Here is a 144,179-nt window from a genome sequence, read left to right on the forward strand (position 1 = left end):
CATACACCAGACTGATGGCAGAGCATGCCCTGTAAAACCGTTCTGCAGCTCGCTATGGTTGTAAATATTTTGTCAGATTTCTTCATGAAATATTGAAGAACTTGTGTTCTGTAGTTTTGTTTCTGCCTGATTCGCAGAAATGCAGCTGGCATCTCACAGTTCTGCTGCGGTACATCAAGGACAAGTCGTTCTACTTTAGGTGTGTTAGCAAAACAAACTGGGGCAATTTGTATGTAGGAGGGAAGTAGAATGAAATGCTTTGCTCTGTGCAGCAAGACTTTGACTTTCAAAGAGCTCAGACTAGTTTTTCATAGTCCTTTATGCTGTCTATTCTACCACATCAATTAGCTCACTCCCACAACTTCCAAGGTAGATGCAAAGCTTTGCATGGTCTGTGGTCTTCGTCTTCCTGGGACCTGTTCCAGCTCAGCTCTTTAGGTGGGGAGGCTGTATGGCTCTATGATACCAAGGCCTCTCAGCTTGTAGTGTGGGCTTCAGTCTGCCCTCTCAGGAGGTGTACTACAGCCACAATTCCTTTCTATTATGTGACTTGAAGAAAAATTATTTTTCAATTTTTCTAAGACTCCACAGACATTTCATCACACTTCACTCTTTATTGGTATTGCCCTTCATTTTTTCTTTATGACATCTTGAACCACTTTTTGCAGTTTTTGTCCCACAGCCCTGCCAGGATGCCATGAGCTCCCTGCTGGTTCTCTGGCTGTTTTGGCTGTTGTTCCTCTTGTGCTTGTGGTGACGGCACTGCTCACGTCGCTGCTCATACCACGTGGCTGCTGGGGCTGTCAGCACTGCCAGCACACTGTTGCTTCACAGGGGAAGTTCTCTGTCAGGCCAGCATAATGACTTAGAAGCTACAGCTCTTGCTAAGATACTGATGCATTTCTGTTTCTCAAGGATATTCATGGATCTGTAGGAAAATCCGTGTTAGACCCTGAACATGTCAGCCCAGATGCTTTTCCCTCTTGGTGTACTCGTTATTAGGCTGGATATTGGCAGGAATCCCTGATTTTTTTTTTTCTGTCTAAAAGTTTCTAGCAAAACTTTTGGTATAAAATGCTAGTAAAAATATGTCATCAAAGAACTGTTCCTTTTACCCACTCAATCCTTTTATTTACTTGGGTCGTAAACCCAGTTTTGGGCTCTTTCTCTTCCTGTTTCAGGGCACATCTCGTTTCTCTCCATCGTTAAAAGCAGGTTGTTTTTTTTTGGTGGCAGTTAGGTTTCAGTGGTGCATACATGGAGGATTGTGTAGGAGGCAGACATGAACACTGACAGACTGTTTGGCATGGACAGATGAATAAAAAAGAGTAGTAAAAATAAGAAATGCCATGGGATTTTCACTCTCGCTTGGGAAGTTGTATCCAGTGGTCAGAAGGCTCTGTCCATCTGATGTGCAAAAAGTACATCTGTGTCTCACTCTGTGAGGACTCCAGTCTTGTGTCAGGACTGGCATTTGAGCTCCAGTGATGGTGTAGGATGTGTGATGTGCCTTTGGGCTAGGAATCTGGGAGATGACACTCTGAGAATTTCAAACGACGTTTTCCAGGGGAAGAAGTGTTGCTGCCACTACCAGTCAGCAGTTCTGGTCCTATTACTGCTCCAGCAGGCAGTGAGGGCTTGTTTGCTGTGAAGGTTTTGGTGGCTGTCAGAATGCACAATGTCCTGGCGGCTGACTGATGGCACTGCCCAGTTGCTGACTGTGATGGATGTGGTTCTCGCTGCGATTGGGTGATATTTGATCTAGCAGTGAGTGAGCCAAAATGCCACAGGTGATGCTCTGAACAGACATCCAAAATAGATCAACTTGCAGCTTGCATCAAAACATGTTGCAAATATGCTCGCAGGGAAGCTGGCATTACTGTCCTGGGCAAGTCAGTCATTTTACAGTTAGAAGGAAGCTTGTGAAGTGCCATTGCAAATGTGCCACAGAGCATCTTGACCTTTTGGCTTAATCTGATCAGCATCCTGTGCTTTGGTGATAGGCTGCTGTTGGCAGCTGTGCCATGAAAGCCCTCTGCTGATTTTTGGAATGCTATATATTTTATTTTATTTTATTTTATTTTATTTTATTTTATTTTATTTTATTTTATTTTATTTTATTTTATTTTATTTTATTTTTTGTGCTCGCAACATAAACGGATATAGTTTTAATTGGTAAGTTTTAACACAAATGGTGAAGTGGTTAGCATTTAGGATACCTGAGATGAATTGAGGTCCCAGCTCATTTGAATTCAGGTGCTCACTGCTGGGGTAATTCACTGTACTGGTTTCACAGTTAATGGCCAGTTCTTCTGGGAGAGTCTTTTCCATATCCAAAATAGTACCTGGAAACCATCTGGAGGCTCTTGGTTCTATTTTGTAAGTGTGCTTAGATAAGCTGATGGTTATTAAGTCGTTTTTATCTTACTGTTTACATTCCAGTAATGCAAGTGTTATTCTCCCAGATAATCATGAAATAGGAGGAGTGTGGTGATAGGCGTTATGCAGATAAGAACACACAAATACGGCACTTGGCTGGAAGATCTGGCACACTAATTGTAAGATGGAAAAAAACATAGATCTTGACAGATGGAATGGAACATTGGTATGGGAGCCGGCAGTGTGTCAGGCTACTGCTGATTTGCTGGTGTGCTTCAGGTTTCTTACAAATGCTGTAGCGAAGGTACAGCATGAGAAAACATACTGCCAGTGCAGTGAGTTGTCGGAGTTGTGGGAGGAGGTACTCAACTGCTGAGTACAGTGTGCAAGATAAAATGCAAGTAAGTTTTGAGGAATATCAGCAACGAAGTTTGTATCTCCACCTCCCCTATGTAAAGATCTTGTGGAGAGGAGTGACTTGTTTGTTTATTTTTCCCCGAAAGAGAAGTGAAACACTAACCTGATACCTTCTATTGGTCCTAGCTCTACTCAGTTTCAGTAAAACATAACATTTAAAAAATAATATTTATTTTAGGAATTACATTTGACTCTTTGAAGTTTCTAAATACATACTTCATTGAAAGGGCTATGTTAAATATAGGCTATTTCAGGCATACCTTACATTAAAAATAATCTAGGTGTACCTGAGTTTAAGTCAACAAATTTAGCACTGTTACCTTCTGTTGCTTGTTGGCACTTTATCAAATCTGAAGCTTTTAAAATTAGGCAGGCAGATTGTTCTGCTGCTTTTGAAGTGTTTTGATCTTTCTAGAAAGGTGGAAATTAGCAGTTAGAGATGCTTTTGATCTTCATCAGCTTTTTGTAGGCAGACTGCCATTACGAGTCATTTTAAAAGTAAAAAGTAAACCAAGAATAGCAAGCAATGATGGTTACACTTCAAACTCTTGTATGCTGAGCTCAAAGCGTCTGAACAAGTTGGGCAAGAACTAGTTCTTAGATTTGTATGGAAGGATTATTTAAATGGATGAGATTTGGCTCTTTCTGCATTTATTTTTTATTTTTCCACAAAACTGAATTATTTTTATTTAAAGAGGCTGGGTTGGAAAGAGGCAAATTGTGTGGATATTGCCAACATTTTAATCCTCAGTGTATCTAGTTCATTTTGTCTTTACTTCTCCTCTGCCTGCTTGTCTTGAATGGATTGTGCCTATGATCAAAAGAAATGTACAGAGTTTCTTTCTTGCTTTCTTCTTAGCTGTATTTTATGTTTTTTTTTGAGGGGATCTATTTTTGTTCAGGGTTTTCACTCCTATTAATTTTCAATCTTTTGTTTCACATACACGGAATCATTTCTGAGGAATAACTTCTGAAGCACCTTACAACCCTTCTATCTCTCAGCTAAATGCAATAATCAAATTCCTTGCATAATCACTTTGATCCTACATTGTTGGTTGTGATTTAAATTGTTATATTCAATTTTTTTCTTGTAATGTTTTTAGACCCTAAATGTGTAGAAGGAGGTTGGGCAGTGCTGTGTATGTACTGTGCTACTTGCATCTCAGACACTTGCTGAATGGCTCCCTTTTCTTAGCCCTTCATCCCACTTCTGTGGGATGATTCAGAAATCAGATACAAGCCTTGTGTGGTCAAGTCCTGATATTCAGTGGCTTTTCCAAGAACTCTAGAGTCAGTAAACATTGCCTGATGGATGCCTCTCTGTTTGTGTTTGTGGAAACTGACTCATCTGCTCGTCCTTGCTACCTTTTGTTCAGCCTGCTCTTACTTAATGAAGGCAGAAGTGTCTCCAGATTGGTTGGTGGATTGCCAAAATGTGCATTGTCCGTGCTTGGATTTTATGTCAGCATTCATTCTGATACTATGTTGATTATATTTTGTCAGAAGGGCCTCCTTTCCAATTATTACAGGTTTGATGCTCTTCCTTCCCCACATGTCCCAAAGGCATGCTGAGAGTGGGTTCCAGCAGCGAGCTGCTCCTGTCTGTTCCATGTGGTGTGCTCTGGCCTGTTGGCCACAGGGGTTCAGAGGTGGAAGAGATGTGCTTGCATTTCAGCTGGTGAGGTGCATAACTGTTCTTTCATGAAGATATAAGGGGACTTGAAACGGACCAGTGTGAGCATTACCATCGGATGGGTGAAATCTGTGGTTTGGGCAGTCTTAGACAATCTGTCCAAACAGTTAAAAGAAATTCTCATGTTGAAACAAAGCAGTAGATAATTACATCAATGTTGAATAACCTAAGCACAGTTGTGTTCCTTGAGGGTGGACATCTTGTTGTCTTCATTATTGGCTCTTCACATAATGTAGTGTAAAATCATCAGTTTTCTGACAGCAGCTGTATCAGCCTTACTGTCTGATGAACATCATGATGAACCTTGTGCTTGGTTAAGCCATGCTGCAACAAGTGATGGTGGGCAGTTTCACGTGAAGCTTGTTTGGGTATTAGACGATGACAAGGTAGAAACACACACTTGAAGTTGCTTGGCTTGAAAGCACCTTTCTCTGTTCTGTGATACATGTGTTGATGTACATCAGGGATTTTAGATTTACTCAATTATAAGTAGTCAAGAGCTGGTATAGTCAGATCTTTCTTACTGTGTGAGCACAAACTGCAAATCCGCCAAGTCAGCAACCTGAATGTAGTAATGCTGCTTACTCGAATGTCTAAGCATTTGAAGCTTTATGTTGTTAGCTACAGAAAATTTAAAGATCTACAATTTAAGGTCTTGATGGCATAAATTAATTGCCGTTATATATTATGGCCAATTACAAAAAAAAAAAAAGAAAGAAAAGAAAAAAAGTGTGTTTTAACAGGCTGAAGATATGTGAAGTTACCTGTGCAAGGAAGCAGAGAACAGAGGTTATTCTTACTCTACAGAATCCCAATTCTTCCAAAATACTTCTGTGATTGGTAGTGAGGTGTTTCTGCAGGAACCTAGCAGTAGTGTTACAAGCAGAAGTGTCTGTCCAGGTTTGTAGGAAGCCTGAAGCAGTAGCTCTAAGGCATTCCTTGCTTACTTCACCCCAGTGAGGGCTGCTCGCGTGCTAACAGTGGTGAGTCCCAGTGGCTTTCAGTGTTGCAGAAGTACATTGAAGATTTAAAAACTTGATTAGACAACGGCAAACATATCTACTAGATCTATAATGAGAATGCATCTTTTGCTGTTCCTAAATGTGAAGTGTTGCAGAGGTTTATTACATGTCAGTGTGGTAGCACAGCTAAAAAATGTTTGGTGTTGGTGGATCAAATGACTTCATTAACCTGTATGTGGTACTACAACAAGATGTCATTGCTCTTCCAAGCAGAATGCCTCACAGATTTGCTGTGCTTGAGTATTTGACTGTCTCATGTTGATATGCTTTTGTATCTCAAAACATAAGTTTATTTGTTTTTATGAAGCACGTCATAAAAGACATCCCGCAAATGAAACCACAGAAGCTGTGTGATGCACTGCAGTGCTGATTCAGTGAATTAAGATTTGGATTTTGATTAAGTAGCTAGTGCACTGAAATCTCCGATCAATTTATTAGTTTTTAAAGCTTAGTGTAAAATATTTGTCATTCAGTTCTTTGTCTCTTAGGACTCTCTTAATAATTTCTGTGAGTGTTCATTTGTGTGGATTCTCTGATGTTTAACAAGGGGGTCAGCTCACATTGTAGTTGGTCCACACTGATGACAGTTTTGTAAGAATTGGAAGACATTTGTCTTTTATTAAACCATCTGAAATTGTTCAAAATGTTTTCAGGAACATGTACAGGTAAATGATGACAGAAGCCTTTCTTACAGGAGATATGTTATGGAAGAGATGTGTTAAGGAAGGGAGCTTTCCTGGTAAGATGTGGCTGGGACTCTGTAGTAGTTTAAAATGGTAAAAATAAATAAATCTCACTATCTCAGGTATTTAACATTGCTGCCTGGAAGCGCATGTCCCCTGTAGCTACAGATACAATTTATAACATCGTGTAATATAACTGATCTTACAGCATTCTTTAGAGTTCATTCCTGACATATTCATATTTTTTTATCACAAAGTAGGTGACATTAGTCAAAGTCTAAACCTGTGTTCCTGAGGCTTGAATACATGACGTGCTCACATGCTAATAGAGTTTAAACTTAACGGTATATTTAGGCAATAAGTAATTCCTTCTTATCCTTCCTAGTAAGTAACAGATGCGGGTGAAAGATCCATCAAGAGCTAACCCTGAGAAAACAAAGAGAAGCAAAAGGCCTAACAGGCCACAGGATGAAGACTCTTCAGATGATATTGCAGGTAAATACATTAAATGATGTTTTGCTCTAAGGTTGAGGGCTAATAATTTCCATGTTGATTGATGAAAACCACAACTCACTGGTACCAGGAAGTACTTTTATTGCTTGAATTCATGACAGGGCATCTTCAGTCAAGTCTTTACTTTGTGGTTGTTACACTGCATGACTGTCCTGAAGGGTTGGTCTTCCATGACAACCATTTCGGAACACAGTAGCAGTCTTTTCTCATGCACAGAAGATCAGATGCACGGCAGGGGGATGTGTGGCTGAGCAGAGAGCTTCTGACTGAGCTGGGGGGCAAAGATGAAGCATAGAGTAGAAGCAGGTTGAATTGCAATCTGAGGGGCTTTGATTATGTAGGGATGAGATTGGATAAGCTTCATTGATTAGAGTTGAATCTGATACAGCAAGCGATGGTTGAGAGGGGCTTCTTTTGGTATTGTGACATCAAAATGAAGGCTAAGATGAGTGTGAATGTGCAACTTGAGGGTGCAGGGCACCTAGGGACAGGGGACATGGGAAAAAGCTGAGGAACTCAATCTTTTCTTTGCCTGTCTTCACATGTAACAGTGTCTGCACTCAGTCTCCTCTGGTCCTTGAGCCTAGTGGCAGACTCTAGGTTGAAGTATTATCTGGAAAGAAGACAATTGAGAGCTGTTATGCAAATTGGCATACGTGAGTCCATGGGATCAGGTGGAATGCATATGAAGCTGCTGAGAGCTGTGTGATGTTCTTGTGAGGCTGCACTCATCTTCATAAATATCTTGATAGCAAACTGGGAGAGGAGTTGATATAATGGAGGGTAGGTTGTCTATTGAGATTGGCTTAGGCAGCTGGAGAATTGAGCTGACAGAAACTTCATGGACTTCAGCAAAAGCAAGTGGAGAGTCCTGAGCCAAAATAATTGCATGCAATTACAGTGTGGGAACCTTCACTGTTGCTGAAGTTAAAGATTGTGCTCCTTTTATGTACATATGCTCTCCTTCCTAACTGTTATTTTCAATTGCTCAAAGTGTCATTTTCTTTAGGCTTAACCTGCCAGCACGTGAGCCAAGCAGTGGATGTACATCATGTGAAGAGAGCGGTAGCTCAGAGCATTTGGTCAATATGTTCAGAGTGTCTGAAGGAGAGGCGGATGAGTGATGGTGAGCCTGTGGCACCTTCAGACATATGGCTGTGTCTCAAGTGTGGCTCTCAGGTAAGCACCTGCTCTGAACTCAGGGATGGATAAGCCCTGATTTTCTAAAGGACATTACAGATATAGATCCTGTTGGCATGGCATCTCATTACTTTCGGTGAAACAGTGTTACTTAAGTGCTTAGTTGTGAGAATCCATGCTTCAGCTTTTTAAATAGACTGGGATGTGGCCTTGTGTTCTTTGCTGTTTTTGTCAGTATTTTGGGGTAGCTTTATTTATGTGCAGCTCTGCACCTACAGGTGGTAGTTCCCCTCTTCTCTGTACTTCATCTGCGTGCTTTTGCCACATACGGAAAATTAGCTCCAGGAACTGTACAATTGCAAAATACATCAGTTGAGCTGGCTTATGTGACAGAAGATACTGCAAATACGAATGAACAAATAAGTGAATTTGCAAATTGCTGAATCAGTTTATACTGCAGACACTCAATTGCTAGATGTGGTTGAACCCAAGAAGAAGGAATGGGTGGAAGTGCGAATGCTGCTTTCTGTTAATTTTCTATTAAGGCTAATAGTATGGATCAGTTACAATGTCACGTTGTGGCCTCAGAGTTTAAAAGTGAAGGTCCTGGCCCCAAGAGTTTGTGTAGATTTCTGGCCTGTGACTGAAGTAAAGGCTGATTCTGAAGCATGGAGTTTACAAGCAGCGTCATGCTTATTTCAGCTGATAGTTGCCTAGAAAGAACATTTTACAATTTTGTTAAACAATCTACTTACAGATCTTTCTCTACAATAAAGACAAATGCCAGCTTCTACCAGGATTATCTGAATATATTTAATTTTGAAAAGAAGCATGCTATTACTAGGCTTTGGAAGGCAGTTAACTAGATCTGAGGAGGACTCATAGATTAACTCTGAAAAATTGTAGCTAAGGAGGTCTTTTAAAGGAGTTAAATCAATGTGCTTTTTCATGTTTATGCAGTCAATGGCTTCTAAAATTCACGTCTTATTCAGAAACCAGTATTCCTCCTTAGTCTTCTAAGTTCCACTCTGTAGATACTTGAAAAACTGTACATTTTCTCTTGGATTTGCTGTACATAAGTGTTTTATTCTGAGTAGCTTTTTAGTGGGGGAAAAAAAAAAAATGAACACCACCACAGCAATTTATATGCCTTTTGTATTTGCTGTTTGGAATGCATGAGCAATCTTGAGCAGTGAAGGTTACCTTGATATTCCATGGACCAAATGAGCTACACAATTATTCACTTTTTTTTGTAAACCTTTGTAAGTAGCATAATTGGCTTTATATTGACAATACTCATTCAGAAGATAGCAGTTATTTCTCTTAATTCAAAACAAGTTTAATAATTTTCCTAAGTAGAAAATATGAGATACTATTTTTGTGTTGTAATGAGTTTTCTTGTATTAGAAAAAAATAAAGTATGCTTTTTTTTATTTTTTTTTTATTTTTTTTCAAAAACGTGAATTGATGTCTTTATCATACTGGATTATTTTGAATGTGAAACCCTTTTAGTTGATGAGAATGAATATTTTTATGCATTATAGCTTTCTGCTTGATTTTGAAAAGTAAAGTTTTTATAGCTTATTTAACTAATATACTCTTTTCCCACTTCCCTTTTGTTCTCACTATATTAATGTGTCCATTTTTAGGGATGTAGTAAGAACTCAGAAGGACAGCATTCTCTAAAACACTTCCAAACAGCACGCACAGAACCTCATTGCATTGTTATCAGTCTCAGTACATGGATCATATGGTAAGAATAAGTAGGAAGGTGTTCATTTATGCTTGTATATAAGGTTACTCCTAACTAAGAGCACTGTCTTTTTATTATAAAGAGTACTTCTGGAAGATAAAATAAGCTGTTTACGTAGATCTCTGAAGAGCAAAGAGGCAGGTTTTCTGTACAGAAAATTAGTTTGTGCTTAGGTATGTAGAGAGATCACAAATCCAGTAAAATAGAAAGCAGTTTTGGTAAGCTTCCTGCCTGCCTGTCCCATGAGAGCTGCTTTTTCTTTTTATCTTCTTCTTAGTCCAAGCACGGGTTTGTTCCTGTCAAATGATATTCATCACATCACCCACCTTTTTCTTGTATGCCAGTTGTTTTTAAGTAGGCAAAATGTACACTGAGTTGTGGGCTGAGATGTGATTTTTGCAGTGAGCAGTGTGCTTTATTGCCAGTGAAGAAGATTAGAGCATACTAGCATAGTAGTTTGAGAGTCTGTTGTGTTGTGTAGAGAGTTGATCGATTTTAGGAGTTTGCTTTTCCTGCTTGTTTCTATCTGGCTACTTGCAGGGCTTTTAACTGACATTAATTAAATCTGTTAATTTTGAAGTGAATTAAGGCTGATCTTTAGATCAGAATGTGTATGGGATGAGGGGATATAATTTTACTCCTCTTTTTTGTGCAAAGATTTGAGACCTAGAGCTTAAGTAATTTGTGTAAGATGTTTTTAAAGGTCAGTTAAAACTTGGAAGTGAATACAGATATCCTGAATTCCAGTGCATTTCCTCTTTTGTTTAGGTGTTATGAATGTGATGAAGAGCTGTCAACACATTGCAACAAAAAGGCTTTGGCTCAGATAGTTGACTTTCTTCAGAAACATGGTTCCAGAGCTGAACCAAGTAAGTATACACAAATAACTGTATCTGGAACATCTGTAATGTACTGTCTCTAAAAATGAGTATTTCAAATTTTGAGTCATATTAAACATTTAATTCAAAAAGTATATATGAGTATGGGAGTATAATGCAATTTTTAATTGCATGACTATCTGGGCAAGTTATGCTTATCATAGTCGTTTTTATAAACAATTGAATTTCTTTTATTCAGCACAATTAATTCTTTCAAGTATTTTGGGCACTATAGGATGGTTTTCCCAAGCTTTATCTTTAATGAAGAAGTACCAGTTTGTTCTAGAGAAAATATTATACCTTAAGTAAAATGCCATATGAATTAATGCACAAAAGCTATCTGGAGGAATTAATGAATTGAATTTTAAAAGAGTGGATGTGTAACATCTCAAATTTTTTCTGATTCTGATTTGTTTTCTGTAGTTAATTAAATTTTTGTAAGGGGATCTTATAGTACTCTGAGTGGAACGCTTTCTATTCTTTGATGTAATTGGATTGTGATGTAATGCTTTTTTCTTTTCTGCTTTTCTGTTAATAGAAAATTATGTTAAATTATTTTCTTACTTTTAGGAGCTAGGCAGGGGGGTTGGAACTACATGATCCTTGAGGTCCCTTCCAACCCGGGTGATTCTGTGATTCTGTGATTCTGTGATTCCTATATTTATCAGTATATGTGATTGTAGATAGAACGTTTTATGTGTGGCCCTCAACTGTCTGCTCTTGAGAATCCTTATTATTCATCCCTACTGTAACACACTGGAGCATTTCTGGCTTTTGATTTATGAGAGACATCAGATTCCAGGTTACACACACACACACCACAACACATCACATCACACCACATCACCCTCCCGGTCTGGTTGGAAGTAAGATTGGAACAGAGTGCCTTACTGGATTGAAGTACATTCTTCTAGCTGCATGTGCACAAATCCTGCTAGTTCTAATAGGTAATTCTTGAGGGGAAAAAAGTCTAGATGTCACTCAGAAATTCATATTTTGTATTTTATCTGGTCACAAGTTCTACACTGAGTAATTTATTTGTAATAAATTTATGAATTGCTCCTTTTTGCATCATTTTGCCTGATGAAATGAATGATGAAAATGCTGTGTGTGATTTCACTTTTATTCATAGCTACAGTTTCAAGCTTTCATGTAGACATAAATTGCTGTTGCAGCTCTCTTGCAGATAAAAATGGAATGTTTGTTTCAGTTAATTTAATGGAAACAATTTCATTCTAGCTTAGAACTTCTGGGTAAGACATTCAGAAGTGATAGGATTCTTTGTGCTTCATGTTTTGGAATATTAATTTGTGAAATTTGAAGACATCTAAAGCTTTCAGAGTTGAGGGCTTAGAAAATTACTTTTCTGTGAAATGTCTTAAATTAAGCAAGCACAATTCCAAACTAGTTCAGAAGAAGTAGGGTTGTCTTAACAATCAGGGGATAGTATTAGAGCAGGGCAGAATGAATTTTCTCTATATATGGTCAGGGTTTCTTTTGGGTTTGTTCTGGCCTGGGTCAGTTCCCCGGTGTACCCCACTGCATGCTCATTTCTGCAGCAAAAGGCTGCTCCATGTGTGGGGATGGCTGCTGCTGGAGGGCAGTCGCGTTGCCTGTGCTGTTCCAGACAGGCTGAGGCTCACCTGCAGAAGTAGGAAAATATGTGCTCTGAGCTGGGACATTTGCAGCCTTCAGTCAGGAAGCGGCTGTGCCAAGCTGTTCAGTTTGAGCTCTGGCAGTATTGGCCCAAAGGTACTTTGTTGGGCTTCTTCAGGTGGCGATTAAAAGAGGAAGAAGCTGTTTGACTCACATAGTTGGTTGTTTTGGTCCCAGCTACCCCTGGAAGGTGCTAGGAAACACTGATGCATGGATGAATAAGTAATAGGTGTGTAAGCAGGAATTTCCTCACCGATCTGATGTTCTATTTTTACTTCCATAAATTCAACAGCATTCTTTTACGTCACAGTTACTTTGAAGCACTAGGTGCTTGCACTAGAGAAATGTAGCTTAAGAGTTATTTTTTTTAAAAGCTAGAATACCTTCTCAGAATCATAGAGTCATGAATATGTATTTTAGTAGAATCAGAGATCAAAGCATGATTTGTGCTGTTCAGAAAACAAAGGACACAGCAGACAGCAATGAATTTAACTACCACTCATGACTTACCTTTTATTTTGTTTTATGTTTAGCATTTCATTTCATGTTACAGTGATATTTTCAGTGTAAGTTGTCCTTTAAATTCTTCTTGGTTTGTTAAAAAAAAAAACAAAAAAAAACCATATATATATTTTGTATATTAGTCGATACTAAACTACTGATTTTAAACCTGGAAATACAAACCATTGTCAGTTTTACAGTGCTTGTTTCTCACAACTTTTTTTTTCATTTCTTTAAAATTAATCATATGCTTTTTCCCATTGCTTTTCTGTTTCTGCCTTCAATTAAAAAAGGCCTAATTGAACATATTTACTTGCTTTTCATACCCCAGTGTTGCACTGTAATAAAAATGCATCTTATATCTGGATTTCTTTATATTCTAATGACTGGTTGGCAGGGTGCTTCATTACAATTCAAGTAGCATTGTGTAGAAAATTCTACAGAAATGCAGTATGAGCACAGATATAAGTAACAGATGAGGGCTGGGGTTTTTTCTTTTTTTTTTTTTTTAAATTCTTGAGAGCACCGGAGTCATTTAAAGATAAAATAAACAGCTTCAGTGTGTAAGGGAGAGTTATATAGATTTCTTAATTAATGCAGCCTGGAAAATAAACAAAAGCAAAACGCTTGTCATTTGGTACTAATGTGGTGGAATAGTGTGGCAGCAGGATCCCTGCTTTTCACTCAGCCTCTCATAAAGATTCGACTTCACTTCAGCTGTAAAAATGTGCAAATTACATTACTACTACATGACTGACTTTTGTAATTACATTAAGCGATTGAGATAAATCCCAGTGCTGGGTTCCCAAAAGAATGCTTGCAGCTGTGTGATTTTCGCATCTGATCCTATGGTTTGTTGTACCCAGCCATGCCTGCTATTTTTTTTTTTATTCCCTTTTTTCTTTTATTTTTCTCCCCCTCTCTGTAGAGGAGTTTGTTTGGTTAAGAGGTCATGTTGGGCACAAGATGGAAGAATAAAGCAAGATTGCTTTCTAGGGTGTACCACCCAGAAATTTGTTTTGTGGAAAAGGTTAGCAGGCCGTGATGATTTTCACAGAAAGGCAGGTGCAGTATTGTCAGTGTGGCACACTTGTGAGCTTCACATGGACATAATGCACATGTAGTACACAGAAACCATGCTGAGACGTTGCTAGCTGGGTGCCTGCTCATTTGCTGGAGAAAATAAATTGTTATGAGCTTTTAAAAATGCATATTTTCCTTTATAAAAGCCAAGCTGGACATTGGTGAAGACATAGGATTGCATACTGAATTTCTTTATAAAGCAGTTACTTAAATTTGTTTGTGTGGCAATAGAATGAGAAGAAAGAATATCTGTTCTCAAATTCTGTAGTTAATTTTGTTATTTGGAAGGTAAAGCGGAGGAGTAAGATTTTGGTAGTAAGTTCAGCTGCCCAGCTTTTGCCAACAGATGAAAGCTGAAAACTTGATATTTGCCTTAGTTGATGGAAAAATTAAAAATACATAACTTTACAGTATGAATACTGGGTGTTAACATGCCTGGAAAAACAAATGGTATGAAAAATCTAAATGTAACTAGCAAAATAATGCAGAATATGTTGACTATCCAAATTTGAAGTATACCTCAGCAAAAAGACATTTCCGTTGTCTGTCCTAAATTTTTCACAATTACTTAACTTGTTATAATAAAAAATTTTTTAGACATTGCCATTTTTAGCCGTAGGTTTTTCCCTTTCCTGTCTGCGTGCATGCTTACTTGTGAGGTGTAGCACCAGCCATCTGAGCATGGAGCGTCAGCACTGATGGCTGAGTAGGTTACTCTTTCACTCTACGTGCATGAGTTTTTTAGTTCATAACAACCTGGCAGAATCATAGAAATAAAGTTCGTAGGACAGAAACCCCACAAGAGGAATCAATCCTTTAGAACATGAATCTAGTGACCATTTATGATTATTACAATGCTGTTTTTCTAAGGGTTGGATTCTCATTGTTGTACGGTGTTGGAAAAAAACCAAAAATTTTAAATGAAAAAGGAGTGCCAGACAATTTGGTAGCATTTTGTAAAACATGCATGAGGAGAACTTGGTAAAAGAAAGGAAATCTATTAACCTTGCTTTTGCTATGAAGACCTTCAACTGAAGTACTGCAGTTCTATTCAGTGAAAAAGGCTTGACCTTGGAATAAAAGTGCATATTCCTGGAACCCTCATTTTTAATTAAAAAAACAACAACAACGCAGCAACAGTTATATTGAAAAGATGAGCAAAAATGCTTACTCCCCCAGCTGAAAGAAAAATTGGATGTCATTTACATTTTTGCTTGCATACCATCTGCACCCCTAGTCACATTTCACTTTCAACAAGAGAGATATAAAAGTCCACATAGGCTGCAAATGTTTGTAGTGCTGGAAAGCAGATATAGGCCCACCGATAAGTTTTCTGAACATTTTTTGCAAGTGATTGTGCCAGCACTATGTTGCTTTTGCACCTGGGTTGGTGACTTGTCATTTATGAGCTGAATTGTTCTCTGCATCAAGTCGGGGCTTGAGCTCTGTCACATACCTGTAAGGCCAGTGCTGTGCAATTGTGATGTTCCCTTCCCTCAGAGCCTACAAGGTGAGATGTAGATGAGCAGAGGGAGCTAGAAAAGCTGAAGAAAACAGGGGCATAATATTAATTGTCTGCTGTGCTGTAGGAGAGAAGCAGCTCCTGATGGCTGCTCAGGTCCAATGCCCACCTTGTCTGAGGAAGGCAAAGAGGCTGAGGGGACCTGTATCGACTCTAAAAGACGTACTAGTGAGTTGCATACAGAAATGAGGTGATTAATTCCATTGCATGTGTACTTTTCATCCACCTTGCTCTTGGTAAGGCTGGCAGGAGTTCCTCTGTAGCAGTTACTGCTGCCCGTGGCTGGGTGGATGGCAGTTCTTCCTTTCACAGAATGCAATTCAGCCAGGAGTTGTAGGTCCTTGTGTACAGCAGTAGTTTTTTTTGATAGAGTCCTTATCTTAAAATTCTTTTATCTATGCTGGCTTAAAAAATCCCTTTTCATATCCTACAGCACTTCTGTGAAAACATTACAGAACTGCAAGATTAGGTCAGGAGGAATCTGAAACAGTTCAGTGCAAATTCACTTTAAAAAATTACGTATTGGTCTTCTGATTAATAACAGGCTTGTAGCCGTGGGTTAATATTGCAGAAGGACCCTCCAGCCCCAAGCTGTGGAAGTACTAGCTATCGCAGGCATCACCAGCATCTTCTATTAAGACTGGCCAACTCATCACATGTCAACTAAACATTCAGCTTTAGGCCTGTCTGTCATCTATCCTCAAATAAGGGACGCTGAACAGAGTTCAATTAAAAACCGCCGTCCTTCCTCTGGCTCTTCTTATGTCCCTAAAAATGTCTGTATGGAGTAAGCTAGATGGCAGATAGTGATTGTAATGGCAAAGCAGTGATTTTTTTCAAAGATACAGAAAGCTAGTGAAATACTGTGTGGAATTAGCTTGTGAAGTGTACTGAAAAATGAAGAGATTATAATTAAAGCCTTCTTAATGAAAGGAGGTACCTAGATTTCTGTAACAACATACAGGCCTCTTCTTAATTTATTGCTCCTTCTCATCCCTGTGCTAATTATCCAGCTTTGTGACATCGTATGGCTGGTTCTCATGCACTGTGCTTTGCAATTGCATTTTCTCTTAGCCCTTATCACAAAACTGGATGCTGTTGCTTTGTTTTTCCCCCTTAAATAATTCATATGTGAGATTCAGCAAATGGAGCCTTGCTACTTGTGTGAAGTTTCCATTTAACCATGAAGTGAAATGCTTTTATCGAGTTTGCCCTGCAGATATGGTCCGCTGTGGCAGTGCTGTCCATATTTGGTGGCTGTGCAAGGAGAGCCAGGTGGTGCTGCAAAGCGTAGCACAGTGAAGCGTGGACAGATCTAGGTTTGACATTTGTCATCCTGTACTGCTAAAGGGAAGAGAAAAATCTGCTTTTCCATATGCTTATGCTTTAATTTTTGCCTGCAGTTTTGTCCAGATGGCCTTGTGAACATTGTTTACTTTAAGATGCTGTCCCAGATGTTTTTGAATGCCGATGGATAAATGCAACAACTGTGGTATACTAATACACAAATTATTTACACAATTTTGGCTTTTTTTTTTTTTTTTCTTTTTAACCATCTCTTCTCCCCAGCATTTCTCTGTGTCCACACTTTTCCAAAAGGAAGAAGTCTCCAATAATATTATCAGATTTCTGAGAGTGAGGAGTGCCTTCAAGCTGCATATACTTGGGGCTCCCTTTCTTCTGCTAAGGTGCTTTTGGAGCTCTTTGTGGATGGAGGAGCATCAGACACTGTAGAATAACCCCCTTGCAATGTAAATTAAAAAATGTTACTGTACATAGCCCGTGAAACAGTGACTGTTTTTGGGTGTGAGCAGCTCTCAAGCCATTTGTTGTTTACTGCATTCAGAAACACGTTGCTTTTCCAAGGACAATTTAGTCTCTTTCTTTGCCCTTCTCTTGTGGAAAGAAGAATATTTTAAACCTGTGTAAGCAGTGTTACTAAGAACATTTAAAAATATCTTTAAACAGCGAAGCACCTCTCGCTGCAGTTTGACAAACTCAGATGCAATTCAGAGAAATAATTATGCCTTGTCGGCGCTGCAGGGTGCAGGCAGACTGCATCAGAGGCTTGTTGCAGATAAAATATTTTAATGACTTGTTTTTTATTTAATTATATTTTTTCATCTTGTAAGCAAGAAACTGTGCAGAACCTACATTAAAGAACCTTTTGGCATGAGCATTTCATTAACGTAAATAGGCTGGTTAGTTATTTCCCAAGAACACTTTAATGAGATTTCAATGTGAAACTCATTAGAACAAATACGTGAATTCATATGTCAAGGCATGGATTGCAGCATCACAGTTCTTGGCATCTATTAAGTCCATAACTCGTTTACATTGACATGCATTGTTAATCAATATTTAAGACGCTGCAGATGTCAGTAATGTTCATATTTAGTCCTGCAACCATGACAATATGAAAGTTGCTAGTAGAATTCCAGGCTAAATATTGTTATCTCAAGTCTTTCCGTTACCTCTAGGCTACAAGTTAATGACTGTCTAACTTTGCTGCCCCAATCTATTTAAATAATAAGAGAAATAGGAAAACGCACGGATGTTATGCTGGTAGCATATTCCATTGCAGTTTTATCAAATTCTTGTGGTTTGAAATTAAAATAACATATCCATTTTGGTTTTACTAGCAACTCCTCAGGCTGTTACAAAGGGAGGTGGGTGGGGGTAGCATTTGAGAAAACTGATAACAACTCAAATGGAACTGCCTTGGCCAAGTTGTACCAGACAATTTAAGGAAAGCATAAAAATTGGTAAAGATGTGCAGTACTCAGGTGTAACTTTTGGTTACCTCTCCATAAAGGCACCAAAAAACAGCCCTTGTGTGTGGTGTTTCCAGTGCATCTAAAGAACATACATTAAACTTCTTGTTGTTGATAGACTAACAGAGCCTATTTTACTTCTTTATTTTTTACATAATGAAGAAGCTAAAGTCTTAGGAGATGTTCTAATTGTTGTGTAAGGCACTTGTTGGATATAGGTAGTTGTGGGAATGTTTTTCCTCAGGTTTTAACTGTTGATGTCTCATGTTTTTTAAAGGCTTTATAAAGTGGCTTAGTGTGCCATTGGGGTGTCTTTCAGCTTATGTCAAAAATAATAAACATAATCCAAAGAAGGACCGAGTTGTTTTAACTATCCAGTAATCAAGTAATGCTAATCTATAGTTTAATTACAGGTTCGTCAAAAATCATACGACTCCGTGATGAAAGCAGTGAAACAAGTGAAATTCTGAGAGGGAAAGGTTCTGGTAATGGTACATCAGTTCCAGTTAAAGGAATAAATAATTTAGGAAATACGTGCTTTTTTAATGCTGTCATGCAGGTAAGATGGAATGCTCACACAGTTTTCTCTTTATAGATTTCAGAAATGTTAATTTTTATAAACCATGGGCTTTGTGAAAGGTTCTGAAGGTTACCACTTTCTGCTTTCAGGAGGCCCTTTTTAAATTCTTTTCACTCCTTTCTATCTAAGCAATATTTCCTTTTATTAAAAAAAAAAAAAAAAAAAAAAAAAAGAGTTCCTGGATCAGTAGCATTTTTCAAAGTATTGAGACAAATGAAAATGTCGTGTGTTATATGCTGCATATGTGTGTGGGTTGTACTCCAGCATATGGTTTTATTTGTAGTCCAGCATCAGGCAGTCATGAGTAATGCACGGTATTTAACGTACTGGTGGGTGTGAAAAGTGGTACTTCATGCATATTTTTATTGATTATAGCTTTTTCTTTCCTGACCAGAATGAACTATCTGAGTAAACTTTTATTGATCTGAATGTATAACAAATCCAACATCCTAAAAATAGCAGCAGCTTTGCTAACTTTTATATTGAAACATCTTAATGCCCGCTGGTTGGACAGAGAGATATATATCTGCAATCAGGACTAAGCAAATGAAATTAAATTGCTTCAAAGGTGTTCTGAACTGGCACACTTCACTTAACATTTATGATTGTGGCTATAAAAAGTGAATTTTTAAGTATATAATTACTGCAAATTGTTCTCTGAGTAGACAAATGGCACTGAGGAAACCTGTCATCTGCAGCAAACATTAAAATAAAGGAAAAAAAATAAAAAAGCTGTGGTGCTATGAGGAAGGATACAAATTTTAACAGAAACAAATGTTTTTTCTTATAAGTGTTCTCACCATCAAAGAAACAAAAGCAAAATAAACAAGCTAACAAAAATGTTGTTTTACAATAACAATGTTATTAGTAGGAAAATACTTGGAAATTGCAGCAACAGAATTAGATACAATTTTAGAAGCAGTCTAAGATTAGTGATAGCTCTGGTAAGGGTGGTATCTGCTTTTTCTACTGATTTAAACCTCAGTTGCACATTATTAGATATGTCTGGTTTTGTCTAACCCTGAATATAGAATTTATAAACAAAGAGAGCTGGATAGTAAAAAAAATGGATGTGTTCTTGGATTTGTTTATTTTTTCTTTCAGAATTTGGCACAGACTCACATACTAAATGAACTGATGTACGAGATGAAGGAGAAAGGAACAAAGTTAAAAATCTGTCATACTTCAGACTCCCAGTTGGTAAGTATGCAGTGAAAAATATGGATTTGGGCAAATGTGGGAAGAAGCTGCTGCAAGGAAATCACATCTCTGTTAAAGATGAGCTCTTACTCTCCTGTTTCTTTTTGTCTTTGAATTGTAGACAAGATTGGGCATTGTCAGGGTGCTATGGCTATCTTTCAGTAGTTCAGCCAGTTTATGATGTCTGTGACAAAACCAATTGTTCTGCCCTGAAAGAAGGAGAACAATCACTTCCTTTCATATTTTCTAACACTGAAGTAGCAAATAATGCTTGACCCTAAGAAAGAGTGGCTTATGTTTGTTTCCCATTTTGTTTCTTCAATATGTGTGTGTAATACAGGATAGAGTATTTCTGGCTCTATAAAGTGTTGATGAAATATTTATTCTGGTCTGCCTCAGCAATACATTGATGGGGCTTGTAAAATGTAATGCATGCTTCCCAGATGGAGTGTTAACAAAATACTAGTGTAGACTAAACGTCTTGTCCTCAGAGGCATATGGGAAAGAAACGATTGTCATTATGATCAACAGTTCCTTGTTGCTTCTTAAAGATGCTCATTTTCATAATATATTGTTGGCAGGTGGAGAAAGGATAATGTTCCTTTCCCTCTGGTAGTTAAAGACAGCACTTTGCAGAGTTTTTGTTTTTGTTTTTTTTTGGTTTTTTTTTCTTTCTTTCTGCTGGTTGCTGGGAGCTTTCTGGTGGTGGTAAGGATTGAGAGGTGGGAATCTTTCAGACACTGCTGAAATTACAAAGATTTCTGTATATTGTTCTCAGTGCTGCTCATAGCTTCTCCAGGCAAGAGCAGTGTGAAATTCATTGCACTGTTACCTTTCTTACTGCTAATGGCAGTTCTGAACAGCAACACGTTTCACCAAGTTATTCCCCAGCCACAACTGAAGTCTGGAGCTTGTTTGTGCCTGGAGGCTTAGAAAAGCAGTGGTATGTTGGCTTATGTGTGACGTGAACCTTACACAGCCATAAGGTTGAAAGATTTATTTTCTCTTTAATGACAGTGCTTACAAAGTAAGTAAGCTCTTTGGAGCACAGAATGTATTTTGTGGTCTGTGTATGTCAGCAGAGGATCAGGGGACTTTAGTAGCCTAACTGATTGTAATGGGGAAACTGCTAGCTTTGTGCTTGGTAAAGGGTATTTCTCAAGTTTTGATAGTGCATGTAATGTGATGCGATTACTTTATGTGTTTGTGCATCCGTAAAGCTTATATTTTGTTCAGTTCTGTTTTTAAAAGAGGCATACTCTCTAGTTGTTTGTCTGGAAATTGTAATCTGTTTTTGTGAGGATCAGGAGACCAGTAGACACTGGGACCATGGATGAACATAGGGGCATGTGAAGGAGTGCCGATGGCCTGCAGCTTTCTGAACGCAAGTAGCCCCAAAGCAACTCAGAAGCATGCTTTGCTTCTGGTCAGTTCCCTGCAGCCCTGGGACCTGCTGGGAGGTGTGAGTCTTAACCTGGAGAAGATGATGCCTTGTCCTGCAGGTTGCCCCAAAAATGGCTGGTCTACATGGGTCTGATGTCAGCCTCTGCTTGTGAACTGCAGCCTGAGCCTTTCTGGGGCTCAGTTCCTGGGGGAGCAGGGTGGGCTTCTCTGGCTGCTGGATGTGTGACAATTTCGGTATGCAACTCTCAGCTCAGTACACATGGGAAGAAGAGTAAAACAGATAAACCAAGGGGTATATAAGGCAAACTGCCACTTGCCATTTATATTTTGAAAAACAGATTGAGTAAATAAGATTTCATTATGTTTGTTACTAATTAGTTTCAGAGAAAAAATGGAAGAACGTCCCCTTATGGATAGCTTTGATGAACCATAGCCTGGCAAAAAGACCTCACTGTTTAAGAACTCATTACTCTTTCTGTAAACACTCCTATATTTCACTTAATTCTGGGAATAATGGACATGCTTGTTTAAAAAAATTACTGGTTAACAGACAGTTTGTTCGCTGAGAATTTCTTGGTATTGTTATTATTACGGTTTAGTTAATAAGTTTGCTCTTTCACTGTCTTTAGGTGACATCAAGCTTTTTTAAAGAGTCAAACTGTCCAAGACTAAAGGTTACTTTGCTCTTTGTGATAAATGTATTAACCTGAAATAAGACTTTTGTGTCACTCATTTTGAAGTTGATGCATATTTTACTTTTATTTTGAAGGATCCTTTGGTGGTAAACCTCTCCAGCCCAGGACCCTTGACTTCAGCGATGTTCTTGTTCCTTCACAGCATGAGAGAGGCTGGAAGAGGTCCTCTTTCTCCCAAAGTACTGTTCAGCCAGCTTTGTCAGAAGTATGTACTGCCAGTATCTTGCCAATAACTGTTTTATTCCCCTAAATTTACTAATTTACTGTGATGTGTTTCTAAGTGTGTACCATGTCTGTTGTGCTTTCTAGTACGCTCTTAGCTTTTTACTGAGTGGTCCAGAGAATATCATCTTTGTGTTTTAAAGTTGCCAGATTCCTTGTTGCACTCCAAGTTGTAATTGCTTTTCATGAAGTGCATGTCAGCCCTTAACTGCTGACAAGCAATGGGCTTTCACTGGTTTAAAGAAGCGGAAGAGGATTTGCTAAAACAAAAACGAATACCATTGTCTTTCAGGTTTAGTTGAAGGCTGTATATTAGATTAAAGTTGTGCTAGTACCGTTCAGATGCTTTGGGGAAAAAAACCCCAACAAACTGACCTTTTAAATAGGAAACCTCTGCTATGATGTCTGTCCTTGGCATCATTTCAAAATCAAAAAGATTCTAACAAGTAAAGATGTAAAGCAGTACTGAAATGGCTTATGACTCCAGATTGCAAAGAGCTTAGAAGCCCTAAAGAAGCCCCTGTTTCTTGGTGTGGAAAATGCTTACAGTGGTGCTTTGTAGTTATCTTCAGTTATGATGCAAAAAGTCTTGCTTTTTAAAACACCTGTGGAGGACCCATTTAAAAGCTTTTGCAGATATTTTAATATTTACAAGCAAAATAAGCTGTAAAAACAGCTTAAACATAGCTGTGCAAATATGGGTTTAAAATATGCGATAAAGAAACATTAGCTTTTAGGCTGGAGTGGAGACCATTTAATTCAGAAACAGAAACCACCTAATACACTTAATTTATCCTCCTTAATATTATACTTTTTTTTTTTTTTGGTTGTACTTGACTTATTTTTGGTTCTTTTGAGTTGTAAAAGGAAGTGTATGTAAAATGTCCTTACAGTGACTTTGAATCGAATAGTAGTGTTCTCTATTTAGCATCATCTGCTTGAAAGAAAAATATAAAAGGAAGTTATGTTCTTTGCTCTCGTGTTTTGAGGATGACTCAAAAAAGTAATTGTAAGTACAAAACTTGGTAAAGAAGTGGAAGGGAAATTGTTAAATAGGAACAGTAGCTTTTTCTCTGTTAATACTAGAGTGGAAGAGAAAAGGACATGTTAAACATGTTTTGAAGCCCAAGTCAGAAGAGTGATTATAAAGTAATAACAATGCACTGCACTTCAGATGACATTGCACTTTTAAAATCACAGCTGTTTGTATTTGCCTTCTGTTTTTATATTTGTGTAGTCATCAGGTGATGAAACATTATTAAATCCTAGAATCTGTTTAGCCTTGCAAAACAGACCTAACTGAAATGAGTCCTTTCCTGACACATGTATCAGTAATGAAGGCCACATCCTGTTGGCACGAAGTTATGTGTACAGGGACTGTAAGTGCCTGCATGGTTAGGATAGAAGGTTTGATCTCGTGATTCTTTTGTTGTTGATGGTGGGCAAGAGAGAAGAAAGGGAGAATTTCAGCAAATTCAGCAATCTGCATTGTTAGTAGCAGAAGAAATGGGAGTCTTTGCACAATGAATACATTTACTGTCTATAACTAAAACAAGATGCATGCAGTGTTCTGTCATGCCATTTTTATGAAATCTTTTTTCATTTTTTAAAGTTTGGCTTTCCACTCCTTAGCAAAGCTGAAGTGAAAGAGATAGGATAGCAAAACTATGGGAGTCCCAGCTAGGAGGAAGTCTGCATTGCTGCAGCATTCTCCTCAAGGTGCTTTCTGAATCCCTCTAAGACATTGCATTAACGAAGCAATTTTAGAGACCTGCATTAGCACAAACTCTTTTTACTTAACAAGCAATTCTGCAAGCAGCAGCGTTGTCCTCCTGTGTGGATTCTCTGCTGTTTGAAAAGGTTCAACTTGCTAAAGGGACACATTATTTATAGTTTCCCTTATATTACTAACTAGACTCTTACTTTCATAAACTTCAAAGAAATATAATTGTCATCAGTTTTGCTTGAATTTGTCTATTAGCCTCAGAAGTTATGAAGATCCGGTGAGGGGAGCATACATGTGCATGTTCTCACATGGATCCCCAGTGATGCATGTTAGAAAACTGTGTGGGTGAATGGATTGTCCTTCACTTCCTGCTCCTGAAGAATCCTTGACAATTCTCATTAGAAATATTACTTCTGTTATTTAAATGTAACCCATTTGTCGTACAAAACTAAGGACTCAGGGAATACAGCCTGGTGTAGTGGTTGGCAGCCCTGCACATAGCAGGATGATCATTGTGGTCCTTTTCAAACCAAGGCCATTCTATGATTCTGGGTTTCCTTTTGGTCTAGAATTTAGGTTGGATTCTGAATTTTATCTCCCCTCTGACCACTTGCAGTTCTTATATGGTGACTACTAGGTGAAATAATTTGAAGACTTTAATAACAAGAGATTTTTACCTCATTTTTACTTTCTCTCTAAAAAACACCATCATTTGTACTTCTGCAGATCTAGATAAAAAGTTTGTGTGTTTCATTTCAACTGAGATTTTTAAAAATTTTGGCTATTGTATTTCCAGCAACTTTCCATTTTTAGTTGGAATGACCTGTATCTGTACATCCTCAAAATAGGAGCAGGGGTTACATTTTGCATCTTAGAGCTAAAAGCTTCCAGGAGGGTAAAAGCTCAAACAACATCTCTGCTAAAGAGACAAGAGGATGAATGTGAAAAGAGAATAACTGCACTTTAAAAATATGTTGATATTTCAGAGAGAGTTGTCAAAGAAAGACACATAGGCTAATGCCAGGGGAAAAGAGCACAAGTGAAGGACATTTAATGCTGTTGTTTTAGTTTTATATATTGCACATGGAAGATTTCTGAGTCCAATTGCAGCTTGATTTCAGTTTTTTGACTTCTTTCCCCATCAAATATCTCACTGTCACAGTTTCACTATGCAGAATATGACCTTTCTTCAGTAAAGAGATTATGAAATACTTTAGAGAGAGTCTAAGATGCACTTGTCTGTGATAGTAGGATTTGGAGTCAGTGACCGAGGAATTGCCTTTCCAGCCCTGTATTTGTCTTTACCATGACATTAGTTTGAGAAGTTGCTTATAGTGTACAAAACAGGGAGACACACTGAGTGATTGTGCAGTTTAGACTGTTGAGTACAACAGTGATTTCCCAATAACATTTTTATCGTGTGTGGCAGGAGATTGGTCCTTCAAAAATGATTGCTTTTCCATAGTAGCACAATTTGGATATTTGTATTTATATATAAATTATATATAAACACACTAATTTATCTAGCTAGCTAGATATCTCAGGTAAAGCACTACTGTGCCTGGAAGCTTGGAGAAGAAAAGTGTATTTCAAGCTTTTTAAAGCACATCTATATTTACACGTATTGAATAAATCTGTTCTGGTGGGTTTGGGATTTCTTTTTTACACTCCTAGCAGAGTAACGACATATTTTCATGTTGGATCAATTGATGAGGGATAGAATCATAGAATCCATGGAGTTGAAAGGGATCTTTGAAGGCCATCTTGTCCAGCTCCCCTGCAATGAACAGGAACACCGCAGCTAGACCAGGTTGCTCAGGGCCTGAGCCCTCACTGGAAGTATCAAGGGGTGAATCATCAACCACATCTCTGGGACCTGTGCCAGTGCCTCACTGCCCTCACTGTAAAATACTTTTTCCTTCTATCTAACCAAAATCTACTCTCTCTAAGCTTGAAAACATTTCCCCTTGTTCTATCACAACTTACTAAATAATTGGTCCCCTTCTGCAGCTCCCTTTTAGATATAGTAGAGAGATAGAAGAGATATAGAAGCTGTATAGTTTAACACATGACACTTGCCTTCATTTGCAATTCAATTCCTGAAGAACTTCTGAATTTGATTTCCAGAGTTGCTTTTTTTATTTTTTTGGGGAGGGGAGCACTTGTCCTTGTAGGATTTCAAGAGTTTGTCTGCTTCAGCTGTTCCAGGATGAGTTTGAATGCTAGCACTTGAGTTAGATATCCTTACTCAAATCATTTGAGATGTGCTCAGTGGGAAAAGAGCAAAGAAGCAGGGAAGGAAGGAAGAACATAAAGGAACAGGTGAAGTCACTTAGAAATGAGGCTAGGTGTGGACAGGGAGCTTGTAAAGAAAGGGAGCAGATGCTGCCTTGTTCACTTGACAGCCCTGTAATGACACTGAGTGGAATCCTAGAGCCCGTAAGTGGGAACACTCTGCAAGTGTACGTGTATTTTCTGCTCAAAAGAAGAGATCTGGGGACATAGTTCTTTCAGCTGCAAGCTGCATCTTTAAGAGTCTAGGGAGATCGCAGAGTGAAGTTCATCATCTTGTGTATGAAAGGGTATTTATGGTGCATTTTTTTTTAAATAACAAAGGGAAAAAATGATACTGAGTGTTAATTTTGTCAAGTGGTGGGGTAGCCAGGTTGAAGAAGAGAGGAAGAAGAAGAGAGATGGATGAGTCTTTCTATAGCAACTGTTTAGCGTCTGGTACTAATTCTTCCACTGTTAATTCTGTTAGTGTTGCAGCTGTCAGATGTTTTGCTAGGACAGATTGCGAACATAGCTACAGGGCCCTTCTGTTTGTTTTCCACTATTCTGAATATTAGGATTGCAGACTTCTGACTTATCTGGAGACTTAGTGACTAATGCAACGTTTATGTATTAAGAGGACATACATTTTATTTCCCTTATTTGTTATCAATAGGTACTTCTGCTGGTGGATGAAAGCGTAGATTTGTGTAGCGAGTAAATCTTGCAGTATATAAATTAATAGTCCAAATAGGAGTTATATAATGTTAGAAAAGCTGCTTCAAATTAAATAGTTATTTATGGTACTATGGTACTATATTGCTGCATTAACACTGGGAAAATATTTTCTTAACAGAGATTTTATTGGTGATGACTAAATCCACGCACGAAGTTTAGTTTTTAGTTACTTGTTTTTCCTGATGAGTATTAATCATTCCTTCTCATGCACAGAAGGTAGAACTCATGGTAGAGGTTTGTATGGAGCTGACAGAGCTGAGATCATAGGCATTCAGGACTGTTGATTAGTTTTGGAGAGAAGGCTAAAAATGTTTGGCGCATTCCACATTTGTCACTTCTGAGCATTTCTGCTCAGAAGAAACAGGTAATTTTGTACCAAACTTAAGAAGTGAAGAAAAGGAGACTTACTAGCTATAAATCTTTTTGATACTTTTCTTTTAATACTGTTGTAGAGAAAAATTTTTCTTAAAAAAAGATGTCCAACTTACTAATTTTGACTATTTGACTTTTGCCCTTTAAAGGCAGTAGCAGCAGAACACCAGGTTTGTGTCTTCTTGACCAGTAGTGAAGAATGACTTCTGGTCCCAGTTTTACCATTGTGTTCCCTGCTGATAGTGCTGCCTCATGTTCTGGGTCTCTCCGACAGAGGACCCTCCCTGGCAGAGGAGTCTGCATCGCCTCCTGCAGCAGAATGTGAGAGATTGCACACTTTCAGTACAGTCTGTTGATTTCCACAATTTCTGAACACAAGAGAACATGGATGAGGTTTATGACTGCAGCATAGACTAATTGCATAAGTAAATCGTGTGCATTGGTAGGATTCATCTGCTTTTGCTCTTCAGTTTCGGGTTTGCTTCTTCCATTCAGGAGGAAGAGCTGTGCAGCGTTTTGGACAGGAGAAGTGTTTGTTTCTTGTGAGGTCTTGATGAGCTAAGTAGGCACTGATTGTAGATACAGTGAAGAGGGAAAAGAATAATTTCCTTAGGTGTATCTGCAGCTGGAACATCCGTGTTAACCAGAACAGAACATTGCAAGATAAAGCCCTTCCAGAGCTCTATGGAGAGGTGACAAAAATAGCAACACTTCAAGTGAAGAGGGACTTAAATATCAGGAGATCAGACAGAAGAGGAAATTTAAAAATGTTACCGCAAGAGAACACAATGGATGATAGAAGATAAATTAGCAATACGTATTTAACTGCCCTCATAAGAGTTCAAGGAGCTGCATGAAAATGGAAGGCAGCAGATTTGGAGCCAGAGGGGGAAAAAAAAAAGTCTGTGGGTTTTTTGTTTGTTTGGTTGGTTGTTTTTTTTAGGTGTTTTTTAAATTATTTTTTGACGTTCTATATAACTAACCTGTACAATTTGCTATCATGGAATGCTATTAAAAATATCAGTAATTAAAGAAAGAAAGAAGAAGGGGATGTTCATATAAAGGGAACTTTTCTGTAAGGTCTTATAACTTTATGCACGGACCTTGTGTACAGAGGCATTTACTTGGCTACCAGCTGGTAGACAAGAAGAAATTTCTGCAGAAAAGGAAAAGAAATTTCCATTACTTAGGAAGAGGAACTGTATTTTCTCTGTGGTGGTTAAGTGGGAAATGGATCTGTTCTGGCATGTCAGCTATTCCCTCCATTCAAAGATAGCTGTAAAAAGGGCTTTTTGCTCATACATTAGAGTTCTTGGTACACTGTAGTAACGGAATGATACCGCATTTCCTTTGAGGGGAATGTAAGGCAGGAAAAGATGAAGCAAGTCATGCAGTACATCAGAATGAGAGCTAAATCATGTCCATGCCATCAAGATGGGACAGGCACATCTCTTGTTTTTTATCTGGGTTACATGTGCCAAGCCTGTGTTTTTTTTCCTGTGCAGCACCTCATGCTGAATGTTTGCAACTCTGTGTTGGATCTGAGATAATAACTTAATTTCCCTTAGCAAATAGAAAATAAGAATTGAAAGTATAAATATTTAGAGGACTTTAGTTTCCTTTAGCTATGTATGTTATGGTGTAGTTTTTGTTACTAAAAATGTTACAGGAAGTTAGATCATCATGAAAAATATTTTGGTAAGTGACAAGCAGTTGTAACTTGTCTCCAGATGAGTAGTGAGAGGATAGCTAAGTAGCATGTATGTGGATGTCACAGTTGTCCTTCAGCACTTATGGCCATTAGCAGGAGTTCAACCTGTTCTGTCATTATACTGCTGACACTGTACAACAGGTTGTATCGCATTGGCACTGGCTTCCATATGTCAGCACATCTGTGAGCGGTCAACTCAACCAACCATCTTAAAGTCCCCCACTTTTGCCAAGGATCTTGCTTGAAGCATATTTTCAAGGAGACAAGAGTGCACATCTTTTAGTTGTCAGATTTCTATGTATCAGCATGGATTAATTCCTTTTTCCTCCCGAATACTAGTTTATAAATGTAGGAGTTTTCCAGTAAATGCATTATGTCATATCAAATCCCCTCCCTTACACTTCTTGTTGTTTTTATTTTGTGGCCTCCTTCTGAAAACAAATTTACTAGCCTGAAATGTTGTTCTATGGAACATCGGATATTTAGAATTATACATGTTATGTAGAATTCAGCAGACACTAATGACCAATTAGCTATATGTCAGTACTAATAATGACATCACTTTTCAGTCAAAATGAAGGACTCTTCAATATTTTATAGAATATATATTCTTATTTTATATATATTTAATATATATTCAATATTTTATAGAATATAATTCTATCTTCATAGCTTCTTCGCAATCACTTTCTCTGACATTTAAAGTGTCACTTACATTCCCATCATCCTGTCCCCATTAAAATCCAAGCATGTAGATTTATGTAAGGCTGGATGAGGATTCAGTACAAGCACAGAGAATGTAAATAATCTTGCCCATTACAGATGCACTGTGTGCTAATAAAATGAAAGATTAACTAGTGCTGCTCCATTGAAAACAGCTGTAGTTGGGTTCATTTTTTTCCTTTCACCTTGCACTAATAAAACTGAATGGAATATACAGATAGACTATTTTGCCTTCAAATATCATTGAGGAAAATACTTTTAATCAGAAGTGAATATTATCTGGTGTTTCTCTGTGGCAGGTTATGCTGTAAACTGTAAACAATAATAAAAGGCATTTGTGTGGCTTTTTTTTTTTTTTTTTTTTTTTTTTACTTTGCATTGTAAGATTAACTTTGTGATGTGTTCCTACAATTAAAAACACCAACAAAAGCTCTTCTGTAGGTGTGATGGAGTTTTTCACTGCTTCTTTATCAAGCAGATATATATCTGTCTCTTCCTTTGCTATGTTTTGTAGCCCCGTGGCTGTGCTTCTGTGACCAAAAAAAAAATCCTATTAGTATAAAGATCTAGTTTGTGTCAGCGCAGTAATTTATTCTGTCACTATATACAGGAGCTATTAATATGGATATGTTGGAGGAGATATGCTGAATATGCCTTTTAATTTTCACTGTGTCAGGAAAAGAAGACATTTCTTATAAATAAAAGAAATAATAACAATGTGTATAACCAGGCTTGTCAGACTTGCACTGATCTCTACAAAAGGGTTTTTAAAAAAAGATTCATTGCTTTCTGGCTATTTAATGAAAGAAGCAATGAGAAAACTGTTGTAGGCAATTGAAAAGTTAAAATGTATGCATGTTCCTCTAAATATGTGTGCAAGTTAATATCTCATTTAATTTTTGTAATGCAAATTGAGTGTTTTCTTGGATTCAATACAAAGGTTTAGTGCTTTTTGGAATGTTTTGCTTTAATAATCAAATTAATTGGAAATAAAACATTTGATGTGAATAGCAGCAAAAGGCTGCATTTTAATAGTGTTAGTCCAAAGTGTTTCACTTCTTAGGAGGAGTACTTCAAGTTTGAATTTAGTGATATTTTTGAAAAATTTGGAATTAAATGTTTAGGTTGACCTGCACATGCAAAAATACATAGCTTTAAAAATATACCTGCTTTGCTGTGTCCAGTTTTTCTGTAAACCTTTTCATAAAGCAGTGTCCTTAAGTCATTTTAATTATGAGTGTTATCAGCCTTCTCTCAAAACGCAGATCATATACAGACGTGCTTTTTGTAAACATGAACATGTTGTTTTGCGTGTGCAAGACCAGATTTATTGCACTTAATTTTAGGCACTGACCTTAGATTCCTAGCCACCTTAGCTCCTTCTCCAGTTACCGTGCTTACATCGCGCTTACAGGGAGCGACTCAGGACTTGGACCCTTCTATCACTGTACTGCATGGAGCCTCAGACTGCTACATCCTAACATGACATCTTGCCTAGATTTAATTTTACTACTGTAGGCACGTTGCAAGTCTGATGCTTTTTCATATGGTAGCCTTTAATTTCTGCTACTCACGAGCACGAATTTTCCAAAGCCAACCTGGGTATCTGTATCGTGTAAGTAGGAAAGAAGCCTCATCTGCAGGAATCCTAGGACAGCTAAAGAGCATGGCTGGGCAAGAAAGATTACTGTGTGTTGAGAAAATGCAGATAGATATTTACAGCTCAGTGCACTCGTTAGTCAGAGCATGCAATCTGGGGCTGAACGTGAAAACTGGCTCGAGATGCATTTCATAAAATTGAATAACCGAGTATGTGGTTGGTTTTTCAGTCCCCTCTGCCAGTTTGTTAAAATTCCTGCTTGAGCTCTGCGCAGCCAGTTGTCTCCTGTGCTAGATTTTGGAAGATTTTTAGCACGTGGCTCAGCCTACACATCTTACTGTGCAGCAAGGGACGCAGCTGCCATTTGGTGGCATTACTGGAAATAAAACAGAGGAAAAAAAACACTTTCAAATCCCATTTTAGATGAATCAATCCAAGACTTTAATTAAAAATCTGAGGAGTAACTAGTTTGGAAAGACAGGCGTGTTTTGGCCAATAAATCATTGTTAATGTAAATAACAGATTATTTATGTGGAATATTTGCGCAGTTTCACGAGGGATTGCAAGAAGCTAGAGATCCAAATTGCTTTGAGAAACTATTGTTGTCTCAGTACAGGTAACATCTGAAGTATCTATTCCCATACTCATAAGTGTGTTGTATAATGTTTATGTAATCAATACCTGCAAATTATGGTACTTACAGTGTATTTAAATACTGTGAGCAGTACACAAGGAATCAGCAGTTTTGAATACTGGTGATGTAGACTACTGAATGCCTGTGTCACAAACAGGCAGAACATCACCCCAGTGCAGTTGACTGGTGTGTTAGTAGAGTTTGAAACAGATGCTTTTTCTCTTTTGCTTTATGAGAGCCATGTGGATGCTGCTGGTGGTCTTTTTTTACTGGAATTGCCTTTGCTGTGTAGTCTTCAGTTTCCATGTGTCCGGCATAGTGAAGTGCAGCAGTAAATAATGGGCAAGTGCCAGTGTTCCTTTTGCGTCCTTGGGCTGACTGGCAAGCTGGCTGGCCTCTCTTGGTGCTGGTGCCAGGCACCATCGAGGAGGACAAACTGCTCCAAGGACAGGGGAGGCTGAGGGAACAAGGGCAGCACCAGATGTATGTTTTCTGGGGCATGTAGATTCTTTCTGTCCAGACTTTTAGTTTCTGGAGATGAAACATACTGAAGTTCATCTTTTTTAAGATGATTTATTTTCTCTGTTTAACCTGAATAGTAAGCTTGTATTATTGTAGAAGGTGGGCTTGTGATCTGGACATTTCAGACACTCAGTATCGTCAATCCAAAAGCTAGTGGTGTTACTATTTATGGAAAAAGCAGTGTCTTCATTGATTGCAGCTCTAATACATTATAGCTAGTGGGGATTTCCAAAACAAAGCGATCTTCATTTTGTCCAGCTACAGTGTGGGAAGGAGGGCTGTAGCACAGTTATACAAAAAGTGCTGTCATGCACCCCACAGACAAGATCGCAGGACAGCTGGAGAGTTGGAGCCCTGCAGCCTTCTGCTGTGAGCCCTGCAAATGCTCGGCCTGAGAGGCTGTTTGCTGCTGTGCTGGGGGGTGGCCACAAGGAGCTGCCCTGCAGGAACCAATTCTGGTGGGCTCAGGGCTAGCACGTGTGCCATCCATGCTTACAGGGGCAGCATGGGAATGGGCTTTAAGGGGTTTTACCAAAGCTTGTGAAGTACTAGAGGAATGTATCTCATTTTCTAAACTTGATTAACGGGAAGATAAACAGCTTTGTATCATGATTTTCATTTTAATGCCAGCTATTCCGATTAATAAAGGAAACTGTGAGTGATAGGAAATACAGCAGTGTTAATAAATGACAGTAATACTTTAGATTCTTCATGATCTTCCATGATTTGTACGTATAACTTCTTTGGTGCACTCAGGAATTGCAAAAGATCTAGAATTTGTGATGCTTTTGTGTTCAGTATGCAGTGGGAGCAAAATTCCTGATACACTTGGATGGATGCTTAGGAAGGTTCCTTTGAATTAGTGTAGAGTGGTGCATTTTGAACCTCTGTCATCTGTTCAGTGTTGTTTTGTTTTTTTTTTCTCTCAAAACTAGTTGGGTATACAATTCTTTAAGCAGCTCTGGGGAAAATTATCAGGTGTGTACACTGGTTTATTGCCTGCTTTAGCAGACCCAATAATTTTTGGTACCTGGACTCAAATGTATTGTGTCAATCAAAAACTTTGAAGAGATTGTCCCGTCAATGTCAGGCTTTTTCCATTTTAGGTCTGAAGCTATGCTTTATTTGCTCCTAGTCATGCTGTACATTTTAATGCAAGCTTCAGATATTAAGTATTGCAGTTTATTAGACTATAGAACAGGAGTTTGAATGTGGCTGTGGTATGATTACCATGGCATGTGGTTCATGATGTTAAAAGGTCCTTGTGAAAACTTATGTGAAGCAAATATAAGAGAAACACTTACCTGATGATATAAGAGCAGCTAACTCTTACGCAGGGAGCGTAAGCTGCAGATTAATAGAGTGGCTGGCTTGGAGCTGATCTGAAGAGATGGCTATAGATACTTTTGTTTAAGAAGTTAAGATTTATTTTTATTTGGATTCTGACCTGTGCATTTTGCTTGTCTGTGTGCAACCTTGTAACTTCTCTTAGATTTCAAGGTAATCTTCCAATTTAGATTATCAGGCTGCTTCTGTTTTGCTGTACACAGACTTCATGCACATCTGCTGTGATGTGAGTTGCATGAGATAGCTGGAGTGTCCCATTAGGTCCAGTACAGATTGCATCCGTTTGTACCTCAGCATCCAACAAGAACCTAGCATAGATATTGTCTCTCAGTGTAACTATAAATTCCTTACTGCTTCTGTTGCAGGGCCCCTCGATTTAAGGGATTCCAGCAGCAGGACAGCCAAGAACTTCTGCACTATTTGCTGGATGCAATGAGGATTGAAGAAACAAAGGTAACACCTTTGTGTGTGTTTTTAAAAAAGTCAAGAAATACTTGCCTGTACTGTAACCTAATTGTTATTCCTCAGTATTCTTTGTGTTTCCATTGTTCTTCATGTTTTAAAGATGTCCTTTATAAAGAAGGTGTGGCTGTTTTTGTTATCTTGAGAAAAATAATGGCTTTTTAGGAAGATGATACAATCGTGTTCATGTTGGTATCTTAAAATTGCTGATTGGGATGGAAGTTTCGCTGAGCAATAGAAAGAGTGTGGCAAGTAGATCATGATGACTTTGGGAGTGTGAATTGTTCTTCATTTATTAAGAAAGAAAAGAACAAAAAAGCCCCTTCTGAGGATTCAGGAAAAACGCCTGTGAGGATAAGCCTTGGGACAGAAATTAGCAGCTCCAAGAAGTGAGTCAGCCCACAATTTTCATAGAGGCCTATTTCACTGAAAAAAGTAGAACAAAAATGAAATCTTGCAGAGTTTCCTTTATCTTAAGAAGGTGTTAAGAACTACTTATTTTATAAATAACATGCTATGTTCTATTAAAATCTACGTCTGAGTATGTTAAGTATATAACTAGTTGTAGTAAATGAAAAATGTTCCCCCTGTATCTTTTTTCATGTTTCTTTCCCTTCATTGTTTCTACCTCCTGCATTGTTGGATACAAGATAGTGGTTTTTTGCTTGCTTGAACTATTTTGATTGTATCTGATTTCATCTGCCTTAGTCTTGGAACCTTCCTTTCAGATGATATTGTGGTAAATAACCTTCTCTGAGTCTAGTCAAAGGAAGGTCCTTAAACATTGTACTGACCAGTGTGCTTCTCTTCCCTCTCATTTCATAACGCAGGGAATGTAACGATCCTAAGTTGAGTTCTTCTGGAAACAAAATATAAAGCTGTAACAGAGCCCAGTTTGTGACACTAGAGTAACACTGAATGAACCCTGACATCAGTGTACTTAATAATAAGCAGAACTGAACTGCAGGGTATAAGACCCGACTGTTGACATTGTCACGGTTACAGGATGGTGTGTCAGTATAGGCACGCTGCAGAAGCAGGTGACTGCTGCTGCTTTTCCTATTCAGTAAGAGCAGTAGCTGTGCTTTTACAGTAGAGGGAAACTCTTGCTGCTGTTTGTTGATTTTCATGTAATAAAAGATGGAAAGTATATTTGCTTCACAGTCATGGATTTGCCAGAAGCAAGACCATTGCAGCCACTAAGCTGCTTCTCTAGTCACCGCTCTTTCCCCTGCCATCAGTCTCTTGGCCCATCAGTGAGTGTGCCATCATTACAATAACGTGTGTTTTCGGTTGTCTATTGAGTCATCTGTTAGAGCTGGACAGCTATTGAAGCTACCATGAAAGGGTAAGGGGACACGCTGCGAATTTAAATGACCTTTTAGGCAGCAGAGCACGTCTGCCACCCTCAGCACTGGGCACATAAGGGCTGGTCCCACCCTTTCTGCAATTACACCCCTGTTTGCCTGCAGTGGTGCGTTACAGCAAACACTGACTCCATCACCTCGGGCTGCTCGCCACGGGTCACGACTAGTGAAAGCTCTGTCTTTTTTTTTTTCATCTTGTATCTGGAGTCTGTAGATTGTGTGACAAACAGAGCGGGTCAGGGCCCGTTCTGCTCTGTGCCAGTAGGGAGCGGCATTGTCAGCCCTGGGAACTCTGCAGCTGCCCGCTGCCCAGCCCCACGCCTCCCAACCCGCTGCTGGGGAAGGCTCCCAGCATGCTGCCTGCCACCAGAGCCAGAAGTGTGTCCAGCAACTGCCTGTTCTCCTGGGCACTGCTTGTAACGCTGTGCTCCAACAGAGGCATGCATAGGTGACAGCCTATGCTCTGTGCTCCACCTGCCAGAGGCCTGGCTGAGTGCTGCAGGCTGGCCGGTGCCCCTGCTGGGAGTCTTGCGTTGACTGCCAGGGCTCTGAGGAGAGATGTGTATAGTACAAAGCATGACATGAGTTACAAGAACTTATATAGCTCCCACAATTCACATTCTACTTTTGCCTTTTATCTGTTTTCCTGTTTCACGAAACAGCCTTCTCAGAGCAGTGTTGAACTTTTTCCTGTCCCCATTAGTGTATGTGTGTACACAAGTGGGTTTTTAAGATAAAAGGCTGTCGATATGACGATAAAAATTACATCCTGACCAGCGTACCCAGCAATGTGGGCTGGAGATTGTTTCACACCAGGGCCCAAAGTAGCTGAACCCTGCTGCTAATTGATTAATGTCTGCTGCCATTGTCGGCAGCACCCTGCCCATTCAAAGACTGTGTTTTTCTTTGACCTAAATAAATGGTTCAACGCACTAATCCCAACAAAAGAGTTGCTTATGGCCCTAGACCCATTTGTGGTGTTCAACTTTGTGAATTATCTATTGATTAGCCCTTTTAGTATATTGTTGGCTTTAAGATGAACAAAGCTGAGCTTGGGGCAGCGGGAGTTAATTCACAAGCCAGGTCACATACTCATAAGGTAGGAGTATGACTTACCCTGATGGGTGCCTGAACTGGAAACCAGACCTCTGAGGCTGCCTGCCATCGTCACGCTGTAATCGATGGCTTGAAAGTGCACTTTGCTGTCTGCAAACACAAGTTATTTGTTAGCTTTTTTCTGCTGGTGCACAGGTTTTGTGTTACTCGTGGAACGGTTGGTACCACCATTTGTTCGTAGAAGGGTGCTTTGCTCTCTAGTTGTGACTTCGATACCATGTTTCATTGTAAATGTCATTTGCGCCCTGACATGGGAAGCTGTTAGTGGAGTTTCTGGATTGGAAAACAAGTATGTTTACCAGGAGAGGAAAACCAGGATTCGGCAAGCTGCAGTGTTCTCTGGTGGTGGAGTCAGCACAGTCCTCGCCTTCCTTCTTCACAGCTCATCACAGGATGGGCAGAAGCACATTTCATATGAGCACGTGCTAGCAGCATACACATCCAAATGACTCATAAAAATACCTCTTTATCCCAGTTACAAATTGAGAAATATAGGGGAAGACTTCCCTATTTCAAGCTGCAACCACTGCTCACAAATAAGGATATATTTCTTTCTGATTCTTGTTTAAAAAGTGTAACTTTCTGGGATCTTTTTTAATAATTAATTTAATTATTTTTAAATTTTAATATTAATTTTTATAATATAAAATATAATATTATAATATATATTATAATAATAAATAAAATTAATAATATTAATTTAAATAATTATTTAATATTAATTTTTAATAGCATTGCTGAATTTTATATGAATTCATAGAAAGTTCTGTGTATGTTTGAAGATTTTCTGACATATCTTTTGAAATGTACAGCGTTAGAAAATAAACAGAAGTAATAAATGGCTGAAGAAAGTCACAGAAGACTGGCATTTGAAAGGCTCTTAGCTGCCCTTAGCTGCCTTTAAGTATTTTGTATCCCAGTCGATGGGTAATAGACCATTTTTCTGGCAGTATGGTGTTGGTTTTTTCCCCCAACTGTGGAAGAAATGAAAAGCATTTTTTCACTGACAATCTTATTGTTTGTTGATAGCCTCTACAGCTGCTCCTTTTTGTGGGGAGGAAATTTTGAAATGGTTACATACTGAAGCTAATAAGCTTGTTTAGCTTTGACAGTGTTAATGAATAACAGTAATAAGTTATGCTTCTTTTAATCATATATTAATTGTGTTTAGAACGTTTACACTGTAAGTACTTGCTCATTTTTTTTTTTAATTCTATTGCTATCTTTTACATTACAGCGTATACAAACTGGTATCTTAAAAGCATTTAATAATCCAACAACTAAGACAGCAGATGAAGAAACTAGAAGAAAAGTCAAAGGTATGAAACACTTTATCGAATCACTTTTAAAATGTAGAAGTTTTAAAATACCGCTTTCTTCAAAGCTAACTATAGCAAACAGCAGTCTGAAAGTACTGTAGTGTTAAAATGTTTTATTATGTGTTATTCTAGTGCCCCCTAGCGCATATCTGAAGTATAGAGAGCATCTTACGTACAGACTATAGCCAGAATAAAAGTTTCCACGGTATTAGTAATGCCTTCTGTAAAGTTGTATAGAATCTAGTTTTGCTTTCTTAAATAGCCTGCTGTTTGTTTGTTACATAGCCACAGTTACTGTATTGCTCAGAGAGGCCACTTAACATAAGCAAAAGTTGTTTCCATCAGGTGGCTGATACTGTGATCGCTTGAAATACGATTACAAAACCAAAGTGGGAAGCTGTTTCAAAAGAATGCTTGTGTTTTTTTTTTAACAAGTTTAAAATCATTTTTCTTTTACGTATATTCAAAAAATGTAATAATTTTTGCTTAATTAAAGTCTAAATAATGATGAAGCTCTTTTGAACGTTGGCCTTCCCAAATCTGCAACAGTTGAGACATAGAACTACGTTCTGTTTTCTTTTTTTGTGTTTTCTATTGGCTTTTTTTTTTTTTTTTTTTAGTTTTATAGTTTTGAAGGCTGTTTAGAAAAATTGACAGCCTGTCTGCTGTTGTAGTGTCTATCAAAGCAATACAATACTGTGTATATACTATATATTAAAACTGAGATTATATTTAAAGGCTTCTTGAGAGATACTGTATGATTATTTTGTTATAGCAGGTGGGGAAAGCGAATATGAAGAGAATTGTATCACTGAATAATAGATGTTTTTAAATACTGAAATACAGTATATGATGGCTTAGTTACTGTGTTGTGTTTAAAAACTTTTGAATATCTTTAATAATTGTGCTTTCAAAATAAATCTTAGAATTTTGTTGTACTTATAGTGTGGCATTGGATCTGTTATTTTTCACATTTAAAAAAAGGCAATGTTTTTTCAGCATATGGAAGAGAGGGTGTGAAGATGAACTTCATAGATAGGATCTTTGTTGGTGAATTGACTAGCACTGTCATGTGTGAGGAATGTGAAAATGTAGGTATTTTGGAATTTGGTTTGATGTGGAATAGATCACATACTGGTTTGATTACGTTGTCTTGAAAGTATAAAATTGTATTGCCAATTTTATACTTGCTTGTTTGTCTGTAAAAGCAAGACTATTGACAGTTTCTCATTTATAATAATAACTTACTTACGCTTCCTTAAAGCATTATCCTCTGCAAACCTAAGAAGAGGGATCATTTGAATTCAAAGTGGTTTCAAATAATGGGCTTCATTTTGCATCTAATTTAAGTCTGGAGGTTCCAAATTCTGTAATTATCTGTGTTATACTACAGTTTTTATTTGATATTCTTAAAATGCTTACCTATCTTAAAATATGAAACCTCCTGCCCAGTCTTCTGGGATATACCTGAAAAATGGGAAGTACTTGCTTTGAATTAGTATGAGTGGGGAAATGCTAAAATTACTTTATTTTCTTTGTGTTTTTTAGAATTAACATAATATCTCTAATGAACAGCATATTCCTTTCATAATTAATATTACTGACATTTCATCATAAATGCTTTCCATTATCCTTATGATTTTCTTAACTTTGGAAAAGAAAAATCTTACTTGCATGACTTTTTAAAACTTAATACTACATTTGTGTTTGGTTTGGTTTAAAGCATTATATTTAATATTATAGAGATTAAGTAAATCAATCAATCTGAATACTTGAGCACAGTTCTGCAGTGCCAGGTAAACTTCCCTGTGTGTGATGTGCAGATTAAACTTCAATGTGCTTCTAGTATCAATGAAGAACTTCAGCTGTGTACCAAATAGGCATCGTCTGTGTTTTGTGCGTACCATTTATTTTTGTTGGGTTCTTATGTTCTGCCTGCACAGGACTCAGGGCTTGGCTAGCGGTAGCTGTATGAGGACAAGCTTAGCAGTCGCTTTCCTTCGCTTGCGTTGGCAAATATCTTTCTGACTAGTGCTTGTTCCTGGAAAGTCAGCCTCTAGAGGAACCCTAGTTTGAATATTGCTCAACAGCCAGCAAGTCAACACAGTTAAGACAGTTCTAACCTCATTTATTGTTTTACTGGAATTTAAACCATGCTGAGTCCCTCGCACAACGGATAAACGTAAGCTTTTTGTTAAGAGGAGCCTCTGGTCCTTGTGTCACAGATGGAAGATAGGGTCATAGACATCAGAGAAGGGCAACGATGGCAGTAACTAGAGGTATAACAGTGTTCAGTAATTACGTACACACTGTGATGTTCTTTTTAAAGGCTTTCTTTTCAGCCTTTTATGAGGTAAGATAAATTAGTTTTGGAAGGAATGTGAGAATGGCAAGGGAGAGAGGTTAAGAAACAGGCTTGGTCTGGATGTTGTAGTCAGAAAGTCATATTTCCAGTTTCAGCTTAGAATTTATGTGGTTTATAGAGCAAAAAATAATAGTGCAGAACAGACAATAAGGCATTTTGCTGAAAATAAAAGCACTGCTTTTTCCCACTAATTGGCTTTATTTTGATAATTCCCAGTGTGTGTTGCAATATGAACATTCTAATAAAACTGTTGGCTGCAATCAATAAGCCTGACATCATCTTCCCTGTGAATGCCAGGTTACAGCTTGCCACTTAACTGCCATTAACCAGTTCTTGCTGCTGAACAACATACAAGATCAGTGCCTGCACAGAAATGTCCAGGTTCAGGAAATGCATAAAAGTTAGTTTTTCTTCCGAATTCTACTGGATTTGCTGTTTCTGCTGTCCATAAAGTTGTGATCCATCTAGGAGACCCACATGAGTTGAAAATCTGTCTGGAGTTCAGAGAATCTGAGCATCACAGTGCTTCTAGGTGTGGCTTGTGCCTAGAGGAATGGCCTTGCCTTTGTGTCTGTGTGTTGGAATTCCATGCTGTGTTAGAAAGAAAATAAGAACTATTTTAAAATTCTAAAAGATAGGAAAAAAGCTTGTGGGAAGTTCTTCATTGTAGTTTGATACAGCTTGTAAGTGATTAGCTTGTTGTGTAGTTTCAGATAATAATTTGGTTTGAAAAAAAAAAAGGTATGTGCTGAACCTGTGCGTAGTTCTTTGCACTCAATGTACCTTTTCTCTTTTTCTTCAAGATTTCAACAGTAAAAGAACCTTTCATTGATCTTTCACTTCCTATAATAGAGGAGAGGGTAAGATACAGAATACATGATAACTGTTGTTTTCACTGGATTGCTTTATGAAGATGTTTCTGTATGCATACGTACAGTTTTGATTTCAAACCTAGAAATGCACGTTTGTCTATAAACGTGTGCACATTGTCTGCTCATTATGTGATTTTTGTATACATATTTATAGAGAAAAAGTCATTTTTTGATTAGGATGAATGACAGTGTTATTTACAGTATATAGATCTGAGATTAGTTTAACAGTACTTTTAGCATATAAATTGATTATAAAATTCTTCAGGAAGGTCCCAAAAGATAGATTCTAGCTTACTGGTTTGCAACTAGGGAGCTGAAGTGCAAGGTTGTGATGCACAGGATGTATGAGTTGGAGTGAAAATGGATAAACTTAGAAAATATTTGTTCTGGTGTTTTGTCATAAGTAGTTTACAGAATATCTTTGTTAGCTGCAGAGGGGCCGTATTCATTTGAGGACATATACTTAGTTTTTGTGTGGGATTTGGAATTTTTATTTGGCAGTAAGATGATGGATTGAGAGTGGGTCTTCCCCATCCCTTCGCATGTTCACATACATTTAAGGAGTATTTCATGTAGTATTTGGTCCTTCATAAAATGTACTTGTTTCCAAACACCAGTTTGGTTCATAGCAACATAGGTTACTGTTTTCTAATGTACAGAAAACAAACCCACCTGCATTAATCACTCCTGTGTCGTAAAGGAATGAAAAATAGGCATATATCCTTTCCTAAATTCCTGTCTAATTTCTTAGGTTGCAAAACCTGTGCCTTTGGGAAGAACAAATAAAAGTAAAAGTGTGCATGAAGCAGATCTCGGACAGTATACCTGTTCTTCCATCAGTACACTGAATAATCAGCCCAAAATTGTCAAGAAACATGCTTCAACAAAAGATAAGGTAAGAACTTAAATACCCTAACTAGCCAGCCATTTTGAGTTTGTTCTGAAGTTTCTAGGGCAACAGGAGATGGAATATTGACACCTGCAATTGTTTGTTTGTTTACCCAGATGTCAACTATTGATGTATGTCAACTACGTGGATTAGTTGAAAAATATTTAGCTAACTATTAGAAATGTGAGAGAGTATAGTCATTGAGAACCATTAGATTTTCAATTACAGGATTGTGTTCGCAAGAAAAAAAAAGATCTGCACTTTAATTTCAGTTGGTGTTGGTTTAGATTTTCTGTCCAGCTTTCCTTTTGTTGTCCTCCTAATTTGTTTCTGGCAGCAGTGCCATGAATTGTAACACTAGCTCAGAGGGCAGGCAGGTCTGTACTAGAGCCATCAGAGGGATTAACTGCCAACAGGCACAACAAAAATAGTACCAACTCCAGAGATTCTTGGAAGCTGAGAGTGGGATTTCCATGGAGCATTTGGCCTTCAGTAACCCAAGCGGTTCAGTTCAGCCTCTCTGTCCAGTCCTTCCTGATGGCAGCAAGCAAATACACTAGCTGAACAGAACTGTTTGTTTTACAGATTAAAATTAATCTGTAGTAAGTATTGTGCACTTTCATTGTTAATGGAAGTGGGGAGGGCTTTCAGTGTTTATTAATACTCTTTTTTTTGTTTGTTTTTTTTATTAGTAAGCCTTATATTCCATATATGATTATGGACAAATAGATTCTATACTAGAGGAGACATGGAAAATTCCAAAATAGAATGAGTAATAAAGTTAGCGCTGTTGCATAAAAATGTGACTACTGGATGGCATCCAAAATTAAGAAAATAAAATATAGTTTGGATTCAACAAACTAGGCTAGACAATAAAATATAAAGGAGGAAACAACTCTGCTTTCAGTAAGAATTGATAAAGTGATACATGAGATGGCTGTCTAATTAGTGATTCTGTGTTCCCCCATGTTTTTGGACGTGTATTTGACATGACTTTATTCATCTTTTGAATGAATTTTGTTGTAATAAAGCATTAAAATTTCTAATCTAAACCAAGCGGTGTTGAATTCAGTTAGCATTTATTGATATTCTGTGACTTTTGTTAATTGGTCTGTAAGTTTGCTTGTGAAAATCCAAGTGTCCAGTGGGTGTTTGTGCAGGTAACAGAGTATCTGAACATTGGTTGTTATGTTTTCTTTCTGAAGCGAGGAGCTTCATGATTTTAAAAGTTATGGGAGCTGAGCACTATCAGTAATTTCTGACGAGTTTCTCTCCCTCTTCTCTACAAAGAAAGTAAGCACAGCAGAGACAAGTAGTCCTAGCAGACAGTCGTGTTTGGGGGTTTTAATGACTTCGTCATCTGGATTTTACTCTAATTTGCTAAACAATGCTACTTGCTTTTAAGTTTAAGGGCTTGAATTACGAAGTAGTGTTCAGTGTGATTTTAAGCCCTATTTGGAAAAATATTTATAAATATTATTTGCCTTTTATGTTGACTTCATTTGGACTTAGTTTTAAGCTTTAAGGATGAACTTAAGTAACCGTTGAAGATTCCTTGTGAATATATTTAAGGAATAGTCTTAAGATAAAGATCTTATAAGGCTTCAAGTTAGGCACTTAACTGTGGTTCCCAATATGTTGGTACCTGTGACTCAAAGTGGGATCTGAAACTTCAAGATTTACATATATAGGTAACAAAGGCAGTCCAGAAGTCATCTCTACTAAATTGGAATATACCTGGCAACAGTTTAAAACTGAAAGAGTCAATTTAGATTGGATATAAGGAAGACATTTTTCACTCAGAAGGAGGTGTGCTGGCACAGGCTGCCCAGAGAAGCTGTTGGTGCCCCATCCCTGGAGGCATTCAAGGCTGGCTGGGATGGGGCTCTGGGCAGCCTGATGGTGGTGATGTCCCTGCCCATAGCAGGGGATTGAAAATGGATGGTCTTTAAGATCCCTTCCAACCCAAACGGTTCTGTGATTCAGTGATTCTAAAGATAGTAGGAAATTCTAAACATAAAGTCACGTCTATAATTATATCCTTACTGCTACTTAGGCCCATGACCAAGTGTGCAGAAGGTATTTCTGTCCACTTAGCCTCCCTGTTATGGAAGCAGACCATGAAATTTACTTTCTGTTTGTTCTGTCTATGGAAGGCAATGGAAGGAAAAATGCTCATTTCTTTAGGAAACAAGCCAAATTAAAGAAAGAATTGCAAATAACTTCAGATTATGGCAGCTTAAAGTACTTCTAAACCTATAGTAGTCTTTTTTTGACAGCAAAGCTTTTTCTTCTTGCAGTACAAAAAAAAAATCAACTTCAGACAAAGTAAAATATACAAGTAAAGAAACAAATTGCTAGAGATTATTTAATTCTAAGACAAGTATTTGCAAGGTGAAATGACTTCTCTTCTGTAGGTGCTCATCAGCTAAGGCCTCTAGTGGAAGGCCAGCTTAAACATGAGAACCTTTTAGAAGCTTAAGTTAGATTAAAGGAATACTGCTTCACATGTGCCATCCACAGCTGTCGCTGTGATTGTAGGAGGTATTGATTTCACAGTAAGTATAATGGTCATAGTTGACTGGTATGGAGGTTTCTAATCCTATATTAGTTTAAACGGATCTTAAGGAGATCAAGTAGCTTAAGCATGTGAAAGATGGAGAAGATAAAATACTAGATTTCATTTGCTTTGAATTTGTCATCTCTTAAAAGTTGTTTTAGATCACAGGTATGTTTTCTGTTTCTCCTGTGTACTACTAAAATGCCGTAATTTACAGAATCAGTTGAACCAGGAGAGAAGGCTTGCCAGAAAAGCTTCCTCTAATGAAGAAGAAAGAAGCCCTGTTATCATTCAGGAAAGATCCAAAAAGCCAGAACTGGAAGATAGCTCTAGTGTGCTGTACTCCAAAGACACAACTGTGGAGTCTGCCATGAATGGGAGTCAGACAGAGGGCAGCGAGAAGGAAGCCAGCCGTTCTGAAAGCAGCTTTGATGCAGACAGTGAAGCCTCTGAAAGTGAAAGTGCTTCTAAGCAAACAGCTTTTAGCTCATGCAGCAACACATCTGCTTTGCATGTCAACCACATCAATGTTAAAATGCCACACACCAAACCAAGTGACAGTAACGATGAGAAGATTTCCAGTGCCATATCCAAACTCAGTTTCTGTGATACTATAAACAAAGATGAAAAGTCAAGCTTTGGTGATCCAGGTTTATCGAATAATTCCATGTTCTCAGCAGACAAGTCCTCGTTGTCCTCAAACCCTCAAAACGCTTTTCAGACGCTTTCCCAGAGCTATATAACTAGCTCCAAGGAGTGTTCTGTCCAGTCCTGCCTTTACCAATTTACCTCTGTAGAGCTGTTAATGGGGAACAACAAGCTTTTGTGTGAGAGCTGCACAGAAAGGAAACAGAAGTATCAGAAGAAATCCAACTCCTCAGGTAACATGCTAATATGTGAGCATTTCACAACCAGGTTGGATTGGGCCCTGGGCAGCCTGGTCCTCTACTAGATCTGGAGGTTGGTGGGCCTTCCTGTGGCAGGGGGGTTGGAACTTGATGATCTTTGAGGTCCCTTCCAACCCCAGGCCATTCTGTATTTCTGTGAATCACTGTACAAAATTTTCTGTCAAAACCTGTGCAACCTCTGATGTTTCATTTTTCCACCATGGGCTTCCTCCTTGTGGCTAAGCAGAAAATGCAAATATTAGAACGTAGCTGTAGATGTAATTTAGCATTTATTCTGCAGTTGAAATATTTTACTTCAAGCATCTTAATTATTTTTTCAGGGAAAAAAAAAGTGCTGGTGACATGTTCTCTTCTTAATCTGTAGCTAACAGCAGAGCTACTTTCCGTGAGAGCCCCCATTCAGTTCCCACTGCAGCATAGGCCACAGCTGCCAATCCTGTGTGGTCAGGGCAGCAGGTTAGGAGGCATCCTGAAGCGGACCTCCTCTCTTCAGACCCTTCTCAAAGATAAGCACAAAGTGTGTGCTTTCAGTGAAGAATGGAAAAGTAATCTCTAGCTTAGTGGCTAGGACTTTGGCATGGATGAAGAGACCTGAGCTTTGCATTTATTGTCCCAGTGATTGTCTGTTCATTTCAGGTGAAATGCTTTCCATAGGAAAGCTGTAGGATTATGGCAGCAGATGCTGTATCTCAGTGTACACAGTGCCCTAGGTACTGAACGTGCTTCTGGTTTTTGGTCTGATTTGTGTCAGGCAGATCAAAGTAATGATCAGGCTTGGTAGGTTTTTCTATTGAAAACAAGAAGAATGAGAAAGTATTTTTCTGTTACTCCACAAAATTTCTGTTGGAAAACATACACATGTATAAAGTCATTGCAACATAAATCTGTTCTTCTGTCAGAAATTAAAAAAAAAAAAAAAGTTCTGTGTGATTGTCCTCACTTCACAAGTTCTTGTGATATTCATAAATACAGAAAAGAAAATGGAAGGTGTCTACACGAATGCTCGGAAACAGCTACTGATTTCTTCGGTTCCTGCTATTCTTATTCTCCATCTGAAAAGATTCCACCAGGTAAAATGCCCAAACCTCTTCTATTCCTCTGCTGTTCTGGTGGATGAGCAACTGTTTAAGTGTCATTGTGCATTTTAATGTTTGCTTTTTTGTAATGAAAGACTGTTCTGAAACATGCTTGTGGTTTTTTAAATCTCTGATACCTTCAGAGTGCATTTAGCTATTCAGATGTATCCAGGGAAACCTTTTGTGTGTCTGTCATACTTGTGTGTAGCATGCAGTATATTAAAGACATAATGGAGAATGTTTCAATAAGTTCAAATCTGATTCTTGGTTTGGTTTGTTTTAATAACATGATAATACATATCAGCTTTAAAAAGCTTCCTAGTCAAAGTATTTATCATACAGTCTTTTTTTCTCTTTGTTAAAGGCTGGTTTGAGTCTACGGAAAGTAAATAGGCACGTGGATTTCCCACTGATTTTAGACCTAGCACCATTTTGTTCTGCTTCTTGTAAGGTATGCATTTCAATCTCAATTTTTATTGTGCTTCTAACAGTTGCTATTTCCCTGAGCACAAGTTAACTGGATTGATTATAATGAAGATGATGATGATGATTATTCTTCCTTTCCCATAGAAATTACAGGCAGTGTTTTCAAGCAGTGTACTCAGAATGTTAGCTGACTGAAATTCCATTCATATCAATGAGTAGTATGAATGTTAACTAATGCTGCTTAAGCTGTGCTGCCCGGATGGTTTTAGTGTCTCTAATGGTGTTAAGGACAGATACTGCTGCTTCCATGGCAACTGAATTCAGTTAACAGACTCATGAGTATTTTTAATAGATGTGTTTCATCACTGGAAATGCTGTAGATGTCGATCTGTTTTTTTAAAGTAATACTGTTGAAAGGTAATGAAGATATTTGTAATATTTACTGTGAAATAATTTGTTGTTGTTTTCTGTGTTTCTGGGAATACAGAACGTTACAGATGGTGCAAGAGTGCTGTACAGCCTTTATGGAATAGTGGAGCACAGTGGGTCGATGAGAGGTGGCCATTACGCAGCTTATGTGAAAGTCAGAACGCCCTCCAAGAAATTACTGGAGCATATTTCCTCCACAAAAAACGTTCTAGGTATGTACAACAGAACTTCCTTCCTTCCTACGAATAAAGCCAGCTTCTTTTCATTAAGATTTCGAACTGTTTTAGCTCAGAATGTTATTTTTGGGGCCCTACAAATAATTCTGGTTTTTTCTGGTACACATGATGCATGACCTGCTTCTATATCAAACCTACACACAGCTGAGTAAACAACAGAATTTTGGTTCAGTTATTAAACAGAGAATTGGTGGAAAATGCTCCTATTCTTCCTAGTCAAAGCAGTACATAGCACTGCCTTCTAATTTGTAAATATTTGATAGATTTGGTATTTCTACTGTAAGAATCGAATCCACAACAATTTAATTTTTTTTTTTTAATATACATTTTTACTCATCTTACCCATCTATTAAGAATTGGTATTTTTTAATGCTTAAAAATCTGGAATATTCCGATTAAATGTGAGGAGCAAGATATCTTTTCTTGTAAGGCTTCTCGTGCTATTTGGCGAAGAGCATGCCAGTTCTTTTTGATGCTTTGGTCATGCAGAGTGAAATAAGATTGTAGGATACAACCTGTTAGTGAATGATTTGCAGAGACAATGTTGAGTTATCAGAGTATGTTAAATGTATGTATTGTTTCCCTTCACAAGGGAGCAAGAACCAAGCACACACTTTGTCTATCCTGGGTATTATCACTTTGCATTTGAAGCTCATTTCCCACAAGCACAGTGTTTTAAAATAATCCTTGGAACAAGTCTCCCTCAGTCTGAGGCTTCCCATGCAGTAATTACTAGAACTGATTTTGTCTTTTCTGTGCTGTTAGTTTCACACTGATCAGCTTTTGAAATGTGATTTTTTTAATTGCTTTTTGAAACATCCATTGCTTTTGTTCGATGATGATGTGAAAGACAACGAATGTGACTTCCTTCGCTGTTGCATTTCAGGTTTAAAAGAAGCCATGGGAGCATCAGCAGGACAGTGGGTGTATGTTAGCGATGCCCACGTTCAGATGGTTCCAGAATCACGAGTACTAAATGCACAAGCATATCTGCTTTTTTATGAAAGATTACTGATATAATTCTCAACAGTTTAATTATTAAAAAAAACAACTAACAACTGTAGTGGTTATTTAGTTTCTAATTTAAAGCTGCAGTAGAAAGAGTACCTGTAAATATTGTGCCTTTATCTTGCATAGAATTTACCATATGTTGACTCTGAAATTCAGTCAAGCTATTATAAATATCTGAATGGTTCCTTTAAAATATGCACTTTGTCACACATTTTAATTTTACAGTTAGAATGTAAGATGATGTTCCATCCTAGTGAGGTCAGTGGAAACTTTTGTTGTTGATTTTAACAAAGATAAGCTTTCACCCATAGTTCTAGAACAGGTAAGAATAAAAATGCTGATAGTGTTAAGTGCCTGGATTTGCTGCTGTACAGTAACAATATAAAGTACTTGAACTGCTTTTCAATTGAGTCTTTATCCTTCCCATCCCTGGGTTGGATGTCTGCTGTTAGGATTTCTGCAAACAAGTACATGTCAAAGCGTGTAGCCTGCAGATGTAGTAATTTGGGAAGCAGTGTTTCCAGAACAGAACAACAATAGATGTCTCTGGGTAATGCTGCAGTGCACTTTCCCAATGTGTTGTTGGAAATAGGTTGGGAAAGTATTAAAATATTGCTTCTGCAGTGTGACAGTGTAGGTAGTTAACACCTGTTCAGCTGTCTCCAACAAGTGCTGGTAGAGCCGTGTACTCCTGTTTCAATGTAAATATATACTGTGGTGTGCATGTATATATTCTCTAAGACAAATATATACCTGTATATATGCACACCATAAACCCATCAATATATGTTGTCGTTTTACCTATTAGGATAGGAAGGAATTGCAAACACTTCTGTATTTAGTAAATTTTCAAATTCATGATTGTGACAGATGTACAGCGTATGATGAGCTTGTGTATGAATATGTATGGGGTTTAAGTGTAACTGGATATTTCTGTTACTTCTGGTTCCAGACATTAATTTGTTTATCTGTTCCTGAATATTTTTCTCATGGGGAGTAATAAACTATAAATTATTTTTGCACTGTGTGTGTGAGTTGGACAGTAAATGATGACTTGTGCCTTCTGATGCATCTCTGGACTTCCCTGTGCCATCCCTGGAGTGCAGCAGGTTTCCTAGCTGCAGAACTTGCTACTGTAGGCTGGCTTGTGTCCATTATTTTGACTGCCCAGTCTGTGATGTTACTTCTTTCAGTAATTTCTCATTTCCATCCCAGCTAGATACCGTTTAAGGTCAAAATCTGATGATGATTTTGAAGCTATGTAATTATTTATTCAGTAAGCAGTTGCTTAAATACAATTTGCTTCTGTAATTATTCCATGTCTGGTTGAGCTTGCAGTTCGGTAGAGAAAAACCTGCATTTATTTCTGTTTACTGTTTTCATTTATAGAAATGTTTTGCTGTGAAAAAGCTTGCTGTTCCTTTTACCATCTCTGTTATGTTTTATCATACTTGCGTATCTTTTCTATTCTCTAGTTCTCTTTCAGAGCTGCATTCCACTTGCATTCACCTCTTTGCCCAAGAAGATAACAGATTTGCTCAATCAAAACTGCTGAGGTATATTTTATAACAACAGTGTTTTTGCAGACATTAAGAGCTAACTGTCCAGACAGACAGAATGAGCTTCTGGTCACTCAGGCTTTCAAAGGAAAAATTACTGTAGCTAGGTCAAAATTAGGCTATACATCTTGGTCAACTCGGTCATTTTTTTATCTTTACCAATTAAAATTGTCTCAATTTACCCAAAAGAGAAAATAAGCAGACAGGTTTAGCTATCTGTATTCCAACTAAACACATCTTAATCTGTGTCTACACTAAAACAGAAAAACAAAGAAACACAACAAAGTTTAAACTGGAGTTGGTTAAAATGTTCTCTTTTACCTCTCCCTCCACCCACCTTCCTCCTCTTTTCCTGAAGTTGATCGAAACTCAGAAATATTTTTGAGCAAGAATTGCAGCAACTAGACACTAAGTTTCACTTCTGTGACTCAGTCTTACTTAGAGACCACAGATGGGGTATATTAGACCCATCTTAAAGCAGAGGCTGACTAGATGAGGTCCTGAACTTCGAGGTCTTGCTGACTTCTGACTGTGTATAATTACCGAACTTAAATATGTACCTATAGCAATGTCCTATTTTTTAACCTAGAACTAGTTCCGTAGAGGGCAGATCTAAGAGAGAAGCAGCAGAACAAGGTTTTCTTAGGCTGTATTTTCCTTTTTAGTGGTATTTTTGGGAAGCTTTCATTGAGGCAATCTTTGCTTCCTTTTAACCAAGGTTCACTGCTGTTTGAACTGATGAAATCTTCCCGAGTGATAAGGATGCCAGGAAGTATGCTGACAGGATGATTTCCTCAATAACATCTAGAGAACATTTTCTTTCTATTCGGGTGTTTTATAGAACATGGTGGGAAAGAGACCAACCTTCCCTGGTCTGGTATTAAATGGGGAGATTGGTGGCCCTGCTTGTGGCAGGGGGATTGGAAATTAATGATCCTTGAGGTCCCTTCCAACATGGGCCATTCTGTGATTCTGTGAGACATTAAAAAAATCAGCACTTTTAACAAAAATGGCCACTGAAGCTTTTTCAGTTGAAAAAAAAAGCACTTTTAGCAACAGTCCCAGTCATTTCAGAGTTGGGAACAAATGTGAAAATATTGTAGAAGAAAACATTCTGTAAAAATAAGTCAGTGGATTTTAGAATGAAGAATTCATGACTCAAGAGAATGCTAGAGAATAGAAAAGATGTGCGAGTTCATGTTCAAGTCTCTGTTAGAGTATCCTTCAAGACTGGAATTTGGCTGCATAGCAAATGGTTATACATAAATCTGCACTCTGAAGACCTGTTACAGTTCTTTCTTAGGAACTGCAGAAGTTCAGAGCTCTCCTGGAAAATGGAGATGGACATCCTATGTTTATTAAAACGCTAACCATGATTCTAGAGCCTATTTTCAAAGCCTAGGAAACAGTTTCCTAAACCGACAGATGTGTGCACACTACTGAAAAGCCATGGGTTTTCAGAATTTAACTATTCTTCCTTTCATGCAATCTTTTCCTGTTATGAATACAAAAAATCCTTTTGAAGCCTCCAACATCTGCTCTTCCAGGAGATACACCATACCTTTTTTTTTTTCCTGGGCACAGCAGCAGTCTTCTTCCTTATTTGGAATAGCTTAGAAAGTTCTTTCTCTTTGTCTCATCCTTCCCTTTGCACCACTGTCTTCATCAGCTTCACTTGTTCTTTATATTTTGGCATTTCAATTAGCCTCTGCGTCAATGACTTTTCCTTCATCCATCCCTAACCATAAAACAATGCTTCCTACTCATCACCTGGATACCTTGAATTAGCAAAACTCCTATTGGAAGAGGTACTCTTAACTGTGATCTTGCCTCTCCCTGACGCTATACTGGTTCTATCTATAGGCAGCAGCACAGTTATCTGAGATAAGCTGACTCCCAAGCAGCTGACCACTCACACAACACTGCCTTCAAACCAGTGAGGAGAAAAGCAAAGTAAGTAACTGCCCACCCTTCAGTATGAAAACTTAATTTAGGAGGAACGTGTGAGTTGCACTTGGAGCAACTGGAGTACCTACAAAAGTTTCTCCAGTGATGAGGCATCAATGCAGATGTCTTTGGCACTGTATGCCATTTACTGTATTTGGCTAAAGGTGACAAAAAGAATTACACTAACACCAATACATATGCAGATATAATGCCTGTATTAGCCTGTTCTGAGAATGTCCTACAAATACACTGTGAAGGAAAAAGAAAGGATGAGGGGAAGGCAAACAAACAAAAAGCCCTATGGTTCTGTGCCCAAGATATGTGCACTGTAATTGTCTTTGTTAAGAAGATGAAATCCTTGCAGTCTGTCAAACCTCTATTCCCTATTCCCATCTGCACCTTTCAGTGTGCATCAATGAAGTGCTCTTGCTTGTGGATTTCAAGTAGTAGCAGCTGAGACTGGTTTATAAATTCATTAAAGGGCTAAGATGCCTTAACCACCAACTGCTTCTCTTTGGACTTCTTTTTTTCATACTGAAAACTGAATCATGAAGGGACGTGAAACTCATGCGACTGTTCTCAAGGTAATGTGTTACAAAATTCTTATTTGAACTTATTGGTAACAAACTGAGAAAATTCTTAGGAGATCATTTAAGATGTGCTAAAGACATCTTAAAGGACAAAGCATTAGAATATGATTTCTATGTTGGCAAACATCAGCAAATCAAATTTTAGCTAAAAATAAATGATAGCGTATTTCACAAGACACTTTTACAGCAGATTTGCTTTGCTTTGCTTTTTACAGCAGGTTTTATATTCCTCAGTTGTCAGTAGCTGGTTTTTGCTAAGCCCTGTACACGTGTGTTTGTACGAAGACCTTCATAGAATCATAGAATGGCCTGGGTTGAAAAGGACCGCAATGATCATCCAGTTTCAACCTCCTGCTGTGTGCAGGGTCGCCAACCACCAGCCCAGGCTGCCCAGAGCCACATCCAGCCCGGCCTTGAATGCCTCCAGGGATGGGGCATCCACAACCTCCTTGGGCAACCAGTTCCAGTGCGTCACCACCCTCTGGGTGAAAAACTTCCTCCTAAGAGAGAAGGAAAGCCAGATGAAGAAGAAGCCATTCTTCTTCAATAGAATCAGTTCAGTCTCGGTGTTTTACAATGGATTATCTTTCATCTGCATCTATCTGCCATGTCTTCAGGTATCGTTTTGCCACTTGCATTAGCTCTTTTTACCTCTCGCTTCAGTGTATAAATAAATTGCAAAAAATGATAGGAAAGGGATTATTCAAGATTATTTGGAATTTTTTTTTCTTTGTAAGGCCAAGATTATGAAATATATATTTTCAGACAGGCTGTTACTGCAAGTCAGAATGCTTCTTTGTGCAATGTTAAGGTGTCTACACGAATGGCATTTTTGTAATAAACAACTGTAATTTGACTACTTTCAAACGACTTGGTATCAATTCAGTCTGTACAAAGTGAGTACTTCTATGTTCACAACATTCATATAAAACGTACATTTTTTGAAGCGCCAAGGCTGTTTCTCACATCCGTTGCAGCCTCAGGTACATTTCTGGTACAAAACATGAAGACGCGGTACTGCTGTCAGGGAACAAAAGCGCATTTATTTTGAGTAGTTTCTGACCCCCGCGCATCACCCCGTCCAACCCCAAATCGCCGCTGCGGGCCCGCCGCCCCGTCACGCAGCAGCACGGAGCAGGGCCCGCCCACCGCCGCGGCTGCCATGGAGAGCGCCGAGCGGCAGGAAATTGCGTGCTGCCCTCACTAAAGATGGCGGTGGCGCGGCGTCTCCCGAGGCCCACCGCTGAAAGAGGGCCGCGCCGTTCTGCCCGTCTGCCCTTAGCAAAGATGGCGGCGAGCGGAGTTCCCGTGCGCCCGGCACGGGTCAGCGCCGTGACGCATTCTGCTTCCGGGGCAGCACCAGCGGGCGCCATATTGTCTTGTTCGTGAAGACGAGAAGCGAAAAGAGGGGAGAAAGCGGCGGCGGTCACGGCGGCGCCTGCGGCGGGAGGCGGGGGAGCGCGTAAGTAGCGGGGTGGGCAGCACTCCCCGCGCTCCGGGGCTGGCGGGTGCCGTACCGACCCCACCTTCCGCCACGCACCTCCTCCCCGGGACGCACCGCACCGCGCCAAGCAGGGGGCGCGGGAGGGCGCCGAGCGACGCGGCCGGAGCTTCCCCCGCTCCGAGAAGCCGCGGCTCCGCGTCGCCTCCGAGTGGAATCCGCCCGCCGAGCCCCTCACCCCGCGCCCTCCCCCCGCCGTCCGGGCGGCCGCTGCGCATGCGCGGGGGGGGGGGGGGGGGGGGGGGGAAGGGAGGGGGAGACGGGGGGAACGGGGCCGAGGGGCGGCCGCCCCCGGGGAGCCCGGTTACCCCGTGCCACGCATGTGTCGCCGCCCCGGAAGGTCCCGGGGGCGTCCCGGGGCCGGCGTTGGGCGAACGGGGCGGGGGGCGGCTCCCCGGGCCTGGGCGCTTGGAAAACGCGTCCGTCTGGAGCGCCCCGCGCGTCGCGGCAACCCTCGGCATTGCGCTCCGCCGGAGGGCCCCGGAGCACTCCCGTTAGCGGTACTGGTGCACGCGGCGGCGCCGGTAAGGTGCCTGAGCGCAGCCCGGTACCTGTGCGGGCGCTGGGCGCTCCGAGCAGCCCCTGGTGCTGAGCCCGCCTCAGGCGCCGCTCCTCACTGCACCGCAGCGCCTGGCGGTGGGCTGAGCGGGGTGGGGTGCCGGGCCTCGGGCCGGCGGGGTTTGTCGTAGCTGGAACTGAGCCGGGCTCTAAGCGAGGGGCGGCCGTTTTCCTTTCTGCTGTAAGAGTCACACTTGTATGTGGCTTCGTGCAAAACGCCATCGCTGAACAGGGAGCTGAGTGCCAGCTGCCTTCCCGTGCTGCCTGGACACCACTCCTGCTGTTGTCTCTCACCACGTTCATTCTCCGGGAGAGCGGTCCTTCTGCTGTGGGGCTCAGTGGTTTTGCAGAGCTTCACAGTCCCCCCAGCTCACAGCTTGCCACGTCACCTGCAGTGCTAGAGGAGACTTAACTGTGTTTGGCTGGCAGTGAGGTATGGCACTGTGCTGAGGAAACGCCGGTGCAGCAGTACCCTCCCTGCTTGTCATGTCAGAGGTGTATGGCAGTCAGAAATCTGCCTTTGGCAACCAGTTACTGGCAGTGCATCTGTGGGCAGGGCGTATTGGGTGTCGGTGCTTCCAGTACCAACTGACGCGTTCCCTTGAGCTGCAGTTATAATTTGGGATAAAATCCATTTGTGAGCAGCGGGGAATAGCTGCTTATCTGCTTAGCTTGTGATTTCATCAGTTCATCAGTTGTTGATGCTATATGGAATGCACTTAAAGGAGGAAGTTGCTAGTAGACTGTTTTCTTCGGGGAAAAAAAAAAAGTGCTGTTGCATGGATATCTGCAAGTCTAGCATCAGGCCTTGTAGAGGAATATGTGCAAAAAATAATCAGACTTTTTTACTGATCCCAGTTTACAACTCAAACTGTTTAAGTTGCTTTGGTGTTTCTGTAGCAGGGTTTTAGCAATGGTTCTCCTCCTCGTGATAATCAAGCACATGTTTGTCCTTACATCTTCAAAATGCAAAATATAAGTAAATGATACCCGAGCTGCCGATATGTGGTCTTTCTGCTTATTTAAAAGGGTTGGGCCTCAGCTCAGTGGATATGTGGATTTAAGTTTAAAATAACAGCTTGGAAGCTACACTACTTGAATGACTCACTGTAGAAGTTCTTGTACAACTTTTGATTTGTTTTATTTGGCCTTTGTTCAACTAACCTCATTTTAGTGGTGCTGTAAACGTTAGTCAGACATGCTGATGTGTGAAATGGGTCCTGGAAGAGTTTGTAGGTACTGAGTGATCTGGTTTTATAATTCCTTTTGTGGTGTTGTGTCTTGGATCCTGGTGATGTCCTTGGAAAGCTTTTGTTCTTTGGACTGAGAAAGAGTAGATCCTGAGATCCAGCATTTTCATGATATGCAACTGTTAATGGGCTAGGAGTGTTACACACTGCCCGTTTTGGTAACAGATCTCAGGAGAAACATTGGGGTAGTTTCTGATTCTCAGGAAGAGAAAAGATGGCATTAAGTACTTGCAGCAGCTTAGGGTGATGCTGTAGATTATGTCTTTGGCCAACTAAGAGGGAGACGAGTGGGAGTAAAAATCAAGACAGTTATTTTAACCTTTTTTTTTTTTCAATTATTGCAATCTTAGCTTACTGCTTAAATGTTTCATTTATAACTGGCAGTTAAATATAACGTAGTGGCTATTTGTTGTCCCAAACTGGTCTGTTTTTTTGTCTCTGAATAATAGTACACATGATGTTCCGAGCTTGTCAACTTGATTGAACAGAACAGGCCCTTTGTGAGGAAAAAGGCTCTTGCACAAAACATCACAGAAGCATAGAATGTCTTGAGTTGGAAAGGACTTCAGGGATCATCAAGTTCCAACCCTCTTGCTGCGTGCAGGGCCACCAACCTCCATATCTAATGCTAGACCAGTCTGCCCAGGGCACCATCCAACCTGGCCTTGAACACCTCTGATGACAGGGCATCCACAACCTCTCTGGGCAGGACAGTGATCAGGGCATTTGGGCTGCTGTTTTCCAGGACCTTTGCTTCTGAGACCTGTCTGTTTTCCTTTAGGTCCCTCTGTAGAGCCTAAGGCTGTATGGGGGATGGGATATCTTTTTTTTTTTTTTCTTTTAACCTAGATATGTGATGATTTGAATATCAAAAAGGGCATGTCATCTTTAAGCTCTGCATTCCAAGACTGTATAGTGTAGGGATTCTCAAGCATGCAGCATGCCCTGTGGTTTCAGCTCCTTTGCTTATTTAGGACATGCATACTTCTTGGCTAAAATGCAGTGCCAGCTCAGAAGGCCTGTGGGACCAGGTTTTTAGTCACCAAAAGAAGTTCTGCAGCTACATTTTAGAGCTCAGATTGCAAGTAAAACTTAACAGGCCATCTCATGTCATGTGTGGACTTGTCATTCAGGGTTGATGAGTAACATTATCAGAAAGGTGATGCAGCAGCCTCTTTTCTGCATTAGAATGCACTTGATTATTGGGTATGGTTCCATAGGCTTCAGAACCATCTGCCTGCTCGTGTTCTGAATGTGTGGTCAAATAGTGTCCGGTGTATGAATTCCTAGCCTTGATCTCTTCAACTCATAAAGCCGCGTAAGTTGCTTGCCACTTTCTCCTAAGGATAGTCTGAATCCTAGGCTGTTTCCTGATTTCTTGGATTTCAGGTAGTTTTGCATATTCTTTAATCTTTTAAGAAATAACCTATTTGATGTCATCTTCCAAAGATCCATTTTTCTCTGCTAAGATATTTCAATTTGAGGAATGTCCTGGGACAAGCCATTAAGGATCTCTGGGTCTCTTTTTCCTGCAGAAGCTGTTGATGTATAAGGTGTTCTGTGTAGGTAGGGTGTTGTGTAGTGTTCACATGGGAGAACAGTATATATTCCTAGTTATGGGAGCCTCTTGGAACAGGCAAGAAAGTGTCTGCTAAGCGTGCTCTTCTGGCCACCTACATTTAGTTATCTTCCTGATGCTCTTCTGGAGTGCAGCTAACTTCATAAGCCCATGTGCTTCACGCTTTGGACTGTCTGCAATTCAGACTCTCCATTAGCTCTGTTGAATTTTGTTTAGAGACAGGTCTTCCTTATCATTCGATATAAAAGTTCTTGGTATTTTCAGTTATACTGTATCCAGTGTATTAATGTGTGCAGTGAAGACAACCCATCTGTCAACCTGGAGGCGCTTTGTGTTTTAACATTCATGGGACTGAGCCTCGCTCCCCAGGACTGCTGCTTTCCTTTATTGAGTGGTCTAAGCAGGGATAACTGCACAAGTGCCCTGCGACTGTCAGTTCTGGGTGATGGATTTTACAAAACTTCTAAGGTAGAGAGTTGTCTGAGGGATCTGAGTGAGTTTCAGTTCTGTTGATTGCCTTGTTTAAAAAAAAAAAAAGGTCTCATCTTTGATGTCCAAGGGCAGTTGCCTGGAATGCCTCTGGGACCTTCAGCAAGCACTGTGTCACTGGGAAACCGTGCTGCACTCAACACAGTGCAATTCCCATTGGTATGAAGGTCCCTAGCTTGCTAAAACATACCAGTGCTTTGTGGGGAGTGCTGGGGAGGAGTCTCCCAGAGCTAAAAGTGAGCATGAGTTACCACTCAGAGCCCTGATTGCTGGTAAGTACCTTCTGTTTGTGTCCAAACACATCACACAAACTGAAAAATAAGCACTGTACATTATATCAGAAAATGCCTTATTTTGTGGACAGACAAGCAAGGTGAAGAAGATGCTGTTTTTCCTAAAAGGACAGGTTAACATGTAGGTACTGCTAAAATTCACATTGCAATGGAAGAGAGGACTGAAAAGATACCTTCCAAAATATCTGTCTTAAGCTAGCTTTTTTGTTGGATAAAATACAGAAGTGTAATAGAGTATTTGTCAGCAGCCTTAAATTTTGCTGAGTGCTGTTAGCCCTTGAAGGTTACTGCTGCTAGGGATCGAGGTAAGTCCTACATGTACCACTCTGCCAGCTTTTCTTGCTGGAAGAGAGGCTTTCACCAGCAGTACTCAAATGTGGCACACTTCAATGCAGGTACAAAAACATCAGCAGGATCAGCCTTTGGCTCAAGTTCCAGCCTTAGAATAATTTTCTAAACACGCAACAGGACGTATTTTGGACTGTCTGCTTTTAAAATCCTTATCAAAATGTTGAGATATCATATTAATGTTCCATAATCTTTTAAGTACACGTGATTGTAATTAAATGTGAATGGACTGGGAGTGTTTCTGTCCTGTGATCATGTTTCTGTATAAAACAAAAAGAATCCTGAATTGGCTTCTTTCTTCATTGGTAAACAGATTCAGGTTCCTGTTCTGTGATCTGACAGCAGGGAAGAGTTCTTGGAGCGTCAATAAATGTTCTTTTGTTTATTTGTGTTTGCTGGAGAGAGAGGAAGCAGAAGGGCTATATTCAATTAAATGGTAGAGTAAAACAGCTGACTAAAGGAATTTTCATCCATCCTCAGAAAGGAGGACAGTATGAACATTTACCTTTGCGAGTAGGTAGCCATAAAATTGATCCATTCTTTGAGTCTGTTTCCTTTTCAAAGCTTGTGTCCACCGTTGATATTGGAAGCAGAGTGTCTTAGTGGCTTCTAGTTTGATGTACCCCCTCTGTTAGTAGGGAGGTGTTGTGCTCATGGTTAATTCATCTGCTCATTGGCTTCCCCATTTTCAGCACAAAACAAGGCTTGTGTTTCACTGCAGTTTGGTTGCTCCGCTCTGTGTTTGGTTTGGTATCATGAGTGGGAAATAGGCTTAGATCAGTCTGTTGCTGTTAGATGAAGTCTTTCTTTCAAGCCATACTGATCTGAGATTTCTGTAAGAAATTCAAATTTGTTTCTGATTTGTGAGACAGCATTTTAAGTTAGCTTTGGCAGTGTACATTTTAATTAGATGAGAGAGGATGTTGATCCTCTTATTTTTTTTTTTATCCTTTCATTATTGCTGCTTGTGGTGTCTCATGAAAATTGTGCTTGATTCTTGTCACATTTTGATGAATGGTTTAGGCTGTTTGAAGCCTTTAAGCTATTGACTTGGTGGAGGGGGAGACTGGTTCCCTCCTGCCTCAGTATTAGGGTTTGTTACCTTGCAGTAAATATAAAATTGCTGAGGAAAGGTTATGTTTTCTTAGGTGTGAATTGGGAGCTCATTTAGAAGTAGTTTGTGCTGCTTGCAATTTGTGGCACTCATGTTTAAGTGTCATTTCTGTTAACTCTGACACCTGATTTTTGTTGGTCAGAGAGGATGTCTTAGTCTGGACAGATATGTTTTTATTTTTGATGTCTTTTAAAACATGTCTACCAAAGAAAAGGCAGGGATGATGTCTGAGGCAATATTGAGTGTCTCTGAAAAAGTTTGAATTATACTCTCCACAGTAAGTATGCAAGCAGCGTACAAAGTAATACCAGTTTTGTATAAAATCAGTGACATCAAATAGTCTCTGTGCATGTAACTTTGTGGATGTGTGCATCTAAGATTTATCTATCTTTCAGAATTGGGTAACTTCCAACAAAGAGTTAAAGCCAGTTCAATTGCCTCTGAAACATAAAAGAAGCTGAAGTGATTAAATAAAGGAATACTTGGCAAAACAATTCAGGAAGATGATAAACTACCTTTTAAATGCCTATAAGTCTGCAGGAAACGTTCTCATCATTTTGATTATCTTGTTTACTCTATGCCAGTAAGTGAAAACCTGGGAGAAGTTAAGGGAGACAAGGGACAGGGAGTAAAAAAGCAGGGAAGTCTTCCAGGAACAATATTAAGTGAAGATGTTCTGCTGGTTCTGTTTCTTCAGTGGCTGTGAATTGTGCATATTAAAATGTATCACCTTGTTTTAAATGCAAAAGTAATTTTTAAATACTAAAAGGATTTGAACACAGTTGTATTTTCTTTTAGCTGATGTATTTAATGATCAGTTTTATTACATATAAATGTTTTGAGATACTGATTTTTGGCCCTTGAGTTCAATTCCTGCCATCAAAAAACAAGCAAACAAAGAAACCCAACAACCTGGCGCAAAGACGATGAGCTGAAATTAATAGAAACAGAAGAATCAGAGATGTTCTTTGGCCAACTTTCAGGTGATATTTGTGCTTTTTGTGTGTGCGTGCACAGATGCACAAAGAAAGCGATGCAATTGCTCGAACATTTGTGTAGTACGTGGTTCTGGTTGGTAGAGAAGCTTTTGTGCTAAATTTGGTAATGAATGCTTACTTAAAAGCAGGTATGTTTTACAGTTTCCCCTGTATGAAAGTGGACATTTCTCAGGATAGCAGAGCAAGTGCAAATGCAGTAATGCAATACAGTATACATAACTTCCAGGTGCAGCTTCTAGACTGAAATGAGCAGTCTCAAATATGATTTTAACATCAGTCTACTCTGGTTGACATCACCTGAGTTAAATCAAGTACTGAAGTTGTTTGAAGTTACATGCAGATGTTGCTGTCTGGGCATTCCATTTTGCACCGAAATGCCCTGCGCTCTTGGTGTCTTGCTTTACACTCCCCTACTTGATTTCTCTCTCCAGCATAGCAGCGGTGGGGTGAAGTAATGTCTCTGAGGAAAGCTGGAAATGCTGGGCCGTGCTAAGTTGTGGAATGATGGAGAAGATGCTGACAGGTAAAACCTGCAGCCAGCTCAAGTCGCAGAACTGTAGGGATTGGAAAGGACGATGGAACTGGAGAACATAAAGTCCAGTCTCCTTGTGAAAGCAGGTTCTCTTGGTAGCTGCTGTGGTGGTTGCAGTCAGGAGTTGCTGTGTTGGTGGCAGGTTATACAGAGGAGCTAATACGGAGGTATTCATGCTTGTAGGAATTTGTTACGTTACATCCTCTTACACTCCTAACTGGTGTTTCAGTTTGTGCTTAAAAGAAGAAGGAGAATACTAAACAGCCTCTTCTGTGCAGAATTGATGAGAAAAAGGTGGCTGGCGAGTGTTTTCAAAGGTACTTATGTTTATTGCAAACTAGTTCCGAAATCTAGTGTGTCTGAGATCTTAGGGTCATAGAATCATGGAATCATAGAATGGCCTGGGTTGAAAAGGACCACAGTGATCATGTTTCAACCCCCTGCTACGTGCAGGGTCGCCAACCACCAGCCCAGGCTGCCCAGAGCCACATCCAGCCCGGCCTTGAATGCCTCCAGGGATGGGGCATCCACAGCCTCCTTGGGCAACCAGTTCCAGTGCGTCACCACCCTCTGGGTGAAAAACTTCTTCCTAATATCTAACCTAAACCTCCCCTGTCTTTGTTTAAAAACATTCCCCCTTGTCCTGTCCCTATCCAAATAGAGAATAGTGGTATCCAAACAGGATAGAGGTATATAGCAATTCTGTGAAAGTAAATCTCCTCTGTTCCTAAAAATCAAAACTTTGTGTAGGTGTCTCCAATTCAGTTGAACTTGTGGAGGTGTTTTTTATGATAGTATTGCTATGCTTCCAAAAGAAACAATGTTTCTTTGGCAGTTGTAAAATTTAGTATTGTTTCCTGCAGTTAGATGCGAACCTCTCTTTTTTTTTTTTTTTTTATAAAATTGAAATTATTGACAAAACAATCTAAATATTGTACTGAATTTATTTTTAGTGAAACCTTATTGTCTTTCTCCAAAGTGGCAACACCAGAATTGTTTAAATATTTTGTTGTTGTTGTTACCAGGAGATTTAACAGCTGGGCACAAACAGTAGGGACCCTGAAACTGCTCAGTTCTTTAAAGGCTAGCGGTTAACTTGAGCCACAGATGTTACTATTTAGTTTTGGTGTGTAAGCAAGGTCATTTTGAGGATGAAAGCAAAGCCATCTGGATTCTGGGTGGGAAAAATCAGTTAAGAGGAATAAGAAACTTTTTTTGTTACTTACTGTAGGGTGAGTTACCTTCAGGTATGTGAATTTTCTTCTCATATTCAGTGTGCAAAGTGTCTGTGTGTGCATACTCGGAGAACTGTGTGTTGCAGGAACAGCTTAAACGTTGCAATAAGTAGCAGGGTTGTTCCCTTGTTGGTCGCTTCTTTGTATTCAACTGGTGTAATAAAGCAGACCTCCTAGGTACAGATCAACATGTAACAAAAAAACGAAATCCAGAGAGCTTTCACTTTCTGAAAGTTTGAATGTGATAAAGATGGCGCTGAGAAGAAAAATATATGTGTGTGTGTGTGTGTATAGACATACATGATTTAGCATGAAAATATAGGAAAGGTGATAGCGTGCATTTTGCCTGGTGCTCTCCTTTGTTTCTGGTTGATCTGGTCTCATTTAAAGCCCCCCAGAAGGCATTTGCAACTGGTTATGTTTCTTATCCATAGGCATGTAATTTTTATGCTGGCTCAAAACAAAGGTGATGTACAGTTCTTCAGATTCAATGATAACACTTGACAGAAGTATGTAAAATACCCACCTGCTGCATTCTTCTCAGCATGACCCATTGTCCCCCAGTTTTGCCTACAGCTTTTTGCTGCTGTGTATTTTGGAAGCAGTCGCTCCCTTCCTGTGCAGTCACGCAATTATTTGTGCGAGTGCTCAACCGCTAAGCACGAGCTCCCTTTGCAATAGGATCGCCTGTAATTGCTCTCTTTGTGCCTGCTGAAAGCTGGCTCTGTGTGGGGATGTGTGTTTACGTGGTCATGGCTGTATTCCTGACTGTCTGTCCCATGGCATCGGCTACACTGAGCTCATTACTTCTGTGTCCATGTGTTCTTCATCGCACTTGGCTCTGAGCTGTGTCCAGGCCATATGTCCTGCTCCTCTGATCTCGGATTTTTTTGTTTTGTTTTAAGTTTGGAGTGTTTGAAACAGACTATGTGAGTATGCTTCAGAGCTGGAGAGGCTTTGGATGCCCACTGTAGTTCGCGTCTGTGCCTGGTTGAATCTGCCTGTTGTCCAGCTCTGCTCTCCTGCTCAGTCTGGCTTTCCCTCTGATAGAGTTGCAGTGTTGTCATGTATGGGCTGTGGCATGAGAGACACAGAGCAGCCCTGTAGAATTTAGTATTACTCTCTGGCAGCCCAAAGGGCCAGCCATACTCTGGGGTGCATCAGGCCTAGCACTGCCACTGGCTGAGGGGTGGGGTTGTCCTGCTCTGTGCTGTGTGGCTGCGTCTCCAGCACTGGGTGCAGTTCTGGGTGCCGTCAAACAAGAAGGACCAAAGAGCCAAAGGAGGCCTGCAAAGATGGGAAAGGGTTTAGAGGAGAAGATGTATGAGGAGCAGCTGAGGTCCCTTGGTTTGCTTAGCCCAGAGCAGAGGAGCTGAGGGGAGGCCTGATGGCGGCTGCAGCTCCTTGCATGGAGTGGAGGAGCAGCGCTGAGCTCTGCTGTGTGTGACAGTGACAGGGCCCGAGGGAACGGCATGGAGCTGTCAGGGAGGGCAGCTGGGGGTGAGGGACAGGGTCTGCAGCACAGGGTGCTGGGCATGGAACGGGCTGCATGGGGCAGTGGGCACAGCCCTGAACTGCTGGAGCTCAAGAAGAGTTGGGACAACGCTCTCAGCCATAGGATTTTAGTTTTTGGATTGTGCTGTGTGGAGCCGGGGGTTGGATTCTGTGATCCTTGTGGGTCCTGCCCAAATTGGGATATTCTGTGACTGTGTGTTGAATGCCCTGTGGAATGGCATGAGGATACACTGATTGAGTAGAAAGCCTGTTGAGAAGTTGCTAACAACGTGCATGGGGTGGAGGTGGAGATGTAGTACTTGTTGCATTCTTGCAGGGATTTTGGGAACAGCTCATGGACTGAAGGATTCCTAAAACAGCGTTCAAGAAAGCTGCTTGGGGCAGCCACACTTTGGTCCTTCACATAGAACAGGTTAGATGTGTGCAGGAGGCACGGGTGAAAGCAACAGGGTTTGCCACTGTAGACATCCCTCCCCGCACACTGCTGCACCTCATCCACTCCTACAGATCTCCCCCCTGGTGGGTGGGGGCTGGCTGCTTGGGGGCATACAGCCCTGTGCCTGGAGTGCTTCTGATGATTCTAAGGGCCTGTGGTCAGCATGCACAGTTTAGGCAGGTATTTTTTTCCTCTCAGATTTTAAGGCATATTTTACAGTGCATAAAGTGGTTATGGACACCGTCTTGAACCTGTTTAGTTCTCTAGCATAATTAATTACTTTTTTCTACCTCACTTAACAGCCTTGCATGAATTAAACTTGTATACAAAAATACACTTTTTTTTCCCCCTAAGATTCAGACAAGGGTGTCATTTAAATAATGTCTTACGTAGTTTCAATTTCTTTAAATTACATTTACTGACATAGATCTTCTCTGTCATGTCTTTCCTAAAACTTCATTTCATGGTTGATTCTTTTTGAAAACAAAGAGAAAGCGTACTGGTCCTCTGAAATCTTACCTTGATATTTTCAAATGTTACTCTGAAGGGTGAACCATTTTCTCCAGCTTAAAATATTAAGCCAGCATTGCTTCAGCTTGCTTTGCAAGGCTTAAATATATCTGCAATTATGTAAGTTTCAGTTGTGTGATATTTCATGGGCATCTATTTAAACATACAACTGTTATTTTTAGTTGAAATATAGACTATATAAAGACTTAAAAGATGTGGGATCAGCCTTGGCAGCAATGGCCTTTGAACCAACAGCAGTGGATGCAGTCATTTCAGCACCAGCAAGATCCAAGTAAGTATAGAGAAAGCTTTGGGGAATAAATTATTTTTATGCTGTAATTTATATTTTTGAATCTTTGTTACAGAGCATGACTGAAAGATGCTTTTTTAATCTGCTTTCAAGATAATATATTTATGTTGCTTTTCTGAACGACTAGAAAGAACAGCGTTCAAACATTCCAAGGGTTTTGATGTCTTTAGTACTTAATGTGCAAAATACAGGCAAACTGAATAATCCTGGACAAATTATACCAGCATTATACCAGTCATACAGATATACATCTGGGCCTTGCATACTTTCACAGTATCCCTTTCAGTTCTTCAGCCACACTAAATCATGACAGATCTTTTTGTTTGAGAAATTGCCCTTTTGTCCATTGCCTCTGTGGCTGAAGTATTCATGCAAATGTATCCACAAAAAAAAAAGTGTCGCTTTAAAATTAGTAAGGTACTTGTTTTAGGTTACAGCAGTGGTGATCATGATCTGTTGTTTGGATTCCTCCCACCCCCATCCCATTAAAAAAAAGAAAACAAAACAAAACTACATTTTAAATAATAGAACATGAATTTGTTTAAATTGAGTGTGAGGTGACAGCAATTAAATGTATCTGGAGAAATGCAGCAATGGATATGAAAATACTCAATGTACTTGAAGACTGACTGGTTTAACAGTGTTTTTTGTCACTTACGTTTCTGCATCTTCACAAGAGAGATCTCTTGACTTGATGAGAAGACAGAATGCTGTCTTCAGACAAAAGTGCCATTTGTTTAACTGCTGGTAGGAGAGACAGCAAAGAAAGAAGGGGGAGAGGACTGTAATGTAAAATAGCATTCTGAAAGCGTTACATAAGAAATATACATTGCAGAATGTATAGAATATATCAGTACTTAGAATACTTGAATCCTTATGCATTTAGAATTAAGGCTATATACATTTCTTTCTGACATCAGTATTATTTCACTTGTGGGAAAAAAAACAAAAACAAAAACAAAACTGTTACTACCACCTACTCAGTGTTAATGAGAACGTAAAATTTGCCTTATTGTATTTTGATTGCATGCAGGGAAACTTCTTCAGCAAGTATGTCCATTCTGACACTTATTTTGTTTTACTGTACCCTGTAAATTAAGTTTTAATGGTGCTCAGGGGACTTGCTGAAGGTAAACATAACCAGCATCTCTCGAACAATGGCAGGTGTAATTGAGACACAGCGTTACATTTAAAAGATGTGAATACTAACCTTCTGAACTTCCTCTGTTCATTTTAGGCCAAATTGACTGGGCTGCCTTAGCTCAAGCATGGATTGCTCAGCGGGAAGCCTCAGGGCAACAAAGTGTAGTGGAACAACAAGGAATGATGCCAAATGGACAGGATATTTCAGGAATAGAGTCTGGTTCAAACAATCATAATAATTTTCAGGGGGATCCCAACTTCAACAGAATGTGGCAGCCAGGTTTGCTATATTTCCCATTTGTTTCTTCATTCTTCGTGTGATGAAATTTTATCTTTGTCAGGCATTTTTGTGCGTGAATATGCCCTGTCTCTCAGATATCAGCACCACCACTAGCATCATCTAATTTACTGAGTATCGTAGCTGCTGCTTCTCAGTCTTCAAAAGAGAGATGGACATAATTTTGTGTGCAAAATGTTTTTATTTTGTTTTATATATCAGATTGTCATGCATTTTTTTTCAGTTATTTCAAAAGTACAGTTGATTAAAAATTTCCGGTAACGTTGGTTATGTTGAGCTCCTTAGCACTTCTTCAAAACTGTCATTTTGGCTCACTTGTTAAAAAAAATCTCCATAAAACAATAGCGAGTATTGGGTATTTTCAGCTAAGACTTTTTCTTGAGGTTGTGTTCTGAAAATTACCTGAAGGGTTTTTTAATATCTCCACAGTATAATATAATTGGAAACTTCTGAACAGTGCAGTTTGGAAGCCTGCATACATATTTTCTCAGTGGAAACTTCATTTTGTACTTAATTGAGTTAATAATTGAAACAGACAAACCTGAATAGTCACAGCCAAAACTGAAATTGTTAGGAAGAGCAGGGTTTAGTAGAATTAGACTTAAAATGTCATTGGCAGTTCTTATGTGCCCATAACAAAAGGGAGGCAGACATCAGGTTTCACTTAAGTTGAACCCCTCTACTCTGGGCTACATATTATAGTAATTCTAACTTCACAATGTGATGGTAGAGTATGTTCTAGCTATATTCCTGTTTCTGTGTCAGTTTTGGATCCAAAAGTTTGGGTTTTTTTTTTTTTTTTTTTTTTGCATATTACTTAGAAAGGGACAAAATGGCAGTTTGAAAGCCAACTGTGTAACTAGCATTATGTGTCATAGTTGCCATGCACCAGGATGTACTAGAAAATACAGTCTGTGAGTAGCTTTATAGTGAATATAATTTTTAAACTGATTTCCTAAGAAAATAAAGCTTATAGCCACGCAAGCTATCAATTCCTCAAAACCTCCGAATCTTGCAGGGGTCCCAGCATATGCTATGGCCATAAGCCTTCAAACTGAAATTAGTCAGTTGTGACTGCAGTTGGAAGGCTTAGGGTGGTAGATTCTACATGCTAGGTGTAGGAGAATCCGGGGAGCCATTCATTATCAAGACGCGTGATCTTAGCAGGATTTGGTAGTTTTGCTGCTCGTATGTACTTCCACAGTAGGTTTTTCTGGGCCTATTATGCAAAGGAATCAAATAGCTCATTACTTTGAAGGCTGAAATGACGCAAAAGTTGAAAAGTAAGAGCAGTTCTTTTAATAGTTGACACAGTTTGTAAGTGCGAGGGTGTAGTTGATATTACTGGAAATCTACAGAAATTCACAGTTTCTTCCCTCCCGCCTCCACACGTACATGTTCTGGTTCATCTACAGCTGTTTGTTTTTCCTTCACTTAGTTAAAGAAATTATCAAGACAATATAATACAGGCTATAGATTGATTATTTTCATCACAACTTTATCTTCTGCGTTGCTTTGAGGAAACTTCTGATAAGTAAAAGAACACAGAGATTTGTGACTGATGCAAATCTTATTAACTTGTTATCAAATTGTATTCTAAATCCTAAACAGAATGGGGAATGCCTCACCAACCCCCTCACCCTCCTCCAGATCAGCAGTGGATGGCTCCAACCACAGGTCAAATGGAAATTGTTCCTCCATCTGAAGACAGCAACAGTCAGGACAGTGGGGAGTTTGCATCTGACAACAGGCATATATTTAACCAGAACAATCACAACTTTGGGGCACCTCCCGATAACTTTGCAATGGGGCCAGTGAACCAGTTTGACTATCAGGTGAAACATATTTGTTGCTTTTATATTGTAGACGTGCAGAGTCCCTTCCGTGGATGTGTTCCTCTAATATCATCTAGCGGCGACTTTCATTCTTCAGTTCTACAAACTACAACAGAATCTGTTATCTGCTAAGATAGGTTTTTTTTTGTTGTTGTTGATGCCAAATAATTCACAGAAAAAGACTTTAGTTTTCCTCTTCTATTGAGGCCCAAGATGGTTTTTTTTTTTTTCTAGACTAATAATGAGAAGTTGACTACAGTATTAAAATGGATCACTGTTTTCCAGCATATGAACTAACACTGAGGTGGTGCTTTGTTTGTTTTCCTATTTAAAAAAAAAAAAAAAAAAAAAAAAAAAAGCCAAAGTATTTACTTAAATATGCTAGATAATGTACCATGGGGAACAGTCTTGTATTTGCAGGGAGATAGACTGGGTGATCCATTGATCTTTTCCATATCTACTGTGATTCTTTGAATAAACAATGGTATTGCTTAAAAATCCACATCCAGTTTTTTCATGGTTCTGGCATGTAAATTGTGTAGTGTAATAAAATTGTAGGTGGTATTAGCACTAATAATAGAAGGGGCATGCACTAATAATAGAAGGGGCATTGGACAAATCTTTAAACACAGAGCTTTTGGATCTTTCCCCACATTTCAGTACTTATCTCAGAACTTCTGGTACAAAGGACAGATGTTTCAAAAAGTATAGTTTAGTTTACCTTTTGTTCCTGAACAAACCCAAGGGAAGACTGGCGGAAACGTTTCTGGCTTTTGGTCTGCTTTTTTCTATGATTCATTATTTGTGTAGAGCAGTACTGATGGGAAGTGAACCATTCACTTTCAAATACACCAGGTTATAATAATTCCATCTGTCAACTATGCCAACTACTATGAGAATAAATCTTAAAATAGTATTTAGAGAATCTAAAAAACTCACAGGAAACTTGTTTTGCAGAGAACAGCGCAGGACTGCTCAACCTCAAATTGTAGTAGAAGAATTCTTCTACTGCTATGGACTTACACAGTCAACAGAATATAATAATAATTTTAAGAAAATGATACGGTAGCTTTCTTCCTAAACGCTGCCCTCTTAAATAGCTTCATTAGGCTTTTGTGGGTACCAAATACTTCCGAAACAAAAAAGGAAGTGACAAAGAATCCCATTCATTTATGTCTCAGAACTTGTTACTTTTGGATTGTATACAGCTTGCTCAGAATCCAGGATCTGTACTAAATGCTTATATACGTGCATTTAATATTTTAATCTGCCATACTGATAACATCTGTGAATGATTACTGGAAAAACAGTGCAAAATTATTTTGTAATAAAAACTTGAGCTTTTCATTTTTGTCCTCAGGTTGTAAGTACAGAGATACACTCATAGCACAGCTAGAGTTTTAAACTGCATGCTCTGATGATAAGTTCGCAAGGAACTGCTGGAGAAAAGTGGTTAGGCTATTATAGGGCTTAATGTTTAATACAATACGAAAGGAGATTGAATGAAGTCTTTTCAACTTCACTAGTATACTTTCTAAACCCCAGTTTACTTTTTAAATACTTAAGAAAAACGTGTTTGTTGGGGTCCACAGAAAAAGAGATGGAAAGATCTTGTAGCCTAGCAGTGGTGCTTGCAATCCCACTTGCATGGATTTCTGTAGACCAGCTTGCGCACGTATACTGTATTCAATGTGAGGAAAAATAAACTGCATTACTCTTTCAGCATGGGGCTGCTTTTGGTCCACCCCAAGGTGGATTTCATCCACCTTATTGGCAGCCAGGACCGCCAGGGCCACCAGGTCCACCAGCACCTTCTGCACCTCCTCAGAATCGAAGGGAAAGGCCCTCGTTCAGAGACCGACAGCGTTCGCCTATCGCGATGCCAGTGAAGCAGGAGCCTCCACAGATTGGTACATGTTAACCACTCCTTAATGAACAGCATAAGAACTGTGTTAGAAAAAGATCTTTTCAAAATTTGAAGACTTGTTTTATACTTAGTAAGGAAGGGAAAGAAAAAAGCTATTCTATTCTAAATGGTTTTTCCCCACAACCACTTGTGTGAGTTGTTTGGCTTGGGGTGGAGGATTTGCTTGTTTGTGAGGTTGTGGGTTTTTTGGTGTATTTTCTTCCTTTGTTGTTGGGGGGGAAGGTTTCTTTCAGCTTACAGAACTGTAAACTACAGAACTGTAAACCTCACTTATGTAGATGCTGTGAAGCGTAGAACTCTGCCTGCCTGGATTCGGGAGGGTCTGGAAAAGATGGAACGAGAGAAACAGAAAAAATTGGAAAAAGAGAGGATGGAGCAGCAACGCTCACAGATGTCTAAAAAGGAAAAAAAGGAAAACGATGAGGCTGAAGAAGGGGATGGCCCACGGTTGCCTCAGAAAAGCAAATTTGTAAGTAGAAAGGTTTGGTTTTTGTCAGGTTTGTATTTACTGAAAGTGTTAACTTTTTGATCTCCTCAAAAGAGAAATTTTGTATTTTGGGAACTTAATGCGGTCTTTGAAGGGCATTTGAATTCTAAGTAAGTAGTTGAACAAGTTCACATATCTGTATTTGGTAAATTGGGACCATTTAAGAAGCCTTGTATTGCACTTAGCCTGGCCATTATTTCAGTTGTTTGCAGTTCTGAGCACCTGTCTGATAGTGAACTGACACGCAAGTATTTACTTCTTGTGGAGTGAGAGGCGTGTGTGATCACTGCAAGAAAAGACAAATAATAGGGTTTTACTTTAGTAAACTTAGTAACTTTAATACAGATCTCAGTACAAAGGGAAATCAAATTATTTATCATAAGTAGAAGCTGATGAGCTTTAAATCTGGTTTTGTTTTGTTTTGTTTGTTTTTTCTTCTTCCTGAAATATATGATGCTTTGCTTGTAGGACAGTGATGAGGAAGATGAAGAAGCTGAAAACACAGAAGCTGTAAGTGTTGGGAAAATCAGCAGGAGTCCATCCCCTGTTCCTCAAGAGGAGCAAAGCGAACCAGAAATGACAGAAGAAGAAAAAGAGTATCAAATGGTACTAGTGATGGAATTCTTACCAGCATTGGTTGTTTGCTGGTATTATTTGGGCGTAACAAAGTAAAATACTTTTTCTCTGCCTGATATTCTTGCATCATACAGTGAAGCAGTGTTAAATCTGCGTGTCTTTAAAATGCTGTCTTTCTCACATAGACAGGATATAGGTTATAAAAATTTACTTACAGTAGGGAAAGAGTACAGTGAATATAGCCTTTACACTGATTGCTTTTAATTCTGTAATTTTCCTGAATTGGACACAGTCTTGAAAACTTTAAGTGATTAAATATATCTCTCTTAAATCTGTGCTTCAGTCACAGTTCACGACAAAGGGAACTTAAGAAATGTATCCTTACAAGAATTCTTCTACCAGTGACTGTTTCTCTGTCTGCAAAAATGTTGTGCAGTCGGTGTACAATCATGATTTCAAAGTACAACTGAAACCTTGTTAATGAGGGCCATGGATTCTAAAACAAACCAAGGAAACAACAACAAACAACATTTTATCAATGTGTTTAAATTATTGTAATTTGTTTTGTCTGCACATGGGCAGACTAAAGACCTTGAAGAACTAGCTACCAACATTTCGTCTTTTTATAGCAAATAAAGACTAATGAAGTCCTATGCAAGTGACTTCTGGTGGTGTCTGCAGGGTTGGAAGTCAGTGAGGCAGCATGCCAGACAGAAATACAGCTTATCTTTTTAGAAAGGATATATATGGGAGCAGTCTAAGTACAGTTCTGATTTAAATATTGATTTTTGCATCGTCTTTCACATTAGGAGCTGGTGCCCTGAATAAGTGTGTTTAATACACGTGGTTAGAATTTACCATCAAAATATAGACTGTTCTGAAAGTACTAGAGGTTTGGATCAAACTTAAACAATCTTAAACTTAAGTTTTTCAGTCATGAATAATAAGAAACGTGAAGGAAGTATTTTCATAGCCATCAAAAGTTCTGCGAGGTTTTTGTCCTATAATTTATTTTTAATTCCATTTTCTTCAGATGATGCTGACAAAAATGATGCTGACAGAGATTCTTTTAGATGTCACAAATGAAGAAATTTATTACGTGGCCAAAGATGTACACCGTAAAGCAACTAAAGGTATGCTGATTCTTTTTTTCAGTTTCTTCTGTGAATATTTTATATTTGCATGTCTAGAGAACATTGAACCTCCATAGCTGTTCCCCAAGAACAATTCCAGTATAATGCATCCGACTTGATAGAGTTCAAATCCAGTAGTCATATACTGTTGTCCTGTGCAGTGTATTGTGAGTTACTTCAGTTATTCCATTTCTTTCATACGATTCATTTATCTATTTAAAATGGTACCTGAGTGTCAATGGCTCTTCAGCTGTAGCTGTTTCTTAATGCTATCACTTTTACCTCGAGTTCTTAGCTGTTCAGAAGTGAAAAGAAACAAACTTTGAGTCCTCAATTAGTAATCCATTTGCTTTCATTATTAACATGCTACTGTACTTGCATAATGTATTTTTTAATGTAACTACTGAAGCTTGAAAATGATGTGCAGATGCTGTAACTTGGAAAGTGATTTACGAGTATATATTTGTTCTCTTTCTCTTCACTAATAATTTGCAGTTGTAAGTCTTCGTGGTCAGAAAATCTAGAACTGGTTTTAAATGGATGATACGTTTTTAATGTTTCTTCTCTCCCTCCAAAGAACAGCAATAGTAGTAGATTTAACAATACCATAGACTCATGACTATGAAATCGTGGCTATTTGTGTTAACATGTTGTTCCTGTTGTTGATGTGATACAAAGCTCCTGCAAAACAGCTGGCACAGTCCAGTGCACTGGCTTCTCTCACTGGACTCGGTAAGTGCGTTCCTTATTTTTGAAAGGGCTTGAGGGAGGGGTTTCACTCTTGCCTTGCATTTCTAGAAACTGCATTTTGATACTAGATTTTAATTGTCTGAGAGTATGGGTTGCTTTCCAGTAACTTTATCAGCACCTCTGTTTATTCCACAGGTGATCCTAGGATAGGTTTTGGAGTAAAGGCCTAGTCAGTGTGAGTTAGTGTGTGGGAATCTTGCTCTGATTTTGAAAAACATGTGAAAACATTACATGAATTTGCTTTCAAAATATGATTGTTTCAAGAACGTGCTGAACTCTTCAGAGAGGGGAATACTGTTTTATTTTCTTTCTTGTTTTGATCCATCCGAACAACAAGGGAGAATAGGGAGAACAGTAATAATCATACACGTGTTACTGATGTTGGAATTTTTATTCAATTGGAAAGCTATGTAAGCACAGAGGCTCCCATATCATGTATTGCCAGAATCAGTGCAGGAAAAAGAAATTCCATCTTGAGATGTAACAGCAAAAGATCTTTCCCAACATGCTTTTTATCATCTAAAACGTATTATGCTGGTGTATTGATCAGTTATGTGCTTGTTACATGGAATTTTGATGAATTTGACTAATTGTTATAATCATGAATGTTCAAACGTAATAACCTCAAGCTGAAAAGTGGTAAAATATCTCCACATCACATGTTTAAATTGACTTTATATTTCTTATCAGCCCAGTAATTATTAATACCTCAGAGGGAGAAGAAAGTCCATTTCTGTTCTGTCTGTGTGTCTGTCGAAGTGCAGTGCTGTGTAAATCAGCATAGAAAAATTTCATACAACATTCAGAATTTCTGTAGCTTTGGACTGTGGAGGAGGCTGGAGTCACTTCTGTGTTTTCTTCTGGGAAAGATCCCAGGCATTTCACTCTTTCCCATCCAGTTGCTGATGGAAAGGAAGGCAATGTTCTGATCTTCACAGAGAGGTTTTTTGCCCTTCCATACAGTGGAAAAAGTATTGTGGTCACAGTGGGTGCGTGATGAAAATAGACGAGGTGTTCCAGAAGGAGTAGAACCGGACAGTAAGCATCAATGCAGATATGGGGGCATTGATCACATCAGTCAAACACCACTGGCACTTAACAGAATAAAGTAACTTCTGCAGAGAGGAGGAAGTGAAGGAAGGGCAATGTTACTCTCATCTTTGCCCAAAGAAATATTAAGAATGAAGCCTAATCTTTCCTCGTGATAGACTGGACTTTATGCACGCAGGTGGACTGGGTGGTTATGGATCAGGAGACAGCGAAGATGAGAGGAGTGACAGAGGCTCTGAATCATCTGATACTGATGATGAGGAACTGCGACACAGGATCAGGCAAAAACAGGAAGCATTTTGGAGAAAAGAGAGAGAACAGCAGCTATTACTAGAAAAACAGCTAGAAGGTAAATAACATCATGTCTTCTCATCATACTTGATGTGTAGGAGAGAAAATGCATTTTTAAGCAAAATAAAAGAAGCCTAATTTACAAATAACGTTCTTTAATTAAAATGTATTAACAAAAGAGACTTTTTTGAGCAATTTGATCAGAATTAGGCTTACTTTCATACCAAAAAGCCCCCTTCTAGTGCTTCCCATATGAACTCTGACCTCAGTGAAAAAAAGATTACAGATGCATGCTATGGATATTATATACTGCATAAATAATAGTATCTCTTTATAAAATGCATATGTGGGTATTTATTTACACAAACATACACTTAAATCTTTTGGAATCTCATTTGTGACTGGGGGATAAATTTTACTGCTCTGCACAAGTCTGTGTTTATATAACCTTAGTATTTTTAATAAACGTAATTCTTAATGTAAACTTAAAGCTAAATGAAGCACATTTAACTTGCTCCCCGAAACTTGCTTTTGTACTACATAAGTTTGTGCAGTGTGTCTTTTGCAATGGACAGTTGTAGGCTACAGTTCTTTGAACAGTATTCTTTGTTGTAATTATGATTTGTGTCCATATGCCACGTCCTCATAACAAGATTTTTGGACCCAGTACTGGGAACAGATCAGTGAACCCAGTCGGTTCAGATTTAGCCTCTGAGAAGATGGCAGGGTTGATTTTTAATAAGCAAATAAATCTGTGATTTACTTCTGCTCTTCCTTGTAAGGCAAAGCTTATCCTTAAAAGCGTAGGCTTATACTTTAAAAGAGTATCACAGTCACCTTGCACTGCTGAACAAGCAATCTAGAGAGACAGACAGATACAGTGGTAGGAAATCCACGTAATTCATGGTCTAATTTTAGTTGGAGGAAAAAAAATGTGCTATTGTGATAATTTGGCTTTTTTTTTTTTTAATTTAATATGGATGATTTCATCCTTTTACTACTTATTTTAAAAGCCTAGAACTAGACATGGATCTCTGTGTTAGCTAAACATTTGGTTTCCTTAATGTTCCTGTCTCTCTCTGCGTGTCGTAAGATTTGTGCATAAAAGGAGTATGGGGTGTGACTGAGTTGTGGTCTGTGACCTCTGCCTACCTACTCAAGATGCCAGGTCAGACACACCTGTGTTGTGCTGTTTACAGAAATCTAAATCTAGAATGAAAAACTGATTCTGTTAAGTCCAAATAGTGAAGTCAGGGTCCCATTTGTACATTTGTAGAGGCCTTTAGAAAAGACACCTTTTTAGCATACGCTGTAGCATCTCCTATGCTACATAGCTCCTAAGCTATGCTGGTTTTTGCTGCCTGTATTGCTTATTATCTTCAGGGACCAGATGGATTTGTTTTCTGGGTTATATTTGACCATGAGTTGCTATTTGTAGTACTCTGTATTTCTGGATGCAGTTTTACTCCCTGAATTAATTATGGAACTTATGGCACACATCAAAAGCCATTTTTTTGGCTAAGATATGTGTGTATTTTTTTTTTTTTTTTTTTTTTTTTTTTTTGTGGACTCATTTAAAAATGAGGAGGGGTAGTGAACTTGGATGCTGAAGCAAAGACTCTATGTAGAACAGAAATAAGTAGAACTTCCTTAAAGTTGGAAACTTCTGGAAAATGTTCAGTCTGAATTTCTTCATGTGCTACATCGGAAATCTTGGCCTGTGTATTCGAGGCCAGGCTGGATGTGGCTCTGGTCTAGTGGTTGGGGACCCTGCTCACAGCAAGGGGTTGAAACTAGATGATCGTTGTGGTCCTTTTTGACCCAGGCCATTCTATGATTGCATATTTGCTAACTGTTAGGCTTACATATAATCACATCTGGTTTTAACTCCTTCTAAGAACATTGCCATCTGTCTGGTCTTTACTTCTTAGCTGAATCTTAAGTAGTTAATTGTCTACAAGTCCCTTTTTTGTATTGTTCCTCCCTTCCTTTGAATTCCTTGGCTAGGAAAATATAAAAACAAGGAAAAATGTAAGGAAAAATGTAAACTGCATGTACCAGTCAACACTTAGAACTGATCCTTCCCCTGATAAAGCCATAACCTGAATGTTTTCTTCCAAAAAAAAAACAAAACAAATCAGCCCAAGCAGATGTTACTATGGCAGGAAGTAGTTTCTGAAAGATAAGATCTTTTTGGTTAACGAGGCCCACGGAACATGCAGGCAGGTACAGCCGACACTGTTCTGAGATTCAGGAGCAATGCATGCACTATTTGGGAAATACACTTTCTTTAAACTAGCCAGTGATCGCTCAGCCCCACATGAACAGAACCGAAAGGGAGGTGCGAGGCTCAGGTATAGCTAGGGGAGTACTAGGTGAAGAAGACAAGGAGATTCTGGTATGTAGAATGGCTGCAGGAGGAAAATGTAGGTGTGTATAAATGGATTTGGGAGTTCTCGTGGCTGATGGTAGTTATTTGAGAACTTTGTTAACCATTGAAATGTTGAAGTGGCATCAAGTACTTCTGAAAGTTCATTTTTTCTTTTGTCTGTTTTTTTTAGAAGAAAGGCTACAAATTGATAAAGTTTCAAAGGAGATGAATGAATATATGAACAAAGAACAAAACAGCATTTTGACATCACAGGAGGCAAAAGAAATCGAAGCAGATTTGGTTCATGACAAGAAAAGATCTCCAAATGCAATCGCACCCGATATAGAACCCAAAAAAGAGGGTAAAGAAAAAGAGAGGACAGGAAGGAGCAGGTCAAGAACCTCTAGCAGCGGTAGCACTAGCAGCAATAGCAGAAGCAGTAGCAGTAGCAGCACTGTATCTAGTTCATCATATAGCACCAGCTCAGGTAGTAGTCGCAGTTCTTCGCGTTCTTCCTCTCCTAAAAGGAAGAAGAGGCACAGTCGCAGTAGGACACCTTCACACAAAGTGAGGCGCAGCAGAAGCAGGAGCTACTCTCACAGAAATAGAAGAGAGAGGAGTAGAAGCAGGGAAAAAATAAGGGAAAGGAGAAGATCCAGTAGAAATCAGAGCGCTGAGAGAGGGGAGAGGCGGAGAATTCAGAGCCCGTCTCAAGAGAGGAGCTGGGATAGACGTAGGAGTAGTAGCTCAAGAGACAGGAGAGTTGGCCGTGCCAGTCGCAGCAGGAGCAGGGACAGGCGCAAACCCGAAGACCAGCATAGAAGTTCTCCTGGAAATAGGCACAAACACAAAAGTGATGGTAAAGATCAAGAGAGGAAGAAAGAGCATGGTGGAACTGTAGACAAAGACAGAAAAAAGAACAGGGAAAGGGAGAGAGATCAGGAAAAAAGAAAAGATAAGCCTAAAAAGGAGGAAAAAGAAAGCAAGGCTGGTAATCACGATGACAATAGGTTGAAGAGGAAAAGAGACAGTGAAAGAATTTTCCCTCGCAGTGAGACAATATCTGTGAAAATAATAAGACAGGATTCCAGACCAGACAGCAAAAAAGTTACTACCAAAGATAGCAGGAAGCAGTCAGGCTCTGAATCTAGTGCAAGGAGTAGTTCTGAATCGCCAGGAAGCAGTAAGGAAAAGAAGGCTAAGAAATCAAAGCATATTCGGTCATGCTCCATGGAGAAATCTCAAAGGTCTGGTAAGAAGGCAAGCCGCAAACACAAGTCTAAGTCACGATCAAGGTAGTATACTTTTTAAGTATTTTGTCTGCTTTTTTATTTTTATTCTTTTTTTTTTTTTTGCTATTCGTCTTCATGTGTACGACATATGAACTTTTAAAATAAAGTATGGTATTTATTGAATTTTTGTAGGCAAAAGTAACTTTGGAAAATCTTTTAAAGCTATTAATTGTTAAGCCTAAAGTGTGTGTGGGTTTGGGGGTCTTTTATTTTTTCCAGTTAACTTTTCCCCCTTTTTTCCTCTATTTTTCAGATCAACAACTCCTCCTCGTCGTAAACGCTGAGGAATTAATGGCACCAGTGCTATGATGTTTAAAAATTCCATGAGTTATAAAAGGCTTGTCTCATTATAGAGGCACATTGTGGCTATGTAGGTGAAACCAGAACCCTTTTTTTAACGTGTAAATAGGTGTATTTTTTTCCAAATGCTGCTCTGAATTAAATACCTAATAGGATTTCTTTGTATTACATTTTTTCAAGAACGGTAGTGCTTAATAAGAATATAAAACACACCATTCTCTTTCAGCTGTAATGTTCTTAAAATTACTATTGAATGTACTGTGATGTCAATAAAGCTCTTTAGTTCTTTTTTTGTTTAAAGTTCTTGCACCTGGATTTTGTGTTAAATTGTAGAAAATACTTCAGAAAAAGGCAGCTTTTTTAGTATAACAAATTTTTAAAGTACTTGAGAAGAGACTTTTAACTTGTCACAGTATGTTATCCATGGATTCGATGAGATTCATCTGTTGGGTGGGGGATGTGGAAGAACAGAGTGTAGACATCTTCCTTTAGGTGTGCAATAGATTTTTAACATCCTTTTTATTTGGACTCTCGAGTAACATTTGCTGTGTGTGTAACATATGGGTCACTGTAATACGAGCGCTACTTAGACTGAGCCCCGCTAGGAATATGTGCAACGAACTGATGTTGTGTGACAGTGCTCTGGAACTCTATTCCTCACCCAGTTTCCAGAGAAAACTCTGTGGACGTTCAGGGACATGGCAGGAACGAGACTCAGCCTGCTAGATGTTGATGAAATATATTTATAAATGGCACTCTGTGCATTAGGAAACTGACAGTAGATAAACATGGCATTTTGGCACATGCTCTAAATGTATAGTGAACATTAAAACTGGTTATTTATGCTATTGTTATGAGAACTGTGATTCCTATAAAGTGAACACATTGGTTAGACAGCAACTTCACTAAATGTTAGTACAGAGATAGATTTTTATCGCCATAAAGTGAACGAGATCACTAATTACATCTTTTGGGAAATGAACTACAGCTGTTAGTAACAAGAATGTGAAATCATACTACTTTAAAAACAAAGAAACAAAGCCTGCACAACCCTAGGCCTCTGCCTGTTACAGAAGGCACATCATTTCAGGAAAAGGTCGGAGGTCTGTGCCCAGAAGGTCTGCTCTGATGCCGATGGTGGAAAAGATAAAAGGCTCTGCATCAAAGTGAGAGCTCTTTGATGGCTGTGTCTTCTAGGGGAAAAAATTGCATCAGCGCAGCAACTCGCAAAGCATGTCTTCTTGGACAGATTAATCCATTTAACTACAAGTAGAATGCAGCTATGTAACATCTTTGCCAATACGTGTTTTTCATAGTTAGATGCAGAAGCAAGCTGCTTCACTGCAAAGAATCACATTGTACCTATACGTTTATTAAGCAGTTTAATGGCTGTCGCGTACACGCATGTTTACCAGAACCCTGTTACAGATAAATAATTAGTTAGTTCACTTATAAATAACATGCACTCAAAATTTATATAGCATAGAGTAAGCAATCATACCAAGCAGCAAAATAAGGCATAAATTTGTAATGCACTGTTTTTATTGGTATAAATGATAATACATTGATCCAAGCTTTTGGTAGAAGTGAGTCTGTGCAGAGTAGGTAGTGTGGCAGATTTGGTATCTTAGGAGGACTTGGAGAGAGAGAGAAGAAAATTGAAAGGAAATTGAAGAAAAGCTACTGAGGAATACAGTTTCCATAGTGCATTGAATTTGATTTTCAGTTCAGATTTTCTATTATCTGTCTAACAATAAAAGAAAGACTGTATGAAAAGCTTGATATGCTCTGCCAGCAACTGGAATTCTGTCACTTCCTGTAAATATGAAAACACTTTTTATGGACACAAATGCACTTCTATGGGTAGTGACTGTATGCCAATAAAGAGCATACGATCTCCGGACTGTTTGGGGGGAACCTTACTGAGCAGCATATCTGGCCTGCCTGTGATTAAACGCACGTTGGTGCTATGGCAACACCACAGCCATCAGGCTCCTTCCTGTTTAGTAACTCCCTTACGCGTGTTTTGTCAAGCACTGAGGCAAAATAACATCCAGTCCTAATTCCCTATGTTTGAAGTGTTCTTAAAACACGTAAATATATACTGCAAAAATGGGGATGTGTCGTTCTGGAAAAGTCCAGATTGGATCCTTACTCTATTTTATCTTTCTAAAGCAACCTTTTAAAATGCTTCCATACTTGTGCAGTCTAGGAGATGGAGGCATGCAATGTTGAATGCCAGCAACTCTGGGGGGGTTCCCTTGAAATATTTATGAGTCAAGGACAGTGTGGAGGCAAGTGAGAGCTGGTTTCCATGCAAATGCTGCTTTGAAAGCAAGTACAACAAAAATAACATGAATATGTACACAAAGGCACCTGTTTTGCAGTCCAGGAACAGGCTGCTGCCATGGCTAGGCCCAATGGCAGTAAACTGTTTAACAGAGTCTAAAGCTTCAGCAGTTACAAACTTTTTGAATTATGGCATAATTTGTGCTTTGGGAGAAAAATCTGTTGTGTCTTTGAGGGTTTATTTTAAGGGAGAGGGCAGAGACTGGGCTGCTGCTCTTAAATGCTTTTGTCTTAAAATCTGCTGTTAATGCTGGAATGCAATAATGGTTCGGCTGCCTCCAGTTTAGAACCAGCTTATCCTGTTACGTAAAACACATGCCAGTGTGTGTGTATTTAATTACTTGTTACTATTTTTCTTTAAATAGAAAATATAAAAGCAATGGCAGCGTGTATATTGGCTCTCTTGTTCCAGACTGTGCCTTTGTTCTGCTAAGCGAATCACAGAATCATTCCGGTCGCAATCTCTCAGATCGCGTAGTCCAGCTGTCGGCCCATCCCGGCCACGCAAGTTCACAGTGCGTTTAGGCGCGGCAAACACAAAGTCGGAGCGCTCCCGCCTGCGGGGCGCCCCGTGCCTTCGGGCCGTAGCGGTTCCTGCACACCGCGGAGCAGCCGGCTCTATGTGCGGGCACGGCGGCTTTCCCGGGCCTTCCCTGCGTGGAAGGGCTGGAAGACCCCTACAGTTGTTAGAACAGGGAAATCCCCGCACCGCGTCGCCGCAGGGGAAACGCACGGACAGCGCGCCCGGGCTCCGACGCCGCATTTTTAACCCGATGGGAAGAGGAAAGTTGGGGGGGGGGGAGCGGCCCGGCGGAACGGAAAGCAGCGGAACGCCGCGGCGCCGTCCCCGTTGCCGGCGGACGCGCGGAGCGCGATCGCAGAGCACAGCCATGGTGCGCGGCGCGGGGACGGTCCGCGCCTTTGTCCGCGCCCTGAGCGGCCGGTGGGCGGCGGCCGGTGAGAGGGAAAGGGTTGAAGGGGGGCGAGCGGGCGGGGTCCAGCCCGGTCCGGCGGTAGGATCTGCCGCCCCGCGGGGTGCAACTGTCGGTGCCGCGCAGACCGGGCTCCTCCAGGGCCGCCGCGGTGGGGCCGGGAGGCGATTTGGAAAAGGCTGGAGAACGCGGCGGACTCGGCCAGGCTGCGCCCCGCCCGGACGGGTTTCGCGCAGGCGTTTCGTGGCCGGTGCCCGTGTGCGTGAGCTGCGAAGGAGCGTGCAGCCGTGCGGTGAATCAGGGATGGCAGCCCTGGGGCTGTTTTATCCGGAAGCGTGTTTGTGCAGGCACGCTCAGAATAAACGGCTTTCCTTTCTCTAACGCAGCGATAACCAGTAGGTATTCCAAGTTGAGGCTGTGCGTAGGTCCCAGAGCAGCGGTGACAGGCCGGGTTGTTTTCTGCCCGCGACCTGCGGAGCCGGCGTGTGCCGCTCAGTGCCCCGCTCTGTGTCTGCAGGTGGCCACGGCAAGCCGTCCTGCTGCACGCTCCCCACCAGCGCTCTCCTGAACCGTAATGGCAAAGTTCGGCTGAATCCCAGCAGCGCTCCGACTGACCTAAACGGCAGCATGTAAGGACTGGGGTTGGACTTACGCTGTGTGACAGGGGATGGCATCATGGCATCACCTGAAGGCATTTCTAAATACCACAAATACTGGGAGTTGGATGAAGGCTTTTTTTTTTCTTTTCTTTTTTTTTTTTCATCCTCTGATTATGAAGAGTGTGTTTTCTCACCATATTTCAGGTACTAGTTTCATGATGTGGCTTTCATTGCTCAGGGTCACCGTGAGGAGGCTGCTCAGCACCTCGCAGTCGTCAGTGGATCCAAAGGAATTGAGGAAATTCCAGCTCCTGGCACACAGGTGGTGGGACGAGCAAGGAGAGTACTCACCCCTGCATTCCATGAATGACATCAGAGTGCCGTTTATTAGGTGTGGGTTTGAAGACAGGTGTTTTTATGGGAAATATTTCCCTGCAACCTCAGAAAATACAGAGAATGTATAACCATTAGCAACACGTAAGTTAACCGCGTGTTGCATTTACTGAACCACCCTATGTGTTTGCCCCTTTCTGCCAGAGACACTGTGCTGAACATGGGCAGCACCTACCAGCAGGGAAGCCCACTTTCTGGGATCAAGATTCTGGATGTTGGCTGTGGTGGTGGACTGCTGAGTGAGGTAAGAAACGGTGTGCTCCTGTTTTTCCTGTTAAAAAGCACGTGTGTTTTTTGAGTTAACTGTGATGCTGTTCCATTTCTAATCCTCAGAGAAGGAGCTCTTCTCTTCCAGTGATGCCTTAGTTAGCAGTACAGACAGCACAGGCTCCTGAGCGTTCTGCAGAACCTGGGGGCTGAGAAGTGGAACCAAATGGTTGCACAGGCCCCGAGCAGTGCTGCCTCTCATCAGTAGATGATGGGTGGTTTGTAGCTTCAGCCGAGTGATCCTGGGAACTTTATCAGCATCTGAAATGAAGTGTTGCAAATAATCTCTCCCTATTTCTTTTTTTTTCCTTCCCTAATTCATCTGAGCAAAATCCTTGGTTTAATGAGAGCCTGCTCTCTGACAGGACGTGCAGAACCGGTGTGCTGCCTGGCTCTCTTAGGCTAATAACTGGTGGATTTCGGGTTGGAATAACATACATGTGGTCATGTTCAGCAGCCTGTTTCGGTTTCAGGAGAGGTGATGACTGAGGTGTTAACCTATGAGTAAGAAGACACTGGAGGAGCTTGAGTGACAGCCAAGCCTGCTGCTATCCTAGCAAGCATCAGTGTTCAGTTCTCAGCAGTGAGAAAGCCCCAGATATAATCACGTATTAAGTAACCATTAAAAAGATATGAGGATTTGCCATTACAGATGGATGTTGAAGAAAGTAATGACAGTAATTAAATAAGGCATTGTTTTCCCTCTTTACATACTGTGTTGATTTTCCTCCTTTGTTTTTCCTCTACCTGAGGGTAATGTTGGAGGAAATCTTTATTTGGGACAACAAAGTGGACTCAGAAGTTTTTCTGAAAAATACTGTATGTTCTGGTTTTTAGTTTTCTGTCGGAGAAAATTATTGCTCCCATGCAGATAAAGCTAAGTGTTTTTATTTTCCCTTTAATTAACATCTGAAATAAAACTGCTGGGCCAGAGCTTGTCATTTATTGGCATTTGCCTTGTTTCCTGCATCACCTATGGACATTTTGAAATTGAAGGCACCTTTAATTAAAAGAAAAAAAACCTCTGCTTTCACGCGGAGAATAAATTACACTTTGTATTCTTAGCCTCTAGGTAGACTGGGAGCTTCAGTTACTGGAATTGATCCTCTGGAAGAAAACATCAGAGCGGCGGATCAGCACAAGTCATTTGATCCAGTTCTGGCCAAGAGAATACAGTACAAGTCTAGCTCACTGGAGGAGATTGTGGAGGAGTCTGTGGAAATGTTTGATGTAATTGTAGCTTCTGAAGTCGTGGAGCATGTGGCTGACCTTGAAATGTTTATCAAGTGTTGCTGTCAGGTGTTAAAGGTAAGAGAGTTCTTGCTTTCGTTATTGGAAGTATTCTCTTATTATGGAGATTTTCATTTGAAGGTATGTGAGGATGCCTCCATCTGCATCCCTTTCTCCACTTGGGTGCACGAGTGCTGAGACGTGCTCCAAAGGTGTGAGTACATCTTCCTACCTTCCTGAAATTGGAGCATATTTATTTCCCCCGTCCTGCCTTAGGAAAGTGTTAGTGGCATTACCTACTGTTGAGATATAGCTTTGCATCATAAATCTGGTTGCATCCCACTTCATCTAGGTAAAACAAGTCAGTGCTGTTGGTGATGGAGTGCAGTGGCTCAGACTGCCTTTAAACTGACTGTAATAACGTTTCTGGTTCAGAAGAAGCTCCTGAGTTGCTTATAAAGGGTGATAGTGATCCTCAAAGATAATCAGGTGTTGTTTTATTCCTTTTGATATCTTTGCAAAGAAGGATGGTAGGCCTGGTGTGCAAGCAGCATCTCTCTAATCTCATGATGTTTCTTTTTGGTCATCAGAAGGAATAATAGATTATTTGGATGGAATTTTTAACTGATTTTTGGCCATTTGGGGGCATAGAAATTATCCTTTTTTTCCTACCAAAAAGTCTCTTAAATGCTTAGAATTCATTCCTGGCTTTGGATTTTGTCCCTGTCATCATTAATGCAAGCACTATGTTCAGCAGTCTGGTAAGTTGAGCAGTATTGCATGTTGTACTAAAGCTTCAATTTAAAAACAAACAAACCAACATAACACATCTTTGTTTTTACAACGGGTCCTGTATTGACTTTATGCCTTTCTTTTATCCATTTCCTGGGCAATATTATAACTGACTTTGTTAGATGGTTTCTGTGCAAGGAAGTGGTTTCTGATTATGGTTATGTCACCTTGTAGCATATGGGCTTGTAGATAGACAGCTTAAGCTTTAATGAAGAGTGAATTTAAAGTGTATTTTCAAATGAATGTTTTTCTGATTTAACATTTTAATATTTTAACTAGCCTGGAGGTTCTTTGTTCATTACTACAATCAATAAAACTCAGTTGTCCTATATCCTGGGAATTGTGGTTGCAGAAAAAATAGCAGGCATTGTACCAGAAGGAACACATGACTGGGAGAAGTTTGTTCCCCCAGAGGAGCTGGAGCGCCTCTTGGAAGCGAGTGAGTACTGGGCTGGGTGATGGGAGCATGGGGAGAGACTCAGTGCGTGCTGTAGGAGTGGCAAGGGGATAGGAGAGCTGGGGTGATTGCTGTTGGCAGCATACAGCTTTTCCTGTGTGAGTTACTAGTCGGTAAGTACCATTTCTGTGTTAGAGACACTGCTGCTTGCTGGCTATTGTATAAAAAAAATGGAGTTGTACAAATGCAGAGATTAGTCGAACAAAATCACCATTACAGCTGTCCCACTGTTGGACGGCTGAAGCAAGAAGGCCAAGGTTTTCCATCCTGTTCTGGTGGCAGGATGTACACTCTGAAGTGGTTCATATCTTCTAGGTCAGGTTTCAGGAAATAACTGTATTGGCACTCCAGAGCTGCCCTGCTGCACTGCTTCGTTTGTCATCTTCCTGCTGGGAGGTGTTTTATTTTTGGTTGTGGCTCCATGTTCTTTATGAATATTATGTTACTAAAAGATTCCTTAAAGATTGTGAAGGTGAAATCTACCACAAGTACAGCAGTCAGTTCTTGAGAAGCAGTACCATGCTGATTTGATCAAATCAGCTGTGGTTTGATGGCTTTTACAAGAGAAAAAGTACTGAGCTGGAAAGAACTCTGCTTCATTGTCCTCCTTCTCTAAACGTGCTTTAAAACCTTCTCACCAAATATTTCACTCTCCTTTAGTTCACTGTAGGGAACCTGATGTATGAGTATTCTCTTGGTAAGGCCTTTGCACAGCACCTTCCAGAGGTGCCATCAGGATCACAGCCGGACTCAACGTGCTGGTGCTTGTTGCTTTTCTCTCCTGAAAAGGACAAGCAGGTGCAGTGGAGTGATTTGTTTTGACTGGCTGTTTGTTTTCTGCCTTGTCTGCTGCATCCTACTGGGACACGGCAGAGGCATGCAGTGAACTGAGAGCTGCTCAACAGGGAGTGCTAAATCACTCCTTGCTTACGCCAGGTTTTTGATTGCACTCTTCTGCCTTTCTTATATTTCCTCTTCTTTGGGGGATCTGCAAAGTCCTTCCAAAGACGTGCTCACATTTTGATTTTGAAGCATGCGGTGTCAGTCTGAAGGATGTGTCTGTCTATAAGAAAAACCAAAACTTTATCATTCACCCACATGTGGTTGGTTGGTTGTAGTGTATCTCCTTGCAGTGGCTTACCATATAGTGGTAATGGTGTGGTCATTGCTGCTGCTGGTGTCTGACAAAAGCAGGCTTGTGAAGCACAGTTCCATAAGTGGAAGAAGCGTATTTCAGACTTGCTGTTCTAAAGTGTTTGATGTGGCAGTGACTCAGAAAGAAAATGTTTCTTTATGCCTTCTTACTTTTCTAGATGGCTTCTCTGTCAAGGCTGTGAATGGGATGCTGTACAACCTCCTCACCAGGTCCTGGAGCTGGATTGAAAGCACAAGCATTAACTATGCCCTGCACGCTGTGAAATCCGGGGGTGAGGCACAGACAAGCCAAACAGAGCCTCTCTCAGAGATGAAAAGTGAACAGTGCTCGGCCACAGCTGGCACCAGCGTGTGACCAGCTGAGATACATGCTGACGGACTGCCACCAGGAACAGAAAAGGTTTTAGACAGGCACAATAAAGCCTTTTGTAACAACAAGCTTGCTGTTTGCATTAATAATGTTGATGCCATTTTTGGCCAAATATTTTGGGCAGTCTCAGAAAAAACAAGTGCCTGTTATCTCAGGAATCCTTTAAGATTGAAATGAGCAAAGCTCTGGAAGAAGTCTTTTTATAAAAAAAGAAGTTTCAAATTGTTCCCTCAGAGAGAAGGCTCTTTCTTTGGATGATGATGATTGTGTCATCTGAGGAAAACTCATCTCTCCGTAGAATGATAGCTTAAATGCAGGATGAGTTGGAAAGCACAATGTATGGGAAATGCTTTAGATATTTCAGTTACTCATGTATGAAGTACTTCATGTTAAAGTTCATGTACATTTAAAAGCCACAAAACCACAATCACCACTTGTTTCCACACTGTGCCTTCTTCCTGAATGGGGAAGGAGGATGCTGAAAGAAGAGTAGCAACCCTTTGCTGTTGGGTTGTGCTGTTTCTGCAGCTGATCACTGCGGTGGAAAGAGAGTCTTACAGCCCAGAGTGCCTCTGCTGTCAGAAGTCTCATCGCCATGAGGTGGCTTTATCTGTGCCTATTTTAACCTTCTCCCTGTTCCCGAATAAAGGACAGTAAAGCTGCAGGTAGAACTTTACTAAGCAACTGGAGCTTTTTGCTAGCTACACATTGCATTAGTGGGCTGTCCTAGAATTGAAATGCCATACCTAGTCGTTTGTGAAGTTCTTGTGCCAGCATAAGGAAAAGTGTTTATTGAAACAGGACTTTCTAAATAAACTTTTCTTTATGGTTATATCTCTTTCTTTTCTCCTTCACTTTCCCTTGGCTTATATACAGGCAAAGAGGTGGCTTGGCTGTGTTTTTTAATTTTCATCCCTGCAAAATGAAAATGAAACTTCTTCTGTTGGATATTTCACCTGTTGCAGAGGTTTAGTGGGCTAAATTACTATATTACGTATTTGTATTCTTGCTGCTTTGCTCTGTGGTACTTCAGAATCAAAGCATTGGATCTAATGATGTATATAAGAATATAGTTAATTACTAAGGGAAACAGTATTTCAGATATCAAATCTGAAAGGACTCTACTGTGAATGTTTGTGTGACAGTAAATTCTGCTTTGTAATATCTGTGCTATAGTTTGGCTTCTGGGAAGAAAAACTAGCTTGATGTGAAGAGTTCAGTGACGTAGAAGGCAGTTTATAGGGCTCATGTATGGCATGGGCACCTCACCTACTGTTGCTACACATGTATAGAAACCCTGTCAAATGCGAGAGTTAAGTGGGTGGCACGGACCTTGTAGCCTGTTGCTGTGAAAATGTGGTAAGGAAGCGAAGTCAAATAAATTTGCAAGCCTTTGGCTTTTCTGTTGCAAGTTGTTTCTAAGTATGGAGCCGTAGTCTTGAGGCTTACAAGAGCAGAGGCTGAAAAAAAGAAATGTTACAGCAGGAGGTAAGCAGCTGGGACTAGGGGTGAGGCAGGAGTGATTCTTGCCTTGAGATTGGGAAAAAAGGTGTTTTTTTTTTTTCCAGCTTCTATATTTATTTGTTACCCCTTGAACCTCCTGTTTCCAGCCATCTGTTTCTGTAACACAGCAACAGACCTGATCACACAGAGCAAAGATCTGATCTGTCTAAAAGGTGCAACAGAGCAAACTCTGTTGTTCTGGCCAGTCTAAGCTGTTAGCTCTGATTTGGCTCCTATGTCTGAGCTCTCCCACCCTGGTTCATGCACTATGTTACCGAGTCTGAAGCTTCTCCAAGTTGTTTGCACTCTGATTCAGCTTACTTGCCCAATAAATAATTGTTTTCTCAGTTCTTTTTCTGGGGGGGGCAGTGGTTGTGTTCTGGGAGAGGAATCTTTCCACTGCTGAGGACTTACAGCAGCCACATGGAGAGATAAGGGTGGGGCAGGATGGCCCCTCAAGGGGCAGGATGCTTCCAGCAAGATGAACCTCTCTTGTAAAACTGCCCTTTCAGATAATAATTCAGATGTTAATTGCTCTCTAGCCTAATACGAGAAGTATGAGATCCTCAGAAGAGTTTTACATATAATTTTCTTTCTAAATAAAAACAGAACTTGGAAGCTTCCCTGATGTTTTGTTATGCTATCTCACTGTCCATTGTTCCCTTGTGATCAAGTCTTTTTTAGACCACTTTAACAGAACCTAAACATTTCTGTACACATATTTGCAAACATCCTGCATTAATTCCCTAGGGAGTGGAAGAAAAAGGGAGTAAGTAGTGGGAACTGAAAAAGGTTGCGACTGTGAAGGGAAAAGAGAAGCTGATTTCAGAAAAACTTTCTGCAAGATGGTCTCAATTCTGAAGTTCTTTCATTATGTTGAAACCTCAGCTTTAATTAAAAGAAAGAAAAAAAAAAAGATTTCTCCAAGTGCTTCTTAGAAATGCTTGAAAGAAATAATGGCATGCAGTTGAGAGGTTCAGAGGCCAAGGGGCCCAGCTTCTATAATTAACTGGTCTGATGAAGAAGGCTGGAGGAGGATAAGTGAAACAAAAAGATGAACCACCATCAAAGCGTTGATTATGTGGCTGCAGTGCTTTGAGAGGATCTCAGTTCCACCTGAGTCTTGTCATATTAACCCCTGGTGCCTTGTTTCAAATACCTGCCTCATCACCAAGCTCCTGGGAAGGAAAGCTGGGCTCCTCTGGTTTCAAATTGAACATTGGTCACTTATTACTCAAGAGGAGCTGCTAGATCCTCCCTTATGGTGTTTCTTATGTTTAATCAGTCTTGTACTCTGATGCTTCCAGGTGGAATCCCACAGTAGATCTTTGTGCCCATATCCCCTTTATTGGACACATACACAGTCACAATACTTCTTTGCTGTGTATTCCAAGATGGTGAAGGCTCTAGAGGGGATGATATACAAGAGGTGGCAGAGATCCCTTGGTTTGCTCAGCCCAGAGCAGAGGAGCTGAGAGGAGGCCTGATGGCAGCTGTAGCTCCTCACAGGGAGTGGAGGAGCAGCGCTGAGCTCTCTGTGACAGCAACAGAGCTGTGCCAAGGCAGGGCTCTCTGCCCTGACCTCCAGAACCCTCTGCCAGGCTTTGTTGAATCCACAGAGGTAGTAGCACTTAGCACACAGCTGCCCATCAGCATCTCTAAAGAAGGTTTTGTGGTTTATTTCTTCACTGCCTTGGAATAGATTTCTACTTTTTCCGCCCGCTGTGGAGTTTATTGCACTATCTCCTGCTTCATGATGGGATGAGTGACCAAAAAATTGTTTCTATTATGTAATGCATATCTTGCCATCATAATCACATATTTTTCCCCAGCTCCAATGGAAGTAGAATATTGCTTTTATAACCTTTTTAAAATCAATTAATTTTGCTTAGACTGAATGCTACCATAAATTTCAACAAAAATATAATTCTTTTCAGATTATTGTTTGTGATAAAAATTAACTTGTATTTCCCCTGCTTCCTGCAGGCTATAGGATAAATCTCTGCCCTTTTAATATTCTCACCAACCTTTGTATCACAGTGACTGTTTTGTATCTCCACACATCACCATTTTCTTGAAGCAATATAAAATGATGTCATGTTTGACCCTAGCTAGAATGGCTAGGTTTTTGTCTGGGATGTAAAACCACCTGGCCTGTCATAACTTACACACATTGCACAGCCACCTCTCCTGATGACATCAGTGCATTAGGAGTTCAGGATATATATCTGATTTACATTTTATTGTGTTTTTATTCCCATGTGGAGTCACTCCAGTGATGTAATCAATATTCACTGTCTCTAAAAAACACATTATTTTTTCTTCTTAAAAGGATTGTGAAGACCATTACTGTTCCATTAATAAATTTGAAACCTCTTGTGTCCTCATAAGTTGGGCCAACTGAAAAAACAAACCCGAAACAGCTGAAATTAAAATGTAAATATGGCCTTAAAATAAAGCAACTGTATTATATAGACTTGTAATAGAAATTATAGGAAAAGATTTGAGGTGTTTATTCTCCTGAATGACAATATGCACATACTGAGGTCACGGAAGCGTGAGTCTGAATTCCTCTGATGGGATGATTATGTTGCCAGTTGATACCTGAAAAGGAGGGAAGGTGGGAGCCATCACCCTGAGCAGCAACTGCAGTGGGTTCCTGGAACTGTTCTGCTCTGGGAAAGCTCCAGATGTAAAATCCGACCACAGAAGTGTACAACTTGCCAGCTGCCCAGAAAGCTCATATTGTAATATCATTAAAAATGACTGAGGGAACCATGAGACTGGTCTGTCAAACTGGGTTGTTTTTTTTTTCCAGTTTACCTAGTTCATAAAATGGAATCATGGAATCATTAAGGTTGGAAAAGACCACTAAGATCATATAGTCCAACCAATATAAATAACTTACGAACGTAGCCAGCTTAGCACTGAGCTGCCAGCCAGAGCACTGCCATATGCAGAAAGCAGGAAGCTTCTTGTATAGCCTTTTTTTTTTTTTTTTTGGGCAGAAGAAGGAACACTGAGCTATTTTCATCATTTGGGGCAGTCTCATGGTGTGAGTCACCTCTGAAAGTGGCCTTGTTTATCAGAAGGTGCGAGGTAAACTGGGACTTACATACAGGTCCTTCCATATAGAAAAGTATTTAGATTCTGGCTGTTCTACATTTTCCATGTATTTTTAGGCTTGTATTTAATCAAAGTTCTCACCAACTCCTTTTCTGCATATGAACTGAAATGCAGCATGAACGCTTTACAGCTACACCTTGGCTATTTTTATCTGAATAATTAAAGAGTTGTGCATATGAAACCCAAGCTGCCCAGAGAGATCATTAATATTACAACAAAACAAACCCTGGCAGCAACCAGTGACTGTTTCAAAAGGAACTTGCAGAGCCTGCTGGCTATGATGAGCTTTTTTTCACATTCTCAAACTCTATCAAATGAGGTCTTCTGCAAGCAAGGGCTCAGTAAATTCGAGTTGTTTCAAGCAGAAGAAAAACATTTCTATGCCCAGCCAAGCCTTCCCAGAGGATGCTCTGCCAGCACACAACACGAGGTCCTACCTGAGTGGCACTGTCACTGGGGCTGGCAGGTCTCCACACACTGGCACTGTGTGGTGGTTTCTCTTCGGACAGAGCATCTCTGGGCAGCGCTTACAGGAGAGTTTCTTCTAAGCATCCAGAAAGAAGGAGGATTGCTTAACACCGTGTTGCCTTGGGACTAAGCAGGAAACAATCTGTATCAACTAATGGAACTGTTAAAGCATTACTTTGCTCAAGCTCTGGCCGCTTGGAAGGAGACAGCAGGAGCTGTGGGGTGGTGAGATCAGCAGCAAATGAGTGGTCCTTTTTCTTGAATATCTTCTCTCCAAAACCAACCAACAGCAGCAGAGGAAAGCAAACCTCAGGTGAGGCAGCCACGATACTCAACTCAGAAGTCTGATGAGGTCTCAGGCCCCGACATAATACAGTGAAGGTATAGACACATGGATGTACATCTACTTGTTCTGATGTTCCTTGCCCCAAGAAGTGAGTTGAGAGGGATGACATCCAGCTGAGGGGCAAGCTTTGATTTTTCCTCCCATAAATGAGAAAGCAAGGCAGATCTTGTGGCCTTCTTCCAATCTTAACACCAGCAAGGGAATGGCTTAACAGCTTAACACCAGCTGGAATGTCAGCACAGAGCATTGACTTTCTGAGTGTGAGCTGCTTCCTTCAAAGCACCAGCTATGCTCACCTCATGCAGGGCAGTGCTGAGGTGAAGGATTTAATGCCTGCTTCCTGCTTTCCTCTCACACACAACTTGTCACTCCGTGTGCTGGAAATGATTTGGAGCACAGATTTTAAGAGAGCTCATTTGCCTCTGCAAATGTGGCAGCTGTGATGTGGATGCCCAAGACCTCTCCCTTCCCTCCCAGAAGCTCAGATCCCATCTGTAATTGGATCATTCTTATCTGTACCACAGGATCCTTACGGCAGCAAATGCTGAGATCAGCCACCAAGCAGCAGCAGCCCAGATTTATAGGGCTGTCTGCACTGAAGCAGATCTTAACCTGAGATTTGCAGATGTTGGTGCAAAGAACTTTTCCTTGTCTTATTTGCTGCCCTACTGTAACATTTAGCAGAACCTCATCATGTCACTGCTGCTGGTCTCCCTGCCTGCCTATACTTTGCTGTTTGTGTACTGCCTATAGCAAGGAATGGCCCCAGTTCCATGAAGGAGCTGTGCCAGCAGCTCACTAAGGGTGAGGGAGAGCAGCAGGGCTTGAAGGGAGCAACCTGTGTGTGGAGTGGGGTTTTCTGGGTTGCTGGGATCTCTGGTCAGCATCTGAGAGCTGGCTGCCAGGCTGGGCCCCAGGAGCTGAGGGCAGGCTGTAGCAAACAGTGCTCCCAGCCTGTGCACCTGCTTCCTACTTGTTTTAAAGCTGTTCTGCCGCCTTTCTGCTGTGCCCTTCTACTCCTGGAGGTGTTCCTCCAGAACATTTCCAGAACAGAACACCTCCAGAACAGAAGGGGCAGCCCTTCTGCTGCTGACCTTGTCAAGCATCAGGATAACAGAGCAAGATAAGCACTGTCTCAAGCATTTGGAAGAGGGCCTTGCTGTTTCGTGCTGTGACTGGGTACCAGTATGTTATGGCAGGTGTCCTTCATCTCAGCCACTCGCTAGCACACGAGGCCCCGCTCCTCGGTGAGAAGCACAGCAGCGCGTCCCCTCTCACAGCGCCGCGAGGAGCCCCTCCACCCGCAGCCTTGGGTCAGGGCTCGGCTGGGCAGATTCGTCTCCGCGCTCAGGGCGGCGGGTGCCCCCCTCAGGCCGCTCTGCGCACCGCCGCCAGCCCCGCGCAGCCGCGCCGCGAGGGCGGGAGGGGGCCGGCAGCCGGCGGAGCCGCCCGGCCGGGCAGGGCTGCGTGGGGCCGGGCCGGACGGAGAGGAGCGGGGGATGCGGGGCCCGGGCGCAGCATGCTGTGGGGAGTCGGGCTGGCGGCGCCTCGCTCCTGCGTGGCGGACTTGAGCCGCAACCGCAGCCTATCGCTGGGCTGGTGCGCGGGGCCCGAGGAGCCGCCGCCCGCGCTCTATGGGGGCGAGCTGGTCGCCTTCCCGCTGGCGGGCGCGGGGGCGGGCGGCACCATGGCGGCGCTGGGCTCCGACTCGTGGTGGAAGAAGACGCTGTACCTGACGGGCGGCGCGCTGCTGGCCGCCGCCGCCTACCTGCTCCACGAGCTGCTGGCCATCCGGTGAGCGGGATGCGGGATGGGGTGCCTCGGCGCCCCGTTCTGCCCCGCAGCCATTTTGCGTCGCCCGGCGCAGGGGCGCGGTGCGTCCTGGGGACCCGGCGTCCCGCCTCGGGGCCGGGCACCGCGGGGAAGCGACGAGCGGGGGCATCGGGCGGCGGCGCCGTGCCCTCTGCGGAGATGGCGGGCGGCGGCTGCCCCGGTGGGGGGGAGCGCGAACGGGGGCCGAGGGCCGCGCGGAGGACGGGCGGCGGAGCAGCTTGGAGCGGGGCTGAGGGGCGGTGAGCCGGCTGGTGCCGGGATGGAACAAAGCCCGGCCCGAACACGGTGGAAATGGCCGGTGGCTGCTCCGGGGCGGCTGGAGCGGCGCTCACCTGTACGGGAAGGTGGCGAGGCCCGCGTGCGGTCCGCAGCCCTGCGGCGGGACGGGACCGCGGGGCCTGGGCCTCATCGCTGCTCCTCTTACGGGCGGCCGTGGCAGCTTCCCGCGGTACCCAGCGTGCGAGAAGTCGGGCTGCCGCAGCAACGACGGTGCGTTATAGCGGCCCTCGGTCTGACGAATAAAATATTGCGGTCATACGTGAAGGGAGGATGCGTGTTTGGCCTCCGCTGGGATTTTTCCTTTGTGTGTTTATAACGCTGATTTATGATGCATCCTTTTTTTTTTTTTTCCCCTTCTTAATTTGTTCCGTTTTCTGTCAGGAAAGAGCAGGAGATTGATTCAAAAGATGCTATCATACTGCATCAGTTTTCAAGGCCCAACAATGGCGTTCCAAGTCTGTCACCTTTCTGTCTGAAAATGGAAACGTACCTAAGAATGGCTGACCTACCCTACCAGGTACATCCTTACTGTTCTCCTTTACGCCACAGCTCACTGTAGTTGCTTGAAATAGGCATCCCTCCAATCTTTCACATGCAGAGAGATGTAAATATATATGTACAGCTGTCTGGGTAGGTGACAGCTCTTTTGTCTCTGGTGAAATTTGGTGTATAATCTTTAAAGTTACCACTTGAATGTGGTTGATCTAGAACAGCTCTAGGTTTAATTGGTAAAGCAAAGCGAATGTTGGAAGTTAACTTGTCTGGAAATGCTAGGAGAATAGCTTGCAGTTCATTGAATAATACTGTAAAACTGAAGGACAGTGTTACATGATCTTTGAAGTTGTCCATCCTGAAGAGAACGAGGTGAAGTGGCTGCAGCTTCCTGTTTTCCAGAGGGTTTCACCCTGGTGCTCTCCTGGGAAGATGTGTCTCTCTTCTGCTTTGCCTGGTGTCACCCCATGTGGCCTCCCCTCCCACGTGGGAAAACAGGGTTGCTCTGCAGGCCTGTTCAGCTGCGAGGCTTTGAGTTGGGTGCGTGCTGTCTGGTGGTGTCACCAAGCAGGTTGTGCAGAAAACAAAATCTTTGAGACCTTGGATGGATCTTTCTGCTGTTTGTATAAAGCATTGAAGTCACTGCAGATGTCGTATTTGTTGTTACTGTTGTACTGAGAATCTTAGGTGGAAGAAGTCTCTTTTCCCCCAAGTTATTTAAGTCTGGGCTCTTACTTCGCCTCAAATGCTCTGAGCTGTGGCTGAGTCGCATGCTCACCTTGGTTGGGTTCTAGTCACTTTTTTCTGCTGCACATCCAGGTATTATGAAGAATGTTTTGATTGCATCTGGTCTTTTGCAGAGGACAAAAAATGTTTGAGAACTTGATTCTGTATTTGTGATTGATATTCATCCACATTTGTATGTGATTAAGCTCCTTTCTTTTGGATGTGAAAGAAAGTCTATTTAGTACATTGGGCTTAAGCATTTAAAAGCATACATTTTAATGTTTACTATATTAAGATTTAATGGAACTTGAACAAGATACTTCAGAGCATTTAGCAGGGAACTGGACTGGATGGCCTCTGGAGGTCCCTTCTGACCTCTGCCTTCTATGGTTCGGTGAGAACAGGCTGAGGGATGCAGCCGGAGACATACTGTGGGTCATCACCTTCCTGGGCAAGGGCTGCTTAGAAGGGGGAGAGTAAAGCTGAGCTGTGTTTTCAAAATGTTTTATGCTTTTCTTCATAAAGCTCGTGTTACAGGAGCCCATGGTGGGTGTTTATGGAAGCCTTTTGGTTGTTCCTTTATTTCATTATGACTATTAAGATTTGGCTATTTCCATAATCTAACGAGTGTTTGTGCAGCAGCACTGTGCTGTTTTCATACCAGGTCTGTGAAGATGGCAGAGATGGCAGTCTCTATGAGAAGAAACATGAGGAAAAGTAAAGCATAAGCTACAGTAATTGAAAATGTAGAGCCTAATTTCTTCTGAAGAGTACTATAAAATTACCCCAGAAGAGCCCTGTGCTGTGTGGTTTATAATTTCCTCTATAAATGAGGTTCTCAGGAGCTTTGTAGCCTGCAGTTCGGGTTAAAGTACTATGAGGCATGAGGGTGTTTTTTTTTAATGACACTACCATAGCCTTTCTGCTTTGCAGCTGGACCAGTTTTCAAGTGGAAAATTGGTAAATATTTGATGGCAATTAGTAGCAGCCGTAAGAATACTGAGGTTTCAAGCCTGAAAATATCCACTTGAGAACAGCAGATACAGGAACTGTAGAACTGAAATTTTCCCAAGATAAAGGTTTTTTTAGGTCATTGAAAAACATTTCCTGATTTGTTTGATAAACTATATGCAATGAAACATGAAAATCCTGCAGCAGTTTTTCGGTTGTTTTTTTTGGGTTTACCCAAATCGACTCTCCTGAAAGAACTTCACCCATCATTTGCATTTTTAAAAATTGTGATATTAATGCAGCGTTAACACAATATTTTACACGACGTATTTATGCGCATGTATGTGGATGAATAATAAGAATCTGCTTTGATTGGGTTGCAAATGACACAGACTGCAGTAACTGTGTGTAGTAAGCTCATCTTCAGCTGCTTCTGCAGAACATCAGTATTTGTGCGCAGGAAGCTAAATTGTACTGAAGGTGCCATGGACTTCATGCTCTCTATTTGGTTTCAGGTGTTGGGCAGTTTTGGTGTTTCTCCTGTTGATCAGAGCAGTCACCTGCACGTGCAGGCAATGTGGATTCTTCTGCTTTGTTCATCTAGGTTTGGATGCAGTAGATCAGAGGTTGCATAAGGTTTTGTTTTCTCAGCAGTGTTACCCATTCCTTCTGTTTTGATCTGAAAGGGTTGAGCTTCTGGGAGTGGCCACACATGGGCAGTGGTTGCACACTCATGTTTTAAGCAATAACCTGGAGGATGTGCATTCAGGCTAAGCTGGAGCCACTGGTGCATGGTGACCCTCTCTATCTTCAGTGAAAAAATATATTATTACTGCTGTACAAGTGTTACATGGAGGAGATGTGCCCATGTTCAGCAGCTGGCTAGTGCTGTGCTGGACAGCAGGGCTGTGCCCTCATAGATCCAATTGGAAGTGTGTCTGATGATACAGGAGATTTCTAAGTTACAAAGTTGCTGAAGGGCACCTAAAGAGAGATTTTTCTCCTGCCTGGTGAGGGAATAATATGTCTTTGAACTGTGGGCTCTTGATTGTGTTTTACCCTCAGAGACAGTACAGCTATCTGATACAGGCAGTGAATTTGGATGTCCTGCCCCTGGAGGCATTCAAGGCCAGGTTGGATGGGGCCCTGGACAGCCTGATCTGCTGGGTAGCAGCCCTACCCGTGGCAGGGGACTTGGAACTCAATGATTTTTAGGATCACTTCCAGCTAAGCCGTTCTATGATTCTGTGAATAAGCATTTATGATGTACTTCTAACACAAAAAGTGCTGCTCTGTGTGAGAGCCAAATTAAGGCATGATTCCTGTGATTAAAAACTTGTTTAGAATGATGGACCCAATCTTCCGAGAGATCTGAGTGTCCCCATCCCCTTAAATAACCCAGGTCCTTAAATAATATTAAATTACATGGCATCTAATATAAAAATATGCAACGCATTGCAGGACCTGGAAATAATCATTTGGGGTTTTTCGTATTGCACAGAGCTGTTGCTCCAGTTGAATAGCTGCAGTTATCCTGGCGTGTTAATTAAGAAATAATGTTGCTTTTAAAAACATGGAAAGTTATATAAAAAAGCTTTATTCTTATTGAAATGGAATCTGAAGGGCCTTTTTTTTTTTTTTTTTTTTTTTTGTCTGTATGTTTGTTTGTTTACTTGCTTTTTTTTTTTCTTAGAACTATTTTGATGGAAAACTTTCCCCTCAAGGAAAAATGCCCTGGATTGAATACAATCACAAAAAAGTGTCTGGCACTGAGTTCATTATTGACTTTTTGGAAGAGAAACTTGGAGTGAATTTAAATAAAAATCTTGGTCCACGAGAAAGAGCTGTTTCCAGAGCAGTGACAAAGATGGTGGAGGAGCATTTCTATTGGTAAGCTTGCATTAAAATCCTAGCTGTGTTCTGCTGTCAGACCTGTACTGTATGTCTAGGAGTGAATACTTATTTGGTCTTGGATACCCAACTATTAATTTCACAGCTTTTTTCACTGTGGAAAATTGCTGCTTCTTTCTGCTTGTGCTGGAATGAGTCAGGAGTAACTCCCTCAAGAGCTGCAGTGATGTGTGGGCAAGGTAAGGAGTTGGCGTTGCAGAAAGGAACAGCAGTGGGCTGTCTGTCTGTCCTTTTCCTATGACCTCCATGCAGAAGCAGCCTTGCTAATGAGGAGCAAAATCCAACGTGGCTGAAAAGATTGGAGGTGTCAGAGGGGAAACAAACAAAATCCAGCGTATGAAGTGAGTCTGAAATGTTATGGATATCCTTACTGGTTTTAATTATCTGTATGTGTGATTGCAGTATGGATTACTGCCTCGTTACTCCTGTTAGTAAGTATTGTTGGCATTAGTGCCAGTTGATAAGATGCTGTACTAGTTGTGGTACCCCAAGAAGATCAAAAATGGATGTGATGGAAAACCTAAATACGGCTTTGCTGATACTTCATGCATTTTACTGATACCTTTGAATACAGAGTCTATGATTTTTATTTTTTATTCTTCCTGTTCCCCCACCCCAACTTTTCAATCCTTTTTTTTCTTTCCTGATCCATAGAAGTAGCAGGTGAACATGGCATTTTGGGTATGGCATTGGATACCTTGGCAGGCATAAGGCTTTTTCCCAATGCTTTCTCGCATGCATTTCTTGCATGCAATTTGAAGTTGTTGTTGTACTGAGCCTTGCATTCAGACATAACTTTTTTTTTCCTCTAGAAAAACTGTGTGATACAACTAGAATGCATTTACCTTTCTTCCTTTCATCTTCTTATTGAAGATCAGCAGCAACATGTGCAGGCATAGTATTTTGAATCATTTGTAACATTTCCTGGGAACAGTTGTAGCATTCAGTAGTTTAAATGATATGATTTAAGAATGTAATCCTTAGCTTCCCAAAAGTATGACTTTCACTAGTGAGACCTATCTGCAGTGTCTTCTCAGAAATCTGACTGCAGCTCTCAAACTGCAGTAGTCTGCAAGTGTGATTTCTTCATTTTGTTCCTTTTTTTCTCCCATACCTGTAGCTGCCAGAGGGAAGATGTGGCCTTTAGATCCCTTAATGCTCCATCTCCTTACCTAAGTGTATTGATTGTTTCATGGTCCACAGGCTTAACTGCTTTTAATGTAACATTACCGATGACAAACTTGCACAGCTCTTGTGTTTCTGAATTATAAATTGCTCTTTCCTTGGTGAAGCCATTGGCTGTCCATCCATGTTCCCACTGAGCTCATTCAGCCCTGCTGGGCACAAAATAGGAGAGCATGGGACACAGGTACTGCAGATTCAGGTGTTGAGCTGGGGCACTGAAGTAGATGGACAAAGCAATAAGTAGGGAAAAAAATAGGCACGTGCCTCATTGTGTATCCCTCTTTCCTTTTCTCTTCAGTCATGCAGATGAGTTTCCCAAGGGCAAATGTTTTTTTACTGCAGAATAGAAAGACCCAGCTTTAAGTTTTGTTGTATGTCCTTGCTGTGAGAGGGATGCTGTGCTGTTGAGAGCACACTGTGCTGGTTCTCTGTACCAGGCCTGAGCCAGAGCTATGAGGTTTCACGCTGCTGTAATTCCTGAATAACAGCTCTGACCATCCTGTAGTTAACCAGGATAAAGTCAGGCAATAGCTGTGCAGAGCTTCACACTGGTGTTGAGCCTTCCCATTTCCCACCAGGAGCAGAGGGTCTATTTGTGATGTCCTCAAGTCCCCTGGGGGGGAACTTGTCACAGTCATGGCCTTTCTGCAGAAAATTTATAAAATCAAGCCTATCCAGTGATATAAAATGTGATTAATACAGCCTCATTGCCAGCAGCGTGCAAAGTAATTTCATCATAAATAAGTAATGCTGTATTACATCAATTGAATGTACAAGCAAAGAACATCCTGTGGATTAGCTCTGTGGATGCAGCTAATCTGGGTGGGTGCTCAGCATCCTCCTGAAATGTTTAGCCTCTGCTGAACTGATTGCTTATCTTTGGCTGCAGTTCTGATTGCTTAATACCCCTTAAAGGTGGAAACTGCTGCTCTGGCTGGAGCTGAGAGCAAGGTAGGACTGTTGTGAACCCCTGCCCTAGGCTGCGGTGTCCGGCAGAAAGCCAGTGAGTGATTGAACATGCCTATTTTAGAGCTGGGATTAGAGCTTGTCTCCGAGATGCATAAGACTGGTGCTGGAGCTTCTGTCCCTGGAGGAAGCTATGATTGTCAGGCTTTTGCTATGTTTAAATCAGCAAAAGAAAAAAAAACGTTTTAGCCTAGGTGGGGGTGAGGTTGAGTCAGTAGGGAAGAAATGGGAGAGCAGGCTGGTTCTGTGCTTCAGGGACTAGGCCTGAGGTCCTGGCTGTGTGCAGGCCTGTGTCATCTCCCCACGGCTTGTCCTGGGTCACCTCCATTGTCTGCAGTGACTGCCAGGGGCTCTTGAAAACCATTTAAAGGCATTACATTGGTTTTCCTTATTGTCAAACACAAGTGATTTGTCAATATATACGCACAAATACATTCATTTCTTACTTTGTCTTTAAGAAGACAGTGTAAACATCACTAATGTATTGCATGTTTGAAGGACAGGAGGAGCATGGTGTGATAATGCTGACTGACAGATATTTAAACTTGCCATGTATTAAACAATACATGTTTAACATCAAGCCAATTATAAAAGTGACATCTCTCCTGCTATTGAGGATGATGATGCTTGAATACCACTGGTGGCTTAAAAGCCATTCTCTCTGAGAAGTTGCACAGCAGATAAGGTAATATTTGTGGAAGGAATTTATTAGAATCCTTTTCTGTATCAAGAAATTCCACTCTGCATAAGATTTAGATGAGCAAAATAGCTTCCAGTTTGCATCCTTTTAAGTACCCCCCTCCCCCTCCTTTTTTTTTTTTTTTTTTTTGCCTCTTGAATTACTAGAGGGATAATCAAGCAAGCTGTTCCTGATGAGTCATTTTCTCTATCTCTTCTGATTTATGTATTGAGGCCAGAGCTGCTGTTACGTGTATACTTCAGATTTGCTTCACCCCTGTAGCATTTCTTTAATGCATTATGGTTTTATGTATACTCTTAAGAATTCACATATATTCTGGCACAAATGGAGGTGCTAATATTTCCCAAAATGACATAAAATAATAATGTCATCACATACGTTCTGAACTACAGTTAGTTTTTATAGTTAGTATTTATAATTATGCTGAATTAGGTTATATAGACAACATGATTTCTGGCTTTTCTTAATTTTTTGTTATTTTTATAATACTCTGCTAATGTACTCTAAGCAGAAGAATGATGGTTGGAATTAAGCGCAGAGGAGCATGTTTTGGTGAAAAGCACAGATTAAATTAATCCTTGACTATAATTATTTTAACAATGTGCTTGTAAAGCTAGTTTTAAAAAGATGTTTAGCTGTCCTTCTAAACAGGACTCTACCTTTTTTTTTGTTTTTGCATGCTCAGAAGCCTAGCGTTTTGGGCATAAACTGAGTGGTTTTCTGTTTAGCTGTCTTTGTTGCTCACGTAAATTTGAGATTTGGGACATGCAACAACTTCACTCAGAGTGACAGGCACACATCCAAGATTGGGCTTTATGGTGTAGCCGAGGCAGGGTTACCTAAACCTGGTCCTGTTTGTTAACTCTTACCTGGCCTCAGTCTCTTCCAGACTTTCTCCCCCAGAGCAAGTAAGTGAACGTTATGGAAATGTAGTTTTGTTTCACAGCACAGGCTAATTAGTTTTGTGGGAACCCTTATTTGTGCTGTCTCATGGAATTAAAGTTGTCCCAGGCATGGTTGATGGCTTGGTGCGATGCCAGCTCACTGGTGGAGTCAGAGTGAATAATAGTCATAGCAGGTCTGGAGGGTCTGCTGGTCGTGTGTGACTGGGATGGTTTTTCAAAAATGCTCCAGCAGTCTCCTTTCTGCTTCCTCGCTTTGTCTTGCCTTGTTTTTCTCGCTGCCCCTCTATGGTGACTCCCATTGTGCTAAAGCAATTACAGTAGTGCTGCAGAATGGCCAGAAGCTGATGAGATCCATGCTGGGGGATGAGGGTCTTCATAGTGACATGCACAGCTGTGCCATTAAAGAGCAGGTTCTTGCCATTTACTCGAGTAAATAGTATGAATAATAGCTGGCGCACACAGATAATAGTTGTAATTATTTCCTGTGGTTCGCATCCAGACCAAATTCCTTCTTCAATGCTGTGTTTGTCCAAGGGACTTTGTCCTCAAAAGTTGGTGGTTTTGATATTTCAGTACCCTCTGCTTGCTGGCTTTGTGGTCTGCTTTCCTTTTGGTGCTCCTTTCTAAAGCCGGTTTCGAACTGTTTCAAACTCTGCAGAAACTGGCCCAAAAACTTTAGTTGGTTCATCCAGTTTGAGTGCTGTTTGAACTAGATTGTGCAACATCTCCATTGAAAACATCAGTGAGATGCTGCTGTCACAATAATACAGTACAGGATGTCTTTTGGAGAAACTTAGTGAGAATAAAAGAAGTCCAAAACAATGCAGGTGCATTTCTGTTCTTTATTGTTGTGTAGTTGCACTGAAACCTGCACGGGCCTCACTGTTGTTGAATATAATGAAGGCAATCTGAGCAGAAGACATTGTCCTGCAGGGGACAGTTTTGAAGGGAATTAAAATGCCTTTTATCCTCTCAGAGAGTACATTTGAGTTTTAAGTGGCATTTTTTCAGCTGTTATGCCAAATACGTTCTTTTTACCTGGTATTACTAGTAATTCGAATAAGGAGTGTATGGAAATGTAAAGATTAGAGCATTTTCACGGTGTTAAAGTAGTTGCTCATTGATGGTAATTCTAAATTCAGCTTCTGGTCATGGTATACTGGAATTTGAGAAATTGTATGTGTGAAAAAATATGCAGGAGGTCTCTTTTTTTCCTTCTTATATTGAATTAGTTGATCCATATAAGCATAAAGAGAAGTGTGATTTGAAATATGGGCAAAGATAAAACTTAAGTCAAGTTACGAATTAAAAAAACTAATTTCCAGCCATAGTGGAAATGGAAGCATTTAATTATGAAACACCATTCAATATTTTACATACATGCATTTGCGACTTTTGATATTACAACTTCCTGAAGGGAGGCTGTGATGAAAATGGGTCTGGCCTCTTCTCCCAGGCAAATAGTAGGACCCGAGGAAATGGCCAGAAGTTGTACCAGAGGAGGTTTAGGTTGAACATTAGGAGAAACTTTTTCTCTCAGAGGGTGGTCGGGCACTGGAATGCCTGCCCAGGGAGGTGGTGGAGTCGCCGTCCCTGGCAGTGTTCAAGAGGTGTCTGGATGAGGAGCTGCGAGATGTGGTTTAGTAGCTTGTGGTACTAATAGGAATGGGAGGGTGGTTGGACTAGATGATCTTGCAGGTCGTTTCCAACCTTGTGATTCTATGATTCTATGATTCCAGCTTTTCTGTCAAGCTTCATGAGTCTATAGAATCACCAAGGGTGGAAAAGACCTACAGGATCATCCAGTCTAACTGCCCTCCTATCACCAGTAGTTCTCACTAAACCATGTCCCTCGGCGCAACGTCTAAACATATTCTGGACACCTCCAGGGTCAGTGACTCCACTACTTCCCTGTGCAGCCCAGCACCTGACCCCTCTTTTGGAAAAGTGGTATTTCCTAACATCCAGACTGAATTTCCCCTGGCGGAAGCTCAAGTCCTCATGAACATTTTTTTCATACAGTTCACAGTGTGTAAGCCTACTTCTACATTTGTCAGTTTGGAAATATGTAATGGAACATGGCTATACATTCCAATGTTTCTTAGACCCTTGCCTTCTTGCATTTGTCACGTCTACTTAAAGATGTCTTCAGCTCTTCTTCCAGTATTCCTTGAGCCAGTGACAGAAGCTGTATGGTCTCTCCTTTCTTCAGAATGCCTTATGTCAGAAGGTGCTACATATCAGAAAAGTTAATGTTGCAACAGCAACAAATGACCTTTGCCTACAGTATTAGTAAAGAATGAAAAATATTATATAGCTGGTAAGACAAATTTTGATGAAAAGATCTTTTGAAATAATACTGAAATAATGAAGTTGAAATCCAGCCTGAAATACAGTGGAAGCCTTCAGAAAGGTATCTTGTGTAAGATCAACATCTTCATTAAGGGAAAGAAAATTCAGATGAGAGCTAATCTGATAGGTACCACCTCTGCAGCTTTCTTTTTTTTTTTTCTTGTAAAGATTATGTCATGGTTAATCTATGAAGAGAGCGGAGATCTTTTTGAAGAATCACTGCTGCAATATTTATGTTGATGCAAAGTACTGCTGGAACTTAGCCAAGCAGTAATAGAGTGCAAGGAGAACAGGCTGGTGGGAAAGGCTGCTTTCTCCATTTTCCTCTGTTTTCCCTAGCTCTGTGCTCTCTGGGCATTGCACTGTTATAACGTGGTGTTTGCATCCTTGTAGGACTCTAGCTTATTGCCAATGGGTGGAAAACCTTCACGAGACGCAAAAGATGATTTCAGTTTACGGCCCCCTCAGTGATTTGCTGAAGTGGATTCTGTGCCATCTGACCAAAGGGATCGTGAAGCGGGAGATGTACGGTCACGGAATTGGCCGTTTCTCTGAGGAGGAGATGTACACACTGATGGAGAAGGACATGAGGACTCTAGCAAGTCTCCTGGGTAATGTACCACAAACCACACACCTTCTCCTTGTGCCTTGGTGTGAAATGGCTGTATGTCAGCCTGGTCACAGCCACAAATAATCTCACTGCTGTCAGGTGGCGTTCACACTGCTGCTGTTCCCTGGTGCCACCTTTGCTCTTGGGGGGATGGGTTTCTTTCCTCACTTTTTGTTACCAGACTGCCTTGCTAGGAGGGTAGATGGGTTGCTTCTCTGGGCACTGATTTGTATCTAGAGGAGCAGAATGTGGCCTTTTGAAAGTCCTTAGCAAATGCTACTTTCAGCTGGATGTTGCTGCATTTGGTTGGTGTTAGAAGCTTCATTTAAAGCTGGTAGGAGATGGGTCTGTGTTATCAAAATGGATGGTTTTAGGCTTGCTGGCTGTTGTGGGTGGACAGTGCAGAGATTGTCTTAAGGTTGACCTCCCTCAGCCAGAACCGTGCAAGCCTCATTTCTGTAGTGTAGCTCAGGCTGAAGTCTGAACTAAAACTGTCTGCACTGTGCTTTTCACTTCCAGTCTGCTGAGAGCTAACTGTACTATGCTTTTGTGTAAAAATATGTATTTTGAGGAATTCATCTGCATATTATCCCTTACTTTGAACTTGTCCCTTCCTTGGTCCAGAATCCAAGAGGTGGTGTTGATGTGGTTTGTTGTTCCCTGTTATGATCCTTTCAGTGGTGGTTGGGCAAGAGGGGTCCTCCCTGTCCTGTCCTGGCTTCTGCACTCATCCTGTGCTCAGGAAAGAGTACAGAACATGTGCTTGAACTGTGGGATGGACAGGAGGAGAAAAGGTAGCCAAGTAGAGGGCAAAAACTGAGTGCTTACTAAGCAGTAGAGGAATGTGAGATGTTTTTGTTCTTTCAGGGTGTTTGGGAAAGAAAAAAAAATGCAAAGGACCTAGAGGGAGCTGTACAAGTTTTCTGAAATGCAGGGAGCTGCTGGGTTGGCAGCAAAGTGAAAAAAGAGTTACAGTCATGGGCAGTAGGTGAGGGGGAGATTTGTTGGCACTTCTTTCTCTGTTGGCTCTTTCTCATGATTTTGTTATTTAAGATTGTTTAAGGTTGTTTAAGAAAAATCGTAGATTTTCTTTTGAAGAAGCACTATTTTTGGAGGCCAAGAGGTCAGAAGATTTCGGAAGGAGAAGATACAGCAACTTTCATTAGTTATTGGGTGGCAGGTGTTCATCACCATCAAAATCTGTTCACAGTTTGTCCAGTTTCATATTGGAGGATGCATGCTCTCAACCTTCAGGCAGGTGTTCCTTCTAGTCCTTCCTGCCTGCCCTGAGCTGCCTATGCCATCTGCTGTGGAGATAAATGCTGTGATCAAACCATTTATTTCACTTGTATTTGCTTGGAGAAATGGCTGGAAATCCTCAGGCCTCTCTTTAAGATTCATTTTTCATTGGTTGGAAATAATTCTTCTGTTCTCTGGATAGACCTCCTCCCTGCTCCTGCACCTCCATATGCGTTTTCACAGTATGTGTTGCTTGTGGTGGCAAAAAATGTGAAGGGCAGTCACAGAGCTGGCAAACTGGGCCACATCTGCTTTTTTTACTGTGTGGTGCACATTACCAGCAGGGGTTTTATTGATTATTGATGAGAAGGTTGTGCCTCATGTGTTTTAAAAAGCCTTGATGGGCACCTGCTGTGTTATGGTTACTTTACTACATTACTAGCTGAATATTGTACATTTCATTCTTATCTTCCTTTCTGAAATGAATGTTGTATTAGTCACTGTCTTACTACGTTTGCCACCGTGATTATTGGTGTGTTTCCCTGCTCTTTGGTAATTGCCCTGACTTGCCATTAACACCAGCTTGTCAAGGCTTTCTCCAGCTGTTTGTGGCTGGGTCTACGTACCCTTGGCCTTGGGTCATATTCTGAGCTGGGGACAGGAGGTGAGTGACAGACACTGTATGGGGCAACCTGGTCTAGAGGGAGGCATCCCTGCTTATAGCAGAGGGTTGGAACTAGAAAGGTCCCTTCTACATCAAACCATTCTGTGATTCTATGACTTGCAGCCTGACTGGAGGCTCTCCTCATTCGCAGAGTTGATTTGCAACCTGCTGTTACTCTAGTGCAGTTGCTTCCCAGAGTAACATTGTTATGGATTGAGAGTCAGACCCAGCTGAGCAGTCCTAAATTTATAGTGTTGTCAGGTGAAATGGGATTTTACACAGCGTATTACTGTGGTTTGGGGACTTGTTTTTGAGCTGTGTTTGAGATCAATGACTGCAGAACAACACATAAATACAGAAAGTACCCAACATTTACCCAGTACATAGTCATCAGAGAATAGATTGGTGCAGTTCTGAAAGAGCTGGGGAGAGTTAACTCCATTTCTGTATCACATTTGACATGCTGTGGGAAGTTATTATTCGTTATTTCTCTGTATTGCATTGCTACATCGTGGTGCAGATGGATAACAGTCTTCATTGTGTTGTATTTTAGAATTTGCTGCATTTTACTGCTGGACAGTTTTTCTAAGCTCATTTAATAACCCTAACATTTAATAACCTGCTGAATTACAGGCAGCTTCTGGCATAACGGGAAAAATGTCCTGGGGAGATGGGGTAACTGGATTTGGAGAATTCAATTACATATAACACTTCACAGGGTTTATAGCACTTTGGGCAGAGGCAGGGACAACGCAGCCATCTAAGCTGACCTCTGAAATGCTACATGATTCACTTGCTCTGTTTTCTTTCTTTGCTCCAAGTCTAATGCCCGTGCTGGGGAAGCAGGTAATACTGCATGTTTTCTTGTGAATGATGTCTTTAAAGATGATATTCTTCTCTGTCTTTATCTTGTAGAGGGGAGGGGGACATGTCCCCATTAAAATACCTTGCTGTTTTGTTTACAGGTGACAAAAAGTACATTATGGGACCAAACCTTTCCACTGTTGATGCCACAGTTTTTGGTCATCTGGCACAGGCCATGTGGACACTACCAGGGACTAGACCAGAGAGACTAATCAAAGGTAATCAAAGGTTTAAAGTGACCTATGACAAAAAAAACAAAACCAAACCAAACTTTTGGTGGCTTTTGCTGTGTTTAAGTGTGGAACATTTTGTAGGATTTTCATAGGATTGCAGGAGTACTTCAGCTATCTCATTAGCTGTTCTCATGTTTATAGCATTTCTATTCCGTGATTACTTTTTTTTTTGTGAAGTTCTTGTTTGTTTTCACTTTAGTGTTTTGAATGGTAGTTGTTTCCATTCCTGTGTTTGATCTTTTCCCTGTTTGACATAGCAAAGGCTGAGTGCTTATAAGGGATGAATGCTGAGTAAAGTATTAGAAGCTGTGAGCCAAATTCTGCTGAGCTAAATAGTTTCATTGACAGTAGAACTGCAAATACTGTTGTCTCACTGAAATTTAAGCTTTTGCTGTTATTAAGGACTCTGGACAAGGAGAAGAATCCAGTCTGGCTTTGGAGTAAAATGAATTAGAAACCAATGTACCATATCTCCTTCCTCTCATCTGCAAATTTTGTTATTCCTCGTGGAGAGGTATTGGCACATGAAAGTCTGGTGGAAGATCTTGGCATCACTTTATAGAATAAACATAGTGTGAAAAATGGAAAGAATGAGGAGGAAAAGGGTGTGAAATAGCTGTAAAAGCAATGAATCTGATCCATAGACCTACTCTGCATAAGAGGTAGCTGCAGAGGCAATTTGGATTTTCTCATTATTAAAGCTTTGATTTGAGGAAAAAATCCCGGTCATCAAGGGTTTGTGACTCGAGGGTCATAAATAGTCTGCACAGTAAAACCCTTGATGTCTGAAGAGTCACAGATAAAATTCTGAAGGGTCGATTGGTTTCAAGAAAATGTATGATGATTGTTGAAACACTTTGTGTCTGACAAAAATGAACAGAAGGTGATAGATGCAAGTACAGGAGCAGTATGGATGATGCTCCGTACCTATCAGCTGTTCATGCTGAGTGCAGGTTTCATGTACATGTTCATTTTCCACTTCATATGCTGTTATTTCTTTGTTGTTTGAAGTTTTTTAGTAGTTTCTTCTCCCTAAGCACACGTGTATGTATCTACACATGGCCTAACACACCCGTGTGGGCTACAAATGCTAGAGGTAAATCAGAAAGAAAAACAAACCCATAAATTTATCTTGCAGGCAATGCTGCCATCTGGTGGTGCGGATACAAAACATCCAAATTCACAGTATTTTAACGAGTGAGCCGTGCACATAGGGTTGAGTTCAGTCCTGTCTTTATAAACTACAGCAAATAAGCAAGAGTTTTGCTAGAACAACTTGCAGTATTAATATCTTGTCTTGCTTTATTTCTGTTGAGGTTAAATTTGAGATGGTTATTTCACTACATGCATATATGTTCCTTTCAGCATAGCCTTTCTCATTGTACGTAGGTTAATAGTATCTGTATTAAGTTATGTGAGAATTATAAACAGCCACCGGGAGGGTTGACTGGATCTTGCCGTTTTGAGACAAGGCTCTGATGCCTCTTTGGAAGGAACCTGCATAAATTGTTTCCAAACAATGCCAAATCAGCTGATAAGTTAAAGTTTTATTGACTGAATGTACTTACTGGAATGTGTTGTGGTGTGTTTCAGGTGAACTCATTAATCTTGCTATGTATTGTGAAAGAATAAGGAGGAAATTCTGGCCAGAATGGCACCACGATGACGATAACACTCTGTATGAATCTGAGGAAAGCAGTGACACAAGCAAGACTCACTCCCCCTTGCAGGACTTCAGTTTTTATTCAAGGACAGAAACATTTGATGAGGAAGGGAACAGTATTTCTCATACTCCTGACACAGATTACACTGGACACTCCCTTTTTGATTCAGATGTGGACATGGATGACTACAGAGATCACGAACAATGCAAATGATGCGTACAAGCATCTCTTGTTTTGCAGACAAGCTGTTTCTTGGGATCAGTTGGATTTATTTTCTGCTCCAGGTTGGGAGAAGGTTGGTACCACCTCCAGGAGAACATTGCGCTTGACTTGGCTGTCACTTGCTACCTGGACTATCTCAACCTTATTTCATTTTGTGTAATTGTTCAGGTGGAACCAAGGTAAACAGTTACTTAAAACACACCATGGGCAGACTAGAGATCCATATGACAACAGAAACTTTCAATCTACATTCTTGCTTCCATTGAAAAACAGTTGAGTGGGAGAAACCTCCAGGAGGGGGAGCATTTGGAAGCTGGTTTCTGTTGATATCTTTGCAGGAATGGGCCAAGGACAAAAGTAGAAAAGGCGTATACAGATATTAAAAGAACCTCATCTCCCTCCTATAAATTGGAGCGAGACAAGGCGTTACTGTCACACCTTTCTCATGTGGAAGAAAATTATTGATGCTGATTTGGTGCAGTTTCAGGAAAGTTTTCATAGCTTTCTGCAGTCTGGGTGATCACAGAATGTCTGCAGGAATGAACTGCCCCTGGTTCTTTCAGAGACAGACAAGGAAGGCAGTAGGAAAATGTGTTCCTACAAAAAGAAACATTTTAGCATTTCTTGTTCTTTGCAGAAGGTTGAAATCACCTTCTAGAATATTTTTATTCAAATGAAGAATGTCAGTTTTAATGTATAATCACCCACATGCTAATCTGGAAAGTGTGTTGGCCAAAGCCTGGCTTCAGGCCTTTAAATTTCTTCTGTGTTTTTGAATTATTAGATGTTTGTATTTCCTGCCACCAGCTGCTACTGATGTAGAGAAATGGGATTCATTACTGAAAGCCTGGAGCATCTCGGCAGTGGGTGCTTTTTGTTCTTTATGCAAAGACACATCAGACCTTTAAAGTTTGCAAAGGAACTTGAAGTGTTTTTAGGTGTGAGATGCTCTGTAAATAAAAGATGTTATCCTGCAATCATATGCTTTAGAGCTGGCTGGGATGGTGGGCATTTGCTGGCTTATAATGCACAGTTCCTAAAGGCAGTGTGTGGAAGCAAGTTGTGAGACTACAGTGGCATCACCACGTATTCTGTGAGGATTTGCAAGAGTTGAAATAGTGACTGGGGTTGATCATAAGGCCTCTTTGATGGCATACTTGTGAATCTGGAGAACCAAAGCAAGAATAGCTGCACAGGTGCTGATGTGCTCTGGTGTCGGTGTGAAGATAAGAATGGATCCATGGGGTTGGCCCACCTGTTTGAAGTTAAGCATCTACACCTGTGTTGCTTGGTAGTGAGTGGTTGATTTTAATGAGAGAAAGCATATGGAAATTACAGATGATCCTGGTCTTTGTAGAAGTGTATAAAATCAATTTTTGTCTGTATAAGTTGGTGGTAGCCTGTTGAAATTAGTTTAATCAGGACTTTTTCATTGAGTTACATTTCCATGAATCACAACCTCTCAGCAGAAATTTTGTCGTATGTTGATTCTGAGAATCAGGCAGGACTCAACTACTTGATGATGTTAGTTGCTGATGGTCCTAGTAGTCTGGAGCTTGAACTAACTTCAGCTTTCAAAGAACATGTCCCTTTTCTGCGCTATAGAGTGTCTTTGAAAGGAAGAAGCTTGTTGCAGAGAACACCCAGCTAGCTGTGGCTCTGCAAGCAGAGGGGACAAAGCTGCAGTGAATTCCTATGTCTCTTCCATGTCTGAGAGCTACTGTGGTGAGAGCAGGCAGTTTGGTCTGAGGTGAGCACTAACTTGCATCTGGTTCCTAAATTCCCAACACTTTTGCTTGAAGCTGTGCTCCAGCCTCTATAATCATGGGCAAATCTCTATTGTCATGTTTGCAAAAAGAAAATGAACCAAAACTGAGGAGGGGGAAGGTATGATCCAGTTACCTGGGACCCTTCTTAGGAAACTAAGCACAGGAACAGGTCACAAGGACATGAGTCTTGAAAGCACAAGGGGCGATGGTCTGACATGCCCGTGAAACTTTGCAGGTAAGTCAGGGCAGATGCAAACATTTAGGTACTGATATTCTGGATAAAAAGCATCTACATCAAGAAGCTCCTCTTAAAAAATACTCATGATTTGGGAATTCTGTTAGAGACGTTCTCATTTGTTTATCCATCTTTTCAGCATTAGGAGAGTGTGTTTTCAGGTATGGAGCCCCTGCTGGCACCACATGAATCCCAGCAGTGAGTCATGGTTATTAAAAGATCAGCCTGAGTTCATTGGACAAAGTCGTATTAATAATTTTCCTGGGCTGACGGTCTGTCGGTGACAGCGATGCTTGGGGCATCCCAAAAGGCAAACTGGTCAGAAGCCAGTGATGTAATTTTGCCCTCTCATATGTAAGCAGCTGTGTTTGGATATCACATGGCAATATGTGGCAGTGGGCACAGAAATTGGCATCACTGCCATGGTACAAAGCTGGTGTCATGTGGCCTTCTAACATCTGAAAGTTTTCTTGGTGAGCGCCCGGTGCTTTATTGTACATTGTAGGGCATGTGTATGCATTTATATATATACACACATATATATGCTATTAAAAATACGTGTGTGCATATATAAAAATAGGTGAGTCAATATATGTATGTTTTGGTGCCAAAAGAAGCAGTATGGTAGAAATAATCTGAGGATTCATCCTCAGCAGAGCCTTGACTTTGCTTTGGTAAGCGTGGTGATGGGCTTTGTTGCAGAAAAGTGAAACACAGTGGATCTGAAGGGGCTGTGGAGGGGGAAGGAACTTTTTGTTGTCAGCTGATATTTTTTTCAGTGAGGTAATCATTTGGGTGAATGTATTTTGTAGTGTGTCACATGCCTTCATGTCTTAGGAATTACTCAGGTTATTTTAGAGAAGTTACTCAATAAGTAGCTTTCTCCTTATGACAGCTATTCTAGGTACCGTATTTCTGTGTTTGGCTGTGTTTCAAACTAGAGGTGAAATTAGAAAACAGCATTTATTTAGGAATTAGTGTGTATAGTATTTTGTCAAGGTCTGGTAGTATATCCTTGAGTTAATTTATCCTTTCCAGAAACAAATATTGACTGTTAGACCTGTGTTAAGGATTTAATCCAAGCCTTTCTCTTTTGGAAGCTGGCCTTGGCAAAATATTTATGGGGGAAAAATGTTTAGAAAAAGAAATTGCTTTGTTAACATCCATGAGAAAGTGTTGTCTTGGTTTGCGGGGTAATAGTGGACAAGAGTTGTCTTTAACAAAAATGAAAGTTTTCAACATTTTGCTAACAGGGCCATGTTTTCTTAGTCCTGCAAAGGTTTTCTCCCCTTGCTCATTTCTTTTTTTTTCATCTCCACGATTGAGGGGCTGTGCAAACCCTACAAACTGTCTGCAAGCATCTTAGAATCACATGGTTGGAAGGGACCCAGGGATCACCAAGTCCAACTCCTGGCTCCACGCAGCACCACCCAGAATTCAAACCCCGTGGCTGAGAGCATTTTCCAAATGCTTCCTGAACTCCGGCAGCCTGGGGCCGTACCCACTGCCCTGGGCAGCCTATTCCATGCCCACTGCTCTGTGGTGAGGAACCTTTCCCTAATGCCCACCCCGACCCTCCCTTGATGCAGTTCTATGGCTCTTTATTTCCCTTGGGCTCTTCATTTTATTTCCTCTGCTTTTTTTCTCCCCTGATCAAAACCTCAGCGGAACTCTGCTGCAAGCACCCCGCAGGCCCTGACAGTGGTGCTGCAGGGGCCGGGAAATCGTGTGGCACCGCAGTGCCTGGAACCGCCCAGGAGCGCCGACTGCCTGCTGTGTGAGATATGAGGGCCTTTTGAAGCTGAAGGGTGGAAGTGACCACGATGTTGTGCCTGAGATGATGCAGACCCTGCAAGGTTTCTTAGCGACTGGGGTCATCTTGTAGGGCAGCGTTAGAAAGGGTGTCATGAGAGCCAAGTGCATGGGAGGTGCTGGAGAGCAGAGCTGGTGGTGGTCCCAGCCATGACTGCGGGCTGATCTGGGGAAGCAGCAGGGTGGGCGTGGGAGCAGGCAGTGTGCGTGAGGGCCATCGTTCATGAGTAGGGAGAGGCTCTTTGTCTTCACTATGGGACAGTGTGGTTGCACCGTTGTCTTATTTTTGAACACTGCCAAATACTGAGTATTCTATTTATTAGTGCTGCTGTGAGGGAATGATAATTGGTCTTCTCTCCCTCATTTAGCGAATGGGAATTAAAAAAATACTCCGTGTTCCCACTGTAGTTAAATTTAAAGCAGCCTGGTTTGTGGGTTTTTAATTAAAAAAATTCTTCTTGAACTGTGAATTGCAGTGCTAGATTGCGTAACACTGTCACGTCAGGATGGATTTGTGTGTCACTGTCAGCATTGCTGGCTCTGTCAGCAGAGCTCACTGTTACCAAGTGGGAAAATAGATGCTGGGCTCTATAGGTCCTACAGAAATTGTACAAATGTGGTGCTTGATTTAAGAACCAAACCAAACCTGATGTTTCAGATCTGGAGGACTGTTCCCATCCAATTACAACACTGCAAGTCACACGTTTTGATCTTTAAAACCTTGGCAACGTCCCTCCAGATCTGTATTCTCTTTGAAAAAATATTGCCTGAAATATTTCTGCAGCAATAGTTCAGGCACAAATTTCCTTTTGTCAGTGATGTCTGCTCAAGTAATCATGACAGCTTCATACTGTTTTCATTGAAAGGGTTGTATCTGTCAGATACTGAGCTGTACAAAATACTGCCTTCTGGAAAAGTGTGTTATGTGCAGATTTATGCAGGGCAGCTCACCAAGCAAAATTTCTGTGGCAGGGGATGAATTCGAGTGGGTCTTGTCCTTAGATGTTTGAAGAATTTGAATCTGTTTCCTGGCAAGTAGCTGCTTAGTCTAATCCCTCCATCACCAAATACTGCAAAATTATAAATCAGGCCTATAATCAAACAAAATAAAGCAAATTATGGTCTTTAAATGCAGAGTTATGTTGAACAGGCCTGTAGCTGGTATATGGAAATGGATATATGTAGTGTAGGGGTGAGTCATGCCCATATCTGTCAGTGGCTGTGATCTGGAGGAACATCCAAGCTGCACTGTCTGACCTGTGGACAAGGAGGATTAGAGGTACCTTTGAATGACCACAGTGATTCTCAGCAGCATATCAGTGCTGCTGTATCTGTGTGCGCTGCGCTGTGCTTCAGCTGCTTGTTACCACTGAGGACGTAGTGGAGGGGCTTTCTTAATGCTGTGCTCAGGTGGGGCTGCTGCTGTGCTGTTGTCCCGTACCCATGTTGTGTTCTGTGTCCTTGTGATAAAGGCAAGAATCCCTTTTGATCTGGCTCCTTTACATGGCACTGCAGTGGCTGTGGCTTCCTTCTGATGGTGCCCAGGGGGGTGTGTGGGCCATCGTGACCCACTGGTGTCCTGTCAAAGGGAGAGCTTCTCCATCACCCCATACTGTGTGGGCCTCTTGACGGTGAAATGGGTGCGTGGAGTTTCAGGCTAGTGATTGAGGTCTTTACAGCTCAATCTTTACAGCTTCACCTTAAGTGAGAAAAGCATTGCAGCACGGATCAGCTCTGTCTCAGCAATTTTAGGCAGTGCTCTCTGATGGCCATTGTGAAGAGCTTTTCTTGCACGCCTTCCCTTACGCGCTAACGTGAAGAACTTCTCAGCAGAGATTTTCACAGGTCCCTGAGGTGTTTGGAAAGAAATGGGATGTCTGTGTGCAGTATGGGAATCCTAATCAACGAAAACGTTCAGTGAGTCACTGTGGTGCTGAGCTGTGAGTACTGTATCCTGTTTGCCCAGCTGGCAGATTTTGAGGCCAGAGGTAGTTATGGACATTGAGTGTGACTCATACATAAAAAGGACCCTAGAATTTCATCTTAAAGATTTCCACGTCCAGCTCAACAAACTTAAGCAGAAATAGAGCATCTGCTTCCAAAAGGCATTCAGCTCCTGCAGAACAGCAAGATCCTGCCCTTTTGAAGTTACTGGCAGAAGTGCCATTGGCTTTAGAAAGGTCAGAGGTTTCCAACTGGGCTTCCAAGTGACCCAGAATTTATCACTTCTTTCAGTCCTTTGCTGAGTCACTAGGAAGCCCTCATGTAGAAATTTACCTTACCAGGGCTGTTCACTAGAGGAAGGCAAACAAGATGTGACACTGGTTGGTTGTTTTTTAAACTCTTAAAAAAAAAAAAAAAAAAAAAAAAAAAAAAAAAAAATTAAAAAAAAGATCTTTTTAAGCTTCATTTGTTGTGATGATATTGTCACTGGGCACAGTGTATACTCTTTCCTTGCTTTTTAATTTGTTCTTAAGAGTGGTCTTCTCTTGATTGTACAGGCTTTTATTTTTCAGAATACTTGAAGAATGCGGGCCCCAAAGTTTTAATGTTCAGGGTGCAAAATCAGCCAAGAACAAAGCATATATGGGTGTGTATGGGGGAGGGATGTATTCAGCTCTGTACAGTGTACAAGGTTTTCCTAACAAAGTGGAGTAACACATTGCTAAATGAAGACTTTAGTGCTGTAGCTGCATTGTGTTGTTTGTTGATGAATTCACAAGACATACATTATTTTAGCACTGTTATTACTACTAGTTTACAAAGCCATATTTAAAATTGTACACTTAATTGTAACATAACTTTAAATTGTGTACTGTGTTGATTCCTGTATGTATATATGAAAATCTGTATATTTTGTCTTTATGCCATATGTCATTGGTGTATAAATTACAAGTAATGGATCTAAAATACCTTTCTGGTTCATGTCCTTTTTATGAATGTCGCTGCTTTCTGCAGGCCTGTGCACTGACCGTGACAAAGTGTGAAAGTGTGTGAAGCTGTAATGACCAGTGAGTTAAACCCACATCTCCTCAGGCAAATACCTTAGCCACCACCATGATGTGGGTCAGTTACTGTCACTGTTCCTCTCTCCCCTTGGCAATGCAGGAATATTTCCAGGTCAAGCTCAGGAGAAAGGACTGCACTTAGCCTTGGGTGTGAGGAGGAGTCTCTGCTTCTTTACTCTGGGCTAATGCTACCAGTGTGAATATAAATAATTCTAAGAATGTTAGAGTATGTGTATTTTAAGATCATTGCCCAAAGCACTGTGATGGCTAGTTTCATTATACAATAATATTTTGGAAAAAAATTAGTATTTTAAAGTCCTTAGCCAAACTGAGCTTGTGGCCCTGAGCACAGTGTGGGGATGGAGTGGCGGTGATGAAGGTGCCAGACTGTGTTTACAGGTGCACTCACACCATCAAATTCACGTCAAGTCCTGCCTCATGACTGCCTCGTGACTGATGACATCAATGCTGCAGGTATATACATGTATGTTCAGGTTGGATTTTATGGGCCTTTTACCCAACTTTCAGTTTTGAGACTGGGGGAGAGGACAGGTAAGTGAACTTCACTGACATGAACATTTTAAAAATAACAAGTCAGGCCAAACCCTACTGTTCTGAGTATTTTAGCTCCTTCTGTTGCATTATAGTTTTATGGTTTATGAAGTGGGTCTTCAGAGACTTCTCCACATGTGGAGTGGCAAATGGCACTCAAATGGCGGTGCATTTGAGAAACAATAAGGTAAAAAAAAAATAAAATGGTATTTACTTAGGTTGAAATAGAGGATTTGAATCATCAATATTGCAAGCTCAGAAGAGCTGGTAGTACAGACTGCCCTTCCCAGATGAGCTCTCGGTTCTGTGTTGTTGAAAAACTCTGTCTCTGTGTTGGAATCCCAAAGCTTTAAATTATGGTGTACAAGAAATAGTTTGGATGTTCATTCCCTGGCTATTGTTCTTTTGAGTAGTTGAATAGGAAAAAGTCTGTGGTAAAGCAGTTTTGTGAGTTCTTGTGCACTGACCATTTAACAGCCAATGACCCACTGCAATTGCCAGATGAAGATGTTCACTTAAAACTCAGTAAAAGAGATTTAGGCTCATGTGTTTTACCTCTGCTAGTTCTGGGCTATGACTGCATATGCAGCTGCTTTCTGCAACTGCACTTATTAAATTATAGTAAGTGATGGTAAGCCTGATCCTGCCTTCAGAGGGCACTTCTGAATGGGTGAACACACTTGAGTTCGTGATGTGAGGAGGTCAAAGTTAATGAGCTTGGGGTGCCCCAAGGATGAAAATGCTCCTCTGCCTAGGGCAACTCCATACTGAAGTTGCTCAAGCAGTTGTTCTGTCACCAGTCAGATCCTGAGTGGGAATATTCCTCCTTTTTCAGTGAAGCTGTTAATTAAACCCAGCTGATCAGAAGTCTCTGTGCTGTTTTCATCCAGAAGTCGCCATGAGGTTTGGTTCACTTGCCCAAGGTGTTGGTATCCCATACATCCTGAGATGTCCAGGTTGGGCACTGCCCAACTGGCATTGCCCAGAGCTGGGGTATTTGTGCAAGGCACAAGGGCAGGCTGCAACCAGGAATGGCAGCAAGAGGCTGGATAGTCTGTTTTAGGGCATCACAAACAGCTGAATGCCTGTGTTGAGGTGACTGGATCCCACCCTGAATGATCACTTCTAAAGAAAATAGCGAGTGTTGGTAGTGTCATCAGTAAAATTCAATATTTATGTCATGATAAGACTCAGATTATCTGACTGACATATGTCCATGTAGAAGTTTACGAGTTCTGGGAGAGGCTTTGGTTGTGTACAGTGAGGTTTACAATCCAAGAAAAAAGTGATACACCGAGTGTGAAAAGAGAGCAGTTGAGTGACTGCTGTCTCAGTATTTGGCCATCTATGTTTATATTAAAGCTAGGCAATTCTGGGTGCATGCATTGCTGCCACTCACGGAGATGGGTTGAAGTGGTCATCAAAGCCAAGGGTTCCTCAGCAGGGCAGGAGCGAGCACCTGCTCACAGGTGGGCTCGACCCTTCCTGCTGGGGACTGTGCAGCCAAACTCTCTGAACGACATTTAGCTCACAATTCGTACCCCACAGCCAGACATCAGAATTAACACCTCAAAACTCAACCTCAGTCCCACCCTAAAATGTGGTATAGCCTGAGACCCCAGCCATCAGCAATATTTGGATGCTTTTTCTGAGTAATGATGTACCATTGTAGATGCAAGAAATTTGACAAAACTTTAGGCTGAAATGTTGAGCATCTGACAGTTAGGAAATACCAGGGTTAAAGTGCCATATAGTTTTAATGTCATCTCTTTTTGCATGAGCACTGAGTTTCAGGTTTTGATTCTTTCTGTCTCTCACTACTTTTTCCTTAAGACCTCTGCCTCATCTGGTGCACTGGGTAGAGCCTAGTGAAGTAATGATGAGATGTTGGTTATTTCATTTGAAGTGTGACTCCCAAATGTTATTTGCTGCACAGTATTCAAGCCTGACAATGGAAACAGAATGACTAATTTCCTCATCAACTTTTTTGTGGCTGTCATCACCATGATTTCTGCATGCTTCAAAAATACTAACAAACTTATTTTCACAACATCGCTATCCAAATGCTGCAATGGACAAGACTGGAAAGAGTTGTTAAGAGCCTTGAAACTAACTGAAATGAACTGGAATACGATCCAGGAAGAGCCAGTGGATGGGCTCAAAGAGAGGGAAGCTATAAGCAAGTAATTGACATCCAAGACACTCTTAGCAGACACACTTTATGTGGGTTAGAGGGCCTTGGAGAAGTGCTGATTGCTATAGGCTGGAAGATGAGGCTCTGTACTACAGCTTTGTTTGTCAAAACATAAAGGAAATTATTTAAGGAAGAAATGCAACACAGAATAATAAGATTTGGAAAGAGGAGTTGTAGGCTGACACCCAACAGATGCTCTTTTTGGTCTTCACAGAAACCCTGTTGCAGCTGAGTGTGCTGCCCTTGGACACAATAGGGAAAGACACTTAACCTTCCCTGTCCGGGCATGGAGACTTGGAGACTGTACTGCACTTTGCCGCCATTTTGATGGCAGCATTCATTTGGGATCCACCTGAAGCACAGTTATTATCTGATAAGAAGCTTAGTTTTGTTGAAGGATCTAGACCAACATGCCAGCTACATCTACACATTCAGAAATTGCCACAATTTCACATAACGTGATTGACTGTGACAAAGAAACCTAAATTATTCAGTGGGCATTCTCCGCTGCATGCTAACATGGCTCTTGTCACCAAAACTTCTGACACCTCCGAAGTGTGAATACACTCTTGCAGGAGCAGCCAGCAGGGCAGGGAGACCAGGCTGCTCCCAAAGAGATCAGAAGTGCTTGGAGGAGGAGCAAGGTGCTTGGGTGCCCGGGGCTGAGAGCAGGAAAGGCTCTCTCACAGCAGCCTCTTGGCTCCCAAAACTATTTTTGGTTCTGTAGCTGTAGAACATCAGTGATTCACTGTCACACAACAATTTGGAATGGGAAAATGCAAAGGGTTTCTGATGAAGAAAGTGTCGCCACGAGTACAGTTGGCTCCCAGATGTGTGCATCTTTTGTTCCTGTAAAATCAGAGTGTGAAGTTTGTGCCTCCTATCTACAGAATTGCTGTGTGAGTTGTGAACAGCCACTGCTTTTCCTCTCAGAACTCTGGAAAAGTCTGCTGCATTATTTCAGCTATAAAATACCACTGTGCATTTTAAAGGTAGGAGTGCATCTATTCTGTATTTGCAGGCTTAGTGAGATGTGAGCAGTGAATGCTCTCCAAGCTATCTTCTGAAAGTTAGTGCCATTCCTGGAAACAAATTCCTTGTTATTCCCATTACAATCATTCAGGAGATTATATTTAATGTATAAGTAACAACAAATGTGAATTGGGAAGTGCCTGGATTTCACTGCACCTCTTAAGAGCTATTAAAAACCCAGAGATTACAGGGGGGTTGTAGGAGCGTGAGGATGCTATGGGAACTTTCTTGCTGCTTTAACTATTGTTAATTTATTTGTTTTCTGCTATGAGGCCAAAAGCAAATCTTAACCAAAGGGGAAAAAGTGACACTATCTGAGAGACAATTTATATAGCTCTGCACATTTCTGGAAACTACTCACAGAATCAGAAAAAAGAGCATTCTTTTTAGAGGCTGTTTCATGAAATGGTTCACAAGACGGAATCTCTTAGACAAGTCATTAAGGAGGCCTTCAGACTGTCATTGAAAGCTGTGAATGTATTCATACTTTTACAATGAGCCTGAAGATACAACAAATGAGAATGAGTAGTATGACTGCTAACTAATCTCTCCATGTTTTCAGAGTTAGCTAACAAGTTGGATAGAAGTCAAGTACTGTGTAATGATTTGCCTTCTCTGTATTGTATTGTGTATTTTTTAATCCTTAGATAGATTTCAGAGAGCTTTGGGAACATGCATCACCTGAGCCTGGCAGCACTAGGAAAATGTCAGAAAGGACCATATATGTATAAAGTGTTGGCAAATAGCCATGGTTGGTGGGGAAGAAAGAGCAAACATTTAAACAAATGGGTTAAAAAAGACACTAATGATAGGAAGAGGATGCAGAAGACAAGCAATCATTTTGCAAACTCAGACCTAATGGTTGTTACGTGAAGTTTTATAATTCCACCTAGCAATGAGCTTTCCTTTCTGTGTAATGAAGGTGATTTAATGCTGCTTACCAGAACTCGCCTTCAGAGGCACAGGGCTTGGAGTCTTTCCAGGAAAGGAGGCCTCTCCCTGGGTACCTTTAGAAATGGATAGCAGTATTTCATGTGTTTATTCTCCTCTTTCACAGACAGAGCAGGCACATCCATGTTGTCCTCAGCATGCTTCCAGTGAATGCAACTCCGTGTTTAGTTGGCCACTATCAGCAGATCCCCTCCTTACAGGCACTGGGAAAATTTCTTCACCAGGAGCAACGGATGACTTTTCTTAGCAGTGCTCCCATCTGCCTCTATGGAGGCAGAGCAGGGATGAGTCTTGGTTGGAGATGAGGCCTTGTCCCCCACTGTCCTTTGGGAATGACCTCAGATATCTGCCACATCTGGAGCCTCCTATACTAGTGAAACCTCAGTCTCTCCAGTCCTACAAACAGCCCCTCAGATTTAGATTTTCTCTATTTTATTTTGGGTGGTGAGATAGATGAGGTCCTAAGAGGGCTGTCTCCTCAGTGTTTAAAATTGTGACACCCAATGACAAGGATCTGATGGCTGCAGCACGTGGGCTCCTGCTTAGTTTCTAGGAAACAGATTGCTCTGTCGTAGTGATGGTTGGGTCACTCTCTTATGGAGGCTGATGCCAGCCAAGCGTCTATGTAAATTCTGCGTTAATAGGAAAGCAGATTCCTAGATGGAATCTTTGAAGGCTCTGGGATGGTTTCTAACATATTATCTTGAAACTCAGTTTTTCTGCTTGTATATCTGTATAAACTTTCCTATTTCCATCCAGATTCAAGATAGAAGAATGCTTCAAAATGATGATGCTTTTTTGGAAAATATTTCATTGGGATTGCTCTGGCACAAAGGCCAGCCTCACATCACATCTCTGATCTGATTCCTTGTTGGAAGGTGCCAGGGCCAGTTATTAATTGCACGTTGCCACAGTTCTGCACTGTGGTTAAAATGACAACGTGGACGTCAATCACCCTGATTCTGATCTGTTATAACAAAGCCCCGAATGAGGGAAGGCCCACCAAAGTCCCGGTTTAGCTGGTTTTTCATTCTCACTCTGTGTAATCTCTGTTGAACAGAAGTGCCATTTTTAACTGTAATCTAATCCTATTTGCTGCTGTACTGGCACTGAGGGTAGCTCATGTCATCAGGCCACTGCAAACATAAGCAAACGAGGCTTTGTTAGGTAAGTAAATATTTTCTCTGTTTGACGCATGAATGAAACGAAACAGATATGAGTGATTGACTGACACCAGAGATGGCAGCCCCATGGATGCCCCCGCCTGCCCTACTGCAGTCAGCATTCTGCCCATACATACCAGATATAATTATTTTTTGTTTATGCAAAATTTTAAATGAGAGAATTATTTAAATTGCTGTTCCTTCAACTCTTCTAACCTCTCCATCTGAAACAGGGTACAGACAGCTAGTCAACGTGCAAGCCAGGTGAGTCCTGTCACTGACTTTCAGCCATGCAGTGGCATCATCAGAAGCCATACATGAAGAAGCAGAAACAGATTTTTGATTTAGCAAAACAACTTCTTGAAAAACTGAAGTAGAGTTTCTACCTTGTTTGCCTTCCTGCTGCTTTTGCAGCTCAGCCTCCAATAGCTGTGGCTGCTCCCCTCCTGGTTTTATAAGCCTGCACCTTGGTAGGGGGGGCCCCAGCAATGAACATTTCAGCCATAAATTTTTCTGCTTTCTCCCCCTGGAAAAACTGAAAGAGGCTCTGAAGAGGTTGGAAGATGCTCCAAATATTCCCTGACCTCTTTATTTAAAAGGTTGCCTGTGTAGCACTGTTTTTGGTTGGTTGCTCTGAAAGTAATGCCATCTGTTTATTTCCATAGAAACCACAACAGATACAAAGAGCACAATTACTGTTTGATAGAACAAATTCTCAGCTACAAAACACTGCTTTTCAACATAGTAGTTGCCAACTAACTATGCATTTTCACCAGTGATGCACAACAGCCTGCATGCTGCGCTCATGAAAATCTGCATCAGTAGAAGTGAACCCCTGTTTCACAGCTGCTACGACAGCATTATTGCTCAGAAAATATTGGCCACAGAGTTCATCTTTCAGTGGCCCAAACATCTTTCAGTGGCACAGAAGGTGCCAAATCCAGACTCTGTGGTGAATATGGTAGGACAGTTCAGCAAAGATTGGCAATGTGCTCCATGATCTTCAAACTAGTGTGGGGCCTGGCATTATCATATTGCAAGAGAAAGACTGTCTTCCTCTCTGGAATTTTGAGCAATCAGCTTAGCCAGCATTGCAAGATAGTTAGCAGTCAGAGAATGTTTCTTTGGATTCCAGGAAATCCAGAAGGATTGCCCCTTTCCTATCCCAAAAGATGTTGCACATCACATTACTTGCTGAATAATAGGGAGTTCATGTGTTGCCATTCCATGGGCTGCCATAGCGACTCTGACTTGTAGTGGTGACACCGCATCTTGTCACCAGTAATGATGCGATTCAGGACACAGTCACCCTCAGCCTGGTATTGGTTCAATAAATCCTGACAAACTTGCATACGGTGTTTTTTCTGCTCCTGTGTGAGTGCAAAATTTGCAATATTCCTTTGTTGTGATATTTAATAAAAAAAAAAAAAAAAGCCCAAACTCAGCTCTGTCCACAGTTCCCTGCTCATAATCTCCCAGTCTGTATGGATGAGCTGATTGAGATGCTCTTCATTTCTTGGTGTGATAGCTGGGCATTGGCCATTCAGAACATGACCTGTCTTTCACGTCACTGCTGACACTGCTGAAACACACCACTCACCGCCTCACTGTCTCACATCCACTGTTTAGTCTCCAGAAATGTTCAGCAAGCATCAGTGAATGTCATTGGGTGCCATTTTTCCTGTTTGGAGGAATTCAGTTCCACACCTTTGCTTCATACGCACTTCCATGTCAGACACCGTTTTGTCAGAGTGCTCCACTGCTGCCATCTGTCACATGGCAACAACATGTAACGGAATATTGGCAGGAAGGCTCAGCCCCTACTACCACACCTCAACATCAACATCTGCCTCTGACGCTGTATGCCAACATAATAAAATAGAAGGCATTACTTTCAGTGCAGCCCTTGTGATTATGTCTTATAACAAGATGAGAGGTATGAGATGTCCCATTCAATCTTGCCGTGTTTATGTGTCAGGAAGACATGCATAACTCTATTATCCATGCCCTTTTCTTCTCTTTTCGCGGGCTCCTCACTGACGATTGTTTGCTGTCAGCTGCAGAGAGTGTCCCCACTGTTTCCTACCTAACTCATTCCCCCCCGCCCTTGACTTGATGGGTGTCTGGAGGTAGCTCGGTACTCCTGCCAAGCTCAGGTGATTCCCAGATTTCTTCCTGGTGACAAATGTGCCTATCAGTTTCTCTTTCGTTTCTAGTTTTCCAATCATCTTACCTTCCTTTTGTGGTGCCTTTTGTGGATGCAGCTGCTGAGCACACTTGCTTTCTGGAGATGAACATCTTATACCTCAATCTTATGTGTTGACAACAAATACACTGCATGCCAGAAACACTGTTGGATCAAAACCCACAAAATGATGCTTCCAGCAGGCTCAGCAATTCCAATCCTACCCCTTTGGCAATGGCATGGGAAAATGAATGGGACTTTGTAATTCTGGCTTTGCCTAATCCAGTAATTTTTCAGAGTCTCTTGTGTTATATTCAGGAAGCATAGAGGGTTAATCTCAGAGAATAATACCATTACATCAAGGGTTTACCTTGATTTTTTTTCCATAAGAAGGCTCTAAAAATCGTAGAGAAGCAGGAATACATTGCATTTTCCCACGGATTTTAAATTATGTGCTTGATATGCACTCTATTTATTTTGATTGATTGCCGTTATTTAAGTTAGAAATGATCTTTCAGCCGACAGCCGAGCACGAAGGGAGGGAAGACGCCGTAGAAACAGCCGGCTGGTGTTTGGGGCGCCGGGGAGCAGCCCCTCGGAGGAAGCCCTTCCCCGAAGCCAAAGCTTTGCGGGTGCTTCGCCCTCAGCCACTGGAGGGCAGTAAATGACCTGAATATGCTTCTCTGCTGTTATCTGTTTTTTTAATCGTTTCGTTTCCTTTCCACTGAAGCTCCTATCTTGTCAAGAAATAAAAATTTGACGCTGATGCGAGAAAGGGGATTTGATTTTCATTTCCCTCTGCGGGTTTGGCACATTTTCTTCATATTCTTGTTAGTTCAGCTTATCATCAGCGTGTGGAGAGTTTGTGATACCATCCCTCGTACCGCACACAGGGCAAGAGGGGAGCGGGGGGAACTGTTTGTACAACTTCTGTGTTTACACAACTTTCAAGGTCAGCTTTCCTTCCCGAGCTAGAAACTAATAGGGAGCCCACAAACAGTTGAATAGTTATCTGCGGGGCCCACCAATTGCCCTAGATGCACTCGGAATCCTTCCTTCTTGATTTAAAGAGCTCGCATTCAGCACAGCTTTCTGTCAACAAACAGCTTAATAAAACCACAGCTCCAGGCCCTCCTGTGGCTTGTAGATTTGCTAATGGGCAGCGTAGCTTTTTGCCACTGTGATATTTGTTCAAATCCAGCTCCAGCTAGGAGTGAGTAAAAGCTGTAATTACAATCAGAATTAGATATTACTGGTACAAAGAAAAGAAGGTAGTTCTCCTCGTGGTCACTGTTTGCACCCAAAGGGTCTCTGTGACGGACAAAGACGACGAGTGCAAGATCAGGATGTGCTCTTCAGCTGACCCTGTACTCCAATCAGACACAGAGAAGTTGGCGAATACTCGAGATCAGAGGAAGACTGGTCTAGCAGTGAGCAAAAACAGCTATATACTGGATGGACAAATAGTCCTTAGAGACCAAATACGGGTTTTACAGTTCACAGCAGAAGTGATGCTTGAAATATTTGGAGCAAGTTTGAGAGAACAAAGACTGTTTCTGTGGCATGCTGAGTACGGGGAGGATAGGAGAGCACCCACAGTGTGCCAAGGAGCTATGAAATATATGCCTGTGTCTCAGTGCGCCAGAAGCTTCTGGGCTTTATTCCCAGAACTCCTACTGACTTGTATGACCTTGTGCCAGTCATCCACACTTGCCATGCCTTGGTTTCCCTAACACAAAGCGGGGACAAAGCTGAATTTTGTCATTCTTTGATACCGGGGTGAGAGTCTCTGTTTGCATTTAGGCAGTATCATCTCTAAGGCACTTTGGAGTTCTTTGATTCTGCAGTAGAGAAGCCAGTCTTTGTGCTGATGCATTCTTTGTGCTGAGGCACTGCAAAAGAGAGAATGCCACAGCAGAGGCAAAATTCACACTGCTCCCTGGTACAAGCTCCACTGGCTGCTTCTAGAATATCCTGTTGTAGCTGGCAAAGTGGGAGCTCTGGGACTTGTGCTGAAGTAGTTTTGACTCTAACAGAGACAGGTAGTGCTCAGATACAGTGGCCAGAAGCAGAGCAGTAGGGTACTGACCCATGATTTCAGTTGGTTGGCTCGTCACCAGCTCTTGAGGCAAGGTTCACTGCCCAGACTGACAGAAGACACTCAGATGGTGCTGAAAAAGCAACAGGAACCTGTCCATTAGCTGTGAAGGGCAGATGAGGAACCAGTGAACATCTCATGGAAATCTCTATTTGCCAGCCTGGTGCTTGCTGGATCAGGCTCCACATGCCCACCGTGAATGGGTTGGACTTAAAGTGAAGCTATGCATGTGATTTATCTCTGTGCTGTTTTACACAGGTTTACAAGTCTGGCTTATTTTGTAAGGGACTCCCAGATCTGTTGCTGGCCTTGTGTTGCTGCACATTTCTTTTAGCTGTAGGCTTGGATTACAGTATATGCATAATTGCATGTACACTCACAGAAGCAGGATTTCCTCATACTTGCATTGCTTTCACCATTTACCAATATCAAACTGAGCCTCCAGGCTCATACCTGGTGCACGTGAGCAAACACACACAGAGCCACCAATAACAGATTTCTGGGGGAGGCAGGGAAAACATTTATTAAATTCTTTTTCCCTTTTCGGATTGGTTTCCTCAATATTCAGAGCAATAAGGTTGTGGTGGAAACATCTCCCGATAATGTAAGTTCTAAATGAATTTTGTAACATAACAGGAAGGAATTCAGACACCATATCTGCAGAGATACTTGTTTGTGCAACCCTATGTTCACGTGATGGGTTTTTTGGTAGTGAGGGGCTGCAGGGGTGTGTGGGCTCTGCTCACAGAGCCCAGTGCTGCCCATGTGAGAGCAGAACCAGCTCCAGCTGCTCCAAAGGGACCACCGCTGCCAGAGCTGAGCCGTGAGCGACGCCGGGTGCGCTCAGCGAGAGCAGATGGTCCTCACTGTATGGAGCTGTGTTGGAGCAGTGCTTGGAGAGCTGCAGCCTGTGGAAACCCATGTGGAATCAGTTTGGGAAGGATGACATTCCACAGGAGAAACACACGTGGAACAGGGGCAGAGAGTGAATGTGGAAGAGCGGCAGAGACAGAACACTGTGGAATGACCATAGCCACATTCCTTGTTCTCTGCTGCTTGAGGGAGGAGGTAAAAGAGGATGAATGAGAGGAAGATGGTTGTAGTTCGCTTTTAGTTCTCCCTTGCTCAAGACTGTTAGCAATAGGCAATAAATTATGTTAATCTCCCTATGTTGAATCTATTTTGCTCATGACAATAATTGATAAGCTATTTCCTGTCCTTATCTCAGCTCTATTCCATTGTATTTTCTCTTCCTCTTTCTTTCAGGAAGGGAAGTGAGAGAGGTGCGTTTATCTGTCTATCATGTTGAATCACCACAAACCTGTAAAAGCAATGTAGCATGGGGTCAGTAGTGATTCCAGTTGTTTTCCAAACTGCTGTTCCAAACTGCTGAATATTGCACACTGTCAGATGATTCCTTGTGACTTATCTAACTATTAAAAAGAATATCTTCCTTCCTTCCTTCCTTCCTTCCTTCCTTCCTTCCTTCCTTCCTTCCTTCCTTCCTTCCTTCCTTCCTTCCTTCCTTCCTTCCTTCCTTCCTTCCTTCCTTCCTTCCTTCCTTCCTTCCTTCCTTCCTTCCTTCCTTCCTTCCTTCCTTCCTTCCTTCCTTCCTTCCTTCCTTCCTTCCTTCCTTCCTTCCTTCCTTCCTTCCTTCCTTCCTTCCTTCCTTCCTTCCCCTCTCCTTCCTCTCTCCTTCCCCTCTCCTTCCCTCCTCCCTCCCTCTCTTTCTCTTCTCTTTCAAAGTGAAGGTGAAGCAGTACATAGACATGACAAGCTGTTACCAGAGTGCGATGTTAATCTTGAATTGTAGCCACAATCTGCAATGACTTTAAACATTTTTCTATTTGAGTATTACGTGCAAATCACTCAGTTACACACCAGATCTTCTCACTTGACTTAGGAGGTTTGGAGGAGATGGTACTTCAAATTCCTCTAATTCAAAGCTGTGTGATCTGACCCATACTTTTTCATTCAACTGTTGTATGCTATGCAGTAATGTGTTCCCAGTTTCTTCTGCTTTACATCAGTGTTCCAAAGGTCCAAAAAACGAGAGACAGGGACGTAGTCTCTCTAGTCCCTTCCACAACAACTTCCTATCGAGCAGATCAGCTTTAGAATGAAGGGTCTGAGAGAGTTCTTGTCTGCGTATATGTACATCTTTCTGTCCTGAGGAACTCATTCTACTCAAAACGAGTGTGCTGGTCTTGCAACATGGAGACTTGCCTGGAGGGTGGAAGAGGCCAAGTGGCCCACTCAGTAAGCATGGACGCCATTATTCTGTGATGGGGATTTAGGCCATTCCTCTGAGCAGTGAAGGGCTTCAATGCAGCTCTCTGCTCTCACTAAAGCACAGAATTCCTCATAGCAACACATTCATCTCAGTGCTGTTAGCACCAGGGCACAACGCTCTCCCCATTGCAACCTCCCTTCATGGGAGATATTTTGTGATGGGTTCCCACCATAGTGATCTAGTCTTGGGCAAAAATGACCACAACTACAGCCTAAATTAAGCGGAGAAGCTGGAAAATTTGTTGATCTGGATCAAGCTGGAGGAACAATTTAGTTTGAAGACAGTCTTTTTTGCCCACAGAGCTGAAAGACAAATGCTTCTTTCAGGCTGAAAAGGAATGGTGGAAGAGTAGAGAGGGATGAGAGGTTACCAGGATCATCTCTGTACTGAGCAAGTTCTGCGAGAAGTCTGGTTTTATTGCTGTTATTTTGAAGCCACTAAATAAACAAGAAATATTAATGACATCAGTAATCCCTCCTGGACATATGCCTGGTCATTAATTTTCCTAAGCAAAAGCAACAGCATCACATTGTGTTGATGTATTTTCAAGAAAATATCACTAGCAAATAATCCTCTTAAGGAAGTGCAACTGGCTGGAGGCAATGCTTAGGGCTAAAAAACATAAAGTGGGCTCAGACCAAAACAACTGCTCCCCTCCATGCTACTCTGCTGCTGGGCCACCACCAGAATACTAATACAGGGTGGTCTGGCTAGCCAGGCACTGACTCACAGAACAGAAGATTTTGACCCCCTTTGGTAGAAAAAAGCTATGTTTGATCAATGAACAATGCCACATATTATAAAGGGTGGAGGATAAATCAGGTAGCAGATAATTACAGTGTCAAAACAGTAGATCAAGTTCATCCCTGGTGCACGCCAGTGGAATTCTGATACGTTTGGCCAAGTTTATACAGTTCAGCTTTTACCTGCTAGGCCCACTGTAGGTGTTGCTAGCTCATTCCCAGCTGGCTTTCAAAGATTTTTCTAAATGTTACAAAATCTGATTGCTCTACATAAGTACCATTTTAATGGAGTAAGTTTAGAAGGCTGATGAAAGCTCTGTGCATTGCAGTCTCATTTTTTTTTTTGCATCTGAAGAGGGCTGTGAGGACTATCTTTGTGCAGAAATAGACTCTGCGGACTATTATGACTTCCTGAACAGTCACGGATGCATTTCAAGAGCCTGATAATAAGCTTGGAGGTGAAAGTTGCAGAGGAACAGTAGAAGGGACAAGGTTTTCTATTATCTTGAATTGATATTCCTCACCAAACACATTTCAAATGAAGATTGCTTTTAACCTTCTTGTTTTTAACCACTTTTGTTTATGTGTATGTATCTTTTTCCTTTGCTTATCAAACCCATCCTCCACTCTCTTGAATCCTCTTTTTCGCTTTCTTTTCAGGAAGATGAATGCATAATACATTTAATTCTAGGAAAGGTTACAAAGACTTCTATAAATGTAGTTCAAAACTGCTAAAGTTTTTTAATCTTGTGATCTTCATTTTTGCCATTGTTTCTACTCTAATTCAGTTAACTTTTTCTACTTTTTTTTTTTCTTTTTTTTTTCTTTCTTTTTTAACCATTGCTGCTGGGAAACAAAAACCTCAGGGAAGCCAGCACTGTGGGTTAGCTGGTTACTAGCATCTGAAGGGTTGGATTTTTCCCCAGTCAGATATTTTGGACAACACTGAACAAATAATTGAGATGACTATATATTCAAAAGTATCCACACTGTGTGGTCAACTCTTAAGGCTGTCTAGCACGAGTTCCTCAGGCCCTGGTTCTCAGAGCAGCAACTCACAGCAGTGAGTGTTATACACAGAGGCCCAAGTACATGGACCCCAATACCCCAGGGAAGGCTTGGTACATGCCTGCAGAGAGTCCCAGAAGTATCAATGGTGTGCTCAGAAAAAGTGTGGCAAAGACTGCTTGATTTCAAGGTCATTAAACCCAGCTGCCAAACCAGCTCCTGGGATACCATGCATATATGCAATGACTATAGGACTCGAGGATATATACTGGATCTAGCCTATGAGTGCGGGGCACTTACTCTGTGGTCTGTAGCTACACTGATATAAGTGATGGGCAGAAAAACTTGGGTACTATGTTAGAAAATTATAGTGAGAAAACAGCAATTAACCAACATATATCTACATTTATCTTGGTTACTAAAGGAAAGAGAAAAAAAACAATGGTAATGCAGATAAGAACTTTATCATAAGACAAATGCACAAGACAGCTTTAAAGTTACATTAATTTTGCCAATTCCTGCCTTCTGAATGATTAATTAATGATTTATTAATATAATAAATGTATTAATGGAATGGTCTTAGATACCTGTCAGATGTCTCCTGTTCTCTTTCCATGCTGCTGGGGCACTGAAACACTCCGCTAGCAATCATGACAACATGATAGAAAGTGCTCTCTGGGGTGGGCAGTGTGGTGATGTGGAGTACATGTTCTTTAGACCTTCTGAACTAGGTATCACTTGAAGTGCAGGAGAAAGGATGCTGTTTGTGCACAGCTTTGGTCTGCTGATGAGGTCTGACTGCAAAAGAAGCCCAGTGGAAGTGAACAGATGGGGTTGTGCTCTATTTTTAAGGTGGAATCAGATTTCTTTATTTATTCTGTTTTCTGTTTTTTTCTTACTTTTCCTGGTTATCATAAAAGTCACATCACACCCAGCTCTTCTGCCTATGCTAGGTCTATATGGATTCTCTACCAGAAGAGAATTTGAGCTGAGTTTTCCAGCCCATGTATAAATTTATTAGGCAACAATAAAGCCAGTGGAGCAGACTATGTTCGTTTCCTTTGTCTGTTCACTGAGGGAGCAACCAGTTCTTACGTATCATGAAGAAATTATATGAGTTCTCTGGCTAGAGATCTCTCCAGTGTAGAGTTTTGTAACAGCTTTGTAAGCCTGGATCTTCAGAGATGGATGTGTACTTTTCCTTTTTCTTTGTAACACCTTTCCATTGTGTTTGTTCCCTTGTTATTTTATCTCCTGTAACACCATTCCATTGCACTGATCTTTCTGATTGTTACAGCATGCAACTTTGATTCTTTGCGGTGAATGAAATGCATGAGCTGTTAGCCTGAGTCTTCTTGTTATTAACAGCAGATGATAGAACTCCTTATTTGCTAGAGTCTTTTTAGCTAAGAAAGCATCTAGCTAAGCTTACTTCTAGTGAATCTGCTGCTGAGGTTTGGGCTGCTACACTGCTGGATGCTGCAGGGTCCTGCTGTGCTTGGTAACTCTGTGCTTCCATTGCTCTGTGGCTGCTTGGGGCAACTGTGTACTAAGACCACTGCTTGGGTCTTCTGGAAAGGCATTAAATGACAGGAGGTCTGGGTTAAATACATCCAACCTAATTCAGCTGCCTTGAAGTTAGATGTCTGAGTGAAAGCTGGTTCCCTTACGGCTCTTGGATTTCAACACTGGAATCAGACCATGAAGGATCCCTTTGGAGTCCTAGGTATAGTACAGGTATCTCCAGAGAGTATTTTGTATCATCTTAGGTGGATGCTTACAACAGGGGGCAATGAATCATCACTGGCAACTTCTGTAACCTTTCAGTGATAATTAAAAATCCATAAATGAACAAGGTGAGGCTTTGCCACCTTTTCAGCACTGCAGGTAGGGCAGATGGATCTTTTTGTCACTGCTATGTTCCCACATTTCATTCCTTCTTTCAAAATCTTGGTCTTTCCTTGTTACATAATTATATCCTGTCTTTTGATACTGACTAGGCTGCATTTTTTCTGTCATGGAAATGGGTTGGGAATATTATTTTATTGCATTTATTGCACTTCTCTCTTGTGTGCCTGTAGTTAAAATCAGTTTACACTCTGGAATAGCCAGACTTAGGACGTGTTTATGAACAGCTTAATGCAAAAACTATGGTGTCTATGATTATAAAACCAAAATGAGAAATTCTTCCAGGTTCTGCAGGGGATTTGCTATAGTTAACCTTAGGTATAACAGCAGGTCATGCTTCTCTGCTGTTCTTTGGTGAGAATGTTAGAATTTATTCTCTTCTGCATTATTTTAATCTTAAAGCAAAAGAAACCAGACTTAAAGTGTATTTTTGGTCTTTGTGTTTGCAGAAAACAAAAAGATTGAGCTGATGGACTACTAGTTTTAGGCACATGTTATGCTGGGAGAATGACAGCAAAAATAGCTTCAACACTCAAGTACCAGGATAAATATGCATAATCAAGCATAAATGTGTAAACTTTTCCTTGTTTGCATGTAAATTTTCAGTATGTGGAGAAAGAGAGATCAGTTGCACTGTTTTGTGCCCGGAAAGAGTGCAGAAAGGTGGACTTGGAGGCTTGGGCATAGAGCAGAGCTGGGGTAAAAAGGACGTGATGTGCGGGCTCACTGAACCCTATGATCAAAGAGAAAGAAGTTTGATGTTCTGAGAGAAGAGACTATACCAAAACTAAGGGGTTGACATTTAGGTCTTGAAAAGAGGGTTTAAAAGAATAAATTAATAGATTGCGTTACGAAAAGTGAAGGTTTTTGTTAGTGGATGCAAAGTAGCTTAGATTATTCCTTCTAATAGAGTTGATTGGAAGGAATAATTTAAGATACTGGTAAATATTGTTGGGAGCTCAGTTCAGCAAAACTGAGAAAATACTTGGGGTAGTCTAACAGCTCAGTGAAAATGGCTGATCCGTGCGTGGCTATAGGGTAAAGGACAGAAAGGGGATGAATACTGAGCATATCTGACATGTCACAAAGACAAAAATGATAAAATAGATATCATCCAGAATTCTGATCTAAGTCGTTCTTCCTTTGTCTCAAAAAGAAGCGTGAGAACTGAAGCTGCTACCGGGTTGCAAAAGAGCTTGTAAAAATAGAAAGTGTTTCCTTCTGACTTACAGTTAAAATGACTGAGGCTTTCAGTTTGGAAAGCAGATGAGGAAGAAGAAACATACTGGCAGGGAGGAAAATACCGAAAATGGAAGAAATAAATAGATCACATATTCTTTCTATTAATAGCAGATGAAATTAACATCCAAACTGAAAGGCTTTATTACTACCTAAGTTGCGAAGAAGTATTCTTTTAACAGTGCAAAATAAACTTGTGACACTCATGATGGCCAACTATCATAGAGCTCTAGGGCAGACAGCTAAGGAGGCATTCATTGTAGGGTCTTTCTGATTTTTTTTTAAGAGATCTTGCTGATAGCATTAAAGGTGATGAGGATGGGAAACATGCTCTGCATTGGAGCAGAGGAGAATTAGCAGTGGTTCATCACTCCTGTGAGAGTTCTGTCTGCTGCCACAGACCAGCCCATGAGAATATTTCTGCAGAGATGAACTTTATCTAACAATAAAAAGTCCACTGACCTGCTTTCATGCTGCAGTTCCTACAGCATGAATTATCGCACCCTCTTGTATAATTGGCAACATTAAGAGTGCTAAGTGAAATAATTAGGAAAGAATCAGATTTCACAAGCACACCATGCTCTCACTTTGAGGATTTTATTCATACCTCTTCCCCTCTTCTGGATAGCCACCACTCGGCTATGCTTCTGCTGGGAGATGTGGCAAGCATCTGCCTCAGCTGCCCTTGCCAGTCTGCTCCTGGCAGGGTGTCAGCAAAGCCCTCAGGATAATGTATGACATCTTCAGTGAATCTGGCCTTCAGCCTTTCAGCAAATGTGAAGTGAGACTCAAGCCAGTGGCACGGAGTTTTGCACCAGGTGTCTCTGGTACCGGGACTGGGGTTTTCCAGGGCTGGGGGCAGCAGCGTGCTCCTAGGCACTGAGTAGACTAATTGTTTTGTAACTGCAAGATCTGTATCCCAAATTAATGAAGATTGATACTGCTCCCCCAGATCTCTAGAAAAGCAAGAGTAACTGATCTCTGGGAGGGCAGCCAACCAGAGCCATCCGAGTGTAAACACAGAGTTCTGAGTGGGTCATGTCGAGTTGGTGGGAGCGTGCCATTTTTGTTGGGTCAGTTTAAAACTAAAAGAGAAAATCCTCAACCATCTGGCAGAATGCAGCTGGCAACTGTGCTGGTTTGAGGTCTTTCTGCTGGTTGCAGGGCAAGAGAGAACTCACCACAGAGCAGTGCACACAGTTCACATGCAGCCCTGGGGAAAAACCTCCAGTGATGTGTTCCAGCTTTGACTAGGACTGATTCTCACAGATAACACTAAATTATTATTTGACAACCGCCTATTCTCTTAAATGAAAAGAAAAAAAGGAAAAAAAGAGAAGGAAATTCAGAGAGAGAAAGGAAATATGAAATGCTAAGATGTAACTTAGGACAAGGCAAATGTGCAATGTAGTATGCTGCCTAGTCAGTCACTAGTCACCTCCAGTTCCTATGGGTGGAAATCTGGCATATTGATTCATGGAGGCTAGATGGATGCTTTCACATTCATTGGGTCATGCAAGAGATGTGTCCCTTCATACGCTGGTTGGCAGGGCAGAGGAGCAGGGCCCTGTAGAAGACACTGTCCTCAGGGTCCTGCGCAAGCTTTTCCCCAGCAGCCATGTGTGACAGGCATGAGGGGTCATGCACACCTAGGGTGGGGATCAGTGTTGGTGCAGCATCTGTGCCTCCACACAGAAAACATCAACCTGTGAACACAAGACATGGAAATGGGGAAGGTGGTCGGGAGTAGGGAGTAGACCCTGCAGCGCCATTTGTGGGTTTGTAATCTTTGCTGCTTTATGGTCAACTCTGAATATCTGGTGTAATTTGAGAAAGGTCAGGGAAAAAATAGTGGCCAGCTGCCTTCAGGCCCATGTCTCAAGCATATTGTCCCCTTTCTTTTGTGTGTGTCTCCAAAACGCCTGCATTTCTCAGAGACAGAGCCTCTTTTTCCTATCCCCCTTCCTTAGATTGCTGGCCAAACCCACAGCCCTGTTCCTTGTCATGGCCCCCCACATTACTCTGGAATTGACCTTGCCAGCTTGCTCAGCCTCACATATTGATGTGCTCTTACACCTCATTGTGTGCCAGCAGTGGCCTGGAATTTGCTCTTTCGGGCTTTGGGAAAGAGCTGTGAAGGTAAGGTCATTAGCGAGAATGGACAAATATACGTGGAAATGATGAGTGGTAGAACAGATCTGAAACGGAGACATGGTGCTTCACAGACTGCTAAACTGAAGCTATAAGTAGTCCATATCCCTCTTCAGAGCATCTACTGGGAAAATACTGCAAAGCAGGTCCCAGCCCCTCTTTGTTATGCCTGCTATTCCTGCAACCCAGTCAAAATACAGATGTCTTTTTCCCTTGTGATCATTAATTTTCATACATCAACATAAACAATAAGAAAGATTAAGAAAAAGAAGTGGTTTATAGTCAGCTGAAATAAAAAGGGAGGGGGAATTAATATAAAGAGGAGGTTCCAAGGCATGAAGGCATCAGGCTGCCTACCGGGAACAGAAGGAACAAACACGGCTGCAGATGAAGATTTATAGGGAGATTTCTAACCGTGCTCAGTTAAAGCCATTTCAGAAAAAGAACTGATCCAGTCATTTAAGCTAGGCTTTAAGCTGGATTCTCCCTGCCTTAACACTCTTTTATTTTGGCAATTATAACATTTGTGTTTATCCGCACTTCTCAGACTTCAAGTAATCTGAAGAGTTTGCAGTAGCACGTAGTATGGAAGATTCAGATGCTAGAAACAGCTTATGTAGTGAGATTTAGTAGAGAGATACTTAGCATTTTTGTCACATTCTTTTCAAAATGTCACAAACAAATAATTTCTGTATTATTATTGCATCTACCAGTAACAGTCGAAGTAGTGTCACTGTGCTCAATATCTTTTCTGATTTTTGCTGTTCTTGTACAGAAGAGAGGGACCAAAATGGTGGGAATCACAGGCTGACAAATGATGTCTTACCCACATACCAAGCAGTCCTCTGGTAACAATACAATTATTTCTAGCAATAATGGATGATGCCAATTAAAGAACACAACTCATAATTAATTTTGATTCTGCTTAACTGATGTTAAACTCACGTGTAACTCATTATTAAAAATCAGAGACATGCTGGGTTTTCAGAATGTCATGAATTTGCTGGTATTTGGAACTTATGGCCGGGTTACCCCACCTTACAATACAATGGATGCCCATTTCTGCAGAGAAACTCACTGTGTCTGGGCTGTAGGAGCTGGGCTCAATGGTGCACAAAAGGACTCAGAAATTAGGAATGCAGAATGAAGGAATCAGTTTGGGGTGGCTAGGACTGGTAAGAAACTTGCTTTCAAATCTGTTTTCTTCAAATAGGAAATTGATATTTTGATGGAAAAAATGACATTTTCATAGAAACTGTTCCTTGTAAAATAAAATATCTGAACTATTTTCTCTTTTAGCAGACGACTGGAAAAAGGTTTTTAGATTCTCAGCAAAATTTTGGAATTCTTGAAGAAAAGCCTTTTCTAATCAACTCCCCATGCACCTGCCCCTCTGACTCTTGGAGCAGCTCCAAAAGGACAGCTCAGGCAGGTCAAGCAGGACAGCTCAGTGGAGGTCGTGCTTTGAAATGCCCTCTTTCATCTGCGTGTACAATATGAAGTCTGACAAGTTGTGCTGTCTAAACTTCCATATTGCTTTTTTTTTTTTTTTGCCATGTCACACTCACGCCTTGGTCAAATGCTGCCTGCTTAAGTTATTAGCATTGTAAACTCCTATTAGGTTTCACATGCACTTCATATGTCATTGGCCTCCAGCTGTTGGTGCTAGAAGAGGAAAATAGGGCTTGACCCAAGAAGGGGAGGAGGAGTGCTGGAGGAGACCCTGGGAGTGAGACAGGTTGGGAAGCTGTCCAAAGGTATGCTTGTGTAAGGAGAGGCTGTGGAAGGCAGGAGCTGCACACAGAGCCATGACCTATCACTCAGATGAGCAATTTCCTTATCATTTCACACTTTTGTATAATATCAGCCACATCTGATATGGCACAATAAGATAGCTCCTGTATGAGCATTAGCTCTTGCGTGATACAGGCACTTTCTGAACAAAACCAGGCAGTGTGATGGTTGAAGGGCTAACAGCCAGGCCGATTGGTGTGCTTCACAGTGAGGGACACACTTTAAAAAAATAGTGCTTGGGATACCCCACTTCATGGGAAAAGGAGTTTGGATGCCTCAGTTGCAGCAAAATTGTCAAAGCGTTTTATGTGGAAGAGATGACTTAGATGGAAGTCATTAGAGACTATGGAAAATTTGATGGAGGAAATCTACATGGAAAGAACAGGAAAACATAGCTCCAAAAGTTACCTTGGCAGAAAGAGAAAGTAAATGCATCCCTGGAGGCAGAAGGTAGAGAGAGAAGGAAGATGGGATTAGCAGAAGAGTCAGGAGATGCTGAATGGCTCTGTTCAAGGTGAAGTGAAAAAAAAATGGCAGGAGAGAGAAAGCAGTGCATGAAGAAGTAGATAAGACAGCGATAAGGGAATACAAGATCCCCTCCTATGACATTTCCCGTCAGTGCTGAGGAAGAGAGGCGGTTCTTTTCCACTGTAACTCTTACTCAGCCTTTCTGGAGCAGGCTGATTCCAAGAGCTGCCCTCTCTGCTGTAGAGGCAAGATAGTTGTATGTGATTCAGCCACTGGGTAATGAATAGTTTAAAGGGGATGGAAGGTGGGAGTGTTGCTGCCTGTAAGTAAGTAAGTAAGGCAGTCTGATTCCGCAGCTGGGACCTATAGTAGAGAGGGAAAGACATGTTTTGAATTCTTCCTAGCATTGAAATACAGCTGTACATGACTTGTTCTGGACACTTTATCACTAGCTTTCTTTCCACCTCTTTCAGCTTGGCAGACTGTATATTTAGAACTATTTTTACAATCTTGGAGGCACCATGGAGGCAGAGCTTGGCCATTGTGGGAAAGTTTTGAGAACATTCCTTTCCAAAATACTTTTTAGTGGGAAAACAGAAATCCAGTCACATGAATTTGTGTGAAAAGCTTGCACTGAAAGACACTGATAACATTTCTTGTGATGTACACTTATTCATATATACGCCCAAAAATTTGTACATTCCTGTATATTTGTAAAATTCATGCATACATATAAACTTAAACGCACAGAATTTAGTTTTAGGATTATTATTTCTAGGAAAAAACCCAGCCATGCTGACTGCACCCTCTCAATGAAACCCAATAAAAACAGGGTGAATGAGCCCCAAAGCCGTCACAATTTGGGAACCACAGTGCAGCCTGCCACCCACCGTGTGCCGGACAGCTGGAGGAGAGGCTGGCCCAGCCTCCAGAGCAGGCTGATGGAGGGCTGCATGAAGCCTCCCCATCCCCAGGGTGGGGGGACAGAATGGAGGCCAGGTGCAGCCCCCACTGGGCCTGGTGGTGGCCAGGGCCATGGCTCTGAGCGCCGCTCAATTGCACAATGCAGCAGAAAGCGATGCGATTGAAAAGGCTACAGATAAAATCGAGCACGAGGGAAGGGTGAGAACGCGTCCTTTCTTCTAGCGATGACTATTTTGTTGTGTCTGTTATCTAACCCTGTAATTAGGATGGCATTCAGAAAATGCGAACATAGTTGGTATTCTTTTCATAACCCCCAAATCTTTGCATTGCTGCATGAAACTTTTGGCTTCAGCTTTTCCCTGTTCATTAACCATGCCAAAATTTTTAATCTAACACCACTGTTAAAGAGTGGCAGGCTTCCAGGGAAATATATCAGCCAGGCTTATTAATTTCATGCCAAGTGCTGGAGGCGTGAATGTAGAGAACGCTGTTTGACTTTGGATAATAGGAATCAGGCAGCTTAAAGGCAGGGGATAAAGATCAGGAGCCCTGTGTCTCCAGAGGAGGAGCAGGTGCAGGCTTCAAGCAAGGCCTTCAGGCCCAAAGGGGCAGCCAATGCTTAAAACAATCTGCAGTGCTTTTTTTTTTTTTTGCTTTTTTTTTTTTTTTTTTTTAATTTGGCATGTGCCTCTCACAGCTTAACAGACCGCTGCTCCACAAAGAGTGGTAAACAGAGAAAGGGAAATTAAAAAGGGAAGTCCCTTGATAGACAAAAACAAATTAGGGCAAACAAATTACACAGAGTCAACAAATAAACAAGGGAACATCTGTGAATATATTTCCTGGATTTTCTGATTCTAAAAGCAACCTGAGAAACAGTAGAGGGATGCATAAAATTTAATCTGGGAGCCGATCCCCCTGGTCCCTCCTTCCTGAGGAAGGTGATGCTGTAGCTGGGGCACCTGCGGCATTGACCCTTTGCTCAGCACTGCTGGGGACCTGTGCTGGGGCTGTCCCCATCCTGCGCTCTATGACGTCCCCATCCTGCCATGGCCACACCAGCACATGAGCAGCTTCCCTGCACCAGCCACAGCCCCTGAGGCTGTGCTGCCCATGGGGATCTGAGTTCTGTTCTCTGGATCCTTTACACATCTCCTGTACATCTGTATATACATGTATACACCTTTATACACCTACATATAGATGTAAATCTGAGTGTAGATATTGTAAACACATATAAGCCTAAACATATACCTATATATAGAGATACACATATGTGTCTATCTATGTACGTATAAAAAGAAATACATTAATAGATACAGAGATACAGAGACGTATCCTAAACATGTGGACTTTCTCTTCTGGGAAGTCTGTTGGGATGCCTAAGAATCAGAGATAATATCATTAAAAACCCAAAGCTGAGTAGAAATCCTGAGACAAGTTTAGGAATGAATCGGGTAGATCAACCTCATCCCAACAGCTGTATTGACTTTGTGTATGTATGCCATCAGAAAAAGTCTTTTACTCGCCATTGTGGGGATGAAAAAAGGAAATGGAGGAAACTTGAATTTAGCCAACTTGATGCCTATTTTGACTTCTAGAAATGAAGAGATTTTTTTCTCTCTTTAGGAATGTTCAGAGAATTTCATGCAAGGAGCCTCGATCCACTCCTTGGATCCCACCTGACAGCATAAAACAAGCGTTTCATCTCTGCCCAGTGCTTTACTTGGTTCTGAATAATTTTGTTTCTTCCTCTTATATCTATTACATTAAAAGTTACTTTCAAAGGAAATTGTTGCATCAACAAGCACTCTGAAAACATGAATCAACTGTGCTCTCTTTGCAGCCCTTGATTTACCCCCTGCACAACAAGCTGTATTCACAGTGTTGCATAATATATTTCCCACAGTGCTGAGGCCTTATTCTGCACGTGGAAAGGGCAATACTTAACAGGCCACTATTCAGCACTTTGGTTCAACTTGTTCTGTGCGTGGTCTCTGCATACCATTCAAACTCTGCAACCAGAAATTGTTAATTTTCTTGGGGTTTTGCTGTATTGTCCATCATAATGGTTCATGGTGCTTCAGAAACCTTGATGGATAGTCACAGCTCTAGAGGGCTGGTGGTGATTGTGGCAGTGTTGTCGTCTTACAGATGAGGAGCACAGCAATGAGGAGTTGCATTTGGACTTGTTTTGGACAGTCAGTTTGTAATGCCTAGGACCTGGGCTTTATTTTCCTCAAGTACTTGTACTTATATACAAAGCAATGCAGTCACTGTTGGCAGTTCTTCTTGTGAATCTCTCAGGTGGTTTCTCACTACTTGCTCAGTTCCAGTTTTATTTTCCAGTCTTGGTCTTCACATTTGGTCTTTGTATGCCTGCTGTTATGGCCTGTTTCCCTCCCTAACTCTTAGTCTCTCTTTTCTTGATTCTCTGAAGTAATTTACTGTCTCCACTGTATTTAATAGAGGTGGCAGCTGCTTCTTCTATGCCCTTGGAGTATTACACAGGAACATCACAGAAAGAATGGGAAAAACAATCCTCCTCTTTCTGTACACACCAGGCATAACTCTGCAATTACGTTAATTGATCAGCAGTCCTCTGAGCATTTGGAGACACCTTAAAATGTCCTGACTTCAACGAGAAAAAGATTAAAAAAATAAAAAATTCAAGACTAACAAAAGTCTGGGAAAAAAAAAAGGCACAGGGCATGGATAGAGCACATCTGCCTTACAGAGCGATGCTGGAACTTTTACCATATATTTAGATGCTTAGCTGCTCAACTTTCAAGAGTAATTTCTAAATGCAAAATCTGGGAGAGAAGTTAGAATCCAACTTGCTCTGAGTAGAAAGCATTTATCTGAAAGGAAAATCACATTTTTGAAGTGCACTTTCTGCCTCACAGCTTTCATGTGGCTCAGTATGCAGATCAAACCAAGTAGGTGCTGGGTAAACACGATCAGTAGAAGTTCATATCAGACCAATGCACACCATGCCGGTGGCTTCCAGCGTTATCCAGACTGATTATGCCATGCAGAGAGAGGAAAGGAGATGAGACACTGAGCACTGTTGCTTTCTGTTGGTGGCCAACTGCTGTGACAGAAACGCTGCAGAAGTTGAAGAAACTTTTCTTATCCAAGATTGGTGAAGGAAGGGAGGGAGCCATAGAAGGAGAGGTTACAAGGGAGCCTGTGCATACTGACATTCCCCAGACATCCTTTTTTCTGCAGTCCTGAATGAAAGAATGGGATGTTTCATCAGGAAAATAAAAGGAGCCATCCAGAAGCTTAGTGTCAGCTTCCAATGGAAAGCTTTAAACGGCAGGGTCTGTACTAACCACATTAGTTAATAAAAACCTTGGCTAAGGTCCTTATAACTTATTTTTATTTTGGTGCCATCCTTCCATGTGGTTGCAGACAAACATAGCCCCGAATCTTGATGAGTTTTGCAAGATGACCTACACTAGTCTAAGTGGAGGACAGGAACCCAGAGTGAATTTGCCTCTAAGGAGTTTTGTGCCTAGAATTTATCCACACAGAACATGAATTCTCTCTCAGGTCTGCTACAGGAAACATTTCCTTTGCAAGGGCTGCTGCAACTCTAACTCAGACAGACCACTGTATGGCTTGATAAGAGAGAAGTCTGTGTCTAATACGTATTTTCTGTTAAGTTCATTTGCAGCATTAGACTATGTAAGCAATTTGAACTTCAGCTCTGGTTATTTTTCTCTGAGGAGCGCATAGCTCACCTGAGGCATCCTGGCAAGCTGACTCAAGAGTGAATAGGCAGAAGGTACTCTGCCTCTGTTACAACAAGAGCTACAAGTACTGGGCACAAACATTCAGAATCTTGTCTA

General features: G+C 41.1%; 4 protein-coding genes across 5 annotated transcripts; all 4 read left to right on the top strand.

The window, feature by feature from the left end:
- Nucleotides 1-6,589: 6,589 nt before the first annotated feature.
- USP45 (ubiquitin specific peptidase 45) lies at nt 6,590-48,804 on the top strand (the record flags this gene model as incomplete). Its single annotated transcript, XM_079550096.1, has 17 exons — nt 6,590-6,689; nt 7,717-7,886; nt 9,497-9,600; nt 10,369-10,469; nt 18,428-18,573; nt 19,699-19,794; nt 21,968-22,098; nt 34,125-34,212; nt 37,942-38,023; nt 39,023-39,114; nt 41,192-41,248; nt 42,012-42,155; nt 44,927-45,590; nt 46,590-46,687; nt 47,058-47,144; nt 47,607-47,760; nt 48,671-48,804. The coding sequence occupies 17 exons, from the start codon at nt 6,590-6,592 to the stop codon at nt 48,802-48,804; spliced, it is 2,448 nt and encodes an 815-aa protein (XP_079406222.1).
- Nucleotides 48,805-65,462: 16,658 nt separating this feature from the next.
- On the top strand, nt 65,463-78,996 carry PNISR (PNN interacting serine and arginine rich protein; the record flags this gene model as incomplete). 2 transcript variants are annotated; one of them, XM_079532791.1, is made up of 11 exons in its annotated part: nt 65,463-65,541; nt 66,797-66,982; nt 68,612-68,835; nt 70,559-70,745; nt 71,041-71,231; nt 71,718-71,855; nt 72,859-72,958; nt 73,637-73,690; nt 74,937-75,107; nt 77,611-78,715; nt 78,966-78,996. In XM_079532791.1, 11 exons carry the CDS (start codon nt 65,463-65,465, stop codon nt 78,994-78,996), a joined length of 2,466 nt encoding a protein of 821 aa, XP_079388917.1. The 2 variants fall into 2 exon arrangements, with proteins under 2 accessions (XP_079388917.1, XP_079388918.1); XM_079532792.1 differs by lacking the exons at nt 73,637-73,690; nt 78,966-78,996 and having other exon boundaries at nt 77,611-78,719.
- A 1,150-nt stretch (nt 78,997-80,146) lies between these two features.
- Nucleotides 80,147-87,541, top strand: COQ3 (coenzyme Q3, methyltransferase; the record flags this gene model as incomplete). Its single annotated transcript, XM_079550359.1, is given in 8 exon segments — nt 80,147-80,178; nt 81,774-82,237; nt 82,240-82,318; nt 83,131-83,283; nt 83,430-83,529; nt 84,618-84,860; nt 85,854-86,013; nt 87,345-87,541. Coding segments are annotated over 8 exon segments (1,428 nt in total).
- A 6,977-nt stretch (nt 87,542-94,518) lies between these two features.
- Nucleotides 94,519-110,786, top strand: FAXC (failed axon connections homolog, metaxin like GST domain containing; the record flags this gene model as incomplete). The annotated part of the gene is made up of 6 exons (XM_079532628.1): nt 94,519-94,793; nt 95,493-95,628; nt 98,974-99,170; nt 105,693-105,910; nt 108,778-108,894; nt 110,503-110,786. 6 exons carry the CDS (start codon nt 94,519-94,521, stop codon nt 110,784-110,786), a joined length of 1,227 nt encoding a protein of 408 aa, XP_079388754.1.
- Nucleotides 110,787-144,179: the final 33,393 nt, after the last annotated feature.

The sequence above is a fragment of the Tetrao urogallus genome, assembly GCF_951394365.1.
Source record: "Tetrao urogallus genome assembly, chromosome: 2".
Lineage (NCBI taxonomy): Eukaryota > Metazoa > Chordata > Aves > Galliformes > Phasianidae > Tetrao > Tetrao urogallus.